Source organism: Pelodiscus sinensis, chromosome 4 (genome assembly GCF_052426305.1).
Source record: "Pelodiscus sinensis isolate ZL-2025 chromosome 4, ASM5242630v1, whole genome shotgun sequence".
Lineage (NCBI taxonomy): Eukaryota > Metazoa > Chordata > Testudines > Trionychidae > Pelodiscus > Pelodiscus sinensis.
Genome location: NC_143055.1, coordinates 106,796,057 through 106,917,121, shown reverse-complemented (window position 1 = coordinate 106,917,121; position 121,065 = coordinate 106,796,057). Strand labels below are relative to the sequence as shown.

The following is a 121,065-nucleotide window of genomic DNA, read 5'->3' as shown; positions in this document are numbered from 1 at the left end:
ATGATACACTGGAAAAACTAACAAAGAATGCTAGCACACTGTCAATTTCTAATATCCAGTTTTATAGAGCATGTACAAAACAGAGGACTAATGTCATGCTCTTCCAAATTTTGCTCTAGACCTATTGCTGTATACACGGGCACTTAGGTCATCTTAACTACACTGCTCAGGCATATGGATTTCTTCACACCCATGCCAAATGTAGTGAAATTGATTAATCTTTTTAGTGTAGACCAGTCTCTAATGTAGGATCACAACTTCCCCAAATGACCATTAGCTATGTTGACAGAAGCACTATAATGGCTAAGTTATATCTACAGTGAGGTTGCTTTTGTTTATTTTTCCTGGCATAGTTATGATGGCTACAGGATTGTGTAGTTCCCACCTCCTCCTGGATTGCCATTGCTATGTGACCTAGCTTTGAAGTGTAGATCTAGCCTTAGAGATAATCAAAATTCATGACCTCTTGCTGAAATTGCATTTTTTTAAAGTTAGTACTTAAAATTAAGATAAAACAACCCTGGACACAAAACTGAGTAACTTTGTCTGAACTAAGTTAAGTCACACAGGGGAAAAAAATACACAAATGAGGGAAACTTTGAAATTGTATATTTTCTAGCTGCACAGAACAATATATTTGTACAAAAGATGTCTTGGGTACTCTGACTGTTGCATGAGTAGCTGAAATACAAAGACACTTTTAAAAATCATTTTTATAAAACCCCCAAAAAACAGAGTCAGAGGAAGATAAGCCAGAATAGGCAAACAGGAGCAAAGTCTTCATTACAAGAGTTAAATATAAATTATTTTCTTTGGACAATTAAAATACATCCCTGCTATACATATAAAGACACCTTTGTTAAATAGAATGCCTCGGTCAGGTGGTACATTTAATAAAAATACATTTGATTTGAAAAATATAAACATTAAATTATTTTTTTACGAAAATCTGTAAGAACAGCAGTGCTTCCCAAAGCTGTCATGTCGAAAGTATCACTTCACATTTTGCTAGGTTCTGAACAGTTCAATTACACATTTCAAGCCTTATGTGTCCGTATTTCTGATTGGACTAATGTTTCAGAAGTGTGTCTGATATATCAAATAGGAAAATGTAGCTTTTAGTTCTAGGTTTGGTCTAGCTTTCAACATACTGTTTTTTCATATACAGTAACACAGCTGAAGCAGAGAAACAAAAGTCAGTTCATCACAGTGATATTCCACCAAAAGCACAGAAGTGCAAGACTTTTAAGATTGCACACTAAATACACACAATATTTCAAAAACAAAAAAAAGTCTTCCTTTTCTATTGAGATACTAGAAACACTAAAAGTTGGTAAACCTAAACTTGACCTACTTTAAAAAAGAGTCTGAAAGTCTATTTGGTTTAATTTCCGTCCTTCCCCACCACCAACTTTTAATTTTTTTAATAGCAAAACCCACCAGCAGTTTTTGCAGTAGCATTCTATGAACAACCCTGCTCAATCCTCCAGATATGTGTTGAAGGAGAAAACTTCTTTCAATTTCAAACTCTAAGTTTGTGGGAGGGAAAGAGGATTAAGCAATTTTTTTAAATTAGGAAAATACTTTAGTGAATGATCGAACCATTTTGTGCTATGCTTTGTGAAAATGAAATTAAGCAGCTTTGTAACAAAACACTGGTTCTCCGAACACATTGTCTTTTTCTTTGTTCTAGCTCATGAGCTGTTAGTGTCTTCTTTTACAGGTCTGTCTTGTCCTCATACTGGCACATACATGCAGCCCTCTGACTATCCAGGTATGGCTTACATCCTAAATGTATAACAGCATCAAACAACAACTGAACAGTTGATTCACATGCTGCAAGACACAAGAGGAGATCAAATCAATATAGGATCACACTGTATGCTCCCTGCACATACTGGCTCCTGCCTGCCTCTCTCACCCTCTGTGTTGCTGCCTCTCTATGAGATGTAGTAGCACGGGTATCAAGGAGATGCGTGTAGCCGACAAGATTAACCAATAAAGCCCGGATTTTCAGTTAAGTGTGTAGTCTACATCGGTAGTCTCCAACCTTTTTAAGCACAAGATCACTTTTTTTAATGTAACTGCAATCCAGTTAACTTCTCTTCCCCCCAATGCTCAGAAGTACATGGCTCCTGCATCCAGCTGCTTTGAGTGGTGTGCAGGAGCAAAGCAGGCAGGGAGCTTGCCTGAGGCTCCTACTGGGCTGCAGGCTGGATCCAGCAGTTCAATGGGCCAGATGTAGCCTGTGGACCATATTTTGCCAACCTCTGGACTAGATGGTGCTTGGACCGGCCATGAGTGCAGGGGACTGGACTTGATGACCACTTAAGGTTCCTTCCAGTTTTCATATTCTATAATTCTATGAAATAAATTCATTAGAAGTCTATAACCAAACAACCTCAGTTACCTGGAAAAAGAACACGAGTCTTTGGATTTTTCAGTAACTACAGACACTTATGCTAAGAGTAAAATTCAAACTTGAAAGGACTGTGTATGCAGCAAAATTAATGTTCACTACCTAATATATAACGGCATATTATATGTAAAAGAAAACAGCTTAGCATTTGCTGCACTTCACTTTGTCACATGTAGTAGCCAGTTAAAACACATCCAATGCAGTAATATTTATAGTACTGTAGTACTACGAATAGCCTGATTTGTCATTTCTATGAAGTTATATTGCTGGTTTTCAAGCACATTAAAAAGGGAGCATGAATTTAAAAGATAAAGTTCAGTTATTAGCGGAGTTCTTTTCATAGTCTCATTTCTGACTTCAGTCTAATAACAATACAAGTTAGGGTAATATTTTAGGGGATCTCTGTGTAGGAGTTGGGAAATATTCATTTAGTTCTTTGAAGAGAATTTTTTTCCTCCCCTCTACCTTTATTAGCTCTACATTTATAAAAGTCAGGAGTACATGTCACAGATCTCTTCTCTTAAAAAAATAGAGAAAGTGAAATAAAATTAATTTTGTATTAGTACGAGTTTCTGTTTCAATTAGATTAAACAGTCTATGCAAATGTGCTGGCAGCTGTGACACTGCACACAAAGGTGAAAACAGGGGCATCTGACAGGAAATCTGTTGAAGGAGAAGGGAGACAAAACCTTAGAGCAGTGAGTGAATTTTTGAGAGAGTTTACTAGTTTGTTTTCAGCTTGCACAGTCTAATAAGGAGCAGTATGTTGTGAGAAGCAGAACTTTTGATCACACCTGAACCTTGATTAGGGGGCAGAGCTTCCCCAGTCAGCATGCAGATAAAGGCAGCCAGCTAGCACAAAAGCAATTGGATGAATGCAGAGATATTAGAGGAGGGTATGTGGTCCCTCTTGCCCCCTTCTTGACAGATACTTAGGAAAGAAGGCTACAACAGCTACAAAGGGGGTGCTGGTAGTGACCAGAAAAGACAATGAAACTGACTGGACATGGAAGCTGCAGTATTATGTGCATTGTTCTGGAGAGGGTGCTTTGTTTGTAGAAAATGCCCCCGCCCACCCCCCCCCCCGTTAGCTATGATAGAAGAGATGGCCCAAAGTTTGGAGATGCAGCTAGAATCTACTAATTGAGTTTTGAAACAGGTTTGAGCAGATGATGATGGGAAGGAGAGGAGAGAAGAGTCTGAGAGGAAACATAAAGATGTCCAGAAATAGGCTGGCTCAGAGAACTGTGGGGGTAGACTGCTAGATGATGAAAGTAGCAAGCAGAAGCATGCGACTATAAGGCAGAGGAAAAAACTGGCTAATGGAGAAACAGGACTTATTTGTGGAATAAGAAAATGAAGCGAAGTAATAGTAGTAACAGGCAGCACTGAGCAAGGGGGAAAATTCGCACAGAAGGGCTGCAGACCAAACTGGATGTACAAATATCTTGAACAAGTTGTTACAAGAATGCAGAAAGCCAGGGAGGGATCAGAAAGGAGAACTGTCTTTTCAAGGTCTAAAAGCATATGGGAAAAGTGAGAACTGCTAAAAGCCAGAGTTGGACTTTGCAAAAAAAACAAACAAAAAAAACCACACACCACCACCAACCTGAAAGGTTTTTTAGACATACACACAAAAAGAAAACAAGAAAAGAAGCAACAGCTAAGCACGGATGATGGGGTAGAGACCAAAGACCAACTAGGTATGGCCTAACACCTAAATTAACACTTTGTCTCAGTTTTTAATAAGAGTAACAAGGTGCTTGGGGACAATGGCAGGGTGACTAAAGGGAAGAAAGATACAAAACTAGAAATCCCCACATCTGTGGTGGAGCCAAACTGGGGGCCCTGGATAGTCTCCATTCAAGAATATTAAAGGAACTTAGACAAGAAATTCCAAACCCAATAGCAAGGACTTTTAATTACTATAAAAACATTAAAGTAGGTCATACCCTGTGACCGAAGAACTGCAAATACCTACATTTAAGGAAAGTGCAGATCTAATCTACCTGGATTTTAGTAAAGAACTGTATGACAATTGTTCATAAAGAAAGGTGAACTGGCAGGCTGCAAGAAAGTTACTACTGGAGTTTCTCATTAACTGGTCCTTGGACCACTCTTATTTAATGTTTTTATTAGATAACTTTGGTACAAGAAGTGTGAGTGTGCTGATTAAAATTTGCAGATGATACACAGTTGGGAGATACTGCCAAGATGGAGGAGAACCAGAATATCATACAAGAAGATTTAGAGGTCTTTGAAAACTAGAGTAATAGATATGGGATGAAATTTAATAATGCAAAGTACAAGGTCATGTATGCAGTAGGGATGTGATTGGTTTACCGGTGACAGTTAACCAGTGGGAGCTGGAACAGTCCCCTACCTTGCGGGGCCTGCGGCAGGTGGGGGAGTGCTCCAGCCCCGCTGGAGCAGCTCCTATCTTTGACAGGAGGCCCGCTCTTGCTGGGCTTTAGCAGTCCCCCTGCATCTCCATTCAATCGGTTAACAGATTAAAAAAAAAAAATCACATTTAACCCAGTTAACTAATTTAAACAGGATTTTACATCCCTAGCACTCAGGGACCAACAACAAGAATTTTTACTATAAGCTGAGGACCTATCAGTTGGAAGTTAAAAAAGGTTTGGGTGCATCAGTTGATCACAGGATGACAATGTGATATGGCCATAAAAAAGGCTAATATAGTCTTAGGATGCATCAGGCGAGATATTTCCAGTAGACACAAGAAGGGTTATTGTCATTGTACACTGTTTTCAAGACCAAGCTTGATAAATTTATGGAGCGGGTGGTGTCTGCAATGGCTTATGGCCCACCTACAACTGCTATTAGCAGATATTTTCAGCATCCAGATATGAGATGGGGGAGGATCCTGAGTTACTTCAGAGAATTTTCCCAGATGTGTATGTTTCTGGTATTCACCACCGTTTTCAAGGCTATCCAAATCTTCTGGTCAGCTCTGTTATACTCAGACCTTGGTGGCTCGGGAGCCAAATCAGCAATGAATTTTGAAGAGAGATTAAAAAGACTTGGACTTTTCAGCTTAGAAAAGATTAGACTGAGAGGGGGATATGGTATAAAATCATGACTGGTGAGGAAAAAGTGAATAAGGAAAAGTTATTTACTTGGTCCCACAATATAAGAACTAGGGGTCACCAAATGAAATTAATAGGTAGCAGGTTTAAAACAAACAAAAGGAAGTTTTTTTTCCCCCTCTCAGCACACAGTCAACCTCTAGAACTTCTTGCCAGAAGATGTTGTGAAGATTAGGACTAACAGGGTGAGAGAGAGAGAGAGATTCATGGAGGTTAAGTTCATCAATAGCTATTAGCCAGGATGGGTAGGAATGGTGCCCTAGCCTCTGTTTGTCTGGAAATGGATGACAGGAGAAGGATCATGTGAGGATTACCTGTTGTGTTCCCTCCCTCTGGGGGTATCTGGTATTGGCCACTGTCAGCAGACAGAATACTGGGCTAGATGGACCTTTGGTCTGACCCTGTCTGGCCGTGCTTATTTTCTAGCATTCTCCAAAAAAGCCATAATAATGTGAATTCATTGTTTCATTTTCAATTTTTAAAGTGTCTGTGTGTATATGTATAATAAAACTCTAAGAGCAAAATAGCTAAGTTACTGTTTCATCAAGTACAATTGACTGATAACATGGTAAAAGCAGGATGTGCTGCAGAGAGCCACATGTGACATTAAAGAGTTACTTGCAGCCTGTGAGCTTCAGTCTGAGTGTCACTGGCTTGATAGTGATATTTGAGATCAGGAAGGAATTTTCCCCTCATTTCAGATTGGCAAAGATCCTAGGGGTTTTTCTCCTTCCTCTGCAGAAAGGGGCCTGTGTCTTGCTGGTATGAATTAGGGGTAAAAAGTGATGGATTCTCTATAACTTGGAGTTTTTAAATCACAAGGCTTTGGGTCCTCTACTACTTCTGCAGGTCCCACAACCTCACCTAACCACAACTGTAGAAGGTCAGACAAGATAACTATGATAGTCCCTTTGGACCCCAGAGTCTGAGTCCTTATAGAGCTTCAGTAAAAGATCAACTTGATATACCTTACATGCTATTTTTTTCTGCCTTACCCTGTACAGTCTCTGATATTCCTAGTGTTTTCTGTACTTCTCTGCAGATCTTGGAGAGACAATATTGAAACTGTTCATCACAGTCATTTTTTTTACTGCCACACGTATCATAGCATCTGTCATGTTGATTACAGCACTTTGTCATTGAAGGGATACCAATGTCAAACTGTAAAGGAAAAATTCAAGGTTAGTATCCCAGCCAACACAACAAAAAATATATTGAATCGGGATTGTTAACATTGCCCGTCTCCTATGCATACTGTTGAATAATATATTCGAGGAAATTACTGAAAACAAGTATTACTCACTACTCCAAATACCAAGCAAAATGCTACTGATATGGACAGTGAAAGAGAAACCAAATCCAGTATTCTCGCACAGCAGGGCAGTGATACCATTAGGCCAACCCAAAGTTCTTGGTTTTAAATGAGAGAATATTATTTCATCTACTGCCGGATCTTAAATCTTAGGGGAGAGGAGTGAATTTGTTGTTGAATGCTGTCGCTTAATATCATTCCTGTAATATTCTAGGGTACTGAAGAAAAATGCTTACATTAACAACTGGATATTTACTAGTCACTAACTTTTTTCCTCTCCCATGAAATATTGCTCAAGTTCAGCAACAAGTGAACAAAACCTCAAATATCTGATTTCAGAAATCTGTCCACACAACATACAGATCGGTCCGAAGGTATTTACAGACCATGATAAAGTTACTTCTTAGCTTTCTCTTGAATAAACTTGAATAAAATAAACTTAAAGCAGGAAGTTGCAAGACAAGCTCAGACTGGAAATCAGGTGCACATTTAAGTGAGAATAACTTGGCAAATAGCACAGTTTAAATCAGGGCTGGGCAATAATGTTTGCTGGAAAGTCATTCCAAGAGTTTGTTAAGGGGTCAAGGGCCACACTTGTTTATGGAAAGGGTACAGGGCCTGGGATGGAAGCTGAGTGCAGAACAGAGCTCAGGGTAGGTGACTGAGGTGGAGGAGGGAATGTTGGGTTTGGAAGGGCGTTTGAGTGAAGGAGGAGGTTGTGACCTGGGGCAGGAGACGGGGGTGCAGAGTCTTGGAGGGAGTTGTGACCGGGGCAGAGGTGCAGGAGGGGATGCAGAGGGTTTGGGATGTGACTTGGAGGGAGAAAGTGGGGTGCCAGGTCTTGGCTCTGACTGGAAGGCGCTTGCCTAGATAGATCCCACACAATTGCCCAGCAGGACCCTCAGGTAGGCTCTCTGCCTACCGTACCCTCCTCAAAGTGGCCAGTGGCTCGGGTCATGTGTTTCTGTACATCGCAAGTCCTATGCAGGTGGGGGGAGGGGGATAGCTCCATGCACTGGCCCCGCCACCAGCACCATTCTTGCAGGTCCCACTGGCCTGAAACTGCTTTTGATTATGAGCAGCTCATTGAGGCTCTCACTCCTTTGGCTCACTCGGCATGCAGAGACACACGTGGCCACAGTAGCTGGTTACTTTGAGCAGCGTGCAGGCAGGGAGCCTGCTGGAAGGTCCCGCTGGGCCAGAGGATACTAGCAGCCTAGAGAATCATGGGGGCCCAGAACTGGCCCATGGGACGTATTTTGCCCACTGCAGCTTACATACAGATGTGATGGAGAATCAATCACTTTAAGTCTTTAAATCGAGACTGGGTATCTTTCTAAAAGGTTTGCTACAACTCAAATAGACCTTATAGATTTGATGAAGAAATTAATGAATTTGATTCTTTGGCCTCTTTATGCAAGAGGTCAAACAAAATGACCATAATGGCCTTATAAATACAATGCACATTTCTGTGTTTGGAATGGAAGTGTAAAACTGACACTTTTTTGAAGTAGACTGCTTGCAACCCATTTTTAAATATGAAAGTCTGAGTAAATATGGAAGAAATAAAATGCATAAAGGAGAGAGATTTACATTAACTCCAAATAGTGGGGATCCGCATCCATTCGGCGGTGAAAGCTTATACCCATACCGTGGAAAAGGCTTCGACCCTGTAAAAAGGAATTTAAAAAGTATTGAGTACAGATCTTTTGCCTCGGGTGTCTGAGCAGTAGCTTATTTTATTGCTTAAAATAATAATAATAATTGTATATAATAAGGTGTGTGTGCTTAACATAAGCATACACACACACACATAAAAATAAAAGGGATGTAAGCGACTAGTCACTCACTCCTCCTCCCCATCCCCCGTGCTACCTCTATCAGAGATAGGCAGCAAGGGGGGTGAGCAGGAGCAACAGTGCTGGGGGCAGGAGAGGCAGAGGCACAGCAGGGAAACAGCACCAGCGGGGATTGCTTCAGTCCTGGCTCCTGCTGGTTCCCACTGTGGTGGATCCTATAGGGTTCTTGTACATTTCAAAAGCAGAAGTGCTGCAGGGAGCAAACAGGGACCCAAGCAGTTCCCGCTCGCCCCATGCTCTCTGCAGTATTCCCCCACCCTGCTGCCTCTGAAAGGCAGAAAGGTGGGGGGGATGGGACAGGAGCTGGTGGTGGGTGGAGCCTGCTTAAAAGCCAGTTCCCCCCAGCACTGTCTCCAGGGTGCCACCTGCCTCCCCCTGATGCCTCTAACACAGGCAGCAGGGGGAGGAGAGGGGATGCTGCTGTGAAGCAGCCCCTGTCTGCAGGCATCACAGCAAGGAGCTTGGCCCCCGTGGACAGGGGCTGTTGCCGCCAAGCAACCCCTTGTTCGCGGTGGCCAGGGCTGGCTGTGAACAAAGGCTGCTGGACTGAGCGTGAACTGGGACCCAGCAGTCCTGGCTCGAGCTGATCACTGCACCTCTGCATTTTAAATGTAGTAAGAACCCAGTGGCTCTTACTACATTTAAAATGCAGAGCCGCAGCATAGGTGGCTCTGGAGCCGGCTCGAGCCAGGACTGCTAAGTCCTGGCTGCAGTTGGCTCCTGGAGCTACCCGCATTGTGTCTCTGCAAAGCAACACTTATCAACTAATTGCATAGTTGATTAGCCAGATAATTGCATTTTAACATCTTTATACACACACACACAAACTTTAGGCATTTAAAGCCATATTTAGGCACCTGAATATTCAGAGCTTCTACCAAGCTGCAAGTCAGGGGGAGCTACAGGTATTAAGTACCTCTTAATTTTTACTGTATGAAGGGAAGAATTAAAAAGCAGAAAACAAATTCTTGTAAATATACTTAGACTTCTTTGTACTTATCTATAGTCCAAGATTCTGCTCTGAAGTCTCATTTTAGACATCAGAACTACTAACTGAAATGAAAATGATACAGGAGTATTGTTGCTTTATCTCTATATAACCACAGCATTGATTCTGTTTGAGCAGGACTTCCTTGATAGTTTAGAAAGCATAAAAGAGGGAAAAGCTATGAAATTACTGTGTACACTAAGAAGTATGGAATTTTTAAGGAATACAACTGAACTGTTTTTGGCATCGGAAACCAAACTGAAGGAAGCATTCTACAGAAAAGAGTGTGTGAGAGAACACGTGTTGAGATGGGAAGCTAGAAATCAATGTATGGTGTCACTGCTACTCCTAAAGCAAAGAGAAGCATCAAAGAAAAACTGCATGTACATACAAATAGCCAGAATCATTTAGGATAAGGAAGAAATTTTAGATGAGACTTAATGCTGTCCCAGTTTAAAGAGGCTTATTCCACTGAATTCTCCTCCATTTTAAACATTTCATATGGCTTTAGGTTATAAATAGTCTGTCTTGTAATTATTTTCAAAAAATTCCCCAACTGAAATATCTTGCATACATTAAATAGATTCTAGCAATTAAAAATATTAGGGCTGCAAAGGAAAGTAATCCCCAAACACTGATCTTTTCCTTCAGTGCTGGAGGAAAAAAATTCTTTCTTGACCCTTCCAGACAAAAAAAAAGTATGCCTAGTAGCCAAGATCCAACTAGTTTGTTTTACCAGTGAAAATAGCATATGTTAAACTTAAGGCAAAGCTCAGGTTCACTAAAACCATGTTCTCTGTTTTTCATTAAACTCCAGAAAATTTTAAACGTAATAACTTCTGTACAGTAATCTCAACAGACCCTCTTTTAATTTGGACTGGCAATTCCGATGGAACTTTCTGTGAACATATTTTTTATATCCAAAAGTCTGAAAACCACCATATCCTAGTACAGCCAATAACCATTCTATGCTTAAATGTTTCTTCCTATAAGTGCCCAATACGTCTGTAACAAAGACCCTTGAACTTATGAAAATAGTAAATTATATCTGCTGTGACCAAATACAGTATGACCAGACAGTTTGAAAAAATGCTGCAAAATAGATCTATTACTTCGAAAATACAGCAAGTTTGAGTTGCTAAACAAAAGTCTTAAAGACAAGAAGTGTCATGAAAGCAAACAAAAATTATTGACAAACAATCTTGTATCAGACTTATGGGTATGTTGTAGACACCAGATATTGAAACTAACCACACAAATTGTCTGTATTACAGGGAAGATGTGGCTGTATCTGACCCTATTTTTAACGGACAATTTTTAAAAGTTCCAGATAATATATTAATTCGCAGTTATCACAGATGTCAGTTATCAAAATAACTGACAGTTACTTTTTTCCTTTTGGGGTTTGACAGTGGCGGAGGGAGAAATCTTGCCACCACTGTGCATTATAGCAAGAGAAACTCCTAAACTAAAAGCCTCTGATGATGTAATGGTTCAGAACGCATTAATCCTAACCCGATGTTCAGTGTGTTACCAGCAAATTGATCGATTGCCCCTAGAAATGAACCCAAGTCCCGAGAGAAAGAACCGAATTACCCAAGGGAGAATTTTGAAAGTCAGAATTATTTTGCGTTGTCAGCGTTCAGGAGAGTTTTTAGAAAAGAATCAGCTGCCAAGTTTGGTGCTAAGCCTCCCTCCACCGCTCAAAAAAAAAAAAAAAAAAAAAAAAAAAATCCAGGCCTCCTCCCAAGCTCCAGCGCGGGGGGAGGAGGTACTTGTTGTTATTACCATCGCTGCATTTGTACAGGCACAGGCCGTCCTCTCCTCCCAGCAGATCCAGCGCCGCGTTGAGGTACATGTCTATCTTGTGCACCCCGTTCCTGATCGTCTTGAGGGTCATTCTCCAGTCCGGGGTGTGGGGCTCCTGCTGGCACTGACCCAGCGGCGCCTGCCCCCCCAGCCAGCCACAGGCCAGCAGCAGCGGCAGCAGCAGGGCGCAGGCCATTGCCTGCGCAGGAGGTTCCCGCGGCCCGGGCTGGAGGAGCGACCCCGCGAGGCTGGGCGGGCCGGGCCGGGCGCTCGCTATACCCGGGCGGCGGGCTGCATGCCGCACGCGCCCCTCACCTGCGCCGAGGGCGGCCGCCCCGCAGCGCCACTTCCACCATCCCGGCCAGCTCCAGCCCGCTCCGGTCCCGCCTCTCTGCCCCGCGCTGGGCGGGGCTCTGGGGAGGGAGCCCGCGGCTTAGTCCCGGCCCCTGGGCTGGCTCGCACCTCCCCAGCTTGCTGGCTCCAGGCGCTGCGTTGCAACCTGCCTGGGGGGCAGCGCCACAACCCCGCCGCCGGTCAGCGTTCCCGCCCAGTGCACGCCCGGCTTGCTTACCCCCAGCCTCGTTTGCCCCGGGTAGCAAATGGACTCGTATTCCCGGCTACCCCTGCACCTGTCCAGGCTGCCCGCCACATCCTCTGTCCTGGGATAGCGGGTGGGGTTACTGGCTTCTTTTATGATGGCAGGAAGGGGCGGATGAGAGTTTTCCGGGGCCCAGGGCAGCTCAATATCGCGGGGGGGGGGGCCCCATGGAGAAAAAACAAAAAGGGTCCCTTCCCCCCCCACCCACTCACTCACTCCTCCAGTAGCCCCACTCTGATCATGTGAGCTACCCCTCCTCAGCCCCTCTCCTAACACCTCCCTCTACACACCTGCCCTGCCTCTCTCCTCCTGGTGCTGGTCCCTCCCCTGCAGGTGTCTGCCCTACTGCTTCACCCCGAGAATTCCCTGCACCTTCCCTTACCCCTGCACCCTCCTGGTGCCTCCCTCTTCCCTCACTGCCCCTGCTGTACCCTCTTTTTCCCTGATGCCTGTTACACCTTGGTTTGGTGATGTGATGGGAGCCTCAAGGGTTAAAGCCGACTGCCCAGTGAAAACTACTGGATGATGGTGAAACAAATGATTTTTATTAAGTGGTCATAACCAGCAATTAACAAGTAGGTGTTTAAACTAGCAATTGCTCAGTACTTTTACAGCGTAGAAAAGCTTGGGCACAATTATACCCAACTGATTACAATTCTTTGATTACAATTCACTTATATCAAATCGCTATCCCTAATTCGCCTAAGGCAACGTAGCATACAAATGAAAAATACAAAAAACAAAGCCAAAGTAATGATAATAAAAGAACCATCCAAAGCTAGCCCCTCTATGGTTATTTTAGGACAGCTGGTGGAGTTAGTCATAAATCTACTTTTACAACTTAACAACTCCGGGGCTTCTATTTCTAACACTTATACTTAGCCTAAATACAACACTACTATACAACACAAGATTATACAATTTATACAATGTGGTTAACAGAACTTAGATACATTTTACAGAATTACACAGTGAAATTAACACAATTTAACTGTTAATTAAACCAATAACTAATACATTTAAGCAATACTTACAAATCCAGCAACGATAATAACACAAAGACACACTAGAACTCGGAGCATGCTCAGGACTCGTGCACCCCTATATTTGATTCGAAGGGTGGGGAGGCAGCCTCAGGGTGATCAATCCTTTAGCCGGGCAAAAACAAAGACACGTGCCCTCAATACACGGAACCTCCGTCGAACAAAGGAGTAGAGGGTCTTTTATACAAAAATTCGGTGTCTAATGCCATGCTAGGGTCTGTATTTGGCAGGGCCTGATAGGCTAGTGATGAGGTAGTATGACAATACTGCCCTATAGGAATTTTCGTGATGTATGCATGATCCCCTCGTGGACAGGACCAGATGGGGGATAGTTAGTGTGAGACAACTGTGTTTTATTACCCTATGTTTACTTTTTCCCTTGCCCCTAAGACTGGTCAAGCTACGGTCAAATGAGGCTTATCTGTAAATTCAGCTAGGCGTTATCTAGTTATGCTTACCTCCCTATTTTCTTGGTGCCTTTGAGTTCCAGGATGCCTATAAGATCAAATTCCATTCACCAAACTGCATTGTGCTTCCCATGCTCCTCTGAGTATCTGGGTTTTGTGTGAGGGGCCTTGTGTGGCAGGATGGGCTATACGCGAAAGCCGTGGACAGAAAAAGCCTGCTTTACAACAATGTCCACCCCCTCACCACTCTCTGCCCCCATTCGCCTCATGCCTCTGTGCCCTCACACATGCCTCGCTCCATCCCCGCCTTCCTCACGCCCACCCCTCCTTTCAAGCCTTCTCCCAGCACCTCCTCCCCCTCCCCCCTTTAGCCCGGAATGCCCTTACCCTCTCCTCTCCCAGCATCACCGTGTCCCCCTCCCACTAATACCTTCCCTTCTGCCCTTTTCTTCATTGTCTCCACTTGGCCCCCTGGCATTTTTCTCTCCTCCCCTTTCTTCTCCTGACCTGCTCCCTCTCCCCTCAGCACAAGCCCCTTCCTCTGCCATCCACCTTCTGCCTTCCAGTGTGCAGGGCGGCCGTGGCCATGGCCCAGGCTCCAGGCCACATGCAGAACTGTGCAGTGCAATGCTGGGCTGCGCGGTTTTAAAGTCCTGGGCCATGGCATCACGCCACGCTATGCCCCGGAGTCTCCCCTCTCAGCTGTTGGGCGGCGTTTCAGTATGCCGCGCATGTGCTCCCTCGGCCCCACGTGGCCCGTACTGGCCAGCGCCGGGGAATTTCAAAAGTGCGGGGGGGCTGTGGCACCCCACCACAATCCCCCTCCCCACCTCCTCCAGCAGCCGCCGGCCGGCCCTTCGGCAGATGGCCCACCGGGAAATTCCCGGTATCCCGCCGGGCCAGTCCGCCCCTGGCGCTGGCGCAGGGCCTATTGAAACGCAGGGCCTGGGGCAGCCACTCCGCTCGCCCTGCCCTATATCCACCACTGATGGCAGGGAAGGGATAAGAAAGGAAGCAGCTTTCCAGTGATGCTGTGCTGTGACACCTTTACATTTGTATGCCTCATTTTGTCAGTAAGTAAGTCTGAACTCAGGTGAGACTTCCTTGGGGGTACAGAGGACAAATCAGACCCCCGAAAGCAAATTGTGTTGTTTAGGATCCCCCTCTATCAGACTCTGCTACCTGTGCACCTGTTACAGACCAGAGGTGCTTTTTGTACCCTCTGCTCTGGTCCAGTTCCTCTCTCCTTCCCTCATTTTTTCCTCTTGAATGCCTCAGGCCAGTAAATTTTTTCCTCCTGCCCAGCCCTGTCTACAGTCGCTGCTGCAATTTGTCCCCTTTGCTCCTTTTAAACCTTCTAAAGAACAGACTTTATTAATATTTTTGTTCCTTTGATCTTCCTCTTCTTCCCTGGGCAGAGCAACCAGGCACTGCAGAGAACAAGGATGCCCCAGGTCCCGGGAGCCGAAGACGGTGATGTGGGGAGCCAGAGTGGAGTGTGGCATGTGAAATAATCCTTGTTGAAGACAAAAGTGATCCCCAGAAAGAGACGCTCTCCACTGGGATCAGCCCTCCGGAGGAAAAAGATTTGGCCAACATCAGGCCCTTTCTTATCACCACCCTCATGAGATAGATGGGCTAGGAGAGATTTGTGAGAGCTTATGGGGAGTGAGGAGTCACACCCTTCAAATTTTAACTGCTGAACCTGGTAGTATACTCCTCCCTGGCCCCAGGAGTAGCTACTGACAAGGGGCACAAAGGGCAGGAAAGCAAACGGCTCCAAGTGACCGTGGAGTTCATGATGCCAAGCAGTTAGACACAGGGATGCTGATGAGTCTGTCCCTCTGTCCAGATGTTGTATATTCCATCCCCCAAAGATGGGGATTTGACCAGATGGACCTGTTGGCCACCAGGAGCAACAGAAAATGTCCTGTGTTCTGTTTGAAGCACAATCTGGGCTTGATCACAGATGCATTCCTGCTATCCAGGGAAGACCACTTCCTATATGCCTTTTCGTGGTTCCCACGTGTGCACAGGGTACAGCTCAAGTTTCTCAGGGACAAAGAGAGAGAGTGATTCTTCTGGCCTGTTGTCTAACCACTTCATGAGCCAGCTGGCTATAAGCTAAGATTGTAGACCAGGCTCATTGTTCTCTCTGTAAATGGTCTTGGTGCCACTAGATTTGAACAGTATACCACACCAATAAGGTGTGTGGGTAACACAAGTGCCTGGATAGAAAGACACGTTTGTTCATGACTCTTCACATCTCTTCTAGGCTTTCCAGACCTCAGAAAATCCTATCCAGGCAAGGGCCTCCCTAGAGATTTTTCAGATAGGTTCCATTCATCTGCCCCTCTAGATTCAAGCTGTGTTTGCTGGTGTACCATGGTCTTGGGCCCCTGGATCCAGACATGCCTCAGACAGGGGCAAATATCTGCTTGTAGCCTGGGAAAGCATCCCAGAATCACTGGCCATTGGCAGAGAAGGTGCTGTCCTCCTGAATTTCGCATGCCTGTACCTAGCAAGAAAGCATGTTGGCCACCCCTACTGCCTGGGGAAGTATGTATCAGAAAGTAAGTGACTGACAAGGATTTATGAGCAATATTGGGCAAGCTGTTCACATGAGCTCTCAGTGGGTTGCTGTGGTATAGAAGGCTAAAGTCATCATTAGCCATATGAACTGAGCCATGAGTAGGAGAGGGAGGTGATACAGCATCTGTGGGACTAAGATTGAAATAGTGCACCCAGTTTTAGTGCCCACCTTTGAAAAAGTTGTTGAGAAATTGGATCCAGGGCAGCCAAAGTCACCAAATGTTTTGAGAGCTGAAGAAAACTGTCTTCCAGTGTGTCAGTGGAAGAGCTCAATTTGTTTAGCTGATAAAAGATCGAGAGATGACTTCATTAATGGAGAAAAAACATCAGGTATTAAATGGCTCATTAATCCAACAAAGAGAGGCATGGCAAAACCCAGTGACTGGAATGTGCAAAGAGACCAATTCCTATTAGAAATAAGGCACAAATATTCAACAGTCAATATGATTCACCACAGGAACAAACTCCCAAGGGAAGTGGCGGACTCTCCATCCCTTGATGTCATTTAATGAAGACTAGATGTCTTTCTAGACTGAGTTTGGTGAAAAACTAGCTCCTGTGCCATACAGGAAGCCTGTGATGTGCAGGTCAGATTAGATGCTCTAATAGTCCATTCTGGTCCCAGTCTCCTAATAAAGAAAAAAAACCGGGTGTAGCCTCTGGTAACATCCCTAGCTCCAGTGCCTGTGGGGCTCTTGCTGCATTTCAAAGGCAGAGGTGCAGCGGGGAACATGGAGTGAGCAGGGGGCTTTCGCTACATTTCAAAGACAAAAGTGCTGCAGTCGGGGCTGCTTGAGTCCCTGCTTGCCCCGGGTTCCCTGCTGCACCTCTGCCTTTGAAATGTAGCAAGAGTCCAGTGGGCTCTCAGTACATTTCAAAGGAAGAGGAACAGCGGTTGGGACTTGGCACCCGCAGGGACTGCTTGAATCCCTGGTCACGCCATTTCCCTGCTTCACCTCTGCCTTCCCTGTCCCCACCATGGAGACAGTGGGTGGAACGGCTTTTAAGCCGGCTCCCCCCAGCCCTGGCTCCTGCTCCCTCCCTTTCTGCCTCTGATACAGAAGCAGCAAGTGGGCGGGGGAAAGCAACTAGTTGAGCACTGACTTTACCTGATAAGCCTATGCTTATCAGGTAGTCAACTAGTCACTTACATCCCTACCCAGGACCTGACCTTGCATGTGTAGGAGTCATGCACAATTTGGACAATGTGCGGTTCCCCACTATAGAGGCCTGAGGTCTGCAGCTGGTGTGGGTGGAGCAGGGAGGTCCCTGCTTCAGAAGCTCTCTTTTCCCTAACCCTGCACCTGGGGTGTGCAGGGCCAGAAGCTCAGGTTCCTGCATACCGTCCACCGCATGTTTCTGGCTGCACAGCACAGAAGGCAGGACACACTGGAGCCATACCTGCTGCAAAGCAGCTTTGATGGAGCGAATTGTGTTGAGCGTGAGTCAGTGCCTGGCAGCTGGAGGGAGACCTGGTATGGGCAGAGTTTCCCCATGCCAATAGGTGGGGGGCTGTGTGGTGCTGGAGGCGCAGCAGAGGGCAGGGATTGTTGGAGTCAGAATTGGGAAGAAGACAGGAGAAAGCCTGAGTTGGTCACTAGTGAGCAGTGGGGTGTTGAAGGACTGCAGAGGCAGCTGAGGCTGGGAGACATGGAATGAGACAGTCCCAGCTTTGGATGGTTTTGAATGTGGGCAGTTTTGACAAGAAAGAGGAGAGAGAGCAATTGGAATGAACTTGACAGGACTCCTGGGAGGGGGCCAAGTGTGATGGGCAGGAAGGAACTGGGGGAATGGGAGAAGGATGGGAGGATTTTGATGGCTCTTGTGGGCGCTGGCTATTTTAGGGTCTCCCAGGAGAGAGCCAGTAGGAGCAACACAGACCTGCCTGGATTCACCATCATTCTCTCAGAGTTTGATGTAAGTAACCTCTGAGCCCAGCTTCCTGACTCCAAGCATTGGTGGGCTGTAGGATCCACTGCTGCAGGGGCTGTGGACTAGGAGTGTTCCCTTTGGGGAGGCAGAGTCAGAGCAGGGAATGAGCTTGGCTTGAGTCAAGTTCTCCTTTTCCTGGTGAAGTGGTGACCTTAGGCCAGGGGTGTCCAAACTTTTTTCAAAGAGGGCCAGTTTTGATGAAGTGAACATGCGTGAGGGCCGACCATTTTGCCTGACATTCTTTGAACCATTAAAATTAAATGCAAATTAACTATTTTATGCAAAGTTTATTGCAAACGGCATACTTTTCATTTCGTCACATGGGTGACAAATCTAAACAGGTGTTAAATCACTCTGCCTTTCATATCTGAAGGCCAGATGAAAAAAAAATCCAGGAAGCTGAAATATATGTCAGGAACATTGTAAAGTACATTACATATTATTGGTAATAAAGGTTGTCTGTCAACTTTTAAGTTCAAAAAATATGAACAGGAACATAACACCAAGTATACATGTTGTGTCCAAATATATTTATAACTGATTTAGACCAACTGACATTAACTGAGATTTTACAATGTATTCATCTCAATACATATGGATTCGTTGGGGGCCATAAAAGATAGATATTGCCAAATTACCTGTGGGGCCGTATTAAACCGGAACACGGGCCACAATTGGCCCGCGGGCCGGACTTTGGACATGCCTGCCTTAGGCCATGCTCCAACCAGGTGTGTGCCTGATCCTGGATCCCTTCTTGGCATCCGGGAGCAACTTGAGGCTCCCTTGACCTAGAAAATAAAGGGTCTGGCTGTAGCTTCTTTCCCCCAGCCTCTCCTGTAGAGGGACTGTGGGGAAGGAAATTCCTGGCCTCGAGGGGCAGGGGACTGAGAAGTGAGAGAAAAATGCTGATGGAGTCCCATCTCTCCCTTCCACTAGAATCACCAGAATTCCCTAGTATGGGTCTGTTCATCGGTGATCCAGACAAGGACATCAGCCAGCAGGCCAGGGGAGATGTTTATCACGTCTACCAGCTGTTGCTGCACCAGAAGGGTAAGAAACTCAGCTAGGAAATGGGAGCCAATGGACTGAGAGTGACTGCACCTGGGTAATGGGACCCCATCTAATTTCTCTCAGATGGATCCCAGCTGGGGAAAGAGTCTTTCTCTGTCTCTGTTCTTCACCCCCCAGGAGTTCTATTGGTCCAGGAATGCAGGGAGGACTCTGCCCACTGTGCAGCCACCAATGGGGTAGGAAGGACTCAGACCCTGCCAGCACAGTGACCAATGTGTGTGTGTGTCTCCCTCCCATGAGGCAGAAGACCTGTGATGCTGTGACTGGCACCAGGCTCCTGGGATACAGGAACACAGCCAGGATTGGGGAGGTAAGGATGCAGTATGACAGTTCAGGGAGTGGGGCTGGCTGGGTCTTCTGCAGTCCTGTCCCTAGGAGGCAGCCACAAGAGCCCGCTCCTATTCCCAGCTGAGTTCCCTATGCAGCACCCAGAAGGAGAGGGTGGTGTTAAGGCTCCCACATTAGAACCTCACTCGTTGCTGTGATTTATATCTGACAGGGACCCATTGCTACATGGCATAAGGCGAATCCCCACATGGGGGAGTTAATGGAGGAAGATGATTGTGAGATTCTCTCTGCTCCTTGTGTCCCTACCTAGCTCATAGCTGAGGATCTGAGAGGAGAGCATTTTGTCAATGAGCCACTATTACCTAGCCAGATCCTGGCTGGATTACTTGCTCCCTGTATAAGCAGATGGTTTTGGTATTCCCTCAAGGTTTATGATGCTTCAGAGTTTAGGTCGCCATATTCTCTGCTAGACTTGAACAGGCTCTGCATGTATTCAGTTTTTTATTCCTTGCTTTCAGCATAATTTTCCATTTTAACAGACATGCCAATGCAAATACAAGATGAAATATATATTCCCCTTTCCCCAAATATCAGATGTTTTAATTTCCATATAGTAAGCATACATTTATCAGGGAATCTTGCAGTGAACTAATTTCAGTATAAAATGCTTGAGATAAAAATAATTAATTTGTAGAACACTAAGAGCCTTTTTAAAAATTAGCAAATTTTTGAAAAGGTTATTAGTGTTCTATAAATGTAATGATTTTTGTTGAAAGTGTTTTATACTGAAATTAGTTCACTGCGAGATTCCAAATGTATGTAATAAAGCCGCTGATCCTAAAGTAGAACTAATCTTCATTTTCATGTGTGTAGGCAATAGAAAGGAGTATGTGCTTCCCAAAGCTTCAGATATTGTATACAGAAATAAGGGACCTTCCCACATGACGACTAATCCACTCAAAGTAGCTGGCTACTTTTGTGTAAACTCCAGGGTATCCTTGAACTCCGCAATTTTCACCCCAACTCACAATGCCCCACACATATGCCCGGTTATTTGAATCCAGACAAACCAAGGGTCCTCCTGAGTCACCTTTACAGGAATCTATAGAACCATCAAAAGTACCTAAGGCAAAAGAGAGAAGGGAAAAAAAGCACAGGCAAATTTGTTATATGCATTTTTCCTCTTGTGAATTCTTTTGAGTTACACTAGTATAACTTCAACTAATGTTTAATAAATTTTTCCCAGCATCCAAGAGCAGAATTCAGACCATTGCTTTTGATATTATTTCAAAAGTAATCCAAGAATAATGGAACAATTGGTATTGTGGGGGCTCTGACAACCATTGAACCAAATTGTAAATCATGTATATAATGGAAACCTCTTCAAGTCACAGGGTGCAGCAGCACCTTCCCCACCACCACCCATACCCCTGTAGTTTCATTACCTTACCAAAATAAGTGCCAAACCTGCTTTTTAACTGTGTATAATGCTTCTGAAAATAAAGTGTCAAGAACATGAGACTACAACAGGGTTCTCCCTCTAAGCAGTGCATCTGCATGGCCGCACACAAACATTTTTAGGCCTGTTTGCCTCACCCGCAGAGCCATGCAGCAACACACACCTTCCTGCTAGACCGGAAGGTCAGTGTCAGTGGTGGGTGGCTGTCCTGTCCCTGTTTGGTCAGGCTGGAGCCAGGGTGCGGTGAGGCTGTCCCAGCTATGGCAGGCGGGATGCTGCAACCTCTTAGCGGGGCTGTGTGATGGGCAGAGGCTGCTCTGGCAGCCCCGGCCAGGGCCAGAGCTGCCACATGGTGGGCAGTAGCAGCAGCTCACGTGGTCACAGTTGGGGATGGCGCTAGAACAGTGGCTGGGGATGGAGCTGGAGCCGTCACATAGCGGGTGGTGGCAGCAGCTGCTCAGGTGGCCCCAGAGCCACCACATGGCGGTGGCAGCAGCTCCAGGGCTGTCACGTGGCTCCCAAGCCTATCCTCCAGCTCTCAGCTGCAGGACTGGCCAGGCAGGAGGCCTCCTGGCAGCAGCCTTGGCTCCCTGACCCCAGGAGCTCCTGGTTGGGAATGCTGGGCAGTGCAGCCCCAGCTCCCCCCACTTCGTCCACCGGTTGAGGGAGCCAGGAAGCCCAGCCCTAGCCCTTCCTCTCATAAAGAGCTGCCAGCTGGCCAGGAAGCAAGCAGCTTCCTAGGGGGCCAGGCAGCCCACTCCTGGGCCCACCTTCTGCAAGGAACCCTGGAGGAATGGGCAGTCTCCTCTCAGCGAGGAACTGCCACCTCCCCGATCTCTCAGCCTCCTATTCTGAGTTCCCCCCTGAATCCCACATCCCCTGGTGTAAGCCCCCCATCATGCTTATATATATAAATATAGAGAGAGGAGTGTTATGGCAGGGGGTTGCGGGTGTGGGGGTGCAGGACTCTAGATTGGGGTGTGTGTAGAGCAGCTTCCCCATGCAGGAGCAGCCAGGCAACCACCAACTCTGGCCCACAGCTGGGAGGAAGCAGTGTGTGTGTGTATATATATATATACAGTTAGTTACAAACTGCTAGGTGCCACAGTGGTGCACCGCCCAACAAGCACACATGACATCAACGTTGGTGCACAAAACAAAACTCAGTCTGCTCACGGATGGGAAATCTTAGACTACAATAATGCAGAGCTGTTGCTACAGTTCTAGCATGTTACATATGTGTTTAGCTGCTCTTTTAATAAGAGGACTTAAGTCCCCAACATTCTTCATCTACTTTTCCCTGTACATCTCAGTGGGGTGTTTCAACTTGAGAGGGAAGAACCAACACTAGCTAGGAGGGTACTTTAGTCTTCATGCCTCTAAAAATGTGGTCTTTCTTCTGAGTTTTCCCCAAGTATGTGTCAGCTGTTGCTGATTGTATTGTTATGTTTTGTGGTACAGATAGTGAGGTCGGGTGGTCAGTTACATGTTATGCAACTTTTACTTTGGGGAAGAGAAAGCTTCCCCCTTTCTTCTTGTTGTCTATGAAGTTTCTAAGTTCTCTACAACTTCATCTTTGATTAATATCTTCAGCTTTTGTACAGTTGCCTCTTGCTGCAATAGCTGACAGCTTTCCACACAAGTACTATTATCAATTGAAAAGTGTGACAGACCTAGGAGACAATATTCAAGTGTCCCACAGGACCCCAATATCTTCAGACTGAATTCACTCTCAGTTTAAATGCACCACTTTTCACTATATGTCTTTCTTTTAAGCTTGCCTTTGGTTACTTGAATTAAAGGAGGGACAGAACCAGTGTTCCCTCTAATCTTTTCCATTCATGTGCAGAATAATTTTTATGTGCACTGAGGCATGTGTGAATGTGCATCACCAATAGAAACAAAAAATCTAGCTGTGGGTGCTCTGACTTGAATCATGGAATTCTAGGGCTGGAAGAGACCTCAGAAGGTCATCAAGTCCAGCCCCCTGCCCAAAGCAGGATCAACCCAGCCAGAGATTTGTCAAGCTGAGACTTAAAAACCTCTAGGGATTGAGATTCCACCACCTCCCTAGGTAACCCATTTCTAGCAATTTTCAAGTACACAAAAGGGTGTTACAAGGAGGAGGGAGAAAAACTGTTCAACTTGACCTCTGATGATAGGACAAGAAACAATGGGATGAAATTACAGCAAGGGAGGTTTAGGTTGAACTTCCTGCCAGTCAGGGCGGTTAAACACTAGAATAAATTGCCTAGGGAGGATGTGGAATCTCCATCACTGGAGATATTTAAGAGCAGGTTAGACACACACCTGCCAGGGATGATCTAGACGGTGCTTGGTCCTGCCGTGAGGGCAGGGACTGGACTTGATGACCTCTCGAGGTTCTTTCCAGTTCTAGTGTTCTATCAAAGCTTACAGGGAACATTGGAGAGCTTGAGAAAGCTTGAGACAATTCTTCTAGTAGCTTGAAGTTAAAAATTTGAATTCCAGGTTCTTTCTTCAGCATTTGGAATGGCAGTCCATAGTACTAAGAGTGCTTTAAGACAGCGTTTCCCAAACTATGGGCCGTGGCCCAGTACCGGGCCGCGGGAAAAAAAATATCAGGCCTCAGCGTGGCTGCCAGGGTGTCCTGGGCTCCCGGACTGCCCGTGCAGCACCAGGTCCCCCAAACCCTCAGCCGGGCTGGGTGGATGCAGCCGTATGTTTCAGGCTCCCGGCAGAGGCATAGTGAGTGTTACCAGGTGAGCTCTTATTGCTGGCGGCGGGGGGGGTTGGATATGGGCCACAGGGAAGCAGGGTTGGGGCAGTGGAGCTGCCCAGGAGAGATAGGGAGGGGAACCGGCCGGTGGAAGCAGGTTTGGCCGGGGGAGGGGGCAGGGGACAGTGAGGTTAGCTGGGGGAGATTGCGGGGCTGGCTGGGGAACCGGCTGGCAGAAACAGGACTGGCTGGGCTGGCTGAGAAAGATGCGTGGGGGTGGGGAGAACCGACCAGTGGAAGCAGGGCTGGCAGGGGCAGCAGGGCTTGCCAGGGGAGATCGGGAGAGAAACGGCTGGCGGGGACAGCAGGTCTGGCAGGGGTGGAGGGGGAGAAGAAGGGAAGGGAAGGGGGAGAGAATTGGCTAGCGGGAAGTGGGACATTTCAGGCCGCACGCAGATCCTGAATAAAAATGTAAAAGCAGTGCCTTTTAAATATCCCCACTGCTGATAGTGAGGTTTAAAGGCACCACAATGTGTCAGAATGGAGAGAACCTGGTGCATTCACCATCCAGAATGAGAATATGGATAAAAAATTCCAAAGATGGTGTCGGCTTTCTGAAAATAAATGAGCCCCTTTTCAATACATGATGTGGTGGTGCAGGGTTTTATTGGATTATGCTGGTTCTGCTGGCAGAAGCAGAGCTGGCCCGGGGGGAAGGGGCAGTGGGGCTGGCTGGGAAAGATGGGTGGGGGTGGAGAGAACCGACTGGAGGAAGCAGGGCTGGCATGGGCAGCAGGGCTGGCCAGGGGAGATCAGAAGAAGCAGGAGAGAACCACCAGGCTGCAAGTGGGTTGGGGTGAGCGGGGATGGCCAGGGGGGAAGCAGGAGGAAGAGAATCGGCCAGCAGGGAGTGGGACTGATCTGGGCACACGCAGATCCTGGGGTGCTGCCCATCCCGTGCATGGTCCGGGCGAAGCACAAAGGAGTCCGGCCTCCTAGATTCCATTTTGCCACCTCTGAGTAGTTGTGATCTGCCTGGCTGGTGGACACACTCACGCAGCACGTGTTGATCAGCCAGGAAGTTGGCAACTACAAACTGATACACATAATGATAATAATAAAACGTAATTAATTAGAAAATACCACCCATTTTCTATGTCCGGTATTTTCTCAATTTGTTTCTGGACAGAACCCTCAAATACCAGACTGTCTGGTACAAAACTAAACACCTGGCAATCCTACCCCTCCTAACACCCTCACTCCTAGCCAGATACCCTACCCCCAGTCTGCTCCTGCTCCCGCCTTCTGGAGTGCCCGTGCGGCGCTGGGTCCCCCAAGCCCTAGCCCGGGTTGGGTGGAGGATGCAGCGAGTGAAACAATTAAAATTTATTCATTTTTCATTCTCTTTTTTTATGTGATTTTATATTTTTGGGCTACACAAAAAGTACCACAAAAAAACCAGGTTCCAACTAAAGTAAAAGTTTGGGGAACCCTGGTCTACCCAGCTATCTATCCATCTTACAGTCCATTTATCCAATCCATATTCCCTTAACTTGCTGCTAAGAATATTGTGGGTGGCCGTATCAAAAGCTTTGCTAAAGCTGGCCCTGGGGGCTTTGGGAGGACCAAAACCAATGTATTTGCATATTCATCATTTGGTTAATGAATATGCAAATTAATGTTACCGGTCCTCCGAAAGCTCGTGAAAGGATTTCCTGGTCCCCGTGTCAAAAAGTTTGGGAACCCCTGCTTTAAGACGCACTTAAGTACCTTGCTGAATCAGGGCCAAAGATGGTAAAGGTCAGATTTTCAATGGCCAGTAGCTTAAATCTACATACAATCTAAAACATAACTGGATGGGGATGCAGGAATTTGCATGCATAATTCATAGAATCATAGAACCATAGAGCTGGAAGAGACCTTAGAAGGTCATCAAGTCCAGCCCCCTGCTCTAGGCAGGACCAATCCCAACTAAATCAACCCGGCCAAGGCTTTGTCAAGCCGAGACTTAAACACCTCTAGGGATGGAGACTCCACTACTTCCTTAGATAACCCATTCCAGTGCTTCACCACCCTCCTAGTGAAATAGTTTTCCCTAATATCCAACCTGGACCTTTCCCACCACAGCTTGAGACCATTGCACCTTGTTCTGCCATCTGTCACTACTGAGAACAGCCTCTCTCCATCCTCTTTGGAACCTCCCTTCAGAAAGCTGAAGGCTGCTATCAAATCCCCCCTCGCTCTTCGCTTCTGCAGACTAAACAGACCCAAATCCCTCAGCCTCTCCTCATAGGTCATATGCTCCACCCCCTAATCATTTTGGTTGCCCTCTGCTGGACCCTCTCCAATGCGTCCAAATCCTTGCATGTAATCAGAATGGCATTTGCAAATATAACTGTGTAATTATACATGCAAGGGGATCCTAAATGTCTGTATCACATTACAGCAGATCTAGTAAGAATATTTGGATCCTTACTTTATTAAGAGCTTCACTATGGTGTGTAGTTGGCCTACTTTTTGATTATTAGAGAGCACTATGCGGTAGGACTTCAGATACAGGTTGGACTTCCCTCATCCGGCACCCTGGTCCCGAACAAGGGGATTTGCTGGACCAGAGGAGGCCCCTCCCAACATGGCATGTGCTGAACTGCGGTCCCCGGCTAGCATTCCAGCCTGGCACTGCTGCTGCTTGCCAGCTGGAGTTCCCTAGAGGCGGGCCCCGAAGCTCTAGGACCAGGCCAGAACTCTGCAGTCACTTCTGCCCCCCTGCTATCTCCTAGCCACAAGGCCAGACTCCTTGCTGCACCGCCTGTCCCTCCATACTCCCTCCTTCGACATGGGGCTCCCGGCTGAGTTGCTGTGCTCCGTGCATGTGGACCAACCTCCCTATACCTGGGCTGTATGGTTCAGGAACATCCATTGTCCTGCTGGACCACGGATGTTGCCAGAGAGAGAGTCCTGGTTAAGGGAGGTACAAGCTGTATCTGGGAAGGTTGACTTGATGACACTAGAAAGAAATAGTATAAGAGTGATTAATTTACTTGCCTGCACATTCCATCTCTTTAAAAAAGCGTTCTTTATAGATTTCTGAACAGTTTGGAAATAAATGAATGTTGCCCCATCGAAGAACAAACTGTTTGGTATAACCTAAGAAAGAAAAGAACGTTTGAACGTTTGAATGTGCAATACATTTTAGATACATTATCATGAATCAGATGTTTCACCCTTGTTTTCCTGACTCAGTATAATTTGTTTTATTATATACAATACATACCTTAAATGCATGCATACTTTCTCCTTGTAAGCACATCAGTCAGATAAAAAGCAGTACAATTCAACTGCAGAATCACACACAGCAGTTACATGTTCTGACACATTTTTAGTGAACCCCAGTTCTTGACTCCCTCTCTAGTTTGTTTACTTATTTTCTGTTGGTGCTTGCAATTTATAGATTACACAATATGGTAAACAGTGGCTAACTGGCTCTTGTATTTTCTGTGAGGAGGGAAAATCTTAATCTAGGAGACCTCATTTAAGAGAGGGCATTAGAAGTATCTTGGAAAATCAGAATTATTAAAGGAGGAATTACAGGCAATACTCAAGCTTTATTTTTGTTCAGTTTCAGTCTGACATGTTAAGGTCCTCTAGATAAAACTGTCATCCCATTCTTATGTTTCCCATTCTAGCACTTCAGCTTGGCTTCCTAAATGCACCTTCATCATATATCACCATGATATTGTTCACAGCAAACTGTGGTGATAGCTTGCAGTATTTTCAGTGGGGCCGACAGATTGGCCGAGCCCCTGGACAAGGTTGGGGAAGGGGCCCAGCTCTGCGCCTCCAGAAGGAATGGGATCTTGGATGAAAGGGGACAGGGTTGGGGTTAGTTTTTCCCCAGGCATCTTTCAGTGCCACATGGAGCATATCACACGTACCCCAGGCAGCCCTCAATGATGCCTGGCGCACGTCGCCTGGGGCTCCAGCGTCAATTTAATGGGCCCAAGGCTCTCGCGGTTACTATGGCTGTAGTAGCAGCAGCAGCAGCTGGGAGCTCCAGGCCCTTTTGAAGCAGGCCTGAGTATTTTCAGTGTTTAATTATTTTGTCAAAGCTCTAGAAATGTCTCTTTCTCCACCCTCCTATCTTTCTTCTTTCTCCATCCTCCTATCTTTCCTATCTTTATCGTCTTTTTCTTTTCACAAAAGAGGGGCTTCTAGATGTCAGTCACGTCATATCTTGTGGACAAACTACAAATGTTGAGGGACACAAAAAAAAAAGATAAAGAATAGTCTCCTTAATCACATGTCACTGGTGATCAAAATGGAAATGTTACTAGAGAGTAATATAATTGTAGTAGTTTTAAATGTCGCTTCCATGCCAGCTTCTTAATTGACCATATGCTATTAATCAGCTGCTGTAATTCATGAAGGAAATGATCAGTTCACCTCTTTGACAAAAAGCTCATTAAAAATGTCTAATGTTTCTACATTCTTTGGAGGACTGGAGCAGAGGCCTGCACCTTTGTATGGCTGGGCTCCAAGAAGAGAAGTGTGATAAACAGAAGGATGCAAACTTTGCATTATCCTTCCTTATGAGACATGCAGATTGGCAAATAAGTGAACAAAACACATCATTCAGCTATGCAAATTAGGTAGGATGCAGAGTTTTTACATGCTATATTCCTGCATCCTGCCCCTCTCCCATCACTGCCGGAGCTTGGCTTTTCTTACACTGTATTTTTTGCCTTCTTTTTCTTTTCCTGCTGTCCCATTCAGCTTTTGTCTGCCTTTATGTATTTCCCCCCTTTCACTCCAACAATAATATCCTCCTCATCACTTCAATTTTGAGTGCCTTCCCCTTTCTAGACCAATCATAAAGTTATGTTATTGTGTTATAAATAAAACAAATAAGCTAAAGTAGACATTTAACTAACATGACTTCATTGATCACTGTACATGTATGTTGTAGTCCTTCTCCAACAATTTGGGACAAGAGTAGAGTTTCTTTCTAAAAGTTTGTACAATACTCAGCATGCTAAGATTCTGATATAGATGTGAGCCCTTAGACATTACCATAATATATATAATTCATTATTGTAAATGAAAAATCACATACCCTCTGCTAGTCCCCAGCCAGAAACCTTGCATTGATGTCCAGCTTGGAACAAATATTCTGACCAAGGAATGCAGGCAGGTATGCTGTGTGCTAGTGAGCATGGCTTTCCTCTGTCATTACTTTTTATCTCCAGCAAAGCAATATCATTCTGATAGTTTGAGGCATTATAGTTTTCATGGATTATCACTTGGTTTACTCTGAAAGTATTTGTCTCATTATTAAAGTGGATTGTATCTAATATTGCGGTCCATATCAAATACTGATTAACTCGACTTTGCCTGTAAAAGAAATATCAGTTATATTTTGTTAATACATACAAGTGCAAATGTAAGTTCTGGCTTGGAGTAAGCATTATGCCATTTAGCAATTCATCAGCATTTCTGTAGAACAAAAATAATTAATATTACATACTAAGTATTACTCCTCCTCTGTTAAGGGCTTTCTGAACTATATCAAATGTGGGGACATATTCCACTTGTTATATAATGTTGCATCTGACATGGAAGCGTACTTACAAATCAATAGGCCTAAACAGGCTGTTAGCACTGCCTCAAGGGGAATGCTAGGAGGATTGTGCTTTGGTTGTGTCCAAGCAGGTAGAGATACTCCTGGGGCAGACTCCTCTCTCCTCACCGCGCTCTGGTGGGGTTGTGCCCAAGCCACATCATGGGCCAGAATGGAGGGGATGTTGCGACCATCACTTCCTTCTCTCTGTTCATCTGTGCACCCTTTGGGGAAAGGGTTCACTTTTTTTTTATTGTATCTCTTTGGTATATATGGTCATGCCAATTTTCTTCCACCATTTGATCTGAGGAAGTAGGTCTGGCCCACGAAAGCTCATCACCTAATAAACCATCTTGTTAGTCTTTAAAGTGCTGCATAGACATTTCTTCTGCTGTAGGTTCTATTTTCTTTCCATCACCTGTGCATTGTGTAGCTTAGGATTTCATGTAAAACGTAGGAGAGATGAAAGTTGTCTTGATGCATTCTATATATGTTATAATGATGGATCCCATGGGAGTCCTGCTATATGGTCTCAATGATCCAAAAAATCAGCTCCAAAACATGATCCAAAACAGCAGATGGCTTGAGGAGAGATCCCTCAGGAAATCTGTGGTGATCATTCTCCTTCGTTCCTCCCCTCCAATGGTTGTGTATTAATGCTGTTTCAAGCAGCTTAGTTGTAGGAAACTGATTCTAGGGGGAGTCTGTCCGGCACTTCAGAGGTGCAGCACTTGCAGAGAGAGAGTAGGGCATTATAGTGGCTTTAAGACTACTGGGAGCTGGAGACAAAGCCACTTGGCTTGCAGCTCCTTGACTGTGGTATTCCCTTCCTCAAGAATAGCAGACCTAGCCTGATCACCTTCAGGACAAATGGCAAGATCTGTCTTTTTTCCATAGCTTTTCCATAACACACAACATAGAGAGAAAAGCACGCAAACCCCCTCAATTGTCTGCCTTCGGAACAGGAGAAAGTAAATTGAAGAGAATCTGGTGGCTGTTCTACCTACAAGAGAACCATGCAAGAGCAGGCAAAATAGCCTAATTAGTTTTTTTAACTCACACTTAACTCATCTTGCTCCTGATAAGGAATTCAGCTCTAAAACCACCTATTATGGACTCTTTAATTACCATAGTGATCTCTGCTGTGTAAATGCCTAGACAGACAGTATTAAAAAGCAGGAAAGGCTTTTCAAACATTAAGGAAAACCCTATCTGAAAATCCTTTATGGTAGAATCAGTGCATATGCTGGGATGAGGCTGAGTAAGCTAGAGGGAGTCTGATGTAATGATACAGACTGGGCTGAATCAACCCAGCAGTAACACTAAGAATTTAGGATGTGAGCCTGGAGATTGGTGTGCAGACTCTCTGCTTCTGAGTTTTTTATTGTTTTGTAATAGTAATTTTTGGCTTGCTGTCTTATTTTCTCCATATGCGATCAGACTCAGCAAAAAAAAAAAAAAAAAAAAAAAAAAAAAAACAGATGAGAAATACAAGAACCTATACAATGTTTTCTTTACTTTGCAAGAACCAAATAATTTCTACAATGGTTTTTACCTGACACAATGTGCAGCAGTGAGAATCCAACAGCCACCGATATAAATTCCTCCACAGTTCACTGCACCACTACCTTCTCTAATTGCCACTTGCCAGGGGAATTCACCCTATAAAAGATATTTGCATGGTTCATGTGGTAGGATCTGACCCTATTTGATCAAATGTAATATGTGACTGTATCATTAGACACATTACTTAGGTTTAATTCTGTTTTGTCAGGATACTCTTTCTAGCAAGAGTATTTTGCTAAATTATTTGCTGCAGTTTTTGCAGGTGTTCCTTCACTACTCTCCTGCACTGTAGTGCTGCATTATGTCCCACCAAAGTACAATAGCTGGGAGGTTTGCATCTCTTTGCAATGTTGCAGTATACAACTCATGCAGTTCAAAATACTACTGTGCAATTCAGTAGTTTTACAGCTAGTATCATTTTTCTTAAAAAAAAAATAAAAAAAGGAAAATTCAATGCAAACATCTTGGTTAAGAGTACAAATCAGAGCCTAACCTGGGACACACACTGAACTTCCTTTGAAGAAATAAAGTTTCTATTCAAGTCTTAATTGACTTTTCCTGACATTTTTGGGTGAGTATACACTTAAAGCTGGGGGTGTGATTCCAAGTTTGAGGAAGCACACTCACATTAGCTCTGATTGCACTGTTGTGCTAAAAATAGCATGCAGTTGTGTTGGCATGATGGGCTAGCCACCTTGATTACATTCTTATGTGACACCATAGGCAGGTACTCAGGTGGTTTGTGCGGGCACAGCTACAGTCTATTTTTAGCATAGACTGCATAGAGTAGCAGGGGTTTCTCTCTGAGCTAGGAATCATTCTTTCAGCTTGATATGCCACCTTCTGCCAGTGGCATATCCGTGTGTGCTCTCAAACGCTAAAGACAACAATGCCCATACATATTTTTATCAGACAAAGCCACTTTTGTTGTACCTTTCTAGCAGTGTTTCCTCCTATGATACGCTTCCGTCGAGTTAGTGGGTGGCTTGTAACACCACAGTTTAAATGAGGCAACAAGGTCTTAAATTTTTTTCTTTCTTTAAGAAAAAGGAAAGAGCATTTAAGGAACACATTAATTTTCATCACAATGAGGGTTTTTTTTAAATAATTTGATTTTTATGGACATAGGGACTTAGACACCTGCCACCTAGTGGAATTCACAGGCTGGAGTTAGGTGCTTGGTATACAAGGCAGAGGGCCAATGCACCCAAGAATGGAATCCTCAAAGCTAGCAGGCTGAGTGGGGGTGGGGCTGCCTAAAGCATCCATTAGGACAATCAGGGCTGGATTATGAAAGGAGCCTTAGGGATTTAAGTCCAGGGCCCTGGGATGCAGTCACTAACACCCTGATAGGCTGCAGTCTGCCTGGTGGAGTGAGGGGGGAAGCGGCTTTGTGCACACATCACTATTAGTAGTACTTGCCTATAGGCACCACTCCCATCGCTACCATTGGCTGAGAATTGTGGCTGATGAGAGCAGTGGGGGGCAGCCCCTGCAAACGCAGGGCCTCACAGAGAAACCTGTTTTCCCCCAGTAGCTACAGCAGATAAGTGCTCCAATCTTTTGTTCCCTCCTGCACACCTGGCCTGCACTTGCATACTCCCCATCCCACACCTGCACCCTATCTCCCACCCAGAATCAGGACCCCCAAACCAAGCTCACTCCTGCACTCTGCCTCCCACCCAGACTCCACATCCCCCAGCCCACTTCTGCACCTGACTTCTCTCTAAGAATCGGCCCCACCTCTGCACCTACCTCCTGCCCAGACACCACACCCTTACTGTGCTCTCTGGCAGTCCCCTCCTGCACTGAATCCCTAATTTTAGCCCCGCCCCAGAGTCCTGGTGGGGCCCCATGAAATCTACTAGCCCTGGACTACCAGAAGAGTTAATCTGGCCCTGGACAGTAGCACCCCAGCTTTCCAGTTGTGCCCGCAATTACCAGTAATGGGATCTTTCTTTTTTCCCCCTCCATTACTGCACAGTTGGCTCAGCAGAACAGTTTGGGCTACAGGTAAAATTGGGGTGAAATGGAACTAGAGAGGGAATGAGGGCAGAGCTGGCCTACAAGTGGAGAAGAGCTGAGGCAAAGTCAGGAGCTGAGCTGAGCGGCGCTCTCTCCTGCCCTGCCCGCCCCCCCCACCTCCTGAGGGTTGACCCAAACCTCGCAGGAACCGCCCAAACATTCATCTGTGTTCCTCCGACAGGGGCATGCCCCATCATTTGGGGCCCTTGCATTTGGAAGTTCAAGGAGAGAGGTGTGGCTTGAGCTCCACCCCTCAAAGGGAACTAAGGATCCAAATCCAGATCACAAGGCAGCACCTATCTGTGCTTGGGAATCACAGATGTGAACCCTCTCCTGAAGTTAGGCTTTGAAGCAGTATTTTGCAGGAAGAGGTATTGGTGTTTGTGAGCTGGTGCACAAGTTGCAGTGCTAGGCAAATTTGGACCAGCTGCCCCTCATGATGGAGGAGAGGCCAGGCCAGGCCAAATTTAAGTGGTGATGTGAAGCAACCTGGTATAGCAGGTTGCATTGCCACTCAAGAGTGTGAATTTCTTTCAATTTGTGTGCAAATGTGCACTGGCAAAAAGCAAACCAAACAAAAAGATTAAACAACCCAAAACAACAACCCTTCCTCCCCCCTTCCTACACACACTTGCCAATTTGGGCTCTAAGCATGGGACTAGTTTGGATGAATTCAGTTCTGGCTGTGGTGCTGGGCAATATAAGGACTTAGTGGCTATACATATCCTTAGCTATTGAAGTGTATGTGCCTCAAGACCTTCAGGCTATGTCTAGACTATGCTCTGTTTTCGAAACAGGATATGCAGATTCCGTGGGAATTTGCATATCTTCCGATCTCATTTTTGAAAGTCGCCTGGATGCGGTTTTTTTTTCCCCCCAGGAAAAAAAACTCTTTTTTGGAAAAAAAACACTCTTCCTTAAAAAATGAGGTTTATGCATTTTTTTCGAAAAAGGTTTTTTTTTTCCCGGAAGAAAACGCATCCAGGCTGCTTTCACTACTCAAAGCTCCGCTTTTGAAAGTGAGATCGGAAGAAGATATGCAAATTCCAGCAGAATTTGCATATCCTCTTTCGAAAATAGAGCGTAGTTTAGATATCCCTTTAATGGCAGAAACATATGTACCTAGGATCTGTAGGTACCAGCAGGGTTAGGTGACATCTGAGTGGGGGTTTTGTGAATGTTGAACCTACGTGCCTAGCTGCTAATTCAGCACATAGGTCCTTATGGGAATCTGGCTCACAATAATATCAGTAATTGCAGGAATTCAACATAGTAGAAACTAGAGACTGATTTAAACTCTTATTGAAAATATGACATCTATGAGAATCTGAATGTTCAGGACAAGAGTAACAAAAATCTAGGGCCACAAGTTTCTATGGTTCTTGTATATCTTAGCTACATCATACTCCTATGCTCTTATTTCTAGCTTACCTTCCTTTGCCACTTGTGGCATTAATTCATGTAATTTTAACAATGCGCTTTGAAATGTGTTTATATTAATTCAAGGGTTGGCAATAATTTTTGACGAGGGCCACTTCAGAAATTGTTTAAAGGGCGGGTCCAGGACACTTCTGTGCTTCCCTACCCACAGACCCTGATTGCTCTGGGGGTGAGGGAGCATGCAGTGTTCCCTCCCTCCCACACCTGAGAGAACCACCAGCTGTCCTAGGGAGGGGAGCACATGAAGTCTGTCGCTCCCTGCCCCCACCCTGTAAGAGAGCACTGTGCTTAGAGTTAACTGCCAGCTGAGCAGCGGCTGGCAGTTGACTTTAAATGCTGAGCCCCTTGCAGGGCAGCAGGAGACTTCACATGCTCCCCTGTCTCCAGGCCCTTATTGGCCTAGGGGGAGCATGCAAAGTCTCCTCCCACCCTGCCCCTGTCCTGCAAGGAGCTTGTGCTGTTTAGAAGCACCGTGCCCCTTGCAGGGCGGGAGGAGACTTTACACGCTTCTTCCCCTCCCTCCCCCCACACCCAGGCCAGTCAGGGCTTGGGGGCGGAGAGAACGTGCAAAGTCTCTTCCCACCCTGCGCCCGACCTGCAAGGAGCATGCAATGCTTAGAATCGCTGCACCCTTTGCAGTGCGGGAGGAGACTTTGCACGCTCCCTCCCCTGTGTCCCAAGGCCAATCAGGGCTTGGGGGTGGGGAGAGTGCAAAGTCTCCTGCTGCCCTGCAAGGAGCGCACGGCGCTTAGAAGCACCGTGCACTCCTTACTGGGCGGAGCCAGGGCAGGAGGAGACTTTACATGCTTCCTCCTCCTCTCCCCCGTTCTCAGGCTTTGATTGGCCTGGGGGTGGGGGGAGCAGCAGGGCCTCTGTGGGCCGGATCAACTCACGTGGCAGGCCTACCCCTGTATTAGTTTGAACCATTTGGCAAAATATGCAGGGGAAGATCCTCATCTGGTATCCTAGTATCACTGCAATCAGAGGCATGATGACACTTTACACCAGCTGAGCATCTGTTTAACAGTGTACGCTAATAAAACACAAAAACAATGCATGTGGGAGAACAAGTTATTTTTTGCTATGTTCATTGTACAAGAACTTGTCTGAATAAATCCTTCAAATTCAGGACATTTCTGTGACTCTGCATGTTTTATTCTAGTCCTTCTTAAACAATGTAAATGCTAAGTTGAAAAATGCCTGTCTGCTTTGGAAAGTTCATCCCGTGATATGGTATTCACCTAGGCTGCAGTTTTAGTGAAACTTACCTTCATCAATATTAGAAGTTGGGATGACGACGCTTAGTTCTGTAGTAAAATAAATTAAATGTTAATATCCAAATATTAACAAACATTTCAAGTTATCCTAACACGTAAACATATGTTTATATGTCAAAACAATGGTAGCTTGTTATTTTCCTTAAAAAAATCTCAACCCAGTTCCTAGTGGATATATCACAATATCACCATGTACCCTTTGGCCTTCTCTCCATAAGTGATCTGCAAATAACAAGTAGTCTAATTAATAAACACATGCTAAATACCCCATAATTCAGGATTACAGGTGTATTTTGTATCTAAACAACTACATTCTGACACTTTTTCCTTCCTTCCTTTCTTTCTTGTTTCACTTGAGTAATATCATCTGGTTCTCATCCACTACAAGACCCCTAAAAGTCACCATTTTGTGACACCCATTTCAGGAAGTTTTATGGAGCGCAAAGAAAGGCATGCACTAGGGTTATTTATGTTTAGATAATGTGGATGTGTGTGAAATGCTTCCTTTAGCCTCTTAATGAAGGTATTTGGCTCATATGAAGTTCCTCTACTGGACTTGATTCTTCAAGTTTTATTCAGACAAAGCAGTCACTGAAATCAGTGAGGTTTTTGACTGAATAACTAAAATGAAAGTACTTTCATTGTAGGTCCCATGGCATAATAACAGAAGTGCTGCTAGTCAGGATTAAATGGCTAGTTGAAATGGTTATCTTTGCATACTCTATAATTAAGTATATAAAAATTTTAAAAAATTATCTTGCATTTTAAATTGTGTGAAAATCAAGAAAATCAAAAGACACCAAATTCTCTGTCTTTCACAGACATACACATGCAAATAGTCCCCACCCTTGTACAACACTGAGTAGGGAAATATTTATTATACCAGGATGCCTAAAATGACTGTAAATATAAATAAACATAAAAAATATTTACCTGGAATTTCAGGGTTTGGCTTTTGCTCATGTAGGGCTAAAACATAAAAACACCAGAATAGTTTGAACACGTTGGGTTGCTGCACATTGTTCTTGTGAGAAAGTTTCTAATTCTGCCCTTTGTTGATTTTGCAGAAAGCAGTTGTTAATTAGATGTTTGGACAATCTTGGAAAAGTCTGCTTGCCTTGGCTAAACTTATTTAACATGCTGTTAATTTGTTATTTATCATCGTGAATCCTAGGATGGGAAAGGATCTCAAAAGGTCATCTAGTCCAGGCCTCATGGCAGGACAATTTTTTTTTTTTATCTAGACCATTCCTAGCAGATATGAGTGACTATGTTTTGTGCCTCTGCTACTAAATTTTGCTGCTGATTTTCTAAGGTTGCATTCCACATGGCTGCTGGGACAAATGTTCTGATTATATGAATCAAGATTCAGAAGAAACGTAGCCAGCACACTTCTTGCATAACATGAATGTGAAGCATCAGCCTGACTGGACTATTTCACTACAACAAAACCCAAAGCCAAACAAAAGGGCTACGTCTACACTACAAGGTTTTTGCGTAAAAACAGCTGCTTTTGCGCATAAACCTGGGGAGCATCCACACCTCAAATGAGCTCTAGCGCTATTAAATGGGCAGTTAAATGGCAGAACAGAGGGCTTTTTCCGCCCTAGGTAAACCTCCTTTTCTGAGGTATAACTGCTTTTAGCGCTACAGCTATTGCACAAGAAGGAAAGTGTGGACACTCCAGAAACTTTATTACGCAATAAACCCCTATGGAAAAAAGCACAGGTGCTCTGATGGCCATTCTGTGAATGGGCCATCAGAGCTTTCTTGTGCAAGAGCGTCCAGCAGTGTAGATGCTCTCTTGTGCAAAAGAGCCTCGCAAAAGTGAGGTGCTTTAATGTGTGGACGTGGTCTTGCGTAAGAAGCCTTTGCACCAAAAAACTAGCGCTACAGACTTCTTGTGATAGAACACTGCAGTGAAGATGTAGCCAAGATGGGTAAACTTGTGTCAGAGGAAAAAACACTGCAGGACAGTTTATTAGTGCAAAATGGAATTAAAGATAGGAACTTTTGGACAAATACAACACCACTGTGTCAATGTAAATGTAGAATTCGTTGCCAGAAGCATGTGATCCCCATTTTCCACTTCTTTAAGTTCAAGCTTCTTTTCATCGTCATCGTCATCATCATCATCATCATCATCATCATCATACAAGCACTTAGGTTCTATCCTCAATGCTTATTCTCTCATTTCTTATGCCTCTCTGTCCAATTGCTCCAATCTGCTCTCATTGCTAATCTGTCCTGTTTTCCTAAAACCATCTTTGTGCTTTTCTCTGTCCCACCTCTTACATTTGAAACTCCCTCCCTCAACGAATCAGTAAAGACACAATCATCTCCTTTAAATCATTCCTGAAGGACTACTTTGATTTGTTTACAAGAACTCAGCTGGCTAATAATGGTCAGCTCACAGGCAAAACCCCTTTCAAAGCCCTGATGTTTTAAATAATTTGGTACCACAAGTTGTGCATATAGCTACTCTGTGTAACCACAAACCTTCTCATGGTTACCCCCTTCTGTCTCCCTCAGCCTTGTTTGTCACACTCACTGGTCTTACCAATATGTTTGGAAATTCTTCAGATGTGTTTTCATGTGTTTTTACAGTAGCTAAACAATGGGATACCCATTCCTCTGGAGAAACCATTACAGTACCCATAATAAATATGGCTCAGATCTTCAGAGGCAAATTCCCATTGATTTCCTTGGAGATAGGAGCCCCAACACCTTTGTAGGTCTAGCTTTCTGATATAAACTGAATTTGACTCCCTTATTCCACCAATTAAAAAGATATAGCACAACTGGCTTAACATTTCTTATGGATGATCCTCCACCAGAAGTGAATTTGGGAAAAGTTTCTCCCATAACATGGGATCCAAGTAGGAAGTGGTGCTTTAACAAACTTACTTTCATCCAAATTGTAATCTGAGATATATTTTTGTTCTGTAATAAAATAATGGAATATTAGTAGTTTAATGTTTATAAGAATTTAAACAGATTGTCATTTAAACATATGTTTGTGTTAAAAGGTAGGTATTTAAAAAAAGAAAATATATTGTTTTGCACATTATTAGAAAAACTCTTTATCCAAGTTGTTAATAAATATTTCTCTAAATTATAAAGTCTCCACATATCATGACACTTTTTTGTTTGCTCTGCTTAAAAGTGACATGCAAACAAGTGGTCTAGTTAATACATATGTACAAAATACACCACTTATCAAATATTAGAGGGACACTCTGCATCTAAATAATTATATGCTGACAATTTCCTCTGTTTTTTAAATTTCCTTCAAGTAATATACTCCTCCACTATGAATCCCGCAAAATTCATCTTAAGAAGCTATGTGTCTTTCAAAGATCAGTATGGGGCAAGGTTATCTTAAATTGTGATTAGGGATCTCAAGTGATTAAACAAATAAATGCAATTAATTATGCAATTAAAACAATTAATTGCGATTAATCATGCTGTTAAACAATAAGATTCCAGCTGACCCCATGCTCCACGTTGCGCTGCCCCTTTGAAACACTGCCGAAGCGTTTCAAAGGGGCAGCACTGCGGGACCCAGGATCAGGAGTCCCCAGCTGATCCTGGGCTCCGTGCAGCACTGCCCCTTTGAAATGCAGCTGAGGCATTTCAAAGGGGCAGTGCCGTGGGAGCCCGGGATCAGCCGGAGTCTTCAGCTGATCCCAAGCTCTTCTCGTGTTTCCCTTTTGAAACGCAGTGATGGCATTTCAAAGGGGCAGTGCTTCATGAAGCCCGGGATCAGCTGGAGTCCCTAACTGATTCCAGGCTCCATGCTGCACTGCCACTTTGAATTGCAAAGGTGGCATATCAAAGGGGCAGTGCCTCACAGCTTATCCCAGGCTCTGATCATGCTGCCCCTTTGAAATGCAGCAGTAGCGTTTCTGTGCTGCCACTTTTAAACGCCCTGGCGGCATTTTAAATGGGCAATGCCATGAAAATGCCTACGATTAATGCATGTTAAAAAAATTAATGCGTTAATTGTGCTCTGCCGTTAATCGCAGGCATTGATGCGTGTTAATTGACAGCCCTAATTGTGATGGTGTAATTATGTATATTGATGCTTTCTGCTGCCTAAGATGCAAACAGAGTTGAAACAGCCACAGCAAACCAGATGTTCTTTCATGACTAAGTCTTACTGCCTCTGGTGTGAAGTCCAGGTCTTGATAATGTATGGAAAAAATCTTTGCACTGACACGAAGAAGTTCAGGATCTATCAAACGTATAGAATCATAGAACTGGAAGAGACCTCAGAAGGTCATCAAGTCCAGCCCCCTGCCCTAGGCAGGACCAATCCCAACTAAATCAACCCAGCCAGGGCTTTGTCAAGCCGAGACTTAAAAATCTCTAGGGATGCAGACTCCACCACTTCCCTAGGCAACCCATTCCAGTGCTTCACCACTCTCCTAGTAAAATAGTTTTTCCTAATATCCAACCTGGACCTCCCCCGCTGTAACTTGAGACCATTGTTCCTTGTTCTGCCATCCGTTACTACTGAGAACAGCCTTTTTCCAGACTCTTTGGAACCGCCCTTCAGGAAGTTGAAGGCTGCTATCAAATTCCCCCCTCACTCTTCACTTCTGCAGACTAAACAGACCCAAGTCCCTCAGCCTCTCCTCGTAGATCATATGCTCCAGCCCTCTAATCATTTTGGCTGCCCTCTGCTGGACCCTCTCCAATGCGTCCACTTGGGTACTACCTGTATTGCTGTACATGACAGAAGCCCAGAGTCTTATGCAGACCGACTTGGAGTACCTAGAGGCAATCTATATGTGAGGCCAGTGTGAAATCCTGAGCATAAAGAGGTTTGTCTTTTGTGTGAAAAGTCATAATCTCACAGGGATCTGGCCTTCCTTCAATCACTCATTATATTTGAGAAGCCGCGTTACACATGCTTTGTCAATGTCACCTGGATGGACCAAAAATCCTAGCACATCACACTCTCAAACTCTCCTTTGACAGACAGAGGGGTGCATGCTCTGACTTTACTTCTTGCTGTCTATGGGGCCATCCCAGAGGTTACTGGAATTCTTTGTGGGAGTGAACGAGAACTGGGAGCTTCATGATGTGATGCCTGGTGTGATGTCCCCAATTTACGGTCAGTCTGGCTGGCACAACGGTCCTCAGTAGCCCGTGTGTGTTTGGTGACGATTTGAGTTCTATGCTAAATGCCTCCGTTAACTTAGTTAGCGAAGGGTATTTAGATCATAATGAAGTAAATAAAATGTTTTCTATTGGGCTTGAACCTTCAGGCTTTATCCAAACAAAACACACATTGAAATAAATGGGAATTTTGATAACTGGGAGTCCCATTTGCATAACAGTAGCAGTAGTGTTGCAAGTCACAATTAAATGCTAGCTGATGTGAAGAACTATGCACAGTGGCAATCTATAATTAGTATATAAAAATAAAGGCTTCAAAATATTTACCTTGATAGTTAGCCTCAATACTTGTACGCGCTGGGAATAAAACACAAAAACATCAATATGCATCAAATTCCAGCTTTTCTTTTGACATACACATGCAAATGCTCTCACGCATGTTCTTCATTGCACTGAGATATTTATTATACTAGACTGATTTAAATGCTTGCACACGTATAAGAGCATGCATGCACGTGTGCTCAAACATACACACACTCTTACACACAAAATATTTACCTAAAAATTGTCGCGTTGGCTTTTGATCACCTAAGAATGAAACACAAAAACAGGAGCATAATTTGAACACACTTCTTTGTGCAGTGTTGCTGCAGCAAAGAGTTTTCAACTCATGCACTTTGCTGAATTTGGAGAAAGTAGACAATAAGATATTTGGACAACCTTGGAAAAGCTTAACCTTTTTTAATTGTAACCTCGCATTTGTATGAACTTGGAATAAAACACAAAAACATGAGCAAATATTAACTTCTTGCTTGCGTTCTGACAGACACGTAAAAAAGCTCTCACATATGTACTACATTGCATTGAGAAATATTTATTATACAAGGGTTATTGAGAAATATTTATTATACAAGGATTATTGAAATAACTGTAAACATACACTCCCCTCCCGAAATATTTACCTGGATCTTCTGGCTTTGGCTTTTGATCATCTAGGGATAAAGCACAAAAATGATAGCATAATTTGAACATACTTCGTTGCCATACAATGTTCTTACAATGAAGAGTTTTCATCTTGTGCACTTTGCTGAATTTGTAGAGTGCAGAAAATGTGGAGATGTTTGGACAATCTTAGAAAAACATACGTGTCTTGGACAAAACTTATTTTTTGAAAGTGGAATGCAATACTCTTAAGTTTCTTCATCATCATGAAGAAGGGTCCGTGGCCCTAATGCAATAATTTATTGATTATTTTTCAAGGTTGTATTACAGATGGCTGCTGGAAAAAGTGCTAGGACTACGTGACTCAAGATGATTTTTTTTTTATTCTTCAGAAGAAATATCTTCATTTAGTACACTATGTCTAAGCTGAATATGAAGCATCAGCCTGATTAAACTATTTCACTAAAACAGAATCCAGAGCCAATTTAGTCAAACTAAAGAAATGTAGAGATGAATCAGTAGGTGAGACACAGAACAGTTTATCAATATAAGAATGAATTACAGTAAAAGCTGTGTTATCCAGCATGCTTGGGGATTAGGGCATTCCGGTTATCTAAAAATTCCAGTTATCTAAGGGTCCCATCAACCTAGGAAAAACCAATGTACAATAACAGTAACTAAAGTTTTTAATATTGGTAGTTTAGTTGTGTGAGGCAGTTAGTCTCACATTTCTATTTTGAGTTAAAGATGATTAGTACTTCTTAAATAAAAAGTTAAACCTATCATGGCAAACCAAGCCAGTCCTGTGTGCCGATAGATGTGACAATATTGTGACGGGGGGCAATGCCGGTTAACAAAGTTTTCTGGTTAACAGAGTGTTGGATAACAAAGGTTTCACTGTAAAATTTAAAAAAAAAAAAAAAAAAAAAAGCCTCTGCCCTCAGATGCACAGCTTTTCCTAACAGTCAATGTGAGTTGCATGTGCTTATCTGAGGGCAGAATCTAGCCCAGCATGCTAATATTACAGAACAAGATAGGCATGTTTGGACAAATTCTATGCAAATAAAGTAAAGACATACATCTTGGATTAGCTGCTAGCAGGATGTGCTCCTCATTTCCCATTGCTTCAAGTTCAAGTTTCCTCTTTTTACCATCCAAACACTTATATTTACATTCTATTCTTATTTTCTCTTATCTCTTTGTGTGTCATTTCTCAATACCTTCATCTGTCCTTATTGCTCATCTGTCCTGCTCTCTAATAACTATATCTGAGCTTTCTTTCATGCTGCTTCTTACAGCTCTATTATCTTCAATTAATCTGAAAGGACACTGACCATGACAATATCCTGCACAAACCTCATGGAAGGAAGGAAAAGTGAATTAAATTAAGTGAAACCTTACCAAAATAGATTTAATATATTTGGGACCATAGTATTGAAAATGCATTTGATTTGTGTATGTTTTATTGTGAGATAGTATATATGAATTTTTTCTTGGAGAAAGGAATATGCCAACATAATTCAGCTAGTTATTAGCCCTTTGAAGCCACTCTCTGGAGAGGTTTGCATATACTAGTTCCAACTGATTCACCAGGGACCAACAGACAAAGAAAAGACTTTTGAAGAACCAGCGTGAGTTTAAGATGACTCAGGACCTTCCTGGTCCAGCAAACAGACATGACCTGTGGTCCATAGAGGGTTCCAGTCCTTAGGACTGGGTTGGAAGGATTTGGCTTCCTGACTCTCCATATGACTATATGCTTGTTCTGAGTAAAGCTGTGATGAATTTGAAAACATAAGAAAACTCCTTAGATGAGGTTTTGAAGTACAGTTTCTGCCCATTTTATAGTTGGAGTGAACTCTCTCTCCTCCTTGTTATCACATCCACTTGTCTTAAACATTGTGAACTCTTTAGGCATGGCCTCCGATGAGTGCATAGAACAATAGGCTGTCCAATCTTCTGTGGAAACCTCTTCAGTATAAATAATATATATGGCTCAGATCCTGAGAGTAATCAGGCACCTAATTCCTATTGATTTCCATGAAGATAGGTGCCGAAATACCTTTGAGAACTGATCAGGAATGGCCCTACCATAAGGCGAACTGAGGCGGCCACCTCATGTCCCAGACTGGGTGTGTGGGGGGGTGCCACTAGGACCCAGAGTGTAGAAAATTGTGTCTGCTGCTGGTGCAGCGAGGGAGCATGGGGGCATCACTTGAGCTCCCTGCCTCAGGTGCCAAAATGTTGTGGGCTGGCCCTGGAACTGATCAACTATCCTCTTCTCCACAACTGTCTTTGTTCTTTTTTTCTATGGTTCTCATCTAACATCCTTCCTCAAATAATCTGTAAGGATACAACCATCTTCCTAAAACTCCACTTCTATTGCAGAGTTTACTAGAAATCAGCCAGTCTATGATCATGGGCAAATCACTCTTCCCAGTACCCCAATGCTTTAAAATAATTCAAAACCCCAAGCTGTGTCCAAAGCTAGCCAGTGTAAACACACATACTTCTCCCTGTTACCTTCATCTTATCTTCCCCTTCCTTTTTATCTGTCAACACACTTGTCTTAAATTTAGATTGTGAACTCTTCAGGACATCTCTTCCTTTATGTTTGCACAGTGCATAGAGCAGTGGGCTGCTTAGTCCTCTCTGGACACCACCATAAAACAGTATTCAGCTTTCTGGTAATATATTTTGATGCTCTTCCTTCACCTTTTATAAAAAAAAATTCAAACACAGTTTGTCTGACATTTCTCATGGACAACGCTCCTTTAGAAGAAAACTTTGTGGACTATTTGCAGACTCTCGGGCAAGTGAGAGGACTGTGCAAGAACTAGAACAAGAGAGAGTATAACAAACTTAAAACAAAATAAAACATTTTGGAAGAGTGAACTGGTAGCACAGACAGGCTACATTAATATTTGGTGGGATTCCTCCTGTGGCTGTTTGGATAAAATACTTCTGCCAGTCTATCCAATCCCCAGCCATGGATCTTTGGCACTATAAATGGCACTTTACAGAATCTGGAGGGAATGGTACTATACTCCAAATGCAAATTATATTCCCTTCCAATAAAGGCACCCAGGGCATAATCTGTTCCCCAACCCTTTAATTGTCTTGCTTTTCCTCTTCCTCTAGAAGGAAGAGAAGGAACAGGGTGTAATGTAACAGAAACCATTAAGGCAACATTATTACAGATATTTCCATAACTTTTTTGGAGACTGAGTAGTCCATTCTCATTGTTTTGCAAATCAGTTGCACATTTTAAAATGTAGGCATTCGTTTTCAATTTAATGTGACTGGAACAAAGAAGATAAATCTATGAAAGTTTAACCTCCACATTGAGCTCGCGATTCATCCTCTCCTGCCAGGCAGTCTATTTCCTTGTTACAGACGTACTTTTTTGGAATACACACGTCTGAATTACAGTGGAAACTGTTGTTTTTGCATTCTGCAACAAAAAGAGAACTCACTTAGTACCTGATGGAATCAAATAATTCACCAACCTCATCACTCTAAGAGGCACATTTATGACAAAAGTAAAATATTCATGAATATGTCATAAAATCTAAACACTGAATATATATAAATGCTATCAATGCTGTAGACCTTCCATTTTACCACTTTAAAACAGAGTTTTAACTTTCCAGTGCTGTAGTTCTCTCTTTTTACTCAAGATCTACTATCAATTTTTTCCAAAACTTCTGACTACACCCAAACCGACCTTTCAGTCTTGTTAGTGTTCTTTAAGATTGCAATGGGAATTTAAGATGGTCAACATCTCCCAAGATTGGGACAACATTTTCAAAAGCCTAAAGCTAGCCTTCCTAGTCCATATTTAGGCACCTTATTGATTTAGGAGCACATGTTGTATTGACTGCACTACTTTTGAAAATTCTACTGGGAAATATAGGATTAGGAACTGAACTGTAGACTCATATTGTGAAAATGTTGATCATGACCTATAATTGCAGTCAGGCACTTCTCTATTAGATGAAACATTCCTATACACTCAAGTGTCTGGCTTTCTATTAGCTACAAATTTTGATACATTTTGAAGAGCAAAGCCAATGCTTTGCCAGTTTTGAACAGTTATTTTTGACTTAATATAGATTTGCATGGGAGAATATAAAATAATGTATTATTTTTATTTAATGGAAAAGCTGATGGCTTCTTAAAACCAGTACAAAGTATCGGGAAGACTGTATTTGACTTCAGAAGGCTTTGGATCAGGGCTAGACTGAGGAAAAATGGCACTTGTCACATGAACAAGTACTCCTTAGAGCAGGGCTACTCAGCTTTGGAAGCCCCAAGGGCCATAATGATATTCACAGCACATACCAAGGGCTACAACTTAAGCGTGGTTGCATATACATGCAAATACATGCAAATAGCTTCCTTCACACTGACGGACATGAATACAAAGTACTTCCCACAATGCCACAGCTCTCCTGGGCACCTCCTCCCTGCGGACTAGAAATGCCAACTAGAAACCCTGCCTTAGAGTAAATCGTTTCGCGTACAAGCTTTGGGGTCAAGAGGTCTGTTCTATAGTTTACCACCATCTTCTGAACTTTAGAAACTTGATTTCAGTATTGAAAATATAACTTAAATACCATGTGAGAAGGTAAGATTTTTGTTAATCACATTAAAAAAAATCTGATTTTTTTTTATCTTTACTTTCCTCATAAACATTGTGGCTACGTCTACACTGGCCCCTTTTCCGGAAGGGGCATGTAAATTTCAGCAGTCCTTCAAAGTAGGAATAAGAGATCCTCCGCAAAAGGGCGCTTTTTCCGGAGGAGCGGGGCCAGTCTAGACGCTCTTTTCCGGCTTTTTTAAAAGCCGGAAAAAAGCGGCGGACATTTTTATTTAAATGCCGCGGGGGATATTTAAATCCCCCGCGGATTTCCCTACGACGACTGCTGAAATTTACATGCCCCTTCCGGAAAATGGGGCCAGTGTAGACGTAGCCTGTGTGCATTGTAAGGATGTCAGGACAGGAGCCTTATTTTCACACATTAGTATTCACATTTTGGGTGCTATCTTAAAAACAAAAAAGTAATAATTGAGTCTGGCAAATATTTTTTAAAAAAATCTATGTGTATGTGTTATATTTTTATTTAAAAATTACCTTTTGACTATGTTTGAACCCCTGCTTTGTTCACATTCCATGAACGCAAATGAATTTTCATGATAGGGACAATCATCAAAACAGCAAAATCAACATAATTGGGGACAGAGTTTTGAATGTGTAATCATGATTCTGGTATCTGAAATCCAGTTTCTAAAAATATGCTCATCCTGTCAGATTACATGGCTTGTCTCTGTTCCATATTTCCACTCAAAAAAGGTGGAATTTTAAATACTGAACATTGTGACTGCTCAGGAACAAGTTATGGGCAAAGATATTATTCTATAAATAATTTTTATACATAATTTTGAGAATCTTAATTTGCTTTATGGACAATTTGATAACAGAAAAAAAAAGATGTAAACTAGTTGAATTATTATTTGTCCACTTCTAATAATCCATTTCAGTCCAACTCACCACACTTTTCCTTTGGTGTATGACTTTAATATTAAAGTTTGCCAGTTTCTTTAAAATCGTTATTCCCTTTGTTCTAATACTCACATGTGTCAAGACAGGGCTGGCTTTAAGAAGTGCGGGGCCCCGTATGCACCGTGTGCCTGGGGCCCTGCGCATACGCCGCATGCCCAGGACGGCAATTCATATGCGTTGCGCACCCGGAGGGGAGGAGCACTGCGCACGCGTCATGCACCCAGGGGGAGCATTGCACATGCGCCATGCGCCCGGAGCCCTGCGCATGCGCTGCGCACCCAGGAACGGGGCCCCCTTAGGCACAGGGCCGCATTCTGGGGAATCAGCCTTGTGTCAAGAAGTAAACTAGTGCCTAAGTTTCCTTGCTTAACCACTGATGCTGTAGTATTATCATCTTACACAGCTGAAAGATCTTTTCCTCAACAGGATTGAAATGGACTGAGAACACCTTTTAACGGTAAGGATTTAACTATGAGACACTTTAGAAGGGAGAATTACAATTAACTGGAATTCATTTGTAAATGCAATACTATCAGTTTAGGAATGTATAAGGATCTTAACTGGTTAACACTCTACAAAGGCAATTTCCCCTTTCTTAATATCCACATTTCCACATCAATTGCTGTGAAAGTCACATCCACTCTGACTTGATTAGCCCCATTGACACAAGTACCCTCTTTCTTTGTTGTCTCTATGTATGCCCATATCTCTGTAAACTCCATTCTAATTCATTTTATGAAGTAGGTTTTACCTAAGAAAGGTTATGCCCTAATCTGTTAGTCTCTAAGGGTGTGTCTAGACTACATGGCTCCGTCGACAGAGCCATGTAAACTAGTTTACCCAACATAATCAATGAATTGGGGATTTAAACAATCCCCGCTTCATTAAAATAAAAATGTCTGCCACACTGTGCTGACAATCAGCTGATCCAGCACAACGTGGCAGTGTAGACGTGGATCAGTTGACAATGGAAGCCTTTGTCGACCACTCCCTTATGCCTTGTGAAACAAGGTTTACTGGAGTGTTCGACAGAGGCTTCCCTTGTCGACCGATCTGCGTCTAGACTGCCGCACTGTGCCGGATCAGCTCATTGTCGACACAGCGCTGTGTCCATTTTTATTTTAATGAAGCGGGGATTATTTAAATCCCCACTTCATTGACTATGTTGGGTAAACTAGTTTACATGGCTCTGTCGATGGAGCCATGTAGTCTAGACATACCCTACGGTGCCACAGGACTCTTCGTCATTATTACCTTTACAGCACAATTCGTCACTTAGGTCTCCACAGTCATTGATTCCATTGCAGGTTTCAGTCAAAGGAATGCATTTCTTATTGACACATTCGAATTCATTCGATTGACATTCTGCAAAGAAGTATGAAAAACAAAGTTATTTAAATTTCTACGTAATCAGAAACTTCCAAGAAAAATTGTCTTTATTTTATTTTTGCAACAGGTGGGACAGGGCCTTATCCAGTAACTAGAAATCTTTACATTTATTTCAGTGAGCTTTGCATCAGAGCCTCAACATGGCTTTTTCTTCCCTCCCCTCCTCCCCCCTTCGACTGCCAGCAACTTGATAAAGGGGATCTTAATTTCTCTTTGTTCAGAACTAAGATGGCAATGCCATTTCAGATCCCCCTGCTAGGTGGTTATGGGAGAAATGTGGTATATCATCATATTTTGTTGTCTTTAAACTCTTGCTTTTGCCATTGAGGTCAAAGACTGAGAAGATTTGGACCCTCTTTTGATCAGCCACATGTCTCAGAGCAGCCAAAGAAAACCCAATTCTTGTCACTTTCATCACATAAAATGCAAAAGTAGGAAATGCTCTGAACAAAAACATGGTTTAGCTTACCCCAGTGCAGATATTAAATCATGCCAGAACTACAGCCACAAGATACTGAGCACTTTGCGGAAGTACTAACAATTTACCTAATCAGACTGTTGGCTGATACCAGACCATTGTGTTCTTAAATATTCTGAATTACATTACACAGTCATTCTGGACAGAATGATGGTCTGAAAGGATGCCACTGGCCACCCCACCAGCTGACCAGAGAAAGACGGGACATAGGAGAGGTGCAAGTTACCCAAGAGAAGGATTTTAAGAAACATTTATTCAGCTAGAGCCGTTCTTAGGCTTGGAGGAAGGGAGTTGCAGGCACGACGTTTTCCCATGGTTTTCTTTGTGAAATTTTAACCAAGTATTTTAGGGAAGAAGATAACTTATTTTCCTTTTTTAAGCTACCTAGAGGCTGAAAATTATTTAGAAGACTAGAAAAATGCAACTACAGTTAGAAGTGGCAGTGCCTGTGATACCAAACTTGATAGGCAAGACTGTAACTTCCTAATTTGATGCAGTGTTTGAACTGAAAACATTCTACTTAGCTTCTTTTTTTTAAAAAAAAGACACATTTTACCAACCTCTGTCTTTTGTATGGCACACGATGCTAGCAACAGTCCTGTTACTATTAACATTTGGTCTCTTAATTAAAGCACATTCCGCCAGGCTAGTCTCTAGCCCTCTGCAAGTAGCATGAAGACACTGACTTGAAGTTGAGGCAGATTCTGGAACTGCAAACATTTTTTCATGATGTTCAGCACCTCTGTCAAGATTCAAATAAAAATCTCAAAATATATTATTGCACAGAGAATTATTCATACTCAGTGATTGTGCAGCAATGACTTGGTTTCCCTCTTGTAGAATCATAGAATATTAGGACTGGAAGGGACCTCGAGAGGTCATTGAGTCCAGCGCTTTGCCCTCATGGCAGGACCAAATACTGTCTAGACCATCTCTGATAGACATTTATCTAACCTACTCTTAAATATCTCCAGAGATGGGGATTCCACAACCTCCCTGGGCAATTTATTCCAGTGTTTGACTACCCTGACAGTTATAAACTTTTTCCTAATGTCCAACGTAAACCTCCCTTGCTGCAGTTGAAGTCCATTGCTTCTTGTTCTATCCTCAGAAGCCAAGATGAACAAGTTTTCTCCCTCCTCCTTATGACACCCTTTTAGATACCCGAAAATGACTATCATGTTCCCCCTCAGTCTTCTCTTTTCTAAACTAAACAAACCCAATTCTTTCAGCCTTCCTTCATAGGTCATGTTCTCTAGACCTTTAATCATTCTCGTTGCTCTTTTCTGGACCTTCTCCAATTTCTCCACATCCTTCTTGAAATGCAGTGCCCAGAACTGGACACAATACTCTAACTGAGGCCTAACCAGCGCAGAGTAGAGTGGAAGAATGACTTCTCGTGTCTTGCTCACAACACACTTGTTAATGCATCCCAGAATCATGTTTGCTTTTTTTGCAACAGCATCACACTGCTGACTCATATTCAGCTTGTGGTCCACTATAACCACTAGATCCCTTTCTGCTGTACTCCTTCCTAGACAGTCACTCCCCATTCTGTATGTGTGAAACTGATTGTTCCCTCCTAAGTGGAGCACTTTGCATTTTTCTTTATTAAACTTCATCCTGTTTACCTCAGACCATTTCTCCAATTTGTCCAGATCATTTTGAATTATGACCCTATCCTTCAGATTAGTCGCAACCCCTCCCAGCTTGGTATCATCTGCAAACTTAATAAGCGTACTTTCTATGCCAATATCTAAATTGTTGATGAAGATATTGAACAGAGCCGGTCCCAAAACAGACCCCTGCAGGACTCCACTTGTTATACCTTTCCAGCAGGATGGCGAACCATTAATAACTACTCTCTGAGTACGGTTATCCAGCCAGTTATGCACTCACCTTATAGTAGCCCCATCTAAGTTGTATTTGCCTAGTTTATTTATAAGAATATCACGCGAGACTGTATCAAACGCCTTACTAAATTCTAGGTATAACACATCCACCTCTTCTCCCTTATCCACAAGACTCGTTATCCTATCAAAGAAAGTTATCAGATTGTTTTGACATGATTTGTTCTTTACAAATCCATGCTGGCTGTTCCCTATCACCTTGCCACCTTCCAAGTGTTTACAGATGATTCCTTAATTACTTGCTCCATTATCTTCCCTGGCACAGAAGTTAAACTAACTGTCTGTAGTTTCCTGGGTTGTTCTTATTTCCCTTTTTATAGATGGGCACTATATTTGCCCTTTCCCAGTCGTCTGGAATCTTTCCTGTCTCCCACGATTTTCCAAAGATGATTTAAATCTCCCCCGCTTCATTAGCATAAAAATGGCTGCCACTTTTTTTCGGCACGGAGCTTTGCTGGAAAAAAGCTCCAGTCTAGACGCGGATCTTTCGGAAAATAAAGCCTTTTCCAAAAGATCCCTTATCCCTTATTTTAAAGAGGATTAAAGAGCTTGAGGGTAACCCACAGCAAGGAATTCCCAAACGTGCCTTCCTGGATTCTCAAAGGAGTTTTTGTATTGGGGTGGGGACAGAAATACCAGTCTAAGGTGAGGGAGCTTCGGGATCTTTTAAAGACAATCATTTAGTGACAAGATATTTTTAAAGTCTTGTGGAGGCTCCCACTGTCTGCACTCAGAGTGCCAGAGTGGGGAACAGCTTTGACAGTGCTCTATCATGCATGCAGGAAATCTGCATCAAGTAAATAAGTAACCAGCAAGTCTTGCCCTGGTCATGTCAGGCATTTATGCCCTACCTAGGACTGAGTGCTCTGTCTTTGCACAAGGCCTGTGCTGTCTGAGGAGTTAAAGACCAGGACTAGAAATTAAACCCCAGTCTCAGAGATGGTGTGAGGTACTCCAGCAAGAGGTCCAGCCCTCACACATGTTTAAATTATCACTTGCCTCTTTGAGGCCATGTAAGGAAGCACAGGAGTATGAGGCTGGCTCTTACATATCTCAGCTGGGATAACCCAGACCATGAACCTGGGTTCAGAGCGGAAAGCAGGCTCTGTATACTTGCCAGAGGGCTGGGTGGTGGTAAAGAGGGCAGGGAGTAGGTTGAGCCTTGGCTGAGCCCCGAATATTTTGACCAGTGGAGCACAGCTGGCAGGAATGAAAGAAGCTGTGCCCTATAAAAAGATGCAGTAAATGATGTCTTCTCTGACTACAATTATTTCCCAGAACTCTTTCTGAGATGACACATCTGGATGTTGTCCCTAAGAGAGTGTAGAGAGATAATTCCCATGTATCCCAGTGTTTTTCTTTGTTGTTGTTGTTGTTGTTATTAAAAATTAGTCCTCAATTAATGATATTTTCAATAAAAAATGTATAATTTGAATAGAAAGTGTGTAACGGTTATTTGTAATATACTAGATTACCAGGATAGAAATTGCTTGGCTTTTACCCTCAGATAACCCATTGCATAACCCTTATGGAAAGATTACAGTTGATATACTCTCCATGATTGCCCAGTCGCATGACTAACCGGAGGCGGGCCACTAGTAAGCAGTAATGCATTTTCATAAACATTTAATTATATGAACTCCCTCCAAGAACTTACTTTGTAAAACCAAGATGTACACAGACAACATTTGCTTCATTCATACTCCACTCGTTACATACAAATAACTTCTCAGTATGATTCACAAGCTCCACTTGAATAAGACCCTCTGATTGTGAATTTGCATAGTCCAAAGAAACTTCAAATTTTTCTAAAAAAAAAAATTATTACAAAAGTATATCAGATGAAAGGCAACCATAGAAATAATAACGTCATTATGTTAGAACCTGTAGGTAAGTAACATTCATATGGAGGGGAAAATGTATCAGTGGATAGGGCACCAGATGGGGAATCTAGGCCCAGGATACTACTATTTCTGACTCTTCTGCTGGCTGGCTGTGACTTTCGGCTAGTCACTTTATCTCAATATATCACAGTTTCCCCTTTCAGTAAAATGGGGATAACGATTCCCACCATTGTAAAGTGCTCTGAGATCTTTGGAAAAACTTTCCACACAAATGCTGGCTCTTATTAGCATGAAATACCAACAATTATGGGACATCTGATGACACAGCAATGACACTTTGAGCCAGCAGCCAGATTCTGCTCCCACTGAGTAAATAATGAAAAATCCAATTGTCTACCATAGAAGCAGGACTGAGCTGTCAGGAATGTAGGTAGATGAGACTGTCAATTATTTGATTTATTTGATGAGTATCAACAAATACTGCCTACTTTCAATTACTTTCTTTTGCAGCTTCACATTCACAATTTTCAAGTAAATGATCAGACGGTCTGAGAGTAAAGAGTTAAGTATTCACCAGACACCTCACAGTTAATAATATAGTTCTGGAAAAGGATATTTTAATACCTGAAGTCATGCATCTTGATTTACTCCGAAACTTCTCTTGTGGGTGCTGGCATTCATAGGCCTTTAGCTGACAATAATTATGGAATGTCCTTCCTTTGGTAGAACAAACAGAGGTGGTATTCTTTGGGCATTGGTAGGGAAGCTTGCAAATACAATTTCCTCCAACACATCTCTGCCATGCGTTACAGAAAACTTTCTTACAAGAGTTATGTGTGTACTTATTATTTAAGCATTCTTTTATCAAAGACCTCTCTTGCTGAACTTCCTTAGATTCTTTTATCAAAGACCTCTCTTGCTGAACTTCCTTAGATTCTTTTATCAAAGACCTCTCTTGCTGAACTTCCTTAGATTCTTTTATCGGAGACCTCTCTTGCTGAACGTCATCTTCGTCGTGTCTAAATTGGTGCTGCAAGACACGAAATAAAAAATCGAGTAAGACTAAGTAGCAAATCAACTGATATATATGGCCCAATCCAATGTCCACTGAAAGTTCCTCCATTGTTTCCAATTGGGTGTTAGATAAGGCCCATTACTAACTTATTCCTAGGGTGTTTCTATCTTCCATTGTTTGTAGTAGTATCCTTGATCTCACCTCTTATTTTTCTAGGGTTTGATTGTTCCTCTTCTCTTTCAATTTAGACCTTTCATGCAGGGTGAATTGTGTTCTCTCTGATTTCCTTCGAACAGCCCTCGAATTTTCAACATGTTGGAGTATAGAATTTTTAAACTAATGCTTTAAATTCAAATACTGGTATTGTAGATACAGGTCGGACCTCTATAGTCCAGACTTCCCTCTTCTGACCACATCTGAGTTCCAGCATCCCTGTGGATGCTCCAGGGCTGGAGCATTCAGAAGGAAAAACCTGCTTCCTCCACTCAGAAACTCCTTGCCTGCCGTCCTAGAGCTTCCAGAGCAGAGCAAATAGCTCATTTGCAGCACTCAACCTCAGGGAAGGTGGAGGAGCAGAGATCGGGGGGTCCTCAGAGGAAGAGGCGGGGTGGCTGTGGAGCCCTGTGGTAGGGGGCCAAGAGCACAGCCCTACCTATAACCAGCCAAGCAACTACGGGGCTCAGTATGCTTTGTAGAGCTGTGCTTCTATCCCCCAGATTCAGGACTCCACAGCCATCCTGCTTCTTCCTAAATCTCCTGCTTCCTCCCCATGCCTGCTCAGTCAATGCTGGACCTTCTGCTGCCATCAGAATGGAGCACTGCAGTTGGTGGCAGCAGAGAGGCTGGCATTGACCTCCCCTGGTCTGGCAAATTCCCTGGTTTGGGACAGGTCAGGTCCTGGAAGGTACAAACTGTAAATAGTGGGATTTACAATAAACTGTAATTAAAAGTCTGCAGCTGCATGCTTAGAAACATTCTTACTGACCTAACTTGATTCATTTTAAAAGTCACTTGCAAATATTTTTAAAGAGCCTCAGGCAAGCAAACAATAAAGAAAAAACAATGACTACACTTAACTTTTTGGTTTAGTTTAGGTTCACTGAAGTGATAATTATTTATAACAGCTCTTTGGAAACTTGAAAATGAAAATTCACTCTCATGAAGTGCTTTTATTTGCTTGTTATTATTTAAGAAAAAAAATATTAAAGCATAAATTTGCATGCATGGCACTTTCACGCGTAAAAAAGATAAACCAAAGGGACTATCAACCTTGAATGTGTCTATTAGATCAATACAGTTGGGCTGCGTCTAGACTGGCATGATTTTGCGCAAATACTTTTCACGGAAAAGTTTTTCTGTTAAAAGTATTTGCGCAAGACTGCGTCTATACTGGCATGTGCCTTTGCGCATAAGATTTGCTTTTCCACAAAAGCATCAGTGACAGTGTAGACTCTCTCTTGCACAAGAAAGCTCTGATGGCCATTTTAGCCATTGGGCTTTCTTGCACAAGAAATTAACTTGGCTGTCTACACTGGATCCTCTTGCTCAAGAATACTTTTCCCTGAGAGGGAGCGTCGTAGTATTTGCGCAAGAACCACTGATTTTGTACAGTACAAAGTCAATGTTCTTGCGCAAATACTTGTGGCCAGTGTAGACAGGCGGCAAGATTTTGCGCAAAAGCATGAGCTTTTGCACAAAATCTTGACAGTCTAGATGCACCCTTCAAGTCTAAAGTACTAAGAGTGAAATCCTGACCCCATTGGAGCTGATGAGTGGTTTACCGTTGAGTTCAGAGGGGCTGGAATTTCATCCAAAAAGGTTACCCTGTTTTGTAATCATATTGCATATTTCCTGCTATTCTCAGGCCAGTAATTCAATTCAATTCAATTAATTATGCCTTTAAATGTACAGGGCAACCTAAGAACCATATCCTGCAATCCTTATTCGGGCATAACTTCTTTTACTCCACTGGAAGTTTTGCCTGAGTATAAACCAAATGAAGACAGCAGAATTTGATTATCTAGGCTCTAAAACCTGCAATTGATGCAGGGTAGGCAGACTCTGAAGCCCCTTAAGAGGTCCTTCCAGGACTGGGTCTGGGACTATAATTGCAGTGATGTTTCTTTAAAATACCTTTTTCAGAAGCTTACTTCCATATATTTCCAATTACAGTAATTACATAAAAAATGCATATCACAATTAAAGTATTCACATTTGGATTAAAAAATTGCATGGATACTACTAAAGGAAAACATTTAAAAATTAACATTTTCACCGCCTACTGTTTAAAGAAACATATAGAGGAATCACTTCTTTAAAATAAAGTAAATTCTTACCTGGGAATGACAAATACAAAAGAAGGACCATGAAAAAACAAAGAGTAATAGTACTAGTAATAATTTCATGATGAATTTTTGTCTGTCTTGCTACAGGAAATTCTTGGTGTCTGATTCTTTTTAGCCTTCGGTATTTGTCTGTGATTAATTTTTAACCATTGGTAAAATATTTAAAAAGGTTGTTTAGAAATAAAGTGCAAGAACCTCCATTCAGTTTTGAACTCTTCATAAAAATCCTACCCCAATCTAACGGGTTTTACCGTAACTGCAATACCAGATAACAAAAGTAAAGTCTTTAAAGTAAATGATTAAAAGGAGGATCCCATTAGGAGTTCACTTTTCCATGCCCCAATTCACAATCATTCGTCCCATTATTGACTTTTGCCAAATAATTCCGCTGAAATGCTCAGGCTGCTTCCACTGCTCCCATACTAGCTGTTAGCTATTTCTATGTATGTGCCTCCTTTTGAGATATACTGGAGAAATTAAAAGGAGGAACACCAGGTTGTACAGAGAACTGCATTTTTGTAATTTAAGATTTTGCTCAGTACACATTGCTTAACTGTTTGGCAAGTGGTGAAAGCATGTGTTTATTGTGTGGTTTATTATGGGAGTGCCAGTTCCTTGGAACACTAAAATCAAAATAAAACCAAAGAAAATCTATCCTTTAGCACAAGTTACCCCATGTTACAAAAAGCTGCAAATAATAGCTATTCATAAGTATACTCTCTTTATTTAAATAACATGTAGGTGGTCAGAAAAAAAAAGACAGGCTTGTTCACCAAAGAACAGGCTAAAGAATATTTAGATAAGTCTGATGTATTCAAGTTAGCAGGGCCAGACAAAATTCACCATAGAGTACTTAGAGTACTTAAACTGAAGCAATCTCAGAACAATTAGTGATCTTTGAGAACTCATGGAAGTTGGGTGAGGTCCCAGAGATCTGGAGTTAGGGCAAACATAGTACCTACCTTTCAGAAGAGTAACAAAGAGAATCTGGGAAATTATAGGCTGGGTATGCCTACTTGAGCTACAGTCATACCTTATGATTACAGTATAAATAGAGCCTGAGTGATCACTGAACCTCAAACAGTTGTTTGTTCTAGCATCCTGAGCCAGAGCAGCAGCATTCTGAAGAGCATTGTGTTGACTGATTCCTCCTTTCATTTCAAGAAAGTGCTGCATTTCAGACAACTTTTGGAGTTCTCTGGTCACTTGTGTTCAGGAGGCAGGTGTCAGAGACAAGGGTTTCCTTTGTACTTCTAAAAATCACCTCTCGGTCACCTATTTGACTCCAGCCTAGGTCATTACCACTAGTGACAGTTTGATAGCTTATATGAAATGAACTGATATTAGTACAATTCTTAAAGGGCAATTGACCCTGTCCCAGATGGCACTCTTGTTGGCAGTCTCAGCGATGACAATTGCATGAAGGGGATGGAGACTTACCTTCACTTAGGAGTCGAAAGCTTGCAACACTGCTGTCCATTCTCAACACAGAACTTAACTTTCCTGGGGTGTAGTTACGTATCCCTCACAGATGTTTATACATTTAAAATTATTTCTCCTTCCACTCCTTAAAAAAGCTAAGGAGTTTTCTTCTCATGCTTCCTTTAAAGTAAAGGGCCAGGGGGCTGCAGAGACGGCAGTAGCCCTCCAAGTCTGGGGAACTCTGAGATACATTATTTCCACCCCATCCATCCCAGATGCTTTGCCCTGTTCCTCAGGTGCTTCTTTATTCTTCAGATGCTACCTTCCCTGTCCAGTTCTTGAGTGTGGTGTAAGCAGAATCTGAAGGAATGCTTCCACTAAAGCCAATTGAAAGGGGGTAGATACCCTGGGGGTATCTATGTCAATACAGTTTGCTCCTACTTTGCTTAGATGTATTAATCAGTCAGCAGATGGAGTGGTATTTTGCTCATTATAATCAACTTAATTTGTGACCCAATACCAGCTAAATATTGTAGTTTTGTGGAAATACAGAAAAATAGGACTATGCTAAATTGTTCCAAAGGAAAGGGCTCACAGTTCTTAGCAGGAAGAACCTTGCAAAGCAAGGGCATGACTTTCAGAGATATGTAAGGCTATGTATACATTGGGACGATTTGGCAACAAAAGTGTTGTCAACATATAAAAGTCTCTAAAACTGAAAACTCATCAAGCCTGTTTTCCTGCCGCCCATTGTTGACATATCACGACCACATTATTAGCTTTCCTGTCAACAGAAAGAGAAAAGCAGTGTGGGTAAGCATCCTACAGTCCCTGGTGTCATCTTTAGTCACTAAGCACACTGTGAATGTGCAACATAGTGTTAGGCATTTTGGGAACTTGAAAAACTTCCCGTCAGCTACCTCTTTGTTTCTCTGCCCTCCTTGGGCCTTCAGCACCACCTGAATGACAGCCCTGGCAGTGAATTGCAACATCTGCTGTAAGAAATCATGGATTGCAGATTTTTGAGGGAAATATGCTAATGTGTGTGCTTTCCTGTTCCGCTTGCTTTCTTCCCATACTTGAGCCCCATACAGAAGAAATTGTGTGGAGCCATAGAGAAGTAGGCTTCATACTGTAGAGCTGGCATTCCTTCTCTTTCACATCTTCATTCTGTTGGGTTTCAACTGCCACTACTAGTGCAAACAGAGGAGAGCAAAAACAACATCAGTCTGTAATTAATTACTGTTGTAACCCTTCTGTCTGGTAATGCCAGCAGCAACCAGGACTGGGTTCAATATCTAGGCATTCCTCTCCATCCATCCAACACAGAACTGTCTTGAGCTCCCGTCCAGTAATCTGGAAAATTCACACAACACCCTGGCACCTCTGAGAGGCAATGATTCCCCACTCGCAAGCACAGAGTATGAGTGTAGAAAAGAAACCTTTAATAAAAGGGGAGGGAAGTAACGTGGCATTAATTTGGGAAAAGACCACAAAGTTCATAACCAAAACCATGAGTAAATGTCACAGCCCAAGTAGTTTGAGCAGTGTCCTTCCCTTTCAGGTTCTTAAATCCACAATATAAATGTTCCCTTCACATGCCCAACCTTTCTCTGAACCTCACTCACAATTGCTGTCTTGGTCAAGGGAGACCCAGAGTTCAGAGGTGCATCCTCAGAGTTCACCTCTCATTCTGAGCTGGGGAGAGGGGAGAGGTGGTAAGAAGGCATCTTACTCACTCTGTTGGTCACTTACCATCCACTTGCTTGCTGTTCTCTGGTGCTGCTCTGCTGGCTGCTCATCATGCTGCTGCTGTTCACATCTTCCACTGGCTTGTGGTGGAGTTGGCTCTGGGTCAAACCTAGTGGTTTCAACTCTCGGGTACAACTAGACAGTGGTACTATTTCGGGATATGTCCAGTATTCTGAAATAGCATTTTCTGCATCTTAACAGCATGCCCATTATTTCAAAATGCAATAGAAATAATGGACTTGCTATTCCGACATCCCAGTAAACCTCATTCCATGAGGATTGAGGGACTTGTTGGAATGGTAGTCTATTTGAAAATCTGGCACTGCGTAGACAGTGTAGATGCACCCTCACTAATTTCAGCTCTTCGCCCAAAACACAGTCCAGCCACAAGATATCCAGCATCCACTGGAGTAAATGTAAACACTAAAAGAGACTCCTTATGGAGACTTTCTTTGAAACACTGGGGAGAAACAGATTGCACCAATCTTATAGCTCACACCTGCAGGTTATGTAGCCTGCTGATTCAGAGTCCTGCCTTCCTCAGCTTAATCTCATAGGGCTCTAGAAGTCGAGCCTCTGTCCATCTAAGTGTATTTATACTGACAAGGTCCCTCCTTTTGAACTAAGTTAAACACAGTATGACTTTTCTGGATTCCCACAATAACTGAAAGAACTGATGATCATAGAGCTGGAAGAGACCTCAGAAGGTCATCAAGTCCAGCCCCCTGCTCTAGGCAGGACCAATTCCAACTAAGTCAACCCGGCCAGGGCTTTGTCAAGCCGAGACTTAAACACCTCTAGGGATGGAGACTCCACTACTTCCCTAGGTAACCCATTCCAGTGCTTCACCACCCTCCTAGTAAAATAGTTTTTCCTAATATCCAACCTGGACCTCTCCCACCACAACTTGAGATCATTGCTCCTTGTTCTGCCATCTGTCACTACTGAGAACAGCCTCTCTCCATCCTCTTTGGAACCTCCCTTCAGGAAGTTGAAGGCTGCTATCAAATCCCCCCTCACTCTTCGCTTCTGCAGACTAAACAGACCCAAGTCCCTCAGTCTCTCCTCATAAGTCATATGCTCCAGCCCCCTAATCATTTTGGTTGCCCTCCGCTGGACCCTCTCCAGTGTGTCCACATCCTTTTTGTAGTGGGGGGCCCAGAACTGGATACAATACTCCAGATGCGGCCTCACCAAAGCCGAATAAAGGGAAATAATCACATCTCTGGATCTGCTGGCAATGCTCCTCTTAATGCAACCTAATATGCCATTAGCCTTCTTGGCTACAAGGGCACACTGTTGACTTATATCCAGCTTCTCATCCACTGTAACCCCCAGGTCCTTTTCTGCAGAACTACTACTTAACCGGTTGGTCCCCAGCTTGTAACTATGCTTGGGATTCTTCCATCCCAAGTGCAGGACTCTCTCTACACTTGTCCTTGTTGAACCTCATCAGATTTCTTGTGGCCCAATCCTCCAATTTGTCTAAGTCACTCTGGACCCAATCTCTGCCCTCAAGTGAATCTACCTCTCCCCCCAGCTTAGTGTCATCCGCAAACTTGCTGAGGGTGCAATCCATCCCCTCATCCAGGTCATTAATAAAGATATTGAACAAAACCGGTCCTAGAACCGAACCGATCATATCTCATAATTCCTGTATTTAGTGTTAACACAATTTGTGACCTCACAACAGCCAAATTGGTTACAGTGGGCAAAATACCATTGTAACCACTGAATATCTAGTAGGCCAAAGCAAATGGAGTGAACTGTATTTACATGCACACACCCAGAATCTCATTCTTTGAACTGAGAGTTTGTGCCAGGTTAAGCACAGACTTTCTTCTTTTGTATTCCCACAATAATTACAAACTTTGCTATGAGTATTAACACAATTTGTGACCCAATATCAGCCAAGTTGATTACAATGAGCAAAACACCATTGTAACATCCAAATATCTAACACAGCTAAGCGAAGCAGGGGCAAACTATATTTACATAAACACACCCAGGATTTCTTTCCCATTCCAGCTGGCTGCAATGGAAGCATGGATTGAGACCCTGCTTACACTGTTATGGCATACATTGCCAAATGAGGACAGAATATTAGGCTTAACTTTGATTTTGTGTGGTTTTCTTTTAGTTTGCCTCCACAGATATTGTAATTTAAATATAGCAATTTATGCAGCATTAATATTCAGTGTCCTTATGAACTGTAATAATCTCTGGTGTAAAGATGACTCTAATGGCATTTCAAAATGTAGATTATTTACTGGGTTGAACAGAATTTAGCAAAGGAATTGTTGTAATCCATTGCATAGATACTAAAGAAAATATTATGAAGAAATTAAACTCCCAAATCCTTGCATTATTTTATCCAGCAGTATCATTAAATCAATATACAAAGTTATTACTTATAAAATGAGTTAGTGTGCTTGTTTTCTAGTCTGTGATTTAATAGAATTACTGCTACCATATCAGTGTGATTGTTAGTACCAGCCACCGCCCAACTTAAATGTTTAAAATATGAGAAACTAAAATAACATAGTTAACTGTACTAATTTATGTCTCATTTCTGTATTTCTCAATCATTCCAAATACCAGAGAAAGATTGCAAAATCCGCTGATTTGCCTTATAAACATCTCTCTCTGCCTTTGTAAGTAAATACAATGAAAAACATTAAAAAAGAACAGAGAGAGGAAAGGGGACAAAAATACACTTGCATGCAACTAAAGCTATGGGAGGAGGGATAGCTCAGTGGTTTGAGCATTGGCCTGCTAAATCCACCATTGTAAGTTCAGGCCCTGAGGGGGCTATTTAGGGATCTGGCGCAAATCTGCCAGAGATGGTATTTGGTCCTGCAATGAGGGTAGGGGACTGGGCTCAATGACCTTTCAAGGTCCCTTCTAGCTGTATGAGATAGATAGGATATTAAAAAAGAGTTCTTTAATATTTAAAATGATCAGTATAAATTGGAAACAAACCCTTCCATGCATCAGTTTTTGTTTTAAATTACGTTACCGCAAATTACATGTGTCCAGTGTGGAAGACTTAATGTTCTCCTAATGGAGATCAAGTTAATTGAAGAAATTAAGAAAATGAAAGTAGGGAGTGCCCCCAAGCTAGATGGCTTTTCTACCATGTTCTATAGACACTTCCTGGATGTGTCTATAGACACATCTTGACCGCTTAGGATGCTTGAACACATTTTGATCAGTCAAGATGCTTGAACTGTTTAATGAGTCATTTCTGGAGACCACCTTCCCTAAATGCAAGGGAAGCTCTATTATCCATTATTCTTAAACCAAGAAAATATTCTATGCTGTATTCCAATGATAAGCCAGTATCACTTATTAACCATGATATCAAAATATTGGCAAAAGTTCTGGCGATGAGATTGGAGAAGGTTATGGGCTCTACCATACATCCAAAGATTTGTCAGAGGCTGTTATGGCTCTGATACAACTTTTTTCTTGTGTCATACAAAAGCAGCCCAAACTTTATTCAAATTCAAACCAGGATGAGACAAAATACTGCAAAGCACCTGTTGTCATTTAGATGTAGGTGAAAAAACTCAAGATGTTAGCTATGTGTAGAATTTCACAGTTCAAAGGTACTTCAGTGTGACACTGCTAGTGTATACTTGCAGGATCAGGGCCTTTATACAGATTCCCTTGCTAACCTGTAAGGGTCTTTCAAACAGCAACAGGGGGGAACATGTTTTTATAAACAGGAAAATGTAACTGCAAGAAAAAATATTGGGAGACACAGTCTGAGCAGAAATGTATGACCTCAAATGTTTGGGTTAATATGATTATTTGAGATTAATTTGATTTCTTTGTGAGGGTGCTAGAATTATAGAAATGCAGGGCTCGACAGGAATTCAAGAGGTCATCTAGTCCAGTATTTCTCAACCAGTGGTATGAGTATCATTAGGGGTACTCGAGAGAAGTGCGGGGGTACGTCAACACAACTGAAATTTGGAAAAAACTGAAGTTTTATCTTAAGTTTTATAGCGTTTTATTATTTTTGTACTTTTTACACCCAAAAATGTCATTGCCCACCTGGCTATGATTAAGTTGTTTAAACAAATGTGTTGCAATGGTTGAAAAAAAATATGTGTGTCTGAAAACTGTAGGTACTGGAGGTACTTATAATTTTTTTTTTTTGAAAAAGGGGTACTTTATAAAAAAAAGATTGAGAAACACTGATCTAGTTCATCCCCCAAGTGGAGTCAGGTTTGAATCTACCTAGACCAATTCTGTCAGGTGTCTGTCTGACCTATTCTTAAATCCTTCCCAGTTAACCTATTTTGTTGCTTGTACTTCTAGTTAGAAAGTTTTTCCCAAGGGTGAAAATAACTTAAATTTCATACAGGTGCTGTCAAATCACAATCCCCCCTCCCACCAAGGCGGGGGCTCAAGGCATAGGTTTGGGAGGGGCTGTGATACAGCAATATCCGTAAGCAATTTTAGTGTGGTGGAGTGTAGAAGGGAGTTTGGGGCACTCAGGGCAAAGATAGGGGGAGGGATGTGTGTATGCAGGGGGGGGGGAGCACAGGGGTTAGGGCTTGGGGCTGGGAGGGACTCAGTGCTGGTCTGGGTTGACTGCCTAACACTCCCTTCCCCTTCTTCCCAGAGGCCATAGCATTGCATACTGCAGGGATGGCACATTCCTGCACTGCCTGGTGTCCAGCCAGTATAGTGAAAGAAAGGCAGCAGCACAGGCTGGGACACAGAAGCCCCACCAGTAGCCCAGCTGGGGAACATGCACACATCGTCTACAGCAGGGGTGGGGAACCTCAGGCTCGGGGGCCAGATGCAGCCCCCCACTTGCCTGGATCTAGCCCCCGAGGCTCAGGGCTCCCTCCCAGCATTGGGAAGTCCCCCCTGTTGCCCCACAAAATGTACTAGGCAGGACTCCTCTAGGTTCTGGTGTGCTAGGGGAATGTGGGGAGTGTCTTGTCAATGAAGTGTTTTTTTTGGGGGGGAGGGCTTTTTACTTGTGTATGGCCCCGCTTGATTTTTCTGTGGGTCAGCAGCAGTGTTCGCTCTAAGCTTCCCGGCAGCACGGCTTCCCAGGTGATTAATCAGCCCTGCCTAGTCATTGGCTCAGGGCTCTGCTCAGAGCTGGCTAACTGGGCAGGGCTGATTAATCACCTGTGAAGCTGTGCTGTGGTGCAGCTTAGAGGGAACACTGGTCAGCAGCCCCCAATCCCAAAAAGGGTTCCCAACCTCTGATCTATATTGTGTGCCCCCAGATGCTGCCTGCTGCTTAGCGTAGTGACACCGGCACCAGCCTGCATGAGAGCCCCAGGAGTCCAACTGGGAGCTCATCACATGCTGCACCTCTACCTGCAATGGAGCGCCCCAGTACTGGCTTGCTCCTTCCTATCCGTGCAGCACACCAGGGCACACCACATGATTTTCACCTCTGGATTTTCCTAATATTTACCTGAACCTTTATCTCCTTTGCTGTAAACGAAGACAAGAGTTTTTGTCCAACCCTTCTGCAAACATGAAGAACAACAGATCACTTTTTTCTTTTAAACAAACTTTTACATATGTACATTATGATATTCCTCTTCTGCCTCTCTTATATAGACTAAGGATGCTCAGTTATTTCAACCTTTTCTCATAGGTCACATTTTCTAAACCTCTTCCCATTTTTGTTGCTCTGGACTCTTTCCAGTTTCACCTTTCTAAAGTGAGGTGCTCAAAACTGGTTACCCCACAATGAAATTAACTTATTTTGTGACAGCATCACACTGTTGCCTCATATTCAGGATTCATCTACCCTCACAGCACTTGATTTGTGCTGCTGTAGTGATTAGTGAAGATGCTACCTATGCTGGCAGAAGACCTCACTTCAGCATAGGCAGGGCCATTCTTAGAGGGGTGCAGGTAATCCCATGCCCTGCCCCCACTCTTCTAGCCCCTGCTGTTCCACCCCCACATTCCATCCTTTCCCCAAACCCTGCCCCTGCTCCACACCTCTTCCTGCTCTACTTTGTCCCCACCCTACTCCACTACTTCTCCCAAGCTCCGTTCCTACTCTGCCCTCTCCAACACCCATTCCTCCCTCCCCCAAGAGATGCAACACAGAAGATAATCAGGAACGTGGTTCAGGGTGGAAGCAGAAGTCAGCCCCCTGCCCATTCACCACAGTGGCAGGAGCTGTGGAAGCAGAGTGACCTAGGAGCCTGCTCTGCTCCATCACCATGTCCCAGCTGTGTTGTTCCACTTCACTGTAGAGGTGGAAAGTGGAGTACCCCGGTCCCAGCCCACACCCCTTCGCCCTGCATCCAGGAAGCAACCAGGAATTATGATGGTGTTATGTGCCACTCATGGTGTGGATTTTCCATACGACTGAGTGATGCAGTTTTACCAGCACAAGTTTGTAGTGCAGACCAGTGCTTAGTTAGTGATTAACTATAATCCCGTTCCTTTTTGGCAGTACTAGTGGCTATCAGCTATTCCCCATTTTGTAGCTGCGCTTTTATTTAATTTTAGAACAGCACTTTAAACTTGTGTTTATTGAATTTTATCCTACTGATTTCAGACCAACTTATCAAGATCATTTTGAATTCTAATAGTATCTTCCCTATGCCTCCTCCCAGCTTGGTGTCATCTACAACTTTTATAAATGTTTTTCTCTGTGCCATTATCTGAGTCCATAAGGAAACCAGCAACTAGTACCAGTTCCTTGAGGTATCCCACTACATGCACCTGCCCAGTCTTGACACTGTATCTTTGATTGTGATTGTGTCCTCACTTCACAGTTAACGCTGAGTCTCCAGAGTTTGCTTATGAGAATGTCAGGTGGGACATGAAGCGTAGTTTGAAATCACCCATTGAAGAAGCCAGCCCGAGTGGCTCTGCAATTTGATTCTTTGGGCAAATCTGTGTCTCCTGCAATCTCCAAAAGGCTGGGCAGAATATTCATGCCCATTATTCTGGAGCAGGGCAGTGTGAATGCAAAGCATAACAGCTACACCTGAATGCAGGCATAAGTGGCAAATTATATAGGTCCGTGGCCTCTTCTGCAAAAATGGCAGCTCATTAGGTATGTAAATGAGGCTCCGCCGTATTTCACACTTAGCCTTATTTGCATACTTTTGGTGCAAGATCGCGCCAGCGTAGACATAGCCCTAAAGTCTGCACCGGTCCGGTACCCCGTTCCAACTCCACCCCACAGCCTGCACCTGACCCCCCCACTTGCACCCAACCCCCTGGAGCCCGCACCCCTCCCCACCCCACTCAGAGCCTTGCTTAGGGGTGTGGGTGGGTGAATTGGGGGGGGGGGCAAGGGCGTGCTGGGCACCACCAAAGATTCTGCAGACCTGCCACGCCTGCAGCAGGGCGCTGGGAGCCACCCAAGTGAGCGTAGCCCTGCCTGGGCTGGAAACGGGTGTGCAGCACCGCGCCGCTTCCAGCCCTGAACCCTCCCCCCCGGCCCACATGGCAGGTGGACGCGTCCCCGCGAGCCGGGCAGCAAGCGCTGAACGAGACAGGCTGCGGGCAACCACCAACACCACTCCTGCGCATGCGCCTCCCTACTCCAGTCGGCGGCCGAAACTCTTTCTCTGGACGCTACTCACAGGCGAGGGGGCGGGGCGGGAAAGAGGCAGACTGTGTCTCCTATTGGTCGCCGCAGGAACTCTCAGCTCGCCCGAGGTCCAGGCGTACGTCCGCGGCTCCCTATCTGTCGTAAACGTGTTAAGTGACGCAAAAGCAAAAAAAACCCCAAACATCCACACCGGTCGTTGCTTTACGGGAGAGTTTTCTGTTCGCCTCTGGGATTGGCGGGGTAAGAGGCGCTGGTGTCACGTTGCGCGCGCCCTTGGCGGGTCGCGGTTTGATGACGACATCGGTAGCGGCCGGCTGGCCGGGCTTGTGCAAGGAGCCACGTGGGGCTCTTGTGGGTGAGTGACTGGGGGGGCTGCACGCGGGGTCGAAGTTCCCGGCCCATTGTTAACGGCTTCGCAGGGCTAAAGACTGATCCCGCTGGGCTGGGCCCCTCCGCGCCCCGCCCCTCCCGTCTCTGGGCTGGGCCCCCCCCCCCCCCGCTCTGCCCGCCGGGCCGGGGCTGCTACTCCCGAGCCTGGCAACGGGGGTGCCGCAGCGCAGCCGGGTCACCCCGCGGCCCAGCCCTGCTGCGCTGGCCACGCTCAGCCGGACAAGCAGCCGCGTGTGGGACGCCTCGGCCGCAAAACGGTTCCCCAGGAAGCGGGTGCTTGTCGGTGAAAGGACTTTCGGAGCCGGCGTAACATCCCTGGGATGAGGCCAGAGTAGCTCCCTAGAGCTGCTGGCATCTCCAGCCCGGTGGGAAAAGGGATGGTCTCCCTCCGTGCATTGCCCGTCTCCCCCTCCACCCAACCGCCTCTCAGGGCTGCTCTGGCGTGTGGCTGCAAATTGCTGCCCCCACTGCTAGCTAGTGTTGGGAAGAGTAAAGGAGAAAACCCTGGGGTTCTGGAGTCAGGTCCCAGGTGTGGACAAGTACTGCAGCGCCTTGTGTCTAAGCTGGCCCTTTAGGCTAGGTCCAGTTTGTGTCTAACAGGATGTGTTGATTAATAAACATAGAACCAGTGCTAATCATAAGCAGACTAAGCAATTGTGTAGGGCTCTGAACATCTCAAGGGGATCTCTATTCATTTTTTATTTGTAAAAGTTTGCCTGTTTGCGTATTGATGGGGAGATTCCTGCAGAGAGCCCCCCAATGAGCTTTGAATATAATTCATCATCTGTGTGTTATTAATAATGCCTCAACCCAGCTGGTCTCAGGCTGATGTGAAAAGCCTGCAGTGTGTAATATGCTGAAGTCATTTGTCTGTGTCTGCCAGTAAAGGTGTGTCAGCTCCATTCAGCTAACTTGTTATACAGTTTTAGTACAGACAAGGCAGTTAGTAGTTTTGCAATGAGCTGGTACAGGGGTTCCCAAACTTTTTGACACGAGGACTAGTAAATCCATTCACGAACTTTTGGAGGACTGGTAACATTCATTTGCATATTGCTTAAGCAAATGATGAATATTCAAATAAGTTGTTTCTGGTCCTCCCAAAGCCCCAGTGCCAGCATTAGCAAAGCTTTTGATACAGTCACCCACAATATTTTTGCCACGCTTGATCAGAGGCATCAATGTGGGGCTGCAGGTGGGAGCTGGTCTGTGCAGGGAGCAGCTTTTTAAACTGGCTCTCCTCACGGACCACCTCTCATCTGCCACCCCACACTTCTGCCTCTGATACAGAGGAAGCAGTGTGGAGTGGCAGGGGTCTCCATGGGAGTAGGGGCCAAGAGTGCACTGATTGCTGGTCCCACCCTTGGGGACTATCAAATAATCATGTAACACTAAAATGATTAAATTAATTGCTATCTAACATCCTTAGTATAGACACACCCAAATTCACTCTTCCTAGGCAGATGAAAATTACAAGCTGCCTCAACTTGCCCTTACTTAGACTCAACCTTTACTTAGACTGTAGCAATACTGGGAGTAATTAGGATTCCTCTTTGGGACATTCGGGACAAAAAATACAACTGTATGCTAAATCTTTCATTCTTGTTTTGTGGCAATCGTTCATTTGTATAATCACTGAAATCTATTGTAATGTCCATTCATAAAAACAGAAGGGAGAAAAGTTTGTCATCTCATACATACAGATGGATAGCACTATGATTAGGAAGTATTGGTTTAAAATCCTTGCCTTTCCTTCTGTTTAATGACTTTGCAGTAGCTTTAATTTTAGATGGAAATATGTGATGATCCATGATCTTGTATTTCAGCTAAGAGCCAAATCAATAAATGTTAAGTCAGCAAATGAAGCTTATGGTACTTGGGGTCTTCCCTGACTTGGAAATTTAGTAAGTCGTGAAGAGCCCTTGACCTTTGGTTTTCAAGTGACGGATTTTTTCCCCCTCTCTCTTGACTGTTTATCAGGTAGAAAATGTCTTTTAGAGGCAGAGGAGGTGGAGGTGGCGGCAGAGGATATGGAGGAGGAGGCGGCAGAGGAGGCTTCAATCGTGGTGGAGGAGGTGGCTTCAATCGTGGTGGAGGAGGTGGCTTCAATCGTGGTGGACGAGGTGGCTTTGGACGAGGAGGTGGTGGGCGCGGAGGCTTCAACAGAGGATATGACCAAGGACCTCCTGAAAGTGTAGTTAGTAAGTTAGATGGTAAGATTGTATTCATTTTAGTTTGTAATGAATGTTCCAGTTTTCAGTATTTTTTTTTTTTCTTAACGGCAGTATTGGGCGAGTTCATGCATCCTTGTGAAGATGACATTGTTTGTAAATGTACGACAGAAGAAAACAGAGTGCCTTATTTCAATGCACCAGTTTACTTGGATAATAAAGAGCAGATTGGCAAAGTGGATGAAATATTTGGGCAGCTAAGAGATTTTGTATCCTTCAAAAGTAAATAGTTCTGGATACTTGTGCTAATTACTGAGGAGAGTTGCATAAGGCATGTGTACATGACAGTGTTTACTGGTGAAACTGGTAGACCAATATGGTGTGGACGTTTATTTTGGTATAATGAAGTCATTTAAAAAAATTACTCTAAACTCTTTCCGAAGTCACATAAGCTAAACTTAAAAAAAAAAAAAGATATATAAAGTTGGGGTTAGGGATGTGAACGAGGACCAGCAGGCTACCACAGCCCCAGGGCCAGGCAAGCTGACAGGCGGCCCCATTGCCATTCCATCTGGGCCGCAGTGGTTCCCGCACCTGGGATCCCACTTAGTCAGCTAACTGGTAAACCTAACCTTTAACCAGTTAATTGAGTAATCAGGATTTTACATTCCTAGTTGGGGTAAGTATTTCTACCAAGAGGAGATTTACCACCATAATTATATCCCTTTAAATCCAGAACTTTACTTGTATTGATATAATTTTTCTGTTAGAGAAGCCCTGAGACTTTTTCTTTTAGAGAGTAGAAAACTCAATTTTTTCTTGACTTTTGTCTAATAGAAGTACAGGTTGAACATCTCTAGTACGGCACTCTCTGGTCCAGCATCCTCCATGGTCCGGCATTATTTCAGTTAACTAAATGTCCACTTATCATGGGTGTGACCAAGTTTCCCACAGTCCCACAGAGTTTGTTTACAGCCACCAGTCCTGGATCTCAGTGTTCTATGTAGTTATTTAGTTCTGGTTTACCCCTAAATGTCATTTAAGAGCCCAGAAAACAGTGGAAATAATGGTAATTCTGCCAGACAATACTGACCTTCTGTAGTTCAACAAATTCTTTGATTTAGCGTTGGTCAGGTCCTAAGGTGCCAGACTAAAGAGGTTCACCTGTACTACAGATGTGTGGTTATGCAATAACATTTTACTGCTTGATGAGACTCCCAAATCCGGAATTCTTTGCTCTGGCAACATCTGTGGAGTGGTAGGGCTAGTGATGTTGCTGGACCCAGGAGTGGCAGCCAGCCATGAGAACGCTGCAGCGGCTGGGCCAGGCAGCGGAGCCCTGGCCAGGTTAGGAAATCCTGGTGTCAGCGGGACTTAGGGGATGGGAAGTCCCACCCCTGCCATGGAGCCTGTGGAATCATTGGAGCCTCTTCCATGGCTAGGAAACCCCAGGCAGTTGCAGGGCCAGATGGCTTAGGAGCCCCGGCTGGGGAAATGGGAATCCGAAGTAGCAGCGGGGCTGGGATAGCCAGATGGCCCTGGCAAAGGAACCTCTGGCGGGAGCGGGGCCCGGTGGCATCAGGGGAGACTTTCCTGGGGTACCCCCAGTGGCAGTGGAGCCAGTCCCGGGGACCTCTGGTGGCAGCGAACAGGCAGCAGGGTGGGAGCCCAGCCTTGGGAGCTCCAGGGAGAGGAGCCCGGGAGTGGGGCAGCCAGCAGGGGAGCATCGATCTCTGTCTGGCAAACTCTGGTTTAGGACCCCTCAGGTCCTGAGGGTGCTGGACCAGGAGGTCCAACCTGTAGTAATATTTAGCCTCCCCTCCTCCCCCCCCCCCGTTGGTTTGTTGCTGGGTTAAACATTAATATGGAAGAAAGAAACTATCCATAAAATGCTGTCAAATGCACAAAATAAACAAAAAGAATAGAAATATTTCTTTAATCTTTCTCTTACATTAATTGTAAGTGTACCAGTAAGGAAAAAAAATATCATCCTGTTGTGATTTGAATAATCTAATTTTTAGAATTCCAACATCTGTCCATACTCTCCAGAAGAGTGTACCTTTTTAAAGTCCTTAAAAAAAACTAACAGTATTTTTCAGTTAAACTGTCTGAGAACATGAAGGCATCTTCATTTAAAAAATTACAAAAGGTGAGTACCATAATTGCTTAAAATTGCTTATTTTGAGATACTCAGTGAGAGAAGAATAAATAGCATTCTGAACAATTTCCAAAAAACCTTTAAATAATCTGAATTTCCTGTCACCACATCAAAATTAAATGTAATTTTAGATTAAGTGAAAAGTATTTTTTTTGTTATGCATTGGTTTAATATACAGATAATCTCATATAAGGAATTTTTTCTCTTTTTTACATAACACTGAAATTCTTTAATCTGTTAATTTCTCTAGTTAGTAGTCCTTTGTTAGCACTGATAGTTAAATGGTTTGAAAATTTTGTGTTCATTTCCTGTCTGCTCTTACATACACTTTTTTTAGCTAACTTTTTTTTTTAAACATGTCTTTGCAAAATATACTCTTCTTTAACCACAAATCTTAATCCGGTTACAGAAATAACTTTAAATTCTTGACACAAACTATATTTTTAAAAGTTTTGTTTGGTGTCACTCTTTACAAAATAGACGTTAAAAATGGCGGTGATGTAAAAAGTAAGCTCAGAATCTGCATGTATCGAAAAGAGGGAGGAAAGTGGGGAATATTGCCCTCATGTCATGCTGTTCCTGAGCCTAACTGATTTTTCTCCTGCAGTTTTATATTGACCCTGCAAAGTTGTTGCCATTGCAAAGATTTTTGCCAAGGCCTCCAGGTGAGAAGGGTGCTCCAAGAGGAGGTGGTAGAGGAGGAGGACGTGGAAGAGGAGGAGGTAGAGGTGGAGGAAGAGGTGGAGGTAAGTGTCTATTTAAAAATACAGTTGCATCAAATTTTACTAAAAATTTATAGCCATTCAAGCACTCAAGTTAATTGTATTATTTCAGTAGATATTTTTAAAAGAAACACACTTTTAAAACATATTTTTCTGTTTGAGACCTCAGTGAAAGCAAGTGAAGTATGACTCCTAGCAGAAATAAAGGATTGAGATTAAGAAAAATAACTTGGTGAATGCCAGCGATAATATTCCGGGGGTACAATCTATTAGGTGATGAAATATTCTCCCAAAGTTGATGTCAAAAGCCCCATTTCACAATATACTTAAAAATGAGGTTGGACAAAATACTTAAATATATAGTGTAAGGTAAACTGCTTTGGGGTGTTGGGTTGGATGATTTGCTAGATTGCTTCCATCTCTATTACTAGAGCCCTGCGCGGATACAACATTTGTTTCTGCAAAAATGAGCCGTGGCTATCCATGTCCATATAAAGCAGATATCCACAAATTTGCAGGGTTCAAGATCCAAAATTTGTATTCACAAAAATGAGCTATGGATGCAAATACCTGTGGGTATGAAGAGGATATTCATGGATTTGTAGAGCTCTATTTTTTACATTTAATTTCATTGTGGTAGCTGCTCCACAAGTAAGGTTGAAACTAGGTCACTGTTTAAAAGACTGATTTTTCTCTGACATGGCTCTGTACACACAAACATCTAGTTTCTCCAAAGAAAAATTTGCTCTGAAACTTTATTTTGCATCTTCTCCAAGTGTAGATAATTTCTGAGAAGTTTCATATAAATAAAACATTTGTTTCAAAGTTATGGTTTCTTGAAAATGGTGTCTTTTTCAAAATAAGTTATTTTTAAGTTGCATTTTGTCATGCAGAAGATCTTTGCTCAGTAACTTGTTACATTCTTTGTACAGAACAGAGTTGCAAACTAACTTCTGAAAACTTAATTCCTTGCTTTTTTACAGGTGGCTTCAGAGGAGGACGAGGAGGTGGAGGCTTTAGAGGAGGAAGAGGTGGAGGTGGTGGCCGTGGTTTTAGGGGTAAGAGTACTATTTAAATTCAGGGTGTTTTAAAACGAATTTAAGGACCATAAAACAGCTAATGAATACTTCATCAGATTTGCAAAGACGAGCACATTTCTACACATTTTATGCAAAAAGTTACTTGTATGGTAATTTCTGTACATTGCAACGGATTGTCTAGTCCATGTTCAGTTTTCTGCATTTCTGTGTAAGACCAAAGCTAACTTCAGCAAAAATGGAGTATAAGAATGGATACTGCAATTGCTAGCTTCTCAGTATGATATTTGTGTAAATTATACATTTTCTTCATGACATAAATTGTATAATATACACTTTTCTCTTTCAAAACAGGAAGAGGACGTTAAAAAGTGGAGTTACTGGATCTAACTTCTGAATGTTCTAGTGGACCTGCAAAGTTTAAAAACAAAAAACTTTTTAAAGAAATCTAGGTGACAAAATAGTTTGCCAACATGGATTGTTACAACTAATGGATACTGATCAACACGTGAAGATGATGTGTTCACTGATGAATTGGAGGCAGTTTTTTATTCTTCACTTGAAATATACTTGAATGTTTTTTAATTATCTTAAGCAGACTTTAAATTTTATATTTTTATATTCTTCATTTCTGATCATCTATTTTAGTTAGTGTTGACTTCATGTTGAAGTTGAAAGTAAGTGATCCAGTGAAGAAGTAAAAAAGAAGTTGTAGACTCTCAAAAGAGCACAGACATGAATCTGCATTATACATGACTGAAGTCTTGTTCTCGCTGTCCTTTTATTGTTGCATCTATTATGCTCTATCTGTGGCGCACACCCTGCTTAACAAGTATCATCATTTAAAAATATTAACATTTGTCTTTGTTTAAAAATAAAAAAAATTGTATAAAATGCACCGTATAAAGAAAGGAGGGTAACAAAGAATGCTCACTATACTTTCCTATAGAAATCTTGATTAAAATTAAAAATGGACCAGTAACTTTTGGGAAAGTCAAGATTGTTAATATCAGTACTTATATAGGCCACATCAGTTTTTGTGCCAGATTGTGTCGGATAGTGAGGAGTATTAGTCCCTTACAGGTGTGCTGTAAAACAAGCATTGTAGAAAGGAGCACAGGATTCCACAAACTGCTGGCATGTATTTGTCCTGTGAATCTGGTTTTGGGCAAGCCTGTCCAATGAGATGCATTATGGGATGAGTGGAATGCTAAAATCGATTATGGCTCTTCGGAGTTTGGGTTTGGGCCAATCTATTCTGCAGGCAAACATGCAAGAAGATTTTTATAAAAGCTTCTTAATAATCAGCAGGGGACTGGGACATTTTATTAAAGGTGTACAAAATAAACGGGGAATGTTTTGTGTAGTATTTTCCTCTTGAAAGAAAAATAAACTGGCATGGAACATACCATTATATTCTCATTAATATTAAACACATTTTATTGTAAATACATAATTTTTAATGTTCACTCTTCTAAAATATTTATGCTTCAGTCCTTGCCATACATAGTGAAATGCTGTATTACCATAGCACCCGGAATACAGTGTCATATGCACTGTACAAACACAGAACAAAAAAGACTTGTCCCTGCTCTCAAGAAATTTACAGTGTAAGTACAATAGATAAGCACAAATAGAGTATTAATTCAAATTCTAGTAGTTGTAGTTTATAAGAGGAAACAGTGTCAACCTGATCAAGTACAGCTGGCCTTGAAATCAAGGAACAGAAATTAACCTCCTGGTTTTGCTACAGTCTTGCTAGTTAACCTTAAATTAGTCACTTAACCCCAGATTGTATATGTATTTAGGTATTGCTCCATTATAGAGTAAATTGAGTCTCCATGTCTAGTTCAGTTCTTTGTAGGGATGTCAATGTGTAGCTGACTACACAATTAATTGGGTTTATCGCTTAAAAGTGGGCTCCCTACAAGCACCCGATCCACCTCCCCACGCTGATAGGCACAGCATGGAGGTTGAGGGGGATCAGGTGGGAACTGATATGAGCAGGGAGCTGGCTACTAAGCTAGTTCTGCAGACTTGCTTGCCTCCCTTGCTGCCTCCTACAAAGGTGGCAGGGCGGGGGCAGTCAGGAGCTGGGGACAGCTGTCTTAAAAACCAGTTTCCTGAAGCATGGGCTCTGTGGGGCTGCCTACCCCGTCCTGCTATACTGCCTCTAACAGAAGCAGCAGCATTGAAGCAGTGGTAGGGGAGGCTGCCATGATGCGGGCCCAGGCTGTCCACAGACAGAGGCTGCTCCACAGCAACAGCCCCTCTCTGCAGTGGGTTTGAACTCTGCGGACAGAGGCTACTCTGGTATTCTATGGAGCAGCCTCTGTCCACAGGGAGTTTAGACCTCCTTCTCTCACGGACACGGCCTGCTGCCATCCTACATTACTACCTCTATCAGAGGCGGCAATGCAGGGTGGCAGGCGTTGGTAGAGGGCTCCCTGGGAGTGGGGCTGGGAGTGCACCAGCTGCTAGCCCTGCCCCCGGGGACTATCAAATAGTTGTATAACTGCTGATATTTGATGTGGTTACACAACTGTTCGATTAGATGTTATTGAACATCTGATGTCAGTGACAGTCATGATGTAAATATACGTATGTAAATATATGTAAATATTCAATGAGAAGAAAGGCTCCATCCCTTGTAGTCACAAATCATCCCTCTCTCGTGTTGCATAAGTTATACAGTCCAACAGACAGGCTTGGGATTTTGTAGACAATGATGTGGTATGGTGGGGGTTCTCAAACTTCATTGCTCCATGATCCCACAACAAAAATTTCTGCATGATCACAGTGGGGGAGGCCTAAGCCTGACTCTGCCCATACCTTGCTGCAGTGGGTGGGAGAACCGAAGTCCAAGCTCCATTACATTGGGCAGGCAAAGCTGAAGCACAAATTCAAGAAGAGGGCCTGTAACCTGAGTCCTGCCACCCAGGGCTGAAGCTTTCAGGCTTCAGTGTTGGTGTGAGGCTCAGGCATCAGCCCAGCAAGTCTAAGTCAACTCTGGTGACCCCATTAAAATGGTGTCAGGACCCACTTTGGGATCCTGACCTGCAGTTTGAGAACTGCTGTGGCAACAGATGTAACAATTTTGAATTATGTTTAGCATAACAAAAGCTAACAACGTGTGAGAGGATGGAAATGAACATGAAACGATTACCGTTACATAAGCATCTTTGGTCTCCCCTGTCATTTTGTAATAAGGGGACCCACACAAAGGGTGTGTCTAGACTACATGCCTCCTTCGACGGAGGCATGTAGATTAGCCAGATCGGAAGAGGGAAATGAAGCCGCGATTAAAATAATCGCGGCTTCATTTAAATTTAAATGGCTGCCCCGATCTGCCGATCAGCTGTTTGTCGGCAGATCGGGGGAGTCTGGACGCGATGCCCCGACAAAGAAGCCTTTCTTCATCGACACAGGTAAGCCTCGTGAAACCAGGCTTACCTGTGTCGATGAAGAAAGGCTTCTTTGTCGGCGCATCGCGTCCAGACTCCCCCGATCTGCCGACAAACAGCTGATCGGCAGATCGGGGCAGCCATTTAAATTTAAATGAAGCCGCGATTATTTTAATCGCGGCTTCATTTCCCTCTTCCGATCTGGCTAATCTACATGCCTCCGTCGAAGGAGGCATGTAGTCTAGACACACCCAAAGAGTGGCCGTGCTCTCATCATTGATGCTCAAGAGATGTAGAGTGCTTAACTACCCTTTTTGCTTTTGTAAATCTTCCCTTATTATTTGGGAATGGAGTGAGGACTGGAGTGAAGGACAGTGTTGGAAATGGAACTGTGTTTTGAGACAAATTTTACGTCTGGTGCTCACACTTGGTGAAGATGTTCTGTGTATGAAGTATAAGAAAGAGAGACTAGTTCTCTCCCCCACTCCTCCCAGGGCATCAAGCTTTGGGCAGGTTCAGGTTATGGTCCCCCCCCAGTAGTATCTTGTAGAAAAGTCAAATTTGCATAGTATAGAAATTGCACTGAAAGGAAGGGAGGCAACTAGAGATGAGATGTGAGGCAGAGCCGTGTATTGCCTTGAAAGGCAGAATGGCATCTTGAATGTGGTACAATAGAAAAACAGAATCCATTGTACACTTGAGGGTGGTGGTGCTAGTGATAGAACAGTGATGAAGAAGGTGATCTTGGAGTTGAAGGGTAACTGCAAGAGTCAGATGTCAGAGAGAAGAGTTTTATGTTTGTGTTAGTCATATTAAGTCTTTTTGCCTAGCTCAGATCTTCAGCTATTTTACAACCTACTAATGTTCTAGGAGAGAAACAAGCACTCTAGATATTGTGCGTTTTTAAGTTGAATGAAGAGATTGGGAATAGCTCAGAGCAAAACCCATGGAACGAAACAATTCATTTTTCTAGTGGTTCCATATACTGGTGAAACTGCAGATGATTCAGACAAATTGTAAAACTTTTTCTAGGTAAAAATTGTTACAAGCCAATTGTGACTAGCAAAAAGTATCCATTAAATGGGCAGCAAACCTTAGAGCAAACTTTCAAGAAACTCAAGCATTTGAAAATATACAAATTCACAGTTAAGTTACCCATGCTGCCTTAATATTGCTTCTGGACAGTGACAGCAACCCATCTTTTCTCTGACTCTTTGGTAGCTACTTTGTAAGATGTTTTGGATCATCAACTTTTTAAAATGGCTTTTGAGAGGTCTCCACCCTATGGTTTAAACAGCCAGTGAACTTGTAGAGTTCACAAGCAGTATAAAAATATGCACCTGAGCACTGGCTTTTCTGGATTCATGTGTCCCTTGCTGGTTGCAAGTAATGACACTGGAATGAGCATCATAAGGCTCAATCCACTGCCCTGGGTGCTCAGCAGTCTCAGTAACTTTGCATGGTGGGGCCCTTACAGAGGAGTGGGGAATGATTGCCTTTGGTGAGATACTTCCATTTAGGACATTTTTAAATAACGTTTTGTGTGGTGTGGCATTTTGTAAGGCTAGAGGTGGCACAATAACTATAGTTAAACATAAATCTGTCTAGTTCTTGTAGCGTATTGCTGTATTTTATTGATGAGTTAAAGTAGTCTGAATTTCTGATTTCCTCATGCTAGTGCTATGAGGCAGAGTGCTAAATTTGTTTTTTTACTTAAGGCAGTTTGGGAAATTTGTGCATTTCCATATGCACATCCAAATATCTGGGTTTCTCGTATGCTTTAATTCTGAAATTTCTTGTTTGCTTTTTTATTTTGTTTTGCTAACTGCAGTGTCTTGTAAGAATTTTTATCTTTAAGTTAGTGATAGACACTTCGCTTTAATTTAATCTGAACCGTTTTTTCCTGAGAATTCCTTTAAACACCGCCCCCCCCCCCCCCCCCATTTTAGAATATAAGATATCTGAAACAATATATCTCTGTGATATTTAGCTGGCTGCACAAATCAGAAAACTACAATTTTTCAATAACGAGGTATAAAAGATTGCATGTTTTCATTAGCTATTACTGGAGTTTGAAATTAATGTTAGAATAAAAATAGTTATGGCGTGTTTTTCATACATTCTAATCTAATTTCTGTCATTTTACATGGAATTTAGAGGAGCCATAGAACTTCTGAAAATTGCACCAAAAATTTAGGTAAAGGACAGATTTCCACCCAAAATCAGTGGCGGAGACACATTTCATGGTAAAATACAGACAGCAAGGTGGTGAGAAAATGGTTTCATTGCCGAGACATCATGTCTTCTCCTTAGAGACTTTTCTACCCTGTCCCTTCAGCTATTCTAGGACCAACCCCACCTCTATACTTTCCGCATGTCTCTTATCCTGCCTTCCCCCTGCGGGAGCTGGCTCCAGTTCTGGGGCAGCCAGTGTTGGCCACTGCAAAGATGGACTTAAGTCCTCTTGTAGCAAGAAGTTCCTTGTTGATATAAATACTGGCTGCAGTGTGGGAACCTACATATAATTGAAGACGTGGGGTCAGTTAACAGAATCAAGATTCATTATCGACTATAGTTTTGTGCTAAGCCATATAAAGGCAAACACAGATGAATTTTATGAGGGGAAAGTGGTATCAGATCTCTAATTTGATAACTTGTGATTATTTTTTGTACTAAGAAAAACTGCAGCATGTAAGCCCTCTTATTTTCTATTTGTCTAGCATCTATCAAAATGGGGCCACAGGTTGGTTGGTCTCTAGGTGCTACTATAATGTAAATGTCAATGTCAAAATATTTATAATGGTCCATAGTTGAAAGTGAAATTGTGATTTTGGGTGCTGTTGTGTGCTGTGTACACATTTGGTTATAGAGCTGATACTAGCAGATTTGGACTAGCTTACAGAGCTTCCATCCTAAAATACCCCTTAAAAGTACTTTTATGCACTGTCAAATATGGCTGTTACCCACTCAGCACCGGTTGTGGGATGGCATGGAGCGCATGAACTGGCACCGAGGCTGGCACCGCAGCAGCCGTTGATGGCACCAACAGTGCTGACGTCCCATAAGCCATCAGGGGAACCCCAACAATTGGATTCCCAGTTGGCGCCGGTGCAGCGGCCGCCTGCAGCACCAGATACAGTGCCGAAGGGGAGACATTCCATGGTGCCGGGGCTGGCACCGCATACTCATAGGGAGGCGAACGTGGCGCTGCCAGAGTACTGTGACCCGACTCCAGATGTGGCACTGGCGGCAGACTTAGGCTCCCCATCCTCATGGGTATGGCATTCTCCAATCCTAGTGTTGGATGATGAGGACCACACCTCGCCAAAGCACCTCTCCGCTGATGAGTCTCGGGTGGTGCCTTCCTCCATTCTGACAAAGGCGGCAAGAAAATCGGTTCCGAGAAGGACGTCCCTCTCTCCATCTCCTCCATGGTACCACTCACCGTGCAATGAGCCTCATTATCGGCATAGCCCCCGATCTCCACATCGGCATTCGAGATCTCATTATACCTATGTGTATAGGCATCCCTTGCTCCATTATGGGGTGCCCTCACGAGGATCTCGTTTGCCCACTCGCTCTCCTTTGAGATCTTATAGGAGTGGGTATGGCAGTGCTTACTCATCCAGGAGGTTGTCTCCGGATTACTCAGATCGTTATGGGGGAAGATATCGTACTTCTCAGGGCTATGGAAGATCTCACTATCCTTCCCATTCCTGCTGTTGCCGTAGGTCCGTGGACAGACATCAGTCCCCACCGGGTTCAGTCCAACAGGCGGCCCTATCGCCGAAGGCTCCTATGACCGCTCCACCACCTCCACAGATGTCTGAACCAGAGGAGGGTCAAATCTTGGATGATGGCGGCCACCTGCATAGTGTTTCTCCAGCCGATATCTCGTCATCCTCTCCAGACGAGGCTGTCTTCCAGGGGGACACCTCACCACTGGATGATGGACGAGAATTCCAAGATCTTTTCAAAAGGGTAGCACAGACACAGAATGTCCAGATGGCAGAGGTGCAGACAAAGCAATATAGGCTACTGAAAAACCTGCACCCAAGACGACAATCTAGGGCGGCGCTCCCTATTGATGAGGCGATCCTGGAGCCAGTCACGGAAATCTGGCATACCCCTGCATTGGCTACGCCCACATCAAAGAGGGTGGAAAAGAGATACTTTGTCCCTTCTAAGGGTTTAGAGTTTCTTTTTACCCACCCCCAGCCAAACTCTCTGGTAGTGGATGCAGCCCTCAACCGAGCCAAGAATCCACAGGTGAAAAACGCGTCAGTGAAAAAAGAGGCCAAAAAATTCAACATATTCGGTTGAAAAGTTTACTCTTCATCCACACTCCTTCACATTGCCAACTACGCGGCTCTGCTTTCCAATCATGGCTTTGATAACATCGCCAAGTTGGCAGAGCTCGCCCAGAACACTTCGGAAGCAGACAAGGCTATACTGTGTGCCGTAGTGCAGGAGGGCAACGCATGCTCCAGGGAAAGCCTCCAGATTGCCATGGATGTCGCGGACACTGCGGCAAGATCAATAGCTACCGCGATATCCATGCGCAGAGCATCATGGCTAGATGTGGCGGGCGCTCCAAGGGGGCGCCACTCCCTCTTCACTCAGACCTTCTTTCACAGGAGCAAGGCACTCTCCTGCATCCCAGGCTCGATGCACTCCACCTCACAGAATGGCTGATAACTGGCTCAAAAATGACAAGACCCTTTGTTTGGAATGGGTCAAGACAATATTGATGAGCAGCAGGAAGACTTCTACCTGAAAAACTTACCTGGCAAAGTGGCGCAGATTTGCACAGTGTCGTACTCATAACAGGAAGCCTCTCGCCTCTCCTCTATATCAGATCCTTGACTACATCCTCCAGCTCTACGAATCCGGGCTCTCCATGTCATCCCTGAAAGTTCATTTAGCAGCTATCAGTGCTTTCCATGATTCAGTACATGGCTCCTCAATATTTTCTCACCAAACCACGAAAAGATTCCTAAAGGGCTTGATGAACATACACCCACCCCACAAGCTCCATCCCTGGTTTGGAACTTAGACGTGGTGCTACATACCATCTTTACCCTCCTTTTGAGCCCTTAGCATCGGTACCGTTGCGAATGTTAACAATGAAGGTGATATTCTTACTAGCTATCACTTCTGCAAGCAAAGTCAGTGAGCTGAGGGCATTGATGGCAAGTCCTCCCTACACATCTTTCTCTAAGGATGCAGTGACATTACAACTACACCCGGCATTTACACCTAAGGTCAATTCATTGTTTCATATCAATGAACTCATAGTTCTAGCCTCATTTTATCCTAAGCCGCACTCTTCTCGCTCCGAGGCCTTATTCCATATGCTCGACATTCGACGGGCTCTCTCCTTTTACATAGAGAGAACCTGCTCATGGAGACGTACGGATAGGCTGCTCATATTGATAGTGCAGCATTCCAAAGGCAATCCAGTCTCGAGACAACGTATTTCTAGACTCATTACTGCTTGCATTACTACATGTCATTTGCTCAGAGGTAGACCGCTTGCTTCACAGCCTATCTCTCACTCTACTAGGTCGGTGGCCACTTCCACTGCCTTCGTGCGAGGTATTCCTCTTAGTGACATTTGCCGGGCAGCCACCTGGTCCTCCAGTACCTCATTTGTGCACCATTATGCTATAGTACATCATTGGGCCACAGACTCTGCTGTAGCGTCTGCGGTTCTATCATCTGCAGAAAATCATTGACCCAGTGCGCACCTTGGCTACTGCTTTATAGTCACGTAGAGTGGAGCACTCACAGGGACCGCTCGAAGAAGGAGAAGTTACCCACCTTGTGTAATAATGATCGTTCTTCGAGATGTGTCCCCGTGGATGCTTCACATCCCACCCTCCTCCCTGCTCTGGGTCTTCTCTTCTGTGTTGTTGCAGATTCCAAGCGGCGAGAGGAACTGGCAAGGGACCGGACTGCACAACGAGAGAAAGGGCATGAACGGCGCGCGACGGCTATTGTGCAGGCGCGGCCCAGCCAACTACAGCTATGAAAAGCCTCCGACCAGCGGTGCCAGGACGAGCCTGACACCTACAGTGGAGCACCCACAGGGACATATCTTGAAGAACCATTGTTACTACACAAGGTGAGTAACTTCTCTTTCAGTTATTAAGAACACCTGTTATAATAAGCACTTCCTCTTAACATCTCTCAACAATTCATAATTTCATAAATCACAAAAAATGTGTGATGACAAACATCCCTAATACATGGCAGAACATAATTGAAATTATAAGCACCCCATTATCAATTACCCACTGTTATTTATTTTAATATACTTATGTAGGGTCTCTTCCGTGTGCGTTTTCACTATCTTAATAAGCTCAGGGTAAAAAATTACATTCCATTAGTGAGTTCATTTTCACTTCATGCACTAAGTTCAACTGAAGGAAAAAGAACTTTCAGTGACAGTAGGTATAGGACACTAAATATGTAAATACAGGGCATCCCCGTTAAAAGTCGCTCCGGTATACATCTGTTCTGAACTAATGTCATTAATGCTTGTAGGAACTGATGCGTTATAAGTCTGCCCATTTCTCACTCTTAAGTCACACAAAAAAACCCCCAAAACAAACCCCAAACTCAATTTGTGCAAGTGGAAGTCAGCTGCAGGAAAAAAATTCCCTGCTTTAAGTTGCTTTGATGTAAGTTGGCAAATGTCATTGAGGAGCCTTTGGCCATTATCTTTGAAAAGTCATGGAGATCGGGAGAAATCCCAGATGATTGGAAAAAGGCAGATGTAGTGCCCATCTTCAAAAAAGGGAAGAAGGACGATCCACTGGGAAAGTCAGTGGATGTAATATACCTTGACTTTAGCAAGACTTTTGATACGGTCTCCCACAATATTCTTTCCAGCAAGTTAAGGGAATGTGGATTGGATAAATGGACAGTAAGATGGCTAGAAGGCCGGGCCCAGCGGGTAGTAATCAATGGCTCGATGTCAGGATGGCAGTCAGTTTATAGCGGAGTGCCCCAAGGTTCGGTTCTAGGACCGGTTTTGTTCAATATCTTTATTAATGACCTGGATGAGGGGATGGATTGCACCCTCAGCAAGTTTGCGGATGACACTTAGCTAGGGGGAGAGGTAGATTCACTTGAGGGCAGAGATTGGGTCCAGAGTGACTTAGACAAATTGGAGGATTGGGCCACAAGAAATCTGATGAGGTTCAACAAGGACAAGTGCAGAGTCCTGCACTTGGGACGGAAGAATCCCAAGCATTGTTACAGGCTGGGGACCAACCAGCTAAGTAGTACTACTGCAGAAAAGGACCTGGGGATTACACTGGATGAGAAGCTGGATAAGAGTGTGCCCTCGTAGTCAAGAAGGCCAATGGCATATTAGGTTGCATTAAGAGGAGCATTGCCAGCAGATCCAGAGATGTGATTATTCCCCTTTATTTGGCTCTTGTGAGGCCACATCTGGAGTATTGTGTCCAGTTCTGGGCCCCCCACTACAAACAGGATGTGGATGCATTGGAGAGGGTCCAGCGGAGGGCAACCAAAATGATTGGGGGGCTGGAGCATATGACTTATGAGGAGAGACTGAGGGAGCTGGGTCTGTTTAGTCTGCAGAAGCGAAGAGGGGGGATTTGATAGCAGCCTTCAACTTCCTGAATGGAGGTTCCAAAGACGATGGAGAAAGGCTGTTCTCATTAGTGACAGATGGCAGAACAAGGAGCAATGGTCTCAAGTTGTGGTGGGAGAGGTCCAGGTTGGATATTAGGAAAAACTATTTCACTAGGTTACCTAGGGAAGTAGTGGAGTCTCCATCCCTAGAGGTGTTTAAGTCTCGGCTTGACAAAGCCCTGGCCGGGTTGATTTAGTTGGGATTGGTCCTGCGTAGAGCAGGGGGCTGGACTTGATGACCTTCTGAGGTCTCTTCTAGCTCTATGATTCTATGATTCTAAGTCCAAGTTTTTTGGGATGTATCTTGGACTTATAGCAAGGACAGTATGTACACAAAATAAAATGCTTGTGGTTAACACAATAAGAATTATGAGAGGTTTAGCACACAGAAATGATTAAAGGGTTAGTATATACTAATAAGATTTTTCAAGTCAAATTAGCAAAGATTTTGAGAAATTAAGGAGGAAAGGTGAAGTTTAAGTATATCCTGCATTTTAGAGAAACTGGCATCTTTATTTTTAGTCTTCCTATCATGTGCTCTGATTATTAGAATTAATTCCAAATAAGGCCAAAGTTCTTCTGATTCTAGCCAACTTTTTCTAGACCTTTTGAAATGTTGCACAAAAAGTTGAAGTAAAAAGCATGGGGGCATGTGATAGCTAATCTCTTTAGCAATAAGACTCTGAAATGTAAGCATCTTGTTTGAAATGCACCTAGTTCTGTGCAAGTCTTTGTTTTGCTTTAGAAGCTTTTCCTTGCGCAAATCGAGAATGTAAACTCCTTTGTGTAGTCCAATTAAATCCTGTTGGTAGCCTGTCAGTGGAGGGTGAGAGGGGGGAACTTTCTAAAAAATTGTTCAATGACCGTGTTTCATAGTGAAAGAATTTGCCTGAAAGGCTCTTGGAGTCTTCTGTGTATGTCCTCTTCGAGAAGAACTGACATGGAGGGAATACCCCCATTTCTTCAGTCTAAAATGTTTTGGGATGATTCAACTAATTCATCAGAAAGTGAAAATGAGGCTCAGTCAGCCTTTTCACAGACTGAGCACAATATAGTTGCAGCTTATTTAATAACAGCAGGTATGGTGTTTAGTGGGTTATTTTTTTTAAATGGGAATTTAGGCTTCTATATTCATTTTGGGGCAAAATGCCAATGAAATGCCTTTTATTTTCAAAAAGAAAAAGGTAAAGTGTTTTTCAAATTGAAGGTAGATATGTAACAGGGTATAAAATGTGTAGAAAAAATTTCTGAAATAAAGCTTACAGTTTAAGGCTTGGCATTATTTAAAGTGTATTTTGCTTATACGTGATTATAGCAAAAACAAATGCAGAAGTTTGTCAGCATGCAAAAAGAGTAAAAGCAGAAGTTGTAACATTTTGCATTTTTCAGTGAAGTGCTTCATGTTATCCTTCTTTGTCTCTTGATGATGACACATTCACAATAATGTGTGTGCACTCTGAGTGTGTGCAGGGGTGTCTTTGTAGGAGACGTAAGCAGAAGTGTTGGAATGTCACGGAGGGTAAGGGGTTGTTAATTGATTGAAATAAGCAGGCTCTTGTTTACTAGTATGTTTCAGTGATGACGCATTTTAGGAAATGTAGCACACAGGTTGGGGGCTTGATCCAAAGGCAGTGTGCTCCCACTGATTGTATGGGGTTGTGGCACAAAGGTTAGAGGAGCCAAGATCCTTCTCAAATATGGAATAACTTTTCTGGAAAATAATACATGTTTCAGTAAGAGAATTGAATGTTTCTAGAGTAAACACTTTAATTATACAATCTGTCACAATTAAAAATATGCCTGTGTTTATTTTATGCCTGTTCAATAGAAATATTAAACCACTTGAGAGATAAATATTTTGTTAGGAAAAACTGTACATTTTGAGCACACTTTTTCCATCTAGTTTCAGTGTTAGAATTAGTTTATGAAATATTTTCAACTAATTCTTCTGATTTTTATGGTTTAGGTGAGGTAATTATAAGATCAAATTTTACTCAGTGAATCTTTTTTTGTGTAGTATTTGATAAATCACCTTTCCATTTAAGATGAAATTTAGTTTTTTAAATATAAAGGTTGATATTTCAAACAGCTCTAATCTTTTTTTTAATTGTAGTTTTTCTAAGAATGTATTATATTCAATAACTAGAAGATTTACTTGCCATTCTTTGGGTCCTTAATGGGTCCTTAATTTAAAAAAAAATGTTTTTCTTCATTTAAATCATTGTTCTGGGGTGGGACTGAGGATGAGGGGTTCAGTATGCAGGCTGCCCCAAGGACTACCCCAGCCCTATCTCATCACAGCAGCTTGGGGCCAGGTGAGAAGTGCCTATCCATGGCTTCTGCAGCCATGGGGGAAGAGACGGACACACAGACAAACTCTGAAATATATAGTCAATAACTGTCCCTTTTTCTACCCCTGCTTCCTTCTGGCCCCTTGATGTCCCCTTGTGATCATTCTAGTATAACTGTCCCGCCCACCAGATCTCTCCCTTTTTGTTTTATGAAAAACAATCACATTCCAGGCACATCCTAGTGCCTGGTCCAACCAAACCCTGACCTTGCTTTAAGTTAGGATAAAAGGAAGCTGCATACCAAATTTAGTGGTCCTAGCTCTTACCATTCAGGAAAAGTTCTTGAACAAATGGACTCTCAGACAGATGGATAGACAGACATAAAAACTCTCTAAAATATATAGCAGATAATCTATTTACTGCATTGAAACCCTAAATATGCTTTTCTACTTGGTGCTACCAAATCCTTTGCAGATAAATGAATAACACTGGCACGGTCAGAAATGCAGGTAATTTTTTCAGACTTTGATTTAATTCAATTGACTGGATTAATATTGTATAAATGTCTGGTTTAGCAAATAATTTCACCATTTTATGAAGAGCAGTATTAACAGGGAAGACAAGGAGAATAGCAAGGGCAAACCTCTCCTTTTTCTCTCCCACCTGGCCACTGATGTGGGAGCTACAGATGGGTCTATTGCAGGGCTTGAAGGGCCTCTGGGCTGGATCCAGCTCACCAAGAGAGTTGATCTGGCCCACAGAGGCCCTGTGGCTCCCCCGCTCGCAGGCCAATTAGAGTCTGGGGACTGGGGAAAGCCCACGAAGTTTCCTCCACCCTGCCAGTACTGTGCGGCGCTTAGAAGTAGCACATGCTCCTGGCAGAGTGGGAGGAAAACTCCCCCACCCCCAGACCCTGATTGGCTTGAGGGCAGAAGGGGGAGCGCGCAAACTCTCTTCCCACCGCTGGAGGCATGGGCACCTAGGGGGGAATCTCGGGGGGAAAGGGAGCAAAGACTTCACACACTCTCCCACCCCCAGGCCAATCATGGTTAGGGAAGCATGCTGGCCCCGTCCTTTCCGCTTGAGGCCTCGTCCCTTCCGGAGTGGCTTGGGGCCACTTCAAAAATTTCTGCTATTGGTAATCATCAAAATATAAGTGGTATCAGTACTGTTAGGTATACCCAGGGCCTCCTAGCCATTTAAATGCCTGCTGTGCAGGAAACATTTTCTGTCTGAACACATGCACATTCTGGTAACTGGTAATGTTCTGATCAGCTTGTGATAATAAAAAGAATGAAATATGGCTGAAAACCACGAGACAGTCCTACATTTGTGTTAAAAATGTTTGATTTCAATATGATAGTTTCAGTAATAGAAGTAATTCATAGAAACTCCTACAGTGACATACATGTATAATAAAATGTCTCTAATTTTCTAGGATTTTCTTTTCTAGGATTTTACCACTTCTATTCCTATATGTAAGATGCTTGATTTCTATTTGTCTTTTGTATATGTAACTTGGCTACGTAGGTGGCCATTATGGTTTAGTCATTATGCAGGTACTTTTATATATAAAGCTGTATTGCCCATGTTGTTGGGAGCATGTCTTACTGATCACCAGTGGGAGCTATACATATGCACTGAGGTGCTTGAAGCCATTAGTTCTTACCATTATGCTACCTCTGGTGGTGAGAGAATATCTGGTCGTCTGTACTGCATCTGTTCTCTCCCCTTTCACACTATATGACACTTTTTGTCTTGACAGACATTTGGTTATTGAAGATGTGAGGTCATAGGAGGGTGTTACCGCTTTTTTGATGGCTATAAAAGCCAATTCTGGATAACATTTTATTTTTGGTTTTATTGCATTGAGTGCAATGAAAGGCATTTTCCTGTTGTCCGTGGCTATTCACTCATTTTTTACTGTCTTTTGGTTTTAAGTATATAGAGCCACTGTCTATCATGTTCTGTGATGCCTGTTTCCAGACTCTAATGATATTTCCTTTGAGGTTCCCAAGTCTGTGGCTCAATACCAAAGCAATTTAGGTCTCTCTTACAGGCATCTTGAAACTTTGGGCATCCTCTCTGTCTTTGACTCTCCTTTAACTCACCATTAAATATGTCTTTAGGACATCTTTTGTCCTATGAATCTGATACAACCAATGAACATGGTTGTACTTGATAATAGCTTATCAGGCTGGAGATTTTGCCCTCATAAGCACTTCTTCATTGGTAATTTTATCTTGCCCAGTGATGCCTAGAATGGATCTCAGGCACCATAGATGGAAGCTATTGAGTCTCTTTTCTTGTCTGCTATATGAGGTCCATGTCTCGCTGCCATAAAGAAAGATGCTGATTTTTCAGGCTTTATCAATCAAGAGCATAGCCTTCTTAGTCTTGGTTTCTTGTCCTTCTATGCTCATTTTGCGACACTACCAAAGTTGGTGGCTGCTTTCCAAATATGTATGCACACCTCTTCATCCAATGATAAATTCTTGTTAATGGTAGCTCCCAGGTAACAAAATGAGTCAACAGTTTGGAGATGGGTATCAGTGAATGGAAGGCTGACATTCTGTGCCTTACCCCATCATTACTATCTTTTTCACACTAATGGTAGGTGAGAAAGTTCAAGGTGATTTACGACCTTGCGTAGGTTAACTTCACTATGAGAGACAAGAGCAGTGTCATTAGCATAAAGAAATTCTCTCAAAGCAATTTTTGCTCCATAGTTTTTAGTTTCAGTCTAGCAAGGTTGAATGGCATGCAGCCAGGTTGCATAAGAATATGATCTTCTATATTTTTATATGCATAGCTTAAAAGTATTGAGAAGAATATTCTGAACATCATTGGTGTCAAGACTTTTTTTTGTTTTGTTTTGTTTTGTTTAATCTCAAAAATTTCAGAGGCGTTTCCTTTGAATTGCACTGCACTTTGCATATTCTTGTGTAAATATTGTATTATGCTGAGGAGAGTTGGGGGAGGCATCCAATTTTTTGAAGTACTTTGTACACAATACTTCCTATAAACCAGCAGTAGATAACTGATTGGACACTGTTGCATTAACATGAGTAGAGACAGAAGAGAAGTATTCAATCTTTACATTTTGTTCAATTTAGTATCTACATTTTGTTTCTTCTTTTCGTATGCCAGAGTCAGTAGAACTTGAATAATGTCTGTCAGGATTGAGGGGAGCCAGCAGAACGTCATAAATCCCGCTAGTGTGGGGATAGAGCAGCAGGAAGAACTAAAGATTTCAGGGAGTAAATTGACTTGGGAGGGAGGGTGCTCAGGAATCGACTTTAGAAACTCAAGAGTGCAGCATTGGATAGTCAGCACTGTAATTGAGAAAGGTAGTAACTGACAGCCAAGAGTTGGATCTTCCACTCCCCAAGAAAAACTGGCCTTTTGCAGTCTGAACATCATATCTTTCACTCTGCCTGACTTCATGTGCATGATTGTGTGTTCTAAGCACCTGATTACTAGTAATCAAGATTCTAAGTGAACACCTCATTAAGATTTAGAACTCTATTGGTGCTATTGTTTCCATTTCTCAGGAGGCTGTATATTCAATGAGACAACCATACACTGCTGGTTGTGAGTGTAGGAAAAATTAAGGTGCTTTGTTTTGAAGATGTACAATGAAATCATTAACGGAGAGACCAGAAAATGGAGACTTCATTCACATTGACCCTGTAGAGTGTCTCCAGCATGAGGGCCAGTGCTTAGCACACAGATGTGCAGAATGGCCCTCGCTTTGGGGCCAGCCATGCTGCCAATGAAGTCCATTGGAAAACTCAAAGGAAGCAGGATTGGACTTCATGGAGTGGAGTACACACTATGTTCAACAATGTGTGCAAACTCCTATGCTTGCAGTGAGCTAAGCACGGATGAAAAGGGAGGAAGTGGGTGTGCCTAGGATGGACATGGATGCTCAAGGCACTCTAGTTTACATATCACTAATCAGATGCAAATTCTGTGCAAAGTAGACATTTTCCATTATTTTAGAATTCTGCCGCAGAGCTGTCATTGCCAGAGAATAAGTTACTGAAGTTGCTATGAGGATTCTATGTAAAGGCTTCTGTTGTATCTTGTGTAGCAGTATCACAGCCAGCTGCTCTGTGTCAGATGTTTTCCCAGTCCAGCCTGTCTGCTACACCCCATACTTACTTCACTCTGCTGGATCATGGTGAGCATTGTGTTCAGCATTGCTAGTGAGGTCTCAGCCCTACTCAGTGCCTCTTCAGGACTGAGTTTTTAAGATTGTAGTCTGAGAGACGCTGGATACATGCCATACCCATTGAGCTCAGAGAGTGAGGTCCTGATTCAGTACGGAACTAGAGCATGCTCTTTAGCACTGAATATTAAGCATGTCCTTATACACCTTACTGAATCAGTACGTCCTTAAATTAGGAAAGATCTCTGTTTAATATGATCTTTGCAGATTGAAATAAATCCATTTTGTATTTAAATTTCATTATGAATATGCATTTCCATTTGTTACTTCTTATTACTGTACCATTATTTCTGCCACTTCTAAAGCTTCCTTTTACTGTGTTTTCACAGGGGTGATAAGCATTCTCAGTAACATAATCGTGTTAGGCATCTTTGTTAAATACAAGGAACTTCGGACAGCAACAAATGCAATTATTATTAACCTGGCATTTACTGACATTGGGGTTAGTGGCATTGGTTATCCGATGTCTGCTGCTTCAGACCTACATGGAAGCTGGAAATTTGGATACAATGGATGCCAGGTATTTGAGATTTTTAATATTAAATCAGGGATTAAGTAAGTACTAAGCAGTTAAACACAAACCTGAATATATGAAAAATACCTTCCTTAGATTTTTAATATTCTTTAGAAATGAGTCTGAGCTGCACTGTTTGGGTCCAGGTCTGGAGCTGAACTTCCTTAAAATTCAATTGCATTTGTATTTGAGGGTTTGCTTAGGACTCCTTGCTAATTTTCATTATTAAAGTTTGGAAGGTTATTGAAACAAATGTGCATTGCTGATAAATATCCAATAGTAGAATGGTAATTACAAAGTAAATCCCATTACTTATTGTAGAATGCATGGATGCTTTGCTTTTTACCAGTCAGTAACCAAGATTTTAAAAAACAAAGAGAAGTCCTGTGGAACCTTATAGACTAACAGCTTTAATGAAGCATAAGCTTTTGTGCATAAAGACCCACTTCATCAGATGCATGTACTGCTAAATGAGTATTTAGCAGTAATATTAATTGCATACTTTGAAAATATTTGTCTGGGAAAAATATAATAGGATAGCAAAATGCTCACAACGAGAGCTGAAACCACACAAAGCTTGCCTGATTGCAGATTTAATTTCAAATTATAACAGCCAATGTTCATTATCCAGGGATCCCATTTGATTGCATTTAGGATGGCGTATATTTTTGGGATGAGATCTAAGAGTTTCCACTCTGCCTTGATCTGAGTTCTTAGGCTCTTTAGAATTCTACTTAACTCAATGTAAACTGAAGAAATCCTGTAAATTGAAACTATAGAATAGTGTGAGTTTCTGGTTATAACTTCTGCAGTAAGAAAACATGTTTGTGTTTCTCCAATATGCAACAAAAACATTAGTTAAATCTAAACAACTTTGCATACCAGATTGTGAAATTCATTATTTAACATGAGCTAAAAGAAAGAGTGGCTTTTGGCAAACACCTTCAATGGGGTTTTTGAGGGTTTATGCAAACACACTTATCTTAAAATGTTTCACAACAACTAATGGTCCTGTGGCACCTTAGAGACTAACACAAATATATAGAATCATAAGCTTTCATGGGTAAAACCTATTTCATCAAATGAATTGGAGTTGCCAAAGGACTATTCATTGTTTTAAAAGTTACAGACTATCACAGCTACCCCTCTGAAACTTTAAAATGTTTAGTGTTACTTAACCAGCTCCAATTTGTTAATAGTTTTATAAACTGGTCACCAAACAATGCATTGAATACAACCTATGGTAACACTTAGCTTCAACACAGTAAAGACTCAAATGTGTGGAAGCATATGCACAAGTAAGTGAAGTGGCTATGTTTTGTTTTGAAATTTCAGATCTATGCAGCCTTAAATATCTTCTTTGGAATGGCAAGTATCGGGCTGCTTACAGTTGTTGCTATTGATCGTTACCTGACAATCTGCAGGCCTGATATAGGTACTGTACTTTTGGTTATGACTCTTGCACAAAAATGTCTGTCATTTATTAATTGACATCTGTGAACCTTCATGTAAGTTCTTTGATTTTCTCTTATGGAAATGTGCTTCCAAAATTTGGGCATGATTCTGCAGTATTTGAACATATGAGCTATCCCATACATAGCTAAACAAGTCACGTTATCTTTGTTGGATTTGCTTTTGTTGGTGAGAGAGACAAGCTTTTGAGCCACACAGAACTCTTCTTCACGTCTGTAAATAATAGAATAATAGTAAGAATATTAATTGAAGTTGACATGTATTTTTAATAATTCTTAATATTGTTTGTTTTCTATACTGTATTTTTCTTGAGTTGTATACAGGTTTTAAAAATTAAAAGTATTAATTCCTTCATTTTCCCTATCCTCCCCCACTTTCTCCTCTCTTGTTTGATATGACATCAGCAACATCTATTATTGTTAAGCTTCATGTAGGGGAAGGCGTGATGATGCGGAGATGTATTCTAGTTTTCCTTCTAGATGTATGTAGCTGTCATTTATTTGTGATATAGAAGAGCTTAAGTAAAATGGATGTGCTGCAGTATGCACATACTTTTAAGGATCATAATTATGTGCTAATTGTCTTGCCTGGAAACTTTCTGGTTCAAACAAAACCTTTGAGAGAATAAAAGTATAGAGTGGTTTGATGTAAAAACATTTGCTTGGTAACAGGAAGAAGAATGACTACCCGCAATTATACTTCCCTGATCCTAGCTGCTTGGATAAATGCTGTCTTTTGGGCCTTGATGCCTGTTGTAGGTTGGGCTAGTTATGCCCCAGATCCAACAGGAGCCACTTGTACAATAAACTGGCGAAAAAATGATGCGTAAGATTTTGAAAATTTTGTTTTACTTTTCCAGTGTTGTTGTCCATCACTTATTTTCACTCAGCACTGTGATCAATGTTTTCTCCTAAAAAAATGCAATCCAATTTCTCAAAGATCGTGGCAATTCAGAGGCAGAGACTGATGTAGTCTGTAACAAACCAAAAAAGGATGTAAAAATAGTTGGCAATGGAAAGTGTTAGGCATCCTATGTGTAAGGATCACTAACTCTAATAAAACTTACTAAGTTCTAGAAATTGTACTTATCTTTTGGAAAAAAAAATTCTGACTTATTTATTAACAATGTAACATTAGGAAATAATGTATTTGTCAATAATTTTTCATGGCTCCACAGTTGTAATTTTTTGTATTTTTATTTTATTTTTTTTGGCTTGCAGGTCCTTTGTTTCTTATACAATGACCGTAATTGCTGTTAATTTTGTTGTGCCCTTAACAGTCATGTTTTACTGTTACTACAATGTTTCCAGAACTATGAAACAGTACACTACCAGTAACTGTCTAGAGAGCATCAGCATAGATTGGTCTGATCAAGTAGATGTAACAAAGGTATGGTGATGGTGTGATTGAATTCTTAAATAAATATTTGATTTTGATATTGATATGCATATATAAATGGTTTGGTTTATCAAACATTTGTTCTTGTTTTGCAGATGTCTGTTGTGATGATTGTGATGTTTTTGGTGGCTTGGTCTCCATATTCCATTGTATGCTTATGGTCTTCCTTTGGGGACCCAAAGAAAATTTCTCCTGCAATGGCCATCATAGCACCTCTTTTTGCAAAATCGTCCACATTCTATAACCCCTGTATCTACGTCATTGCAAACAAAAAGTGAGTGTTCCATTTTTAAACAAATATCTTCCATCTGCTTTATGATTACTGGGTATCATAGTTGTGTAGAAAGACCTTCTGTAAGATAACGACAAAATATTTAACAAAGAGATTCAAAGGTTAAACCCGCGCTGAGTTATCTCAGATAGGCGTGGATGATCATTTGGACAGGTTTTAATACAGTTGGGGCATAGGATTGGCAGGTGCCTGACAACATTTCAATGTTATCTTCAGTTGTGTTGTAATACAATATTTCGCAGAACAATTTCAGATATCATCTTTTGCAAAGATGTGATCAGGGTGAAGTTGGAGTCAGATTATATCTGAGTCCAGGACTGCCCACTTTTAATTAAAACTGGTTAAAATGTATGACTGGTTAGGCCCAGAGGTGTGGGTGGTTGGTGCAGCTGGGGCTAGAGGAGGCAGGCCCCAGCTTCACCAACAGCCCCACCCCATCTGCTGAGGCCCTGCCCCCCACAAGGAGGGGAGGAGATGGGGAAGGTCACTGAGTGTGTCTCATCCCCCACAGGGAGGGGAAGAGACAGAAGGGGGCATGTGCATGCGTCCCAGCCTCTCTGGCCCCTGGAGCATTGTGGGAGGGAGGAGGGTGTGTGATGCGGTTCCTGCCTCCTCCTCCTCCAGAGCATGGGGGAAGGGAGGAGGGTGAGCTGCGCGGCTCCCACCTCCTCAGAGCACTGGATGAAGGGGGCCACGTGGTGCAGCATGGCTCCCATCTTCCTGGATCACCCTGGATAGAGGAGGCCACATGTCTCCTGCCTTCCTGGCCAAGAGCATAGGAAGGGTGAGAGCTTGGGGTAGAAACACTCTGACCCCTGAATTCCTATGGAAGGCATTCTGGGGACGGAGTGTGGGTGGGGTTATGCCTGGCAGTTTGGGAAGGCAAAGCCTTCCCCTGCCTAGTAGTGATGTAAGGGAGCAGTCGACTACTGATAAGCATATGCTTATTGAGTAGTTGAGTTGACTACTTCTTCCCCCCCCCCCCCTTGTTGCTTCTATGTCAGAGGCAGCAAGTGAGGAAAGCAGGACCTGGTGCTGGGGGGAACTGGCTTGAAAGCTGATTCCTCCCCAGCACTGTCTCCGTGGTGTGGGGGAGAGGGCAAAAGAGTGGGGGAGGGGGAAAGCTGGTGTGAGCTGGGATTGTGCACCCAGCTCCTACTACATTTAAACCGCAGAGCCACAGTGGGGGTAGTGAGTGCCCTCCCCACTTATTGACTAATCGAGTAGTTGATGGAAATTCCATTGACTACTCAATAGCTGTTTAACTGCAATTTAACATCCTACCACCTAGGCTACCGGTTGCCTATGCCCGGAAGATCCTCAAAGGTATTTAGTCCCCCTACTAAAGTTAGGAGAATAAATAACTTTGAGGATCTGGTTCCTAAGAGCATAGCTATACTAGAAAACTATTTCAAAATAACTAACATCGATTTAATAATTCCCAAAAAACCAAAACCAAAATAGCATGTCCACAGTACGTGGAAGCCTCAAAATTAGTCTGAGGCAGGCTCTGTTAATGTGGACGTGCTACCTTGACTTTGAGCACCAGGAAGCCCTGGGGAGTAATTAGTTTGAATTACTCTGAGGTATAGTTATTTCAAAATAGCACTGGAGTGTCCACACTAAGGCTATTTTGAAAAAGCTATTTTGAAATTAGCAATATTCTTTGAGAAAAGCAGAAGATTTCAAAATAAGCAGCCTATTACTTAGAAATAACAGGCTTGCAGTGTGGAACGCTCCGCTTATTAATTTGACCAAAGGGGGGTTATTTTGAAATAAAGTCCTAGTGTCAACCAAGGGTTAGTGACTTGTCCTATGGATATCGTTGGTTGGCTTGGAATGTGTCATAGTGGGGTAGTTTGAGACATTTAAGAGCAACCTACAAGTCACAGCTGGCTTCTCTTCTTTCAAAAGAAAACTCAGCCATATTTTGAATATAGGTATCATACTGAATTGAGATAATTTGAGGGCATATCCCTGGTTTCACAAAAACAGCCAAAATCAAAAGGGTTTTGCCTGTTGTTGGGAGTTATACAAAGGTTTTAAGGACACTGGAATCCTTCCATTCCCAACCCCCAACCTGAAAGCAGGGTCTGGGACATCCAAATAGATGAGCTGAACTGCTCCTGCTGAGTTGTTGGTGTGGTCTGGCTCCTCCCTCCAAGCCTGACAGTTTGATCTGCCCTTGCTAAGACCCTCATGTTCAACACAACCAGCATGCTTCCATCCACCCATTCAAGTCCTTAGATTTTTATCTCACAGCTGTGTGGGTGGGGCTGACTTGTGCTGGCCTTACTCATGGTATCCACCAAGCACCACAAGTGGTACTGCTGCTGTGGGTGTTCTCCCTTGGGATTAGGGCTCAGTTAAATCAAGTCAGGGAGCAAGGATGGGGAACCTTTTTTTTGGATTGGGGACCACTGACCCACAGAAAAATCAGTTGGGGACTGCACAGGTGAGAAGCAAAAACCAAAACACACAAAAAAACAAACCAACCCCAAAACAAACCCTGCATCTAGCCCCTGGGCCTTAGGTTCCCGCCCTTTGTTCTAGTGCTTGCACCTGTACCACCTGCTGGGGGAAGTGAGGATCAAATGAGAGATTTTGGTGTCCCATTTTAAGGAGCCAAACCTTTGAGACAGAGTAATCTCAATCTTAAAGTAATCTCAAAGTTAAAATCAAATTTTTAAATGCCACTCTAATAAAATCCAACGGCTCTGAGTGTCCACTCACACTAGCTTCACACTGATGCAATTCCACGCACCTCAGCAGAGTTCTCTTGATATACACAGGTAGACGAAGAGAGTAGAGGCTAACTGAATTCTAAAAGTTTATGAAAACAAAAAGCCTACTTGCTATAGCTCATTTGAGTCATTTGCTTCTTGATCTATGCATCTCGTGATATGAATTTTTGCTTCACTCCTTGCACTGCAGGTTCCGGAGGGCAATCCTGGCAATGGTTCGATGTCAAACTCGGCAGGAGATAACTATTAATAATGCCTTGCCAATGAGCGTCTCTCAAAGCACACTGACGTAACAAGGCTGCTTGAAAGCACTGCTGCTTTATTTACCCTACAGCATATGTTTTGTACACAAAATGGAAATAAGTGGTCACACCTAGGCCACAATTGCATTTGTATCACATTGTAATAATAACCCACTCCAATGTGCCAATTGTTTTTCTTTTTGTCTGAATAATATTTAATTCAGTTTTTTTTAAATGCCAAGGTTTTACTTCTGCAGATCAGGCCAATTGGCATATATGCTTTTCCCTCTCAAAAGATGATAGTGAATGCTCAGTGTATTTCATAACTCTTGGATAGTGGAATAAAATGGTGTGAGAGGCAGAATAAAGCAAGATCTGCTTGATTGTGCTACAGGAACAGAAATAAATGTTGTGTATGCCTAATTCAAATATGGTATGTGTAATTTCCCCCACTGAACTCTAAACCCTTTCCAAAAATTTCAGGCACAGTATTCTCCTGCATTCCCCATTGTGTTTTAAATGCACACATTGATCTGACCTGAAAAGGTTATTCTTATGGCTAAGTCTACACTGGTACTTTACAGCACTAACTTTGTGGCTCATGGGTGTGAAAAAACCCTTTCCCCCTTCCCAAGTGCAGCAATTTACAGTGCTGTAAAGTGCCAGCAGTGAACTAGGCTACAGCACTGGGAGCCACACCCACCGGTGATGTTAGCTACTCTGCTCCTGGAGGTGGTTTACATCAAGCACTGGGAGATCTTGCTCCTAGCCCCAGTGCAAGTGCTGTGGTCACACTTTCAGTTAAAAGCGCTGCCACAGCTGCACTTTAAATTTTTAAGTGTAGATGAACCCTATGAGTACTGTAGTGTGCAGGAATACTGAACTAAGCCTTAGGGAATCCAGCATTGCCAACTCTCTTTATTATTAGTTTTGTGATACTTGTTGTTTTTCTGGGTTCTTGGAGTCAACTTATTATGTGAGAATCTCAGCTTTCACTGTTAAAAATAGCAAGATTCTAACCTTTGTGACTGCAGAGAAAATCTTGAAAATGTGACCTAAGCTCACGTTAAAGGTTCAAACCAGAAGGCAAGTATTTTAAGATAATCTCATGATTTTTGAGGCCTGATTCATGATTTTCTTTAATTTTCATTTTGGGAATCAGTTTGTTCAGGGCTGAAGGGATGAATATCTTTTTGAAGATTCAGTTCTAAGTGGTAGTTAACTTCATCATAGTATTTCTGAGGTTTGGAGAATAAATATCTTGTCTACTAGTAATACAAAATATGAACAACACTCAGACAGATCTCAGTTACAACTGTTTCATTTAACTAAATCTACGTAATTTATTGAATTCATGTCCTGTTACCTAGTGCCTGTGTCTTTTTTTTAAGTGATACAGACCCTTTTTAGAATACTGGATGTTGAACTCTTCATCTGGTATTGGCAATAAAATAGAATTTTATTTCCGAAATAAATATATTTATTTCTGAGATCCTGTAATCGGTTCTAAAAAGCAAACATCCACTGTCTCAAGGAAGAATAAAGAGCACACATTTTAAAGCACAGTCTAAGAGGATTTCAGTTCACATATTTTTGGTACTATCAGTTGATAATCAGTAGATGGCACCAACAATTAGTTTATTTCTTTGACTGCTTTATTAATATTTAAGTTTTATATGAAGTCATCTATATTCTGTTCAGTGTGCAACTATTATTTAAATATATTTAATCCTTTTGGTAAAGCCTGAAAAATATTTTAAAAAGTTGTAAAACCTAATTTGTTGTAGATTCATTGTGAATATTTTTACAATATTAAAATATAGGTGCATTCTGCACTGTATGGTTATTCAGTGTTAGAATATGCCCCTTTGAGTTTATTGTTTAGTACTGTCTTTGACATCTTACACTTAAACAGAACACTTCTTTCCTGAATCTCCAAATGATTTACAAATATTGGCTAAACTGCACAATCCCCCTGTCAAGTAAAAGGATATGTCATAATAAATCTAGTAAATCTAAATTCAGCATAGTTAACTATAAAGATAGTTCTGAGATGTGATAGATATAATTTTAATAGAACATGTTCCTTTGACATAATGATTAACAAGCTGGTACAACTGATCTCTTCCAGGGTACACTTGAAGGTTAAGTAGCTACAGATCTCAACTAATCCAGTGTAATCTGCTATTACTAAATGGATGTCTACATTCACATAGATAGCACAAAGCACTTGAGTGCCTGGGAATAAAAGTTTTTAGATTTTGTTCATATCAATTTTGTTGAAAGAAAGCCATGTATTTGTTTGTTTGTTTGTGCATCATGATTAGCTTTTTTGATGAAGTAAACGGTTTCTGTCCTTCACAATGCACTTGCATTTACCACGGCAGAAGTGATGGCACCGGAACAAGGTATGCATTTCTTGCCATTAAACCACATAATTATAGGAACATAGATTGGAAATTTAGAATAACATTACAACACTGATTATTGCAGCTTGTGTAGTTTTAGTTCATGTGCTTTTTAGAAGTAGAAAAGCAAGTTTACTCCATTTTATGCCATTTTTTACATTATAAGCAATGTGCATGTATGTTAACAGGCAGCAATAATAATTTATATTATTGGTTTTCACTTAGCAGCTGGATGCCTTTTAAATCTTCAATTTTTACGGAGACTTTTCTCTTCATTCTAACCTACTAAATGTCAATATTTCATTGAAAATTCCATTTCTTAAACCAGTTACCAAAATTTCAGGCACAATATTCCCTTCTGTGTCTGTAGGAAAATCTCACTGACAATAGAAAAAGTATGATGATAAAAAGCTTAGCCACTTAGAATTATTTTACAGCAGATGCACTGGACATTGGATTGTTGCTCATTTGGGGAATTACAATTGCAGCTAGTTTTAGTCTTTATCTATTACAAAGTTCTGGTGAGAAGAAAGGGTCAGAGACGTTCATCATAAATCAGCATCCATGGAGAAAAAAAGAGACATTAACTTTGTGTGTCAAAACAATCTAGCCTGGGTGCCTAGACTCCTAAGTCAATGTGTAGGCACGTAAAATAAATTGAAATGGCCTATTTTACAGAAGTTCTGAGAAACCCCAGTACCACTGAAGTCAATGCAATTAGAAAGTGTGCAGGACCTCTGAAAATTAGGCCACTTCTATTTAGGTGCCCACTTGTGGATTTAGAAGCTTAAATTTAAGCACTCAATGGGGAAAATTTGACATTTTTCTATCATCTTCAACCTACTTTCAAAAGCAGAGTTCCACATATATATATTACCCTGGTACCTTAAATATCTGATATTGCGCCTCTTGCAGAAAACTTAGAAAAAGTGATGCAAAGAATTTATGAAAGTGGAGGTTATGAATGTCCTGTTTCAATGATAAAAATACAAATAAAGCCCCTATGTTGTTGAATTACATTGCTGGCCCTAAAATGACTGAGTAAAAGAAAGCATTTAAATTGATCTGGAATTAATGCAGCAGTATCATTAATATTTTATATTCACTTTCTCTTTAGAAAGCAAGTCCACTTTTTAATTGCTTCTCTCTTTACAACATAGAGTATTGCACTTGATCTGACATTTTGGCAGTCGTGGTAGTGGAAAAGGCATTAATATGTAATTGAGAGTTTACTGGAGACTTGCATCTTAAATACATACTAATTAAATGTAGTACTCTTCTTGTTTGATGCTAGATCGGTGCTGTGTAATGACCCTGACATGTCTGAAATCCCTGTGAATGTTCCTGTGGACACAGTAAAACTTCGTGTAGAAAAAACTGTTATACGTAGGATTCCTACTGAAGCTTTTTACTACTTGGTAGACCTTAAATACCTGTGGGTAACCTACAACTGTGTGGCTAACATTGATACCAGCAGCTTTTATAATTTGAAGCAGCTGCATGAATTGCGTCTGGATGGGAATTTGCTGTCGAGCTTCCCTTGGGAATCTCTTGTGGAGATGCCCAACTTACGAACCCTTGATTTGCATAATAACAAATTGACCAGCATTCCAGCTGAGGCTGGTAGATACCTGAGAAATCTCACCTACCTGGACATATCCAGCAACAAACTAACCACCTTACCATCAGACCTAATGGATATTTGGCCCCCCTTCTCAGAAGCAACACCGTCCAAGAACACTGATCAAGCAACACAGAGAATCATATTGGGTAAGTTTACAAGAACATGGGATTCCTTAGTAAAATGTATCTAAATATTCATTTTAAAAGGGAAGCAGCTTAGTGTATTGAATAGGACCTTGGCCTACGAGTCAGAAGATCAGGGTTCTAATACTGATTTTGTTGCTGGTTTGTTGTGTGATCACTTATCCTAGCTATGTCACCTGCAAAGTGGAGTTAATGAGAGTTGCCCTTCTTCATAAAACATTTCAGTATCTTCGGGTCTGGCCCACGAAAGCTCATCATCTAATAAACCATCTTGTTAGTCTTTAAAGTGCTACGTTGTCCTGCATTTTGCTTCAGATTAAAAGAGCTAAGTAAATATTGATGAAATCCTTCCTGTGAGGGTACAGCATATGGACAATTCAGCTGACATAAGAACTTAAGTGTTGCTTACCGTTATGAAAGAATACTTGTATTCATGATGAAATTTCCTTTGTCATTTTACTTTCTATAGCATGACATCATCTATTATTGCAAACACAGACACGATACCTCAGGCAGTGATCTCATCCCTTAGTGTACCTGAAACTAAGGCTAGGTCTATCTACACTGTAGCTTTTTCCGATCACTTTTCTGGAAGAGGCTTTTCTGCCATTTGGCTCTGTCTAGATGGGGCCAAATGGCAGAAAAGCCTCCTCCTTTCGGAGGAGCCCTTATTCACCGTAGAACGAGGTATACAGGGCTCTCTGAAAGAGCACATTTGCTCTTCTGCAAAAGAAAGCAGAAGAGCAAACGTGTTCCCTGGATGTGGCGGAGTTTTTCCTGTATTCCAGAAAACCCCGCAGTGTAGACATACCCTAAGTAAGGGGCAGGTTTGGTCAATATTTCAGTGGAGTGCCTCAAGGAAGGACTGCAGCATGTGGTGTTTGTAGCTCAGTAGAGGGACTTTCCCTTCTATGTCAGTCTTGAACCACTTATGGATTATTCTAGGAGGGGTAGGTGAGATTCTGTGGCCTGCACCGTGCAGGGGTCAGACTAGATGATCATAATGGTCCCTTCTGACCTTAAAGTCTATCAGTCTATGGTGACAAGGGAGAATGAGTTGTTAGAAGAGTTGTGTTCCCAATGGTGCACGCACTAGTGCTCTGAACTCACACAGGGATGAACTCTGGGCTCAAAATGGCTCTATGTTGGTTAACTCCACAGATTTCAATGCTGTTATTCCTGAAGTAAACTGGTGTAAATGAGAAGAGAATCAGCCCTGTGGTCTTTAAAGATCCTATGGCATTTTCACAGTTGTGGTGTGTCAGAACTGGTGCTCTGGTCAAACTCCATTTTGCATAATTATATTCTGCCTATTAATAGAAGTCTCCTAACTTGCTTGCAGTCTAGACCAATTCATAGAGAGACTCTCCTCTGGACCTGTTTGTGCAATTTCACAGACCACCGCGTGCCTCCCCACCCATTCCTGATCAGCTGCCAGCACCACTTAGTAACTGCATAGTATCACCAGGGTAGCTCCAGTTATTGCTTTATTTCCTAATGTTACTTTTCCATGTATTTATATACTTTTAGCCATTCTTTATTACACTGGGAGAGCAAGCACCATATGACTAGCCGGCTCTCCATAGATAACAAGAAGTGAGTCCATACATCACAGCTTGGGAACCTCTTCCCCATAGTTGTAATTCAGTACTACTGTGTAATATGTTTTGTGGCTGTGTTCCACTCCAGTGGCCTGAACCTGCAAACCTTTATTTAGGGAAGAATTATTATAATGAATCAGAACTAGTTTGTGCCCATCTTGCTAATACATGTGAGGAACTCTATGCATGGAAACAGTTCCAGTGAGTTACTTGTATGCATAGGTGTTTGTAGGATTGAGGCAAGAGGGCTTAGGGATGGATCATTCAGGATAAAAGATGCTATAAACTTGCAAAATATCAATTATATGTTAAATTGTTTGTTTCTTATTAATCTAAATATAAAACTATAATGTGGAACTGATTATACTATATGGATTGCTGCCTACTCTTTATTTTGAATTTTTTTACTCCTAATATCTGAGGACACATGCTGTGTGGGAAATACTGGTGTGTGTCTTAAAATGTTAGTACAACACATTCAGCTTATTGTAAATCATGTGGCCCCCCCAGGAATCAGGCATCAGTTCTGTAAATGCTTTGTCTAAAATGGCTTTCAATACATATGTATCTTTGAGTGCTCAGAAAAAAATACTGTGGAGGATTAGGCATAATTGAAGGAATCCTCCACGGCACTCAGTTTCTGTGGATGCAATATGGAGAGGATGGACTCTGTGAGAGCAGGAGGTTGCTTTCGGAACCTGACATGCCTAGTCTTCATGTGATGCGGCTGCTCTCATCTCCATAATTGTAATGGCTGGACCACAGTGTGCTCCATTACTATCCCAGCATACTCCTAATCTGAAGGTTACAGGAGGGAAGAGAGTAGAAGCTGGCTCTGGGTATATCAATACAGCAGCTGGGAATTGCAGTTCCTAGTGCAGGTAGACCTAAGTGTGCTTGCCTGCTTGAGGTAGATGGCCATAGAGGCTCAGGCTAGCCATGTGGGTACACTCTTGTTTAACCTCCTGATTATGCACTGTTGCCAGTACCACTGTAGTTACACTGCTATTTTTAAGTTCTAGCTTGAATGGCACCAACATGTGTATATCTACCCGTGCTGGGAATTAAACCTCCCAGCTGCAGTGTATGTCAGTTCTAAACCTGTGGAGGATTTCCCCTGTATCAGAATCCTCACCAAGGGACATCTTCCAGTCTTAATGCGCTGCCCTTGCTGTGCAAAGATACTGGAATCTGGCTGAGTATGCACAGGTACTATGTAAACTTTCTTCACCAATCTTTGTCAACATACTTTAATCCTGACAACCTGCGCTTGTATTCTGTTGGACTGTGCTGTATTATGCAATGATTTTATAAAATGCAAAAATGTCCTCAAGGGGATTAGCATGAAACCTTTAGCTCATTTTCATTTGTGAACTAAGTCTGGATTTGACTCCATGTCTCCAGAGATGAAAGGACAGTAGATTCAGGTTTGGGATGTAAGCAAGTAGTCGACTACTCGCATTTCCTGCCCTCACCCCTTGCTGCCTCTATTTCCTGGCTTAAAAGCTTTCTCCCCCCAGCGCAGTCTCCACGGTGCCACGTGCCTGCCCCTCACTGCTGCATCTATAAAAGGCAGAAGTCAGGAGTGGGTCAGGGGAGGCTGCTCTGGCAGCAGCCCCTGTCGGTGGGGGGTGGTCCAACTCTGCTGCCTGGACCCTGCATTTAAAGTGTAGTAGGAGCTGGGCGGGCAGGCAGCCCAGCTCAGTCCCTGCTCACTCTGGATCCAGGACCAAACCTGTCTGCAGCTCTGCAATTTAAAACGCAGTAGGAGCCGAGGGGCAGGCTGCCTTCCCCTATCGACTAATCGAATAGTCAATAAAAATCTATCAATGACTCAATTAGTGAAATAACCGCATTTTAATATCCCTAATTCAGGTGCCAATTTGCCTCCATGTTCTGTGGAGATGGCATGCAGTTAATATAGACTTATTTACTAGAGTCAAATACCCTGAAAATAAAATGATTTCTTGGTAAAATCTGTAGCAACTATAAATTAGGCTGGCTGTGAATGATTCCCTTCATTTCCAGTCGTTACCAAAGCCGTTTCTTGTGGTCCATTACAGTGCATTCACAATTAGACAATGATTGTTACACAATTAATCAGAACATGAATGAGAAGATTTTCTTTAGAGATCGGAAGTGTCACACTGCTTGTGATTTGTTCCATGACAGCCCCAATTCCCTTCCCGCTAATCTGTCGTCATCTTCCGTATTGATTGCATTGCTCTAGTGCCTCTGAGCTCTGGTCATGTTTCTCACACATGTACATGCACGCACACTCATTGTAGGAGTCTCATCTTCTATCACTTCTGTGGTAGAGGGACAGAGTTTTTACTACCAGATAGATTTTAGGATATGGTGATGAAGTTGGAGAGATGCCCTCCTGTTGCTTAAAATGTACCATGTTGAGTAGGATTATTTATGAGCCAGACGGTCATCTTGAATTTTCCAAGCAGAGGAGATTCTGGATAGGAACCATGGAAAAGGGAGACCAGTGGCTCTGTGACATTGCTTCTCTGATACCCCATGGAAGCTCTGTTGAGGCTCATCGAGGCTTTCAGGGTTGGGAGAGGAGCACAAGAGCACTAGTTCTGCGTGGGACTCTTCCCCCTTCCTAGAGTTGGGGAGTGTCTGCTGTGATTACATGTTGTGAGGTATTCTTCTTGAATCTGTGCTATAAACATTTCTCCTGCAGGAACCAGGTTACTAGGCATAAAGGAGGGGCCACAGGAGCTGACCCTCCATTGAACTAAAGCTTCTCTGCCTCTTTTGCCATCTCTGGGGTCTGAGATAATTGGATGAAAATGCTGTGAAGTGAACCGAGAGAGACTCGTGGGTGTCCCGCCCCTGTAGGAGCTCTGCACCTGAAAGCATAGTGTCATTGGGAGCGGATTCTTGGTGCTTCCTTGAAGTATTTACAGCAAAGCCAAACTGTTGATATGTTGCCAGTAAAATGGCAGTTGGGGTTCCACTCAGTATGAGCAATGGCTGGTGGAATCTTCCTGCTTTCAGGAAAACAAGATTATTCACTGGTGAGTTTAAACAAAATAAAAATCCTGACCAAGTGATTTTTAACATGTAAAAGGTTGCCCTAGCTACCGTGTCCTAAATAAACCTGAGGAAGAGAGAGTCCAGAGAAGGCTCCCTTCCCAAATCTTCCGGCAACATGACAGTGCATCTGGAAAACCGGGAGTTACGTTGGCCTAGCTGACAAGAACCTGGCCTTTTACGTCTTGTTAGTAATCCCAAGCTTTATTCTTGCTTGACCCATTTTCCTTGTGTTTCTTCAGTCATTTTGGACACCCTGGGCCCAGTCTTGTTCCCACTGATCACACTATGACCTGAAAGCTGAGGCAAGGGCAGTGGTAATATTATTCCCATGGTGGTCTAAACTAAGGGGCTATTGAGAGGACAAGGAATACTGCATATGATGGAGCTGAAGTTTGCTCTGGGTGAAATCTTACCTTCTCTGCCTTCCCTTCTGCCAAAGACCCTGAAAGCAGCAGAACCCCCAGGCTGCTGGCAGAGAGTGTGCCGGGCAGGCAGTTGGGAAGACTCCAAGCTTCCCGGGCCTGCTCTGTAGTGATTGTTTCCATGGTACCATGGAGAGAAGGAAGCGCAAGCAGCCAGTGGGGAAAAAGATCCAGTCAGTCTATTACTATATGAAGCCACTGATTAAGCCACAGACCCCATGGAGCAGCAGAGCAGGGGATGCAGATGCTATTGCAGTTACAGACATGGTTGCTAACGTGTGGGTTGGAAGGGCAAAGAGGACAGCTGCCCTGGGACTGGTGATTTAATAGGGCCAGGGGCTTTAGGCTGTCACCACTCCTCCTACAGCATCAGCAGCAACCAGAGATCTGGGCACTTTAAATCGCCACTGGAGCCCTGGGCAATGCATGCCAGGAGGCACTGAGTACTGGGGTGGAGCTAATCCTAGCCCCACCCCTTCTGCCTGAGACCCCACCCCTTCAGTCTTTGCTCAGGCCCTACAAAAGTCTGTCGCCCGCCCTGGTTAGAGAGAGCCTTGGGTTTGCCAGCTGGGTTTGCCATCACGTGTTACTGTACATCCAGGTTTTGTTTTGAACCTTGAAGATTTTATGTATTGCCACTTTTCAATCTAGAAAAAGGGGAATAATGTGTACTTAATTACTCTCTGAATCTTGTTACTGATTTGCAAAGATAATGTCCTATATAGCTCTCCTCTGAGCTAAAGTCCATATTGACACAGCAGTGCTATTGGTGCGGGGGAAACTCTGTTTACCAAAAAGGAAGGGCTGCATCAATATAGCCTTCTGTGATATCCCTCAGAGTATATAATTCACAACTAATTATGGGCTGTTATTAGCCATTGATGGGGATGAATAACCAATTGAGTTATTAAGGAAACAAATAATTAGAGTTTGTTGGTATCACTGTGGCATCCAGGCTCGTCTCCAAATGAATCAGAAAAGGACACTTTGTGGGATGTGGCCATTTTCTATCCATGTGCACAGAAACCCCATTATGGTTCATTAGGAAGGAAGCTTTGTGGGTTGCTTAATGTACAGAGTGGTCTCCTTGTACTATATCACATCCATGAATGACAAATCAATGCTTATTGTGCCACAATTTTAAGTGTTGGTTTCATATTAGAAGAAAACCCTGGATCACAATTGGTTGGAAATAGCCAGGATGGGAGTGAGAAAATTACCACCTCGGAGATCAATGTTAGACCGTGGCACTGAAACAGTTTTAATCAATCCGTTGTAAATAACTGCATTTTGTCTGGTTGCCCTGAAAACAATTATCTCAGAACCAATTAGATAATTTATAAAAATCTCTGCCATCCTTATGGAAGACTTTAAAAAAAGTTGTAGTTCTGTGTTCTATAGAATATAACAGAGAATCTCTTCCAGTCCTGCATTTCTTATTCTATACTTGCCATAGGTGGGTTTCAGACATTCTATCATTCTCTATTAAGCCATATAACTGCTTAGAGTAATTTTTTAATAACTTTATTAGCTTGATTCCTTTTAAATGCTATGGGACTTTCCTTAAGGTATCACTAGAGGTGATAGGTTTTATTTCTGGAAGACTTAACTTGATTTCTACTTAGATGCGAGTCAAAAAATTGTTACACTTAGAATTTCATTGACATGAGGGAGAGATTTCTGATGAAGACATTCAGAATGTATGTGATGATTAACTTCATGTTCTGGTGCACAGCATGATTTTTTTATGCAAGATACCTCTTATATTAAATCTTTGCCTTGGTCAATATTTCTCTCTCATGTCAATAAATCCTAATATTTTCACAGTTAAAAAAAATCAAGATTGCTTATTATATAATTAGTGAAGGTTAAATGCTTAGCATTCCATTGGAAGTGTAAGCACTAGGCACATACCTTCATCAGTGTCTTCTATAAATGGAAAATGAATTTCCTGAGATTCTTCCTTATCTCTGTTTTCAAGGTTCCTCAAATCTCTGTCTTTCCTCTGTGATTTATCCATTGCTTTGCTTCCTTTGTGTCTCACATCGACTTCTTACTGTCCTTCACAAAGTCTTCTCACCATCTTCACCATTCTGTGAAGCAAGATCTATTAACTTTGAGTGCTTTCTACAGGCCGGAGGCCAGAACTACATTTCCATTAGCAGTCTCTTTAGTATCTAATGGAGATGGAACAAAACTTACCACCTCTTTATTTTGTGGGTTCATATAGTTGTGGAAGTACAGTGAATATGTGAGCATAACGTGGGTATTTGGGAGTTGCAAAGTTAGCAGCAGGATACTGGGGATGAGCAAATCAACCTGTAGAATTTTGATAATGTTCATCCAAGAGATTTGTGGTTTTAATGCTTTTTCAAATCATAGCAGCTTTTGAAGGTCTCTCTTCATTTGGATTGTACAACCTTTGTGCAAGACTGATAAAATGATTGTTAGTCATCCTTTCGTAGTTTCTCAAGACAGACACAAACAATTTTTTTCTGTTGTATTTAAATTTTCCCTTTCTCATATGTGCCATCATATTTTTTGCTTGTCAGTTTTAGCCTCACCTCCCTCTCTAAGTGGCTTTGATTTTGATTCCCTTCCCCGTGCTCTAAACCAGTTTGTGCTGCCTGAAGCTGAGCTGAGAGCTGTGGAAGCAAAGACGAAAAACTTGGGGTTGACCCTACAGCCTTGTATATATTGTGATGGGACGATCAGGGAAGGTGGTTGACCTTCAAAAAGTCACCTGTCTCTAACTGCAGATGCAGGAGTATTGTCATAGTGTACGGAAAGAAGCAAGGTAGATGGAACTGGAATTCTACAGCTTTCTCCATTCACAATATCCATTGTTTCTAAATGATCTGGAACCCTCAAGGCTAGGTAAATAACCATGTGACCATGATACCTTGTTCTTTGCCACTCACTTATTACTCAGCCCATTAATATTTTACACTCTATGGATCAGGGACTGTCTCATGATGTGTGTTTGTACAATGTCTTTCAGGTAGTGGAGTTTGGATCTGGAGTGAATCCTAATGCAATATGAGTAATAAATAATAAGTCATAGCTTCCTAGATAGGAAAACCTGCAGGAGGGGAAAAGTCAGAGGTTTTGTCACAAGCTCTCCATGGGGAGAAGGACACTGCCATCTTGGGAAGGGAGTACAAAAAGAATACTGCTAGCTCTACCAATTTTGAGGATCCATGTAGAAAGCAACTGCAAGTTTCTATCTCTGGGGATCCTAGGGTCTCCTGATGCCTGAACTTTCACTTTCTCACTGCACTGCATCCCTTCAGATATATGTATAGGGGAGCTTCTAGCATAATTTTCTACTGTGGAAAGCTGATAGTGTTTAAGGGGTTGTTTCAGGACCAGACACTCTCCCTTCTGAATTTTTAGTGGCACTTCCACCTCCAGGGAAGGGAGCAGGTCACTTTCTATAATAGGGAAGACAATGGGTCACTTTGTAAAATATTGAGCAGGAATTTAAAAAAAAATTGTCCTGTAGCACTTTAGAGACTAACAAAAAAATAGTATTATGAACTTTGGTGGGCACAACCTACTTCTTCAGATGAGTGGAGCAAAGGGGCTTTTGACATATTCATGAACATCAGTTCTTTCCGGGCATCAAGTAATCATGTTCAAAGGTCAATGTGCAGTTGCACATGCCAGACTTTGAAACTTGCTCTCTGCAAATGTTAATAATTTCCAGTGGAATAGAGTTTAACAGGTTATTAGGGTAAATAACCTTTTTGATTAATACACATCTTTAAATGTTCACCTTTTATAACAGTGTTTCTCAACCAGTGGTACGAGTACCTTTAGGAGGTGTCTGGGGAGTATGTCAACACAACTGAAATTTGGAGAAAACTGAATTTTTGTTTCAGTTTTATACTGTTTTATTATTTTTGTACTTTTTACAAACAAAAATTTAATCATCCACCCGGCTACAATTAAGTTGTTTAAACAAATGTGTTGCAATGGTGTGTCTGAAAACTGAAGGTACTGGGGGTACTTATAATGTTTTTTTTGAAAGGGGGGTACTTTATATAAAAAAAAGGTTGAGAAACACTGTTATATACTATAAGAGTTTTGCAATGACTATTAGAGGTTAATGCAGCACAGAACAAATCTCAAGTAGGCCTGACATCAATAACTCAAATGAGACAACACATTCCTCAAGAAGTATCCCTAACATTTTGCTATTACAGTTCAAATTTTATTGTAGCATACATTATATGTGCATTGAATGGTTTGCTTTGGAAGAGAATTGTGCGAAGGAAATAGCAGTACATTCCTTTAGGACAGTGGTGCCCCTTATTTTACTGTCACGCCCTACCTTACCAGTGTTGGAATCTGTGCCCCCAGGGATGCCGTTTCAGATTTTCGTTATAGGGGGCAACTTTAACTATGATTCTGAAGTCTACTTAATGCTTAGGCATTTGAAAACTCTCTAGTTTTTTTTGGCAGTTAGCTGACAGGAGTCCTGTATCTAATTCCTATATAAAAGAAAGACAAATATTAGACTCACTCAGCTCTAATAATATGTTCTGATATCTAGTGGCAGGTCATTGAAGGGACACTATTAGGTTTAACATTTTAATGTAAATTCTTAAGTTGTTACTAACTCTCCAGAGAGAGAGAGAGCTCAGAGCTCCGGAGTTCTATCTCAGCTCTGGGAAGGGAGAGGTGTCTGGTGGGTTACAGCAGGGGCAGATATATCTGGGTAAGGGAATCAGCCTACCCCCACCCCCATGGAACTGCCAAACCCCAGCCTGCGTGTGTTGGGAGCGAGCAGCCCTATGGGGCTGGAGCAGCCCTTTGACCACAACTGATCCCAGGTAACAGTTAACTATTACCTAGTAAGTGTCATCCATTAACTGGTTACCCATTCATATCCCTAATTAGAACTACTTTCTGTAGAAAAGTGTGTTCCAGAGCATGACGGGGTTCCCTGACCACTTATAATTAATCTCAGCAATCAGATTGGTGGCATTACCCTGACTCACAAGCAGAGTGTTGTATGCAGTGTTGTCGTAGCTGTGATGGTCCCCAGATATTAGTGTGTCAAGTCTACAACTACATTGTCTCTTTAAGCAGGATATTGGTTTTTTAATTTATGGCATTGTCACACAAAATTAATGAACCATATTGGCCTAATGAGATGCATTTTGTGTGGCATGGACTGACAGAAGAAAAATGAATTTGAATTCAGAAGATTATTTGCACATGAGGTGCCTGACAATCAAGTGCTTAACCCAACAACATTCACTTTCTCTTACCATAATAGCTTTCAGTGGAATTATTTGTTAATATTTTTGTGTGCTTTTTATGTTTTAAAAGATTTACACTAGACAAATATATTTCAGTCACTCAGTTATATTGATGAATAATTTGCCAGTTTAAGGGACTAATCCTAAAAATCCCTTTTATCATTATAATTCACACAAATAAGACTTTGCAGGATCAGACCATTTAAAAAAAATAATATAAACTATTTAAATCTTTAGAGACAAAACTGTCCCAACTCAACAGCATACAAACATTCCAAAAGGTAAGAAATGTATATTTAAGAGAATGTGGGTAAATAACATTTAGTTTACCCTGGGCACCTTTGCTTTGCACAATGGTCCCAACATCCTTTCATGGTATGTACATTTATTTACACAGCCCTAGGAGTTGAGGGCATTACATTGGATTGTTTGCAATTAGTAGCTTTTGCAATACCTGCATTGTATATGTGAATGGGAAGGAACTTTATCTTGTATACTAAAGGAGTAGGCTTGAAATTGAAAACTTCCACCTTCTCCTTGCCTTGTAGGTTTTACTCATGTTTCTACTTCACGTATACAGTGCAAAGGGACAGCTATTGGTATGGACTGATGGTAGAGGAAACATGTTGAAATTACCTTTGTGACTAAATTGTGTGGAAGTCTTATGTATTATATAATCTGATAAACTCTCGTGAAATTAGCATATATATCCAAAGCTTTATATCATATTTTAAGTGTGTGTACTTCCTTGTTCCCTATAAATTAGCTTTTAAAAATATAATAGCGGAACCAGTTTTCTTGGATTTGCCTATTCCTTTTATTGTGTGTAACAATTAGTCAATAGCTTTAAAATCACTCGTGTCTGGAAGGAATAAAATTGGATTGTGATGTCATGAACTCATCATTGGGAATCTCTTCAGGTCAAGTCTTGTTTTAAAGGGTGGGATTAATTAGAGTTTACCACTGCCTTTGTGCTTAAAATAACCTAATCTTGGTCACATAGTAAAGGGAAGCATTTATTTCTACAGTCAATGATTTTTTTCTAAAAAAAATAGTAAGGGATTAAAAACAAAAATATTTGGAAAGAGAAAAGAAAGGTGGTAATGTAATAATTCCAATTTTTTATTTAATTAGTCCTAAAGCTAATGCATCTTTTCATATGATGAGTTGTGTATTGTATCTCCTCATCTGGGTTTCATTCATGATTAGTTTGCTAAACTGTTTAGAGTATCCAGTAATTATAGGCTTTCATTGCAAAGTAGCAGCTTTTAGTTTATTTCTGCTTGCCCACTTATAATGAACCCATTATGATAGCATTGGGGGCTCTTCTGTCTCACCTACACAAATAGTTTGAGTTGGGACATAAGAATGGCCATACTGGGTCAGACCAAAGGTCCATTCAGCCCAGTATCCTGTCTGCCGACAGTGGCCAATGCCAGGTGTCCCAGAGGGAGAGAACCGAACAAGTAATGATCAAGCAATCTCTCTCCTGCCATCCATCTCCACCGCCTGACAAACAGAAGCTAGGGACACCATTCCTTACCCAGACTGGCTTGTAGCCATTAATGGACTTAACCTCCATGAATTTATCTCGTTCTCTTTTAAACCCTGTTTGTTATAGTCCTAGCCTTCACAACCTCCTCAGGCAAGGAGTTCCACAGATTGACTATGCACTGTGTGAAGAATAGCTTCCTTTTATTTGTTTTAAACCTGCTGCCCCGTAATTTCATTTGGTGGCCCCTAGTTCTTATATTATGGGAATAAGTAAATTAATTTTCCTTATTCACTTTCTGTACACTACTCATGATTTTATAGACCTCTATCATATTCCCCCTTAGTCTCCCCTTTTAGTTCTATTTATTGATAATATTCAAAGGATAAAAGAAGTGTTCCAGGGAGGCATGTTGAAAGATTTAAAGTCAAATCAGAAACTATTTAACGTCATTAAAGAAACACAGTGGATCAGAAGTCAACACAGCTATTCTGTCTTACACCAATATAAGATCTGAACCTAAATTACTATAGAACGGCCACTGTAATTCACCTGAAATCAAATTCCCCCTCATTCATGTTCTTCATAACCAAAGGGTAAATATTCTGAAGTAAAATGAGGAGAGGCCCAGTCCTTGTTTGCCATTAAAATGTGAATATCCTTTAATTCTTTCAACAGTTCCTCTCTCTTCCCTCTCTCAACCTATCTCTCCCCCCCCCTCCAACTTTTAAATATTTTATGTTAAAAGATTGGTCTGAATGAGATCACTGGATCCAAACATTCTTGAACTTAGGGAAAGTTCAGATCCAGATCTAAACTTTATTGGCTGAAAGTCATCTCTGTTCTATGGCAGCAGTGTTGGTATAAAATCATGAACACTTATATCAGTGCTCTCTCCCCAATCAAAATTCAAGCACTGAAAAAAGTGCCTCAAAAGGAAAGAGACGCTTAGAAATTCCATACTAATTGAAGGAGTAGAAAGAGAGCAGAGGAGGCCAAAATATAGCCATAGCTGTTATAAGATCTATTTGTACTTTAAAGATCTGCCCAGAAACAAAATGCTGGTGAAATACCATACTGGGCAGCTAACCAAGGTTGCTCCTTCTGAGGTTGTTTCAAAGCAATGAAAAAATGGTACAATTTAGTGTGGAACATGACCACTCATATCATTTTCTATGTAGGTGGTTGTGGGGAAAATGTCTAGTTTATCATATGTTAACAAAACAGCTGTAACCCTTATTCCTGAACCTCAAAAAAAATTGCATTAACTTAAAAGAGGCATGCAGCTCTCCCAGGGTATGTCTACACTGCCACCCTAGTTCGAACTAGGGTGGCTAATGTAGGCATTCGAAGTTGCAAATGAAGCCCTGGATTTAAATATTCTGGGCTTCATTTGCATCTCGCCGGGCGCCGCCATTTTTCAATCCCCCTTAGTGCGGACTCCGTGCCCGCAGCTACACGCGGCACGGAGTAAGTAGTTCGAATTAGGCTTTCTACGAGCCTCCACGAGGAGTAATGGTAGTTCAAATTAGAGAGCCTAAATCGAACTACCTACTCCGTGCCGCGTGTAGCCGCAGGTACGGAGTCCGCACTAAGGGGGATTTAAAAATGGTGGCGCCCGGCGAGATGCCCCCCTATTAGCATTTAGACACACTGATATCTCCCACTTTCAGGCATTATTTGGATTTCATGATTAAACTTAGTGTATACTTTTTTTTCTGCTTTAGGTTTGCAGGACAACCCATGGTTTTGTGACTGTCGGATTTCAAAGCTAATTGAATTTTCCAAAATAGTGGACACCACTGTTATACTTCTAGATCCTCTTGTGGCTTGTAGTGGACCTGAGAGCCTGGCAGGTATCTTGTTCCAGAGAGCAGAGCTGGAGCAATGTCTTAAACCATCAGTGATGACTTCAGCAACAAAAATCACATCACCTCTGGGAAGTAATGTATTGCTACGCTGTGATGCCACTGGATATCCAACCCCACAGCTTACCTGGATCAGGTCAGACAATTTACCGGTGAACTATACAGGTATTTAATAATTTATTACTAAGATATATGAAAATCCAGAAATATTGATCATTTAGGCTTGGAATTGATCTTTGAGATCATATGTATGGTGGAAAACAAACAAGACCAGATATTCTCGCATTTCCATCATTTGGGGCCAGAATCTCTTCACCCCTGTTTGTGTTAAATTAATCCATATCTGAACGTGAACATGACAAACAGGTCACTTCCTATTCTGAACATGGCATGGAACCAAGACTAGATAGGAGTGCTTAGATTCAGGATCCCAAAATTGGAGGGGGTAGTTTGGATTTGAAATTTCAGTTTTGTCTTGTGTCCAGTACAAAATTCATGTTAAAAAAGCTAGTGAAGTCATAACTAAGTTATTTAAACACAGCAGTTTTTATGGTAAGCATTAGCTTTATCATAAATATTAGTTTGATTTTTTTTGTCATTTATCACCATTGTCTGGACTAAATGGTAAAGAGTCGGTGGATATCTGATGTTGTTTTTGTTGTGTCAACCAATTTTAGTAGTTGCATCTGGCAATTCAGAAGTTTTGCTATTTCTAAGCAATGGGTTCATGGGAATGAAACGATATAACATTGTATTGTAAACCCACACACAAGTGAAAATAAATTGTTATTGTGCAATATTGGAGGCTGCCCGTAGATGCCAGCAAGGTTAATATCTAAGGATTATCTCTGGGATTTAAAGAAGAACTGGAAAAAATGAAGACAGAAAAAGTATAAAATCTGAGATTCCTAGAAAAGTCTGGGAATTGAACTGTTTGTCTCCGAACCTAATAACTTAGAATATTTTGGTGGTTACATGTTCTGTAGAGGTCGGTTTGAACTCTGAATTCTGAATTCAAATCCAAACTTTTCCAGAATTTGAGTGAATAACTTTTGTAACTGGAATGCGCTCTCTCTTTTTCTCTCTAATGCATGTGTGTTTTTGCTGCCCATGTCACAATTATTTTTGTAGAGCACAGAAATAGTGAAGACCCGCAGATCTGTAAGATTGAAATACAATGCATTACAATTATTTATTATTTACAGTGCTTATCTTTCACCTAAAGAGTTGACAATAATTAAAATCCACATAATAAAAATTGGACTAAAAATTATTAATTCAACATAAATGTTTTTTGTATGGGTGGGCTCTTTAGGATTCTGGATAGACAGCTCTGGGAAATTTCAGTACACAGTTTCCACCTGGATAGTCCAGGTTTTCAATGGGGCTGAGAGCTCTGTGGTTCCTGGAAGGGGCGGGTGCTCAGTCATAAGGGGCGGGGCCAGGCAGCCAGCTCTTCATAACATGTGAAGTGTCGTGCTGCCATCCCTCACCCACGGTCCTCACAGGCATGTGGAGCAGCACTCTGGCAGTGATTTAAAGGGCCTGGAGCACTGGCCACCACTGCTGCTATAGTATCAACAGTGGGGGCTGGGAGCCCCGGACCTCTATGAATCACCCGTCGCTGGGGCAACTGCTCCTTTTATCCCCTACCTGTTGGCAGGCCTGCAGGCTGCTGTTTCCTATTCCAGTCATGTGCTCCAGTCCTGACCTGTGTGCTACCATTAATAAAACAGGATAATTCAATTTCCAATACATGTTTAAACTTTAACCTTCCTTGTGAGATGGTGTACACATGATAGAATGAATCATTGCAATTTGGGATTGTACCAGTGCTTCAGGGAAGACTGATGGGTGAAACCTTCAAGAGCAGGGGTGGGCAATAATTTTTGATGGGGAGCCACTCCAAGAATTTAGTAAGTGATCAAGGGCCGCACCCTTCCATGGTATTAATAGGGAAGATACAGGGCCTGGGATGGAAACTGGGTGCAGAAGGGAACTTAGAAATAAGAGAATGGGGTACAGGAGGAAGTGTGGGATATGAGAAGGAGTTTGGGTGAAGGAAGGGGTTGTGGCCTGAGGCTGGAGACTGGGTGCAGGAAGGGAAGCAAGGGTTTGAATTGTGACCGATGGTAGGGGGTTGTGACTGGGGGCGTGGGCAGGAGATTGGGGTTGCCAGGCCGGTAGTATCAACAGTGTATGGGTGTAGGAGGGGGGAAGCAGATGATTTGAGTTAAGTGGGGTAGAGGAGCAGAAGTGAGGGGGCAGAGGGTTGGAGGGAGGAATGAACTGGGGTGCCAGAGGCAGGCTCCCATTGGGATTCACTATCTGGGTGACTCCCGGCCAGCAGCACAGTGGGTTGGATGCCTTCCATGCCCCCACAGGTCGTTCAGAGCAACCGGCTGTGGGGCCATGTGTGTCTGTGGTGGTGAGGTACTACACAAACTGCCTGGTCTTCCAATAGGCAGCTTCCATTGGCTCATTTCTGGCCAATGGGAGCTATACGATTGTGCTGGGAGCTGGGGCAGCATACAAAGCCTCTTCCCTCTCCTCCCCTGAGGCTTGCAGCTGTTCATAGCTGGCTGCACTGAGGAACATGTGGGGATAAGGCAGGCAAAGAGCCTGACTGAAGCGTCCACTGCACCTGTGGGCCAGATCTATCCTGTGAACAGTATTTTGCCCAGCCCTGTTCAGGAGCATTTAAGTGATTTAGAAGCCAACATACCATTTCCTAAAGGGATTTAGACATTTAAGGTTCTAAGTCTTGTTGACGGTCAGTGAGCTTTATTTTTTAAAATTCATGAGATTTAGGCTGCCAAGTCACTTATGCATCTTTGAAACTTGCCCTCTCTATGTCTCTTTAAATAGTTTTGTTTTGTATAGTGAAACTGAAAATAGTTTTATCATTCTTATAAATGTCTAGTTTTATTTTTGAACCTTACTCAGGGCAAGTCTACACTTAAAACACTGCATCAGCAAAGCTGCATTGATGCAGCTGTAGCTCTGTAATGATGATGCTCTATGCAGATGGGAAAGAGCTCCCTGTCGGTGCAGTTAATCCATCTCTTGGAGTGGTGGCCGCTATGTCACCAGGAAAAGCTTTCTTGCTGACAGAGCTTTGTCTGCACAGGGTGTTAGGTTATAATTATGTCAGTCAGGGTTGTTAGTCTTTAAAGTGCTACATTGTCCTGCATTTTGCTTCAACTACCCCAGACTAACACGGCTACATTTCTATCACTAGTCAGGGATGTGTATTTTTCACACCCCTGAGTATATAGTTATACTGATGTAGGTCTGCTGTATAGATCAGACCTCAACTCTTTTTTTTCCAAGACTATCATATGGTATGGAGTTGTGTTTAAAAAACAATATATGCAGTTGAAATGGTTCTTTATAATATTACAAAAGCATTGAAGGGATAGTATTAAAGCCTTTTCTTTTTTTTCCTTTTAGCTTACTGTTACCCTGTTTTACTATATGCATTTTATTTTCCTTTAGTAATTCAAGAAACTCCAGGAGAGGGTGTCAGATGGTCCATAATAAGTTTGACGGGGATTTCATACAAAGATGCAGGGGACTACAGATGTAAGGCCAAAAATTTGGCAGGAATGTCTGAAGCTGCTGTTACAGTCACTGTAGTTGGTGTTGTCACTACAACTGTGTCACCACAAAAGTATGGGAAGAAGATTGGAGCAGACCAACAAAATAACACACAGGATGAAGCCAAGCAAGAATCTGAAAAGACCACCACACCTCCACCCTTAACATCCCTACCCACAACAATGGCTACCACTGAAAGACCAACAAGTGCCAAGATCACAGACAAAAAACAATCCAAGCCCATGCCTGATGGAAAAAAAAGTTCAAAGGGAGTAACAAATGGAAACAAAAAACAGCCTGAAGAAACAAGCAAAAAAGATGAGGTGACTTCATTGAATGCAGCAGCACTGCCTGAACAGAACGTCACCATAAAGAACCTAAGAGTTATTAGTGAATCTGATGAAAGAGTTACCTTAACTTGGAAAACCATCAATGTCACAAGCAGCTCTGCGGTGACTGTGTTGTACTCAAAATATGGTGAAAAAGATATGTTGCCTCTGAGTACAGATCCCAGCAAAAACAAAGTCACAATAGATGGTTTGCAGCCCAGTACACAATATATGGCATGTGTCTGTCCCAAAGGAGTTCCGCCTACAAAAGATCAATGCATTATTTTCTCCACTGATGGAATAAATGATGAGAGCAGTTCTCAAGTTTCTGTTTTAGTCCTGGCTAGCAGTGCAGCATGTGTGATTGTTTTACCTTTAATATTTTTCTTACTCTATAAAGTTTTAAAACTTCAAAGGAAACCAAAATCTGCTAAGGAAGCTGACCTTGCCAAAGAAACCTATGTCAAATTTGAAACACTTTCCCTTAAGCCCCGGTCAGTGGGCACAGGAGGAGAACTCTGGACTCGAAGAAACACTGATGATTCAGAGAGACTTTTGCTTTGTTCTCGGTCAAGCATGGATTCTCAGATGACGTTCAAAAGCGAGGGCTCCAGGTCTGAGTACTTTTGTTGAGTGTTGTAGACAGACAATGTGAAATATGTGAAGGGTAAAACTAATTCCAAACTGCAGTCTTGTATCTGAAAGGAAGTCAGTGCCAGTTATGCAACACCACTATCAGATAGAGCATCTAACTACAACTCGGACTATTTTGGTGGGAGGGGAGAAGGGAAAATGAGGCCTGTATTTGATTTTGTTTTTTGTCTTTTTTACATCCTGTCGTATGTCCTACGACTTCTGGTATGAGATAGTGATGTTCCTTGGAGAGTAAATAGAGCATAAAATTACTCTGCCTGATTTATGTTCTTCTGTTTTTATTAAGCATACTGGTATTTATCTTGTCATCTAATTTCATGTGCACAACACATACATTGTATCTATCAGAATATTCCCCACATTTCTTTTTAAGATATTATGTGTTGAAGAAAAGCTATAGAAGTAGATTTTAAATTCTGGCTTTGCTTCATTTTATACTTAAAAATATGCTTAATACTTGCACTTAATATTTGAAAATACATATTTTACATTGACATCAGCTTGTGCTTCAAAATGTGATGCAGTGTCAGTCTCCTACTGCCAGCAACTGAGAATCATTATGGGACTAGGGATGTTAAATTTTGATTAATCAACTAATTGAGTAGTTGATGGCATTTCTATCGACTACTTGATTAGTCGATAAGGAGTGGGGTGCTCCAGGCAGAAGAGCAGTGAGGACTCAAGCAGTCCTCGCTCATCTGGGTTCCGCCTCTCCCTTCAAAATGTAGCAAGGTTCAGTCCCCGCTCGCACCTTTTCCTTGCTGCGCCTCAACTTCCCCGGCCCTACCTCCTTGGAGATGGTGCTGCTGGGGGAAACCAGCTTTTAAGATGGCTACCCCTCAACACCGGCTCCTGCTCCCCCTCTTGTTGCCTCTCTCTGATAGAGGCAGCAAGAGGAGGAGGGTAGCGACTAGTTGAGTCACTATTCAACTACCAGATAAGCAAATGCAACTAGTCACTTACATTCCTATATGGGACAGATTCAGTCACCTTTATTCGAG

The 121,065-nt window shown here is 42.6% G+C and overlaps 5 protein-coding genes across 7 annotated transcripts; 3 read left to right on the top strand and 2 right to left on the bottom strand.

Moving 5' to 3' along the window:
• Positions 1-594: 594 nt before the first annotated feature.
• PLA2G12A (phospholipase A2 group XIIA) lies at positions 595-12,032 on the bottom strand. Its single transcript, XM_075929715.2, has 4 exons — positions 11,477-12,032; positions 8,435-8,511; positions 6,525-6,690; positions 595-1,836 (listed from the first exon to the last, which is right to left on the bottom strand). The coding sequence occupies exons 1-4, from the start codon at positions 11,691-11,693 to the stop codon at positions 1,718-1,720; spliced, it is 579 nt and encodes a 192-aa protein (XP_075785830.1). The 5' UTR covers positions 11,694-12,032; the 3' UTR covers positions 595-1,717.
• A 6,309-nt stretch (positions 12,033-18,341) lies between these two features.
• Positions 18,342-56,493, bottom strand: CFI (complement factor I). 2 transcript variants are annotated; one of them, XM_075929716.2, is made up of 17 exons: positions 56,118-56,491; positions 53,391-53,796; positions 52,580-52,730; positions 49,573-49,754; positions 48,400-48,510; positions 44,917-45,033; positions 41,600-41,629; positions 41,196-41,225; positions 40,965-40,994; positions 38,418-38,453; positions 36,444-36,479; positions 35,502-35,540; positions 31,702-31,805; positions 30,758-30,864; positions 28,699-28,976; positions 26,631-26,732; positions 18,342-20,551 (listed from the first exon to the last, which is right to left on the bottom strand). In XM_075929716.2, the coding sequence occupies exons 1-17, from the start codon at positions 56,184-56,186 to the stop codon at positions 20,334-20,336; spliced, it is 2,046 nt and encodes a 681-aa protein (XP_075785831.2). In that variant the 5' UTR covers positions 56,187-56,491; the 3' UTR covers positions 18,342-20,333. The 2 variants fall into 2 exon arrangements, with proteins under 2 accessions (XP_075785831.2, XP_075785832.2); XM_075929717.2 differs by lacking the exon at positions 38,418-38,453 and having other exon boundaries at positions 56,118-56,493.
• A 10,580-nt stretch (positions 56,494-67,073) lies between these two features.
• On the top strand, positions 67,074-74,750 carry GAR1 (GAR1 ribonucleoprotein). Of its 2 annotated transcripts, none has more exons than XM_006119281.5 (7): positions 67,074-67,222; positions 69,235-69,455; positions 69,540-69,694; positions 71,515-71,574; positions 72,191-72,329; positions 73,289-73,363; positions 73,697-74,750. In XM_006119281.5, exons 2-7 carry the CDS (start codon positions 69,242-69,244, stop codon positions 73,708-73,710), a joined length of 657 nt encoding a protein of 218 aa, XP_006119343.1. In that variant the 5' UTR covers positions 67,074-67,222; positions 69,235-69,241; the 3' UTR covers positions 73,711-74,750. The 2 variants fall into 2 exon arrangements, with proteins under 2 accessions (XP_006119343.1, XP_006119344.1); XM_006119282.5 differs by lacking the exon at positions 67,074-67,222 and adding an exon at positions 67,297-67,622.
• A 10,237-nt stretch (positions 74,751-84,987) lies between these two features.
• On the top strand, positions 84,988-99,259 carry RRH (retinal pigment epithelium-derived rhodopsin homolog). Its single transcript, XM_006119280.5, has 7 exons — positions 84,988-85,493; positions 91,269-91,459; positions 92,789-92,888; positions 93,598-93,751; positions 94,147-94,315; positions 94,420-94,598; positions 97,551-99,259. Exons 1-7 carry the CDS (start codon positions 85,274-85,276, stop codon positions 97,651-97,653), a joined length of 1,116 nt encoding a protein of 371 aa, XP_006119342.3. The 5' UTR covers positions 84,988-85,273; the 3' UTR covers positions 97,654-99,259.
• Positions 99,260-99,766: 507 nt separating this feature from the next.
• Positions 99,767-120,594, top strand: LRIT3 (leucine rich repeat, Ig-like and transmembrane domains 3). Its single transcript, XM_006119279.5, has 4 exons — positions 99,767-100,010; positions 101,305-101,780; positions 115,341-115,646; positions 118,980-120,594. The coding sequence occupies exons 1-4, from the start codon at positions 99,895-99,897 to the stop codon at positions 120,041-120,043; spliced, it is 1,962 nt and encodes a 653-aa protein (XP_006119341.2). The 5' UTR covers positions 99,767-99,894; the 3' UTR covers positions 120,044-120,594.
• Positions 120,595-121,065: the final 471 nt, after the last annotated feature.

What these genes read in the sequence shown, in the direction of transcription:
- GAR1 (XM_006119281.5), top strand. Translation starts at nt 69,242, where the DNA reads ATGTCTTTTAGAGGCAGAGGAGGTGGAGGTGGCGGCAGAGGATATGGA. An exon ending in ACCTCCTGAAAGTGTAGTTA is followed by an intron (nt 69,456 to 69,539) that starts GTAAGTTAGATG and finishes TCTTAACGGCAG; the next exon opens with TATTGGGCGAGTTCATGCAT. An exon ending in CATTTAAAAAATTACAAAAG is followed by an intron (nt 71,575 to 72,190) that starts GTGAGTACCATA and finishes TTTCTCCTGCAG; the next exon opens with TTTTATATTGACCCTGCAAA.
- CFI (XM_075929716.2), bottom strand. Translation starts at nt 56,186, where the DNA reads ATGAAATTATTACTAGTACTATTACTCTTTGTTTTTTCATGGTCCTTC. An exon ending in TTTGTATTTGTCATTCCCAG is followed by an intron (nt 53,797 to 56,117) that starts GTAAGAATTTAC and finishes CGTGTCTTGCAG; the next exon opens with CACCAATTTAGACACGACGA. An exon ending in GCCAAACCCTGAAATTCCAG is followed by an intron (nt 35,541 to 36,443) that starts GTAAATATTTTT and finishes ATTTTACTACAG; the next exon opens with AACTAAGCGTCGTCATCCCA.
- PLA2G12A (XM_075929715.2), bottom strand. Translation starts at nt 11,693, where the DNA reads ATGGCCTGCGCCCTGCTGCTGCCGCTGCTGCTGGCCTGTGGCTGGCTG. An exon ending in CCTGTACAAATGCAGCGATG is followed by an intron (nt 8,512 to 11,476) that starts GTAATAACAACA and finishes TCCTTTTTACAG; the next exon opens with GGTCGAAGCCTTTTCCACGG. An exon ending in CCCCACTATTTGGAGTTAAT is followed by an intron (nt 6,691 to 8,434) that starts GTAAATCTCTCT and finishes TTTCCTTTACAG; the next exon opens with TTTGACATTGGTATCCCTTC.
- LRIT3 (XM_006119279.5), top strand. Translation starts at nt 99,895, where the DNA reads ATGTATTTGTTTGTTTGTTTGTGCATCATGATTAGCTTTTTTGATGAA. An exon ending in AGTGATGGCACCGGAACAAG is followed by an intron (nt 100,011 to 101,304) that starts GTATGCATTTCT and finishes GTTTGATGCTAG; the next exon opens with ATCGGTGCTGTGTAATGACC. An exon ending in AACACAGAGAATCATATTGG is followed by an intron (nt 101,781 to 115,340) that starts GTAAGTTTACAA and finishes TTTCTGCTTTAG; the next exon opens with GTTTGCAGGACAACCCATGG.
- RRH (XM_006119280.5), top strand. Translation starts at nt 85,274, where the DNA reads ATGACCGTGTTTCATAGTGAAAGAATTTGCCTGAAAGGCTCTTGGAGT. An exon ending in AGCTTATTTAATAACAGCAG is followed by an intron (nt 85,494 to 91,268) that starts GTATGGTGTTTA and finishes GTGTTTTCACAG; the next exon opens with GGGTGATAAGCATTCTCAGT. An exon ending in AATCTGCAGGCCTGATATAG is followed by an intron (nt 92,889 to 93,597) that starts GTACTGTACTTT and finishes GCTTGGTAACAG; the next exon opens with GAAGAAGAATGACTACCCGC.